General features: G+C 51.6%; 5 protein-coding genes, 2 long non-coding RNA genes and 1 other non-coding gene across 11 annotated transcripts in view; 3 read left to right on the forward strand and 5 right to left on the reverse strand.

Moving 5' to 3' along the window:
- LOC119111841 (uncharacterized) overlaps positions 1 to 19,367 on the reverse strand; it is a 34,957-nt gene extending 15,590 nt beyond the window's left edge. Inside the window, exons 1-2 of the mRNA XM_037235672.1 lie at positions 19,226 to 19,367; positions 15,288 to 15,401 (exon numbers count right to left, since the gene is read on the reverse strand). Coding sequence (XP_037091567.1) covers positions 15,288 to 15,379 — 92 coding nt within the window. The 5' untranslated portion in view covers positions 15,380 to 15,401; positions 19,226 to 19,367. The remainder of the gene's footprint in view (positions 1 to 15,287; positions 15,402 to 19,225) is intronic.
- An 8,368-nt stretch (positions 19,368 to 27,735) lies between these two features.
- On the reverse strand, positions 27,736 to 27,807 carry TRNAE-CUC (transfer RNA glutamic acid (anticodon CUC)). Its single transcript has one exon. It is a non-coding gene; the product is annotated as a tRNA-Glu (tRNA).
- Positions 27,808 to 67,005: 39,198 nt separating this feature from the next.
- Positions 67,006 to 82,490, forward strand: Sin3A (SIN3 transcription regulator family member A). Its single transcript, XM_037235984.1, has 19 exons — positions 67,006 to 67,196; positions 67,439 to 67,555; positions 67,900 to 68,150; positions 68,555 to 68,678; positions 71,756 to 71,988; positions 72,238 to 72,517; positions 73,078 to 73,311; positions 73,705 to 73,929; positions 75,403 to 75,525; positions 75,811 to 75,937; positions 76,249 to 76,463; positions 76,895 to 77,173; positions 77,415 to 77,808; positions 78,146 to 78,496; positions 78,844 to 79,037; positions 79,723 to 79,887; positions 80,409 to 80,683; positions 80,999 to 81,200; positions 81,617 to 82,490. Exons 1-19 carry the CDS (start codon positions 67,053 to 67,055, stop codon positions 81,884 to 81,886), a joined length of 4,203 nt encoding a protein of 1,400 aa, XP_037091879.1. The 5' UTR covers positions 67,006 to 67,052; the 3' UTR covers positions 81,887 to 82,490.
- A 216-nt stretch (positions 82,491 to 82,706) lies between these two features.
- Positions 82,707 to 86,302, reverse strand: LOC119112239 (methionine aminopeptidase 1D, mitochondrial). The gene is made up of 6 exons (XM_037236337.1): positions 86,043 to 86,302; positions 85,402 to 85,618; positions 84,776 to 84,967; positions 84,310 to 84,460; positions 83,801 to 83,976; positions 82,707 to 83,378 (listed from the first exon to the last, which is right to left on the reverse strand). Exons 1-6 carry the CDS (start codon positions 86,144 to 86,146, stop codon positions 83,232 to 83,234), a joined length of 987 nt encoding a protein of 328 aa, XP_037092232.1. The 5' UTR covers positions 86,147 to 86,302; the 3' UTR covers positions 82,707 to 83,231.
- A 258-nt stretch (positions 86,303 to 86,560) lies between these two features.
- sel (canopy family protein seele) lies at positions 86,561 to 89,784 on the forward strand. Of its 4 annotated transcripts, none has more exons than XM_037237396.1 (5): positions 86,561 to 86,630; positions 86,762 to 86,909; positions 87,323 to 87,435; positions 88,206 to 88,409; positions 89,145 to 89,784. In XM_037237396.1, exons 2-5 carry the CDS (start codon positions 86,780 to 86,782, stop codon positions 89,280 to 89,282), a joined length of 585 nt encoding a protein of 194 aa, XP_037093291.1. In that variant the 5' UTR covers positions 86,561 to 86,630; positions 86,762 to 86,779; the 3' UTR covers positions 89,283 to 89,784. The 4 variants fall into 4 exon arrangements, with proteins under 4 accessions (XP_037093291.1, XP_037093290.1, XP_037093293.1 ...); XM_037237397.1 differs by having other exon boundaries at positions 86,607 to 86,623; XM_037237395.1 differs by having other exon boundaries at positions 86,578 to 86,909.
- Positions 89,785 to 93,333: 3,549 nt separating this feature from the next.
- Positions 93,334 to 97,809, reverse strand: Phb1 (prohibitin 1). The gene is made up of 3 exons (XM_037237236.1): positions 97,734 to 97,809; positions 94,459 to 95,085; positions 93,334 to 93,942 (listed from the first exon to the last, which is right to left on the reverse strand). Exons 2-3 carry the CDS (start codon positions 95,059 to 95,061, stop codon positions 93,727 to 93,729), a joined length of 819 nt encoding a protein of 272 aa, XP_037093131.1. The 5' UTR covers positions 95,062 to 95,085; positions 97,734 to 97,809; the 3' UTR covers positions 93,334 to 93,726.
- Positions 97,810 to 98,014: 205 nt separating this feature from the next.
- Positions 98,015 to 100,971, forward strand: LOC119113165 (uncharacterized). Its single transcript, XR_005095837.1, has 3 exons — positions 98,015 to 98,071; positions 98,630 to 98,849; positions 100,919 to 100,971. It is a non-coding gene; the product is annotated as an uncharacterized LOC119113165 (long non-coding RNA).
- Positions 100,972 to 120,993: 20,022 nt separating this feature from the next.
- On the reverse strand, positions 120,994 to 134,339 carry LOC119113167 (uncharacterized). Its single transcript, XR_005095838.1, has 3 exons — positions 134,224 to 134,339; positions 121,484 to 121,723; positions 120,994 to 121,063 (listed from the first exon to the last, which is right to left on the reverse strand). It is a non-coding gene; the product is annotated as an uncharacterized LOC119113167 (long non-coding RNA).
- Between the last annotated feature and the right edge of the window lie 8,405 nt (positions 134,340 to 142,744).

Here is a 142,744-nt window from a genome sequence, read left to right on the forward strand (position 1 = left end):
CACAAGCCGGACGGCGCGCGTCCGTCTGACCTCTCTCACCCCTCACACCAGGGCCTGACCCCGTGATGCCGGGTGCTAGCAGGGATGGGTCTGCGCCGAGAAGGCCAGCGACCTCTGCAGTGTGGCCGGCAGCGCCCGGAGCGCCGGTGGGCAGGAAGAGGCCGTTTGGTTACGGCTGCCGCCCACCCTGCAGCGGAAATTACACAGCGCGGGGCCCTGGCCGCGACGTGGCTGGCTGCCATGTTCCCACGTGACGACCGCGACTCGCGCTGGCTCGGGCTGCAGCGACGACAGCGATCAGTCGGAGACCTCGGTATGCTTTTTGTGACGTCGTTCATGACATGACAAACAATCCGTCGAAATAAATAATTGAGCTTTATCTAAATGCTTCACCATTTCTCACCTAAATGCACTACTGATTGTCATATGATGCACAACATTGTTTAACACTGTCGTACACCATGTCTGAAGGGGCGTAAAGAGTAACGCGAATGCCCTTCTGTTTTAAGCGAAATGCAATTGCAGAACGACCACGCTGTAATGCATCGCACATATAAATCCTGTAAAATCCGCCTGCTGGGTCTGTATTCCTGCTGCGTTCACGTGCCAGTATTTCAACGTCATATCTCATGACTATTTTGAAAATAGAATGAAAATGTCTGTCTGCAAGTTTTAAACCAAACTTTGTAACTGCATACGATCACATCATGTGTGTGCAATGGCGAAAAATCTTGCAAATGATTGATCCTAGGCTTTGCTAATCGTGTCTATTAATGCTTGATGAGGCCCCGGCCAGTTACGGATCATCACGTAGCATGCACCAAAATAATGCAGGTGGCGAAGTACGTGGCGTAGTGGAAGTAACCGTCTCTGGGACAGCATGCAGGATCTCAAAAGAGTGCAAAATTAGCTCCAGACTCACGTTGATTAATGTATAGAACCGAGGATTTTGCGAACAGCTGTGGAACAAGGCAGTACAGGCTAGGTGTAGAGCTGGTTTTCAGATCAAAGTTGGTGAGTAAAGAAAGAGAAGTGAAAATGGACAGAGAGGGAGACGAAACGAGAGAGGGACATAAGACGAGAAAAGGAAAACAGAGGGGACGGAGAGAAACGCAAAAAGGGTAGCTTCAAAGGTGGAAAATAGTTACCTGTGTATTTGTGCATTTTCGCCACTTGGTGCGCTCCTGCCCCATTTTAAATGTTCGGGATGGAAGGCATAGTGACACACTTAAGTAGCAAACGGGGCGACCATGTTCATAACACAGACTTTTCCATGCGCAATGAATCGCCATGTACTACCCGGCGCGGGCAGAATGTGGGGCACTTACTTACAGATGCTCAGCAAGCTTCGATTCGGCACGCAAATGGTCTTCTTGACCGTCACAGAATGCTTGGCCCAGCTACACAGACAAGACAAAATGGGTGGCAGGCGGCCCCGACTTCCAACAGAGGGACTTTCTATGGACAAACATGACTGGGTGGCCGGGCCGTCTGTTGCCCCGAAATTTCAGCTAAACCGCGCCTTGGGAGTCGTGACCGAACAAAGCAACATTATGCGGAACACGAGGCCGCCCCCGAGCCGGTAATGCTGGGTGTGACAAAGAGCTCCTTTCCGTCTTGCCACGATTAATGTCCTTGCTCTCAAGAGCAAACAGGCGAAAAAGCTTCCGTGCTACTCGTTTTGCAAAGCCCTAGCATGCATGTCATGACGTGAATTATCCTTAGCGCCTTGAAAAATCCTGCAGTAATCTAGCTCCAACAATTTGAAACCACCTTTGCTGCCGAACGTGCGCGATGTGCTATGCAACTCTACCATATGACTTTCCGGATGGTGCTCCATAATTGCACACGGTTTTGCACGGCGCATACCATATCTCGTGAGACCAAACAGCACACAAACATTTTCGTGAAGAAGGGATTGAAAGACTTCGTTGACTCGTTTATTTTATCAACCACTTGAGTAAGGCAAGCATCCCTGCACGCGCTAACATTTCATTTCAGTCCTGCCATTGGTCGAGCAATCTACGGAGTAGCCATCCGGAGCTTATGGGGCCACAGCCGCTTTTGTTGATGGCTTTTATTGAAAAAATGATGACTTCAGGTTAAACAAGGTTTTACTTTAGCAGCATCGCTCAATTCACGGAATGACCAGGTAAAACAACTATATCCTTTGTATTTGCTTATCCAAGAAAGCAGTACAATAGTACAATAAAAAGGCGCGTGTGCGCTTAGTCAATCATGCAACTGTAGGGGCCGAACAGTTGCTGTACGCACATGGCTGTGCGAGTGGGGTTTTGTAACCATATCAGGGACCTCATTCCCCCCCCCCCCCTCTTTGTTTCAACCCAATCAGTGTTGGGACCAAATCACCGAAAGTACCAAAACAACCTATAACACAAAAGGAAACTTCGAAGAGAAAGGTTTCAAAAAAATCTCGTCTCTTTCCCCACCCCTCAAAATAACGTCTGGGAATCACCACTTATGATGCCCGGTATTCATGTGTGCACACAAATGTATACCTATATATTGGGCCAACACAATGCAACGGCTTACGGGAACAAGTTCGTACTCAGCAGCTTTTAAAGACAATTTTATAGACAGGAGGGAAATACCAGGGCTACATGCACCATAAAGGGCACGGGCAAAAGGTTCAGTACTGTTTGGCAAGTTCGGCGAGGTCAGACTACCGTCGGGCGAGTTCGCATGAGGCTCAGACACGGGGTTCAGTGCCGTTCGGCAAAGTCAGGTCGAGGTCGGGCCGGTTCGTATGGGGCACGTACATCGGGTTTGGTACCGTTCGGCAAGGTCAGACTGAGCCGGTTCGTATGGGGCACAGACAAGGGGTTCAGTACCGTTCGGCATGGTCAGGCCGCGGTCGGGCCGGCTCCCCACGGCCGAGTCAGCCAGCCGACTGTCGCCATGCCCGGCGACAGAAACTGCGGCCGCCGGAGGGCGCCACCGCGGATCGAGAGGCTCCACTTCCTCGCACTGGTCCGGGCGGCTCGGGAGGTGGGGTCGAGCCGGCCAGACCAGCGCGGGGAAATGGCTCGCTCGGAGAGGGGTCCCACCGGTCCGAGCTCGAGCTCGAGCTCAAAGCGGGGAGCGTCCCACCACGGCGCTGAGACGACCGCGCCCCGCGCCCCGCGGCCTGGGAACAACGTGCCCGGGTGAATCACCGGATGTGCACGACGGCGGGGCAGTCAGTGCTTCGGGTTTGCCCATACCACCGGGCTCCGCACCAGCGTCCCGGTTTCAGCTTCTCCTGCCGGAAGGGCATGACTCACCTGGGAAAGGTCGCCCAAGGCCGCCCAGCGCCCGGGGCAGTTTTGGACCGGCCTTCAGCCGATGCGTTACGGTGCGCAGAATTACTCCATGGTCACCTTTCTCGATCGAAACCATAAGGCTGCGAAAACTGCGGTGAGGGTGCCTGCTAATAACCTTGTAGTGTTTCATACATACGTGGAGAGTTGACGAGAAAGAATCGAAGAGAAGGTGAAACGACACCATGTGCGCGAAGGAATCCGACAGGCCGAACCACGGCCTTCTCAAGGTGGAATTGGAAAAGACGACACGATAGATTCTGGTCATGAACAAAGACGCACGGATCGTCAGGATCTAAACGTGGCATTATCGCGCCATGGTCACCACCACCAACCGCCCCAACGGACGATTCAAGGGTGTTTTTGTCGCAATCGGTCCGTTTCGCTGTAATGACGCGTGTCTACACCACGGCTTCGGCAGCGGACTACGCGGTGCCTTCACCACGGAGACTGCACCACCGCCGGCGGCCCGTGTGCGTCCAGCACCAAACCAGCAGAGAGCGAGCGCGTGTAAGTGCGCCACAGGCGGGAGTTCGCGGCCTTGCCCGAGCCGCCGGACCGGGTGGATCCAGGCCCCACTGCCGAAGTCCCACCCCACCAGTGGAAAAGTCCCGAACCCCACGAATGGGTTTAGCTGGCTAAGGAGTCTTTTTAGACATTCTCGTCAGATGGCTGACAGACGGCAGACGGAGCCCCCGTTGTGCTGGAACACCAGCGTATATCACGTTGTTGTCTGCCACGCACACCATTCCAGATCATCTATCGTCTCATCTGCACACTGTTAGCTTACTGAAGATAGCTTCGCATGTAAGCAGACAAGTGTCTTAGCGCCTCTGATATCTGCAAGCAGGGGAACAAACATACCCTGAAAGCAATAAGGCTGCAACACTATCTGCACAGGCTTATCTTATCGATATGCACTTGACAGAACGTTGCGACAGCGCACAGTGCACAGATTAGACCTTCGGATATGCTGGAGAGGTGCCTGCGTGCACATGAACATGCTACCCTGTACATGCGCAAGCACTGCAAACACGCAATCTTCAATCCTTGGCTTAACGTGGGTGAAGCCGTCCTAGCGAAGCAACCGAGCGAGAAGCCGTCCTAGCTGGGTGGAAGGCATGCAGTGCCACCAGTAGCCGCCAATCTGTGTCAGAACCTGCGACCGTAGACCATACCACTCCACAGCCGTTTGGTTGGGGCGATTGAATCGCATGTGAATCGAATGCCGGTTACAATGTGTTTGGTTCGATTCCCACCGCAGAACGATCTCCTCGGCCTAGTTCGGGCCAGAACATGGAGAAGTTAGTGATCCTACCAGCAATATGTATTGCTAAGAATTAAAGCAACGACTCGTGCAAGCTGAGCAACTTACAGGACAAGTGCCCGGAGCACGTTAAACATCCCGCAATCCTGACCAATGCAGTAAAGGTGGCACCCAATGGCGAAAACATGTCAAACATGTTAATTGTTCAGTTTTGCGCACTGCGAGTTCATAAGGAGGCGATTTTGATACTGTCTCTGAGTCGCAAACCAGCCTGAAAGTTCGGAAAAACAAAGTTACCTTAAGCAAACAGCAAGCCCGTCCCTAACCAATTGAGTCAGTTGACACTTGCGTGTTAAGTTCCCGTAACAGAACGCACCAAACGATTTCTGACCAGATATGGGGCGCGAGGTAGCATGACGGGAAAATTGCAAGAGAACAACCGCCTTACACAAGCCTCAAACCACGCAACTCCACAAACTACAGGCCCCATGAGCCGCACGGGACCGACCTAGACGGCCATCTCCGTGCGATGGTGACCATGAACGCTCCAGAGAGGCGCTGACGGGTCCGTTCCGGCCGAGACGGCCGTGATGGACTGCCTCCGAGCTGCCGAGCGCCTGCCACCCCTGATGGCCTATCTCGGGGCATCGGCCGGCAGGAGCAGGGCGCTCGGGGCGCAGGACTCGCCTCGGCACGGCGCCGCCGAGCCGTGATCGCCGCCGCCGGCTGCCGCCCGGCCGTCAGCGCCGAGGCAGCGGCGGCCGGCACTGCCACGCGGCACGCAGAGGCCGAAGCCGAACAGAGGCTGCTGGGCCGGGGCGGCGGGCGCCGGGCTCGGTGCGGCGGCGGGGTCGGGCCGGCTGACCGGGCCTGAGCGCGTACCCGCCTCGCTACGCCGCACCGGCTGACCGGGCCGGAGCGCGTACCCGCCTCGCTACGCCGCACGCAGTGTCCAGTGGCGGCCCGAGCGCAGCACGACCACCCCACCCGCAGCAGGAGGGTATTCTACACGCACCGCGCTCACTCCTGATCGGACGCCGACCACCCCACCCGCAGCAGGAGGGTATTCTACACACACCGCGCTCACTCCTGATCGGACGCCGACCACCCCACCCGCAGCAGGAGGGTATTCTACACACACCGCGCTCACTCCTGATCGGACGCTCGCGCACATATAATCGCGAGGTTATCGAACAACCAATCACGGAGAGATGTCCTCTCACATGACAATTGGGACATTATCATCTCCATTGAATTCTCCTGGCACGTCCCATACAGCCCCAACACTCGCTTGTGTGCCCACATTCGAAACCGAGAACATAATAAATGCCCGTTCACGGTGGTCTTGCCGGTAGTTCGAAATGCACGTCAAAAGCACCCGAGTACATCATTAGCGCGCAAAAAGCTGCCAATTCGAAAGAAGTGTCCGTCACGGCAGCCAGATACGCACGTGTCAGAGGACGTCATGGATGGCAGACGCTCGGTATGAGCCAGCTGAGATGGGCCATCATCGGCTTAATGAACTGTGCTGGTAGGGCATCGTTGCCTGCACCTCTGTGCGGGGGGGGGGGGGTGAGTTATGGCCGCACCGAGGCATAGCTGGCCTCTGCCTCACAGCGACGACGACGTATCAGTGACGAGAGGTTGGCAGACGGTCAACATTTGCCAGTGATTGTGCCGGGGAACTGTCTGAAGTCTGCTGGTGGCTTTTGACACAAATGATTGTAGTACTGACACCCGGCGGCGGTGTCACGGGGCCTTTGGACACGCGCGGATGTAGTACTGACCCCCGGCGGTGGTGTCATGGGACCTTTGGACACGTGCGGATGTAGTACTGACACCCGGCGGGGTGTCATGGGACCTTTGGACACGTGCGGATGTAGTACTGACCCCCGGCGGTGGTGTCATGGAACCTTTGAACACGTGCGAAGATGGCGCTGGCAACCCGCGTGCCGCGATTGATAATGCTGCAGAGCGCGGGCGACCAATCGTTGTTGTGCAACTGCTGCTGAGGCGACTGCACTGGCCAATCGGCGATCTAGTGCCGGGCTGAAGCAACGGGGCGCGAGTCCGCGCGGGGTGAAGCAACGCCCTCTGACCTCTGGAGACTTTCGGATCGAGGAGGGGGTGGAGCATTGTCCCGTCCACGCGCCGATGACACCCGTGTGAGCATCAGTGGCCCGTCACGCCTGGGCAGCTTCCGCTAGAGATGTGCTCGTAGAACCGATTCACAACGCTGTCGACTTGAATGACATACAGAGCTTGTGTTGGCCAATCTCGGCACATTTTCTGCTTGGGGGCGCAACGTTTCGAAACAGACTTTACAGCGATTTTAGACGTTTGTAACGCCGTGATTCGGTGCCAGATCAACTTATGCTCTCTCCGCAGAAGTATGAGAGTGCCACGGCGGGGTGCAGCGTTCACTCGAGTTTAGCATTCCGCGGACATTAGGGGTGAGTGGACACAGAAGTGCAATGCGGTCAATGTTCTGGCGTTAACAGATCATTTCCGGTGGTTTGGCCTCGTCAAGCACGAGAAGCCGTGCTGAATGCCTTGCTCGGCTATATGTGGCTTAACATGCGCCACACAGTCGAGCGCTGCTTGGCTGGTTGAATACCCTTCGCTTAAGTGAGGGTCATCTTGACCCCCTGAGATCTCAGAAACTGGGCAAGCTAGAGACACCCAATTCACAGGATGCATTGGCCTGTATGTAAACTCACTTGAGTCAAAGTTCAGGGTTCCTATGTTTTGACCTTCGGGTCAAGTAAGGTCAAACAAAGTCCAACTCCAGATTGGTGTCCAAAGTTCCCCGGAGTTAAGATACTTTTTCTAAGCAAAGGGTCGCTAGTGCTCGCTTAAGGTCAGTGACCTTGTCTGATCTTTCGCAAGTCATGGGGCCTAAATTATACAAGATCACTTTGAGTTTTGCATTTAAATAAGTGTTGTGACGATAGACAGTGTGTTTCTTAACACGAAATGCTAACCTGGGTCATTTTAGGTCAGTGGCCTATCCTGACCTTTAAGAAGCCCATAAAAGATGTGGCATGCGGTTCCTGTTATCGATAAATTCAAATGAGCACAAGAAACCACACCCATACAGCAAGCTCTAAAGTAATAAAGCAGGTTTGTTTTGACCTTGGCCTGATCTTTATTCCTGACCCTAGGTCAATTTACTTTGTTCATTCAATTCTTGTGTTGCCTAAGAAACTATATCAGAGATGTATGGCTTCGACTAACGCTCCAGATTAAACGATTTCCTGGAAATTGCTTGCATTGAATACATGGCCTGATTTTGGCCTGCCATAAGTCAGCGACTTTATAAGATATGCCTAATCTTGCGATACCAGACGATCCGCTATTCAATTGTCTAAAGCTATGCAAAATTTGACGCAGCTACGCTGCGCTGTTCGGAACCCATTCCGGAAAAACCTTCAGGGGTCAAAATGGCCGTAAGAAGTGCGTGTTAATCAGTCACAGACGCATCGCTGACACAAGGTACTCTTATTCTGTAGCTACCGGGCAATATCTAACGCTTTTACCCGCTTGCCAACAGCATGCGACATCGACAGAAGAACTCACTCCGACGCGCCTTTTGGCTCAGGTCATGTCTCAATAACAATGTTGTGAATCGTCATCAGATTGCTCTGGAAATCGATCAGCCGGGCTCGGACCTCATTCAGCACTGTAGCGGACGCGTCAGCACTCTGTGTCACGTCACAACGCTCACACACCGCCCGTGACGACTTTTTCCCGGTGGTGCTGTGGAGCCCCTGGTGGGCGGAGTGGAAGTCAGCCTGGTCGACCTGGAGGTCACCACTGGCCCGTTACCGTCACCATCCGATCCGAAGTAGGGTACCACGTGGCCCGGTTGGTCGTCGCAGCCGTACTCGCTCCGTTTCTCCTGGGGTACTAGAGGGCTGAATACCGTCCTCAGAGCGGGGCTACTCCGAGCCAAACCGCCCCCGCCGAAACGACCACACTACGAGTGGGCTGTCCTTAGAGCAGGGCTGTTCAGAACCGAAGCACCCGTCCTCAGAGCGGGGCTGCTCCGAGGCAAACCGCCCTCGCCGAGGCGACCACACTACGAGTGGACTGTCCTTAGAGCAGGGCTGTTTAGAACCGAAGCACCCGTCCTCAGAGCGGGGCTGCTCCCAGCCAAACCAACCCCGCCGGAGCTGCCGCACCACGAGAGGATTGGACGCTGTCCCAAGAGCGGGTCCGTCCTCCCTCAGTCAGCGATACAGGCAGCCCGGCCGAAGGACGGCGGGGCGCGATCGCAGGCTCGAGCGGTGGCCTCCAACGCTGACGCAACCGCGATGACGCCAGCCGCCGGCCGCCGGTGACGACGAGCTGTCCGGCTCGGACGAGGGGCTCACTTTCCAGCTGGGAGGCCGCGAGACCGCCGCCCACCAGCCAGCTCGGGCCGACAGCAGCCAACAACCGGTCCGACCGGGAAGGCGGCCAGTTTCCGGGGCGGCAGCGGCGATGGTGATAGCTTCTCGTTGAGACACAGCGAAGGTGGTTGCCCGAGCCACCCGCCTCAGGGTTTTCTGAAATGGCACCCTTCCACCTGTCTGTCTGTCCTTGTGTTTTGGATCAGGATTTCTGATAAATCCGGGGGTGACAGAGATTTTGCTTTCGATAAAATCATTTCTTTTCTAGCAACTTAATCCCGAATAAGTGTTTGTTGCGCTCGTCAGCTCAGTCTAGCGGAGGGGCGCTGGAGTCGCCGTTTGCAGTCCGGTGACTGGCCCAGGTGACAGAACTGGCGAGCGGAGCCCAGGCTGTGACGGGGAACGGCTGGTGCCGTCAGCAGCGCTTGTCAGGTCGCTGTGTGCTGGCTCTGGGCCCGGCGAGTGAGACTATCCCCGTCACCACGCCGCCACGCTCGGGGTGACAGACCGGCTCGCCGGACCGGCACTATCTGCACGCGGCCCCAGAGACGAAAGTGAAGGTTACGCAGCGCGCGCTCTGGGCCGAGACGAGGCGCGCGCCGCCGTCCGACGCGCCTCGCGCCCCGGCCGTGCCGCTCTGGGCGTCGGGGTTATGACCCGGAAACGCCCGCGGCCGCGCGGGCGTCGGCGACACCAGAGGAGTGTGTGAAGGGAGGGGTTCAGCAGACGGAGGGCAGTGAGGTGGGTGACCGAGATGGACCAGTGCGTCCACCTCGCGGCCGAACCGGGTCTGGCCTGCTCAGTGAGAGCAAGTCACGGACCGGACAGAACTGCACGTATGCCGGGCAAGGCAGGATAGGACGGCACAACTGCCCAGCGGAGCAGGATTGGGCAGCTGCTTAACAAAACAACAACATGCCAGCTTTTCTCCAGGTAGACTGCTATTTTATGTTGATGCTCCGCTGCTTCGTTGATGGCCGCCGGTCATCGCTGTCCGGCGGCCTCAATCAGGCCATGCCGTATCGGCCAGGGTACGAGCGTGGGTGGGTCTGAGTCAGGAAGATCCGTGCCGAGGACTGGGAAGACTCGAGTCAGTCTGACGGCGGCACGAGTCGGCCCGGCCGCGACCTGGGCGGACGTTGAGACATCGGACCCGGCGCCCTCGTCTGGCCGCAGGGGCCGCTGTGGTCAATTGGCACCCACAGGCTCGCAATCACTGACAGGGTGGGCACGCCGCCCGCTCATCAGGTGGTCTGGTGGCGAACGGCCGGGCGAGAGTCCGGTCCGACCCCGACGCGGCCTGGCGAGAGTCCAGCCCGACCCCAGCACGGCCGGCCGAGAGTCCAGTCCGACCCCAGCGCGGCCGGCCGAGAGTCCAGTCCGACCCCAGCGCGGCCGGTCGAGAGTTCAGCTCCGTCAAAGCCCAGCTTGGCGAAGCAGTCGGGCCACAAATGATAACTCTAAAAAGTGCCGACTGCCGAGACTCCGGCCTCCCAAACGCTCAGGCGGACGGGCGGACGGTAAGCCCCACGGTCCGGCCGGACGAGAGCACAGGTGGACGGATGTTTCGATGGCCAATCTGCTCGACTGTAACGTGCGGTGAGCTCTCAGAACTAACGGGAGATGCTGTTCGTGCGTAACGGTAGAGGCCTTCGGTTGCCGCGCTCGCCAGAAGCAGCGCGGCAGCTGATGGTGACGTGAGCCCGGACATTTGGCATCCGCGGCTTCGGCGGCCCCGGATCTCCATGTTTTTCATCACCGCTCTCGGCCACAGGTTTGGTAACGGGTGCGACATGCCGAACATAGGTACCAGTACCACTCGGTAACCGGCTTGGCAACGAATGATGCACGCGATTGGCCACCATTTCGAGACAGACCGAGGTCACCCAGTTCCCGCTCAGGGCATGGCAAGCCCGCGACTCGCTCCGGTCCCACGGCAGACGGCAGCTTAAACAGACTTACCGCCCGGCGTTACTAACTTGCGGCCCTCAGCTAAGCTCCGTGTATCAAATAATGCACGGCATCGGGGCATCACAACACCTGCAATAATGCCTCACGAAAGCCGTGGAGGGGAGAGCAAGCCAGCACGACGAACCTCGGCAACGGCGGCCAGCTAACCACATCATCCTACTGTTGCTCCGCCTCCTCGCAAGCAGCGGCGGTTTGCCCTCACTGGCCTCCATGACGCACCGTCCCAGGCTGATAGCGCTGGAGCTCCGGCACTCCGGCTTTTTGTCCCTCAAGGACTCCGGTGCTCCGGCGCTCCGTTCCTTGGTTGCGACTCACGGACCATGAACGGACTTGGGGGGGGAGGGGTAATTCGAGTGTCCCTAGCCCCACCCCCTATCCCCGCGATCCGCACCACTGAAAAGGGCAATTCCGGCTTCAATGGCGCCAGCTGGATAATTGCGGCGTTTTAAGAGCCGGACGCAGGGTGTGTGATTTCTCTGAGGACCTCGACGCTGGAATTAACCAGGTCTCGTCACGCATCGTTCGGCTGACGCCGAGGCGACGGTGGACACTTGGAGCAGTGACCAGCCCCCGAGGGGGCGCTGCCAGGTGGGCTGACCTCTTCGGTCACCCAATCAGGAGCCGGCCGAACCACCCCCAACCCAATCACAATAACGACGGTAATTAGGGGTGGCGGGCGTTTTCATTAGGCTGACGTAAGCATGTATCGATTAAGCCAGAGAACGCTGGCGTGCGCCTGAGATTGATGGGGAGGGGCCACGGATAAGACAGAAGACGCCGTATAAAATCTGGATTCTAGAGATGCCAACGTCATCGGGAGCTGCGCGTTTCATTTCATATCCAGGGTGCACTCAGAGAGTGTTAGGCGCAGATCATGCGAGCCGTCTCCCCCCAAAGAAAGTCAAGGATAGTGTGATATAACCGAGGCTGGCACACGCGCGGTGCTCACGAAAACACGACAAGACAGAGATAGTCAGACGGGTTGCTTGAGCAAGCGTGCGCAAAGGCCTGACTTTACATCAATCTTCAAATCAACAAACAACTGTGTCTTTGTCCTCAAAGAATGTGGCAACCTGCGCAAGGCCTGAAGCAGACCATCGATGGCCTTGCATGCCCGAATCATAGCGAAAATTAAGCCATGTCACGCAAGAATTCGTGACTTAGCCCTTATCTGTGACACGTGCAGCAAGTGATGGCTTCGGCAGTGAACAACTTCCCGAGGCATATCAGTTGGGTGGTAATGCCGCCAGTGTAAACCACACAGCGTATGATAACGGCCTTTTGCGTGCCTTGTTTCTGGTCCCCCGTCGCCGAGGTGATGCAAGTGTTATCGATAAGCTTTTCCGAGGCTGCTGATTTCAGACCTCCCTTTTTTAACCTTCAAATGAGAAACGTGCGATCGCAACGAGATGTGTGATGATGCTGCGGCACCCGAGATCAGCTGACTTCGAAGTACATGACAAGCTGTGACCCAATAGGTGTGGTTGGCAGCAAACCCCTCCCGGAAGTCGGCGCCGAGGTCGTCGCTGTCGGCCAGAGCCGTATCGCGCCACCTGAGCTCAGTCACGTCGATAGCAACGGGCAAGTGCGCCGCCCACAGGAAAACGAGCCGGCTTTGACCAGGCCTAACTGGGTTCGGCGGGGTCGGGCCGGGCGGGCAGGGTAGGTTAGTGGTAAAGGCGCCACGCCATCATGGAAGAATGTCGCCCCCGCGTCCGCCCAGCGCTGGCCGCCAGTAATCCGGCACCGTTATAAGCAATGCTTTGTCACTGGTGCAACTTGTGCCTTGAAATCGGCTTTGCAAGTGTGTCCACCTTTCTATTGCATGTCATTAGACACGGTCACACTATTCGGAGTTTAACCTTCTCCGACATTGCTTATGACATACTAACGGTGCACGTGTTAAATGATCGGTTTGTCGTAGCAGGTCATTATCATTCGACATTGTTTTGGATTTATGAAATCTGTGGACAGTTCAGGCAAACGAACAAGCATGTATGCACCCGACATTATTCATCAGTTCTAATCTGAGATATGTCGTTAATGTCAATATGACCTAGTCGAGTTACAGCAGTGCCTAAATTTAATCTCGGCAATCCCCTTGCTCGATATTTTTCAGAGTTAGATCGGAGTACGGATTGTTCGTGCGTCGCAGCGCTGGCCAGCATCTGTCAGACTATCCAAACACATCGAGAAGCCGAACCACTGGATGATTGACACGTCGGGCTGCCGGAGTTTGATCCGAGCCGGGCGGGAGCCGCCGGTCGTCACGGCGACCACCGCAAGTCCTGAGCCGCGCCCTCGGCTTGGCACCGCTGGCATTCTGGCCCGGTGAGGGGCCGGCCGACCGGCCGGCGCCGCTCCGGCGGCCCGAGGTCGACCGCAGGGGAGCGAGCGCCGACAGTGGCGGGACGATAGCCCGCGGCACCGGCGGCCACCGAGTCAGCCGGGCTCGGCTGCAGAAAAGCACAAGGGGGGGGGGGGGGGGGGGGAGCGGAGCAGGTTGGCACGGTCTGTCGGCGCCACGCTCCGGCACCTCCCTCCCCCCCCCCCCCCCCCCACTCGAGGCGTGCCGTGAGGCACGGTGGCAGCTGAGCGCACGGTCGCCACGTCACCGGGCGACGTCAGGGCCCGCTGCTCAGAATGGGGCAACGGCGGACGCTACGCGGAGGGGAGGGCTGTCCGTCACGAGCGAACATCCGAGCGCGTACCGCTGTGCTCGGCTGCCGCACGCGACCGTGACTTTATCCGATGCCGTACGCGCGTCTGCGCCGGTGACGGTCAATTCCCGGCTCTGAAACCGGACACGTAGCCCATTTGTTTTTAGGATTGTTATTGAGAGGTTTGGCCGGCGCAGGGCCTGTCGATCATCTTATCTGACGCTGCACACGTCAGACGTGCGTCCTTGGGCTGAGCGAAGCTGAGACAGCTCCCTCTGCTATACCGGACGTCGGCCATTCAGGAAGTCACAGTCCAGCCACAAACGACGCTGCCAGTAATTTGCAGCGGTAGATGTCTGCTGAGGCCTCGCACCGGCCACGGAAATGGCGTCCTTGTGTGACGGCCTTACGAACGTCATCTACCTGCGGATCTTTGTCTTGCCACTTACGTTAGGTCGTTCGTGTTATTGCTTGGAATTCCAACCATTGTCAATAGGCACGCATAGGATAGACCTTGGTAGTCTTGTAGTCACCGATGACATCAACTCGGTTGTTGCCTTTGCCGTAACTGGTTGCGAGCGTGACTAGCAGTATACGATGGTCTTTCTCAGTATACGGTCGGCACGAAAGGAAAGTGCGCCGATTACAGCAGTATTAAAAAATAATAACTCCGCGACATCAGATGATACGCAACAAACAGTCATAACATTACGTTAATTCAGCACAGTTGTCAATTGTCATGATTACTGCCCACAAAGCAACGCATGTACATTGACAAATTACAGTCACACTGGGTTGCTGCTCCTCTGAGTGGGCATCCCAGCATACCTTTTCTACAGCTGTGGCCCAGGGAGAGCAGTTGAAACAGCTGTTACGCGCCACAAGTCGACAATCAGACCGGCTTTTGTGATGGACACAACGAAGAATATTATAAATGACGTGGCTGTTAGGCCATGCGACGCAGGTGTACCTGTTACACGTGCTATGAGAACTGGCGATAGTTCGCGACGGCAAAGCTTTTGTTTTCCTACAGTGCACAGCAGCGGCATATAGCTAGCAACCACCACGTGTTTGTAAGAATATTCTCTGTGTGCTGTGTGGAATCGACGACAATCGATTGTGCAATGCCGTGAATGCATTGCAAACTGTTTACGCCTCGGAGTAAAGGAAGGTGGAAAAGTGAAAAAGCAAACATCACCACTCGCTCATTATTAGTGACAGCGGTTGCTTGCTTAAGACGTAGGCCAGGCACATAAATGGTACTTCCATGTAACAAAATACCACAAGCTTTTTACAGAATGCACTGTCTCGTGTCTCACTGAGGTCATCCGCGCTATAGCTTAAGATATCAATTACTCCCAGCAGGCACATAAAACAAGTTGACAGTCCTGCAGCCATCGACGGCATCAACACAGATATTGCTTATGTCGTGACTAGTTGGGTGCCACTGCCATACCACAAATGCTATTCCTCAGGTATACGCGGTCGGTATGGCCGAGGAGAGTGGGCCTACACAGCCGCACTACACAGGAGTACACAGCCGCGCTACACGGGAGTACACAGCCGCGCTACACAGGAGCACACGGCCGCGCTACACAGGAGTACGCAGCCGCCCTACACAGGACAGCACTGTGTCACAACGTCTGCAACCCCCACCCACGGAGCCCGGACTAACCTGTAGGCCACGTAGCAGCAGATCGTCCATATGGCCAAGATGAACACGTGGCGACGCATCACCTTGTGCGGCAGTTGCATAGTGTAGCGCATCTTGTGTACTGCAGACCAGTCCCTGCGAAGACGGTGGATGTTTTAATTTTGTACACTCACTGAAAGCTCATCCACATGTCACACCTTCTGTAAACCACAGCGTGTTCTGGCTGGGTGCGCTCACTAAGCCCATGGAATACCGCTTTCACATCAAACCTGCCGCATTGCGGAGTAACAGTATTGCAGACGCCCTAATCCGGAACCCCGCATCAAAACTGGGTGGAAATCAGCAATCAGGCACCGCTGGGTGGTGAACAAAGCACTGGGTGGCGTCTCAAAGTAAGCCGACGGGTCGGCAGTTTGCACCTGGCAGAAGCAATACGAATTGAGAGAGCGGTAGACAAAGAGTCCATCCCTGACGACTCCTCGAGACAAGTTTATGAGTGGGAGTGTGCTGGTGAGGACGGGGTAACCGGCTGGACGGGAGACTCGGCAGAAGGCCGAGAGAATGTCTCCGTCGGGCGCCATTTGTCTCCGGCGCGGCCCGTCATCTGACAGGCCAGTGGCGGACGAAAGTGGTACGGCCGGGCCGCGTGTGGAGCCGACGGTAAATCATTGAAGGCTGATGAGCGATAGCAGACGGTCTCGTTGGTCGCGCTCCGAAGCCGTGAAAAGCGAGGCGGCGCGCCGTGAGAAGTGAGTGTGTTTGTCAAGCCGGCGCGCGGCCGGTGCGCTCTCGAGGCCGGACGGGAGGCAGCGGGCGGCGCCGGCACCTCCGCCCCCTGCAGGGGCCGGCCGAACCAGTTCTGCGGAGCGCCGGCGCGGAGGGAACGTCACATCAAGGCCGGTTCGGCTCCGGGTGCCCGACAGCGGCGGCCGACACGTCAGGCAGTGCAGTCGTGCCCCTTTCCCTTACCCAACACGAGGGGAGCGTTAGGGACCTGGGGCGGATATGGGGACATCAAACTGCACGACATGGCGTGCCTAGCCCAGGTGGGCACTCAGGCGTGACCGCCACTCAGAACCGACTGAGTGAGGGACATGACTGAATTTCCAAAGCACCATGAATACTGCATGCACCCACCAATTTACCGTCATCTGCATTTCGTAGACATATCAAAACACCAGAATGACATGATACGGTCACTATTTGTGGCGAGAAGAGCAAGGGGAAGCCACTTCTCTAGACAGCATTTTGCAAACCCGTCACTTGTCGTCATGCGTTTGCACGCGAGGAGTCCGGTGAGCACAATGCTCCACTCGCACGGGCCGCAAAGGCCGCCATATGACATGTCGGTTTTTATTTCGGCTGTTTAAGCATTCCGGACACTCCACATTGCTGCATTTTAAGAGGCCCCCAAAACTGACTTCGCTTTAGAAACCTTGGCCGTTTCATGCAGCTTTCACTAATCCACAAGACAAAGAAGCCCATTAACTTGGCTAAAGGCCGGATCGCTCTTTGTCCCGTTTTTCAGGCAGCCCTGACCACCTATGCCTCAGATACCCAAGACACGAACTGGCCGGCCACCGTTTTGCGCGGTACCCGGCGAGGGCCCGCCGCCCTGCGCGGTACCCGGTACCCGGCGCCGGCCGCCGTCCTGCGCCGGATCCGATACAGTGACCCAGCGGCCGACTCCCTGTTACAGAACTGGTGCGGGTCCGGTCCTAGACTGTCTCACTGGGTCAGGGTCAGGCCTGCCCTCGCAGGGTTGACCACCCCAGCTTGGTCTGCTGGCCGCGGCCGGCTGGCTGCTGTGTTCTGACTCCTGATAGCATGCATGCCCTCAGTGCACATCCCTCGAGCCCGCGACACTGGCAGTCCAGACCATCCAGAAGCAAGTGAACAGTTGGTGACAGGGCGCCGCAGCTACTAAGACAAATAGTCAGTGCTCTGAGCCACACTGCTTGGCGACAATCACCAGCTGTCTATCACCAACGCTTTCGGGACAGAACGGCCCGACCGGAGGGCAAAACCGGGCCGCCATGGCAATTTTCATGCCGTGCAGTAACCGCGAATATCTGCTGGGGGGGGGGTGGGTGAGTGGGGGGGGGGGGGGGGGGGGGGGGGGGGGGGGGGGCGCTCGATCGCATTTAGCGTCAGCGATGCGAATCGAGAACAATGCTATCAAATGGAGGTGGTTCTGGCACGGCCGATTGTTTGCTTTATCAGCGAGGTGGGAGCAGCTCTTCGGCTCCAATTGTGAAAAGTGGCCTCCGAACTCACCATGCTTCACTGTCCACTCAGTGGGAATGTGGACACAAAGCGATCTCGCTGCAGGGGCGCACTGACAACTGAAACGCTTTGGGACGCCTTGCAACTGACTGGAGCAATCATTTGTATGCCGTGCAGCCAATCACATTGATCTCGCCTGATACCGCAATAAGTCCTGTAATAGCGGAACTTCATAAATTGTATTAAACAACAATTTCTCTTCGCCAAGCCCGCAAGAATTCCAAACTCCTCCACTTTTGTAGACGTCATTTGAAAGTGCTGATCAGCGAGCACTGTTTCTTGCCACCGATGGCTCATCGCTGAGGGCGAATGACCGGCATTCAATGGCAGGGACGGCATTTAATGGCACGGAAACTGGCTCATAGCTCCCTCTCTCACGGCAACTTTCCTCTCTCCTAGAACAAACACCCCTGCGCCCTTCCAGGCGGCGTGAGGTGCTCAAAGGCCGCCTACCACGAGCTTAGACCACAAGCAGGCAAAACGGGCCGACAAGAGGTAGCAAGCCATGCTCCGACTGCCGGCGATTGAGAACGGTCCCCCGGAGACGGGAACGGAAAGGAGGCCTGTTGGTGGTGCAGTCCTGCCGATGGTGGTCCGAAATAGAAAAGGCCTTGCCACTTCACAATACGTAAGGACGGGGAAAAACTGAGAAAATTTAGAACTTTGTGGGACGGCCTATCGACAAAAAGCCAGACCAAAGGCGCAGAGCGGCGAGGCACGCAGGACGCAGGAGCATGCCTCCATGGGTGTAGGCAGACAGCACCCACGCATGCCTCCTGACCTTATGGCCCTGAGTGGCACGGTCCCAGCATGTGGATGCTGAGCCAGGTCCGCTGGCGAGCACTGATCCCGCTAACGCCCGGCGGTGGCTCTGCGCAGTGCGTGCAGTGAAGTACGGGTGTAGTGCGTGATGTCAGCGTGGTGTCAACCACATGGGCTGCTGGGACTCGTCAGTTCTGGGCGAGGACGACATACGTATGCAAAGCGACATCCGGCCCGCTGGCGGCGGCAGGTGGAGGGGGGGGGGGAGGAGGGACCCGTGCGCGGTCATCGGCCCCTGAGGCCGAAGCGGGTGTCACGGTTCACGGAGCCCAGACGGGCGTCAGATCACCACGCTCGCAGGGTCCAGACGGGTGTCACATTACCAACCCAGGACGTGGCGACGGACTATAATGTACCAGCCAGATCCTCGGCGCACCCGGCCCAGACAGCATCGTTCGTCTGGCCGGCGGCAGTGAGCAGCAAAAAGCGCACCCCTGCCGGCCGGCCCGGCGCTCGGGCCCCCGTCGACTGAGACGGACGCGCCAAATATTTGTGCTGGCCCCGCGTCGGTCGGCCTGCTGCAGCCTCCAGATGGCCGGCTGGCCGAGATAGCGTTCGCATTTCGACAGAAGATATCCCAGAGACATGACATTTCCACAAACACGACCGCGCGACCGCTGGCCAGCACGCCGAGCCCACCGTCCAGCGGCACGCAGCGCGCCCAGCTCCCAGCGGCACACGAAGCGCGCGGAGGTCCCCAAGATGCGTGATGCAGCGCGCATGCCAACGAGCTGTGGCGCTGAGGCAGAGACCGTGGGTGACCTGCTGTTGGGAATCTGCTCCGATCGGCTGCGGAGAGTGCCCATCGAAGGGGTCACGACATGGGGCAGTCCTCGACAGAGGCAGCTCACCTTGTCCTTCTCAGCGGTTTGTTGTCTAGCTGGACAGCGGAGCCACCGGCCGTGGCGCCGTCTACAGCGGTGGCATCGGAGGCGACCGCCTCGCGTCTCCTTCCGCAGCACCGGACCTCGCCGACCGTACAACACCTGACGACGCTGCTGGCTGGACTGGCGCTGCCGGGCGCCGGCCGGTCCGCCGGGCCGCGCTCGCCGCGTGACGTCACCGCTGTCGGCGTGACGTCATGCGCCTGGAGGCGACGCCGCCATCAGGTTCAAGGTCTGGGATGGTGCCGCGGCTCGCTTGGGACCGGGTGAGGGTGAATGCGCCCCTCTGTCGCAACTACAGCGGTCCCCGTTGTCGGAGGGCTTCGTCGGTCCTGCAGCCGTCGTGCCAGGACTGCCAGAAAGCGAGTTGGCACCTGCTGGACCCGCATAACTGCCAGGGAACAGTGCGCGACTGGGTGTGGGACGTAACGGAGTTAGTGGCACAGATGACGTTCACTGGTGACCCCCAGTTGAGTCACTCCCCGCCCCGCTTGCTGAAATCGCGCGCAAAAAAATCAACGCAAGTAACGATGAGGGCGTGATCTTTAACGATATTTCCACTTCAGGACCGGCAAGTGGCAGTGTGTGAGGCTCGGTAAGAAGGGCACTGAAGTCTGCCCGGTAGAATATGTAGCAATTCTTCTTTTTTTTAAATGGAACTTGTCACTTGAGAGTGGTGACCATATGCTCAGCCAACTTCACAATCACTGGCTGGTTGCTGGTCCAGGTTGCTGGTCTTAACTCCAGCGCTGAAATGTCCAAAGCCTGCTTTTCATATTTCTGTCGTGCGCGGGCATCAGCACCATCTGCAGGTCACCCACATCCACAGGATATGTGGGTAAGAGCTCCCTTGATCCATTAACCCCGATCAAAATTCAACTGTCTGGCTGGTCGGTCAAAATTAGACCGCCATTGACAATGATCTGACCTGCATCGCCAATTTCTGTGCGATTGCGCCATGATAGCCGGCTTATTGCCGCTGCAGCCCCGGGCTTCTCCGCGTAATCCCTAACTGGGTGAGGGCCGCCACTCAGATGCCTCTGATGCAGATCTGGTGTCAAGGTGGCGCCGCAGTAGTCCCGTCCAGCGACTGTTCAGTTCAACAAAGAAATAGACCACCAGATGATCAGATGCAGGGTGAAGCGGTAGATCATGCAGCGCTTCGCTTAGGATGGCTTGGGTCTCAGCCGCGCACGCCCGCTCCTGACGCACGGGGGTGGGGGGTCAGTGGCGTCCGGGGGTAACCGCGTGTGTGGAACGATCGAGGACTGGAGCAAGGCTGGTCGAAATGAGCATCACTCTGGTGACTAATTCCTCACACCTGGCGTGGGCCCGCGGGAGGCACAGTTAGAGAGGCAGCAAAGTGAGACTGGAAACGAGGACTGAGTTTTGGTGACAGAACATGTGTCGGGGTGACAAGAAACGTGTCACCCCGGAGGACAGGAAACGTGTCACCCCGGAGAAAGGATGCGCAGACTGAGGGAGCGGAGACGCGGCGGGAGTGGTGCGTCGGCGGTGACATAAAGAGTCACATGACATCGCATGACATGACACGGCAGTGTGCCGTGAGAGCGACCGATGTGACATCGCCATCGTCATCACTTCACATCCTCACATCGCATCACATCACGTCATCACCATCACCACTGGTGGCGGTGGCATCACCACCACCACCAGTCGGTCGGTCTGGAAGTGATCTGGGCCAGCCACCGGCGACTGGCTGCTCCATGACGTGCCGGGAGAGCAAGGGTCCGACCACGCACTGGTGTGGCCGCTTGGATCCGCATCCCGGTAACGCTCGGGAGGATTACGCCAGTTTTGCGTTTTCATCGGACTCACGTGGTCAAAGCAGATTGGACTACTGCTACATTCAATGTGAGGAGCGCCTCGCGTGGGAGGGGCGGGGAAGGAACAGCCATTGGAAAGCATGCATAACTGGGGAGTGGCAAACCAACCTGACAGAGCTTGCGGCCGCATCAAACTTGGAGAGGCAACGCGAATGTCTATCAAATCTCCAAAAAAAACCGTCACTCTCCACGTCACGCCATGACTGCGACACTGTCTCTCAACGTTGCTTAACCTTAACAATTACTGGATTAAGGTTAGGTAACGTTATTTAAGGTCACAAGGTTAAAATACGTATTTGACGAATCATGTGATGTGATGCATGTCTGCGGATCACATTTGTGCATGAGGCTCAGAGCAATCACCTAAAACTGGTGCACATTACCGATGTACGCACGTCTATACAACTACCAAGCAGTAAAGTAACATCCGTTCTTAGCTCCAGTTGTGACTCTCCGTGGAGTAGTTGAGCCAACACAACGGCGTGCTTCACGCAAAGGGCACACAGAGGCACACCCGAAAGATGACTCCCCTCCTCTCAGCGCCTCGACATATTGGCGTCCTTTCGTCCAGCTAAGGTGCGCCCGTTGCGGGAAACCTGAACAGGCGCGTCACAAAATCCAAGTATAGCGGCGCCCCTCAGCCCGAGTAAATGATTGGATCCAGATAAAGGCAGGCCAAATCTACGCTGGAGGGACGCTCCCGGCTCTAAGAGTAATGGCGCCCTAGAGATCCGAAAACTCTGCAGAGGGGCAACCCAAGACCAAGTTAAAGAGCTCTCCCACGATTGTAGGCGGGAATCCCAAATCCAACTACATATGCTTCCAAAGCCCGGCGAGAGAGATGCCTCTAAGATCAGGTCGAGGAGCGCCCAAACACGTCTGCACGGAAGCACTCGAAGCCGAGGTATGAGAGCAAGTCAAGTCTGTATGCAGATGAAAGCCTTAAGTCCAGAATAGAGGCTTTCTGATCAATACAGGAGTTTTCTTCATCCAGCCAAGGACCTCCCAAGCCAAAACAGGCATTCACGGCACAGAAAAGATCCTCTTGATGCATATAGAAGCCTCCTGATCAGAACATGCCCTCCAGATCATGACCAGAACAGCTTCCTTCCGATTTATAAAGAAACCTTCAAAGCCAGCAAGGGTCCTCGTTATCCCAAAACAAGATATTTTGATCCGGAACTGCGGTTATCTGAAACACAGGCCCTGCCCAGGTAGGTACACTGGGCGCGCGTGCATCCCCTGGGATGTGGCGTGATCTCCCAGGCTCGCTCCGTGCATACCCTGCATTTAATTTGTATGGGCTTACGACGATTGGATAGAACCCTTCCCTGTCTCGTCATCTGCGTTGTACGATGAGTCAATTTTGGTGCTAGTCTTAAGCCCTGTATCATTTGTGGCATTTTCGTCTTAGGTATTGCTTACGTTTTTGCGTGGACAGAGGTTTCATTTTCACCTTAAAATGTTTGATGAATATAGCCGATAACCAGACGATATTAAAGCGCTTGGATGGCTAGACCGGCAGCAGTCGAATGTACCGCGCTATGCACGATCACTAGATTACGATCAACATTAGATTACGATCAACATTAGATTACGATCAACATTCACATGCGATTTGCAATGTCCGGAGGTGCTTTCAGTTCCGCTCATTAAACGCAGTTATGGGAACGAATTCGGCTTCAGCTTCGGCTGCTCCAAGCGCCGGTTTTTCTTCAATGGTTCCGGGTTTGGCTTCCACTTGTGCCATTTTTCAAGATTGCCTTCGGTCTTTCGCCACTTTCAGCACCTGGCTTCGACTTCAGCTTCAAAATCTGTTTGAGTTATGGGTTCGGCTTATAGCCAGTCCTCTGCTGCGCCCCTGCTCGCCTTGGCCTCATACGACACTGGGCTGCTGTCTTAGATTTCGTCATTGTATTTTTTTCACTGCTGTCGCGACTTTATTTCACACAAAAAAACATATGTGTCTGCCCGGTCATCTCAATATGCCTACCACACATCTTCCATAGCTGTGCCACATGTCTGTAGCCAAACACTAGTCCTCCATTCTCAGGACCCATTGACACTTCACGACGGCCGAGGTACTAATTGTCCGGAACGTAGTGCGTATGCTAGTGCACAAGACGAGGGCGATGTCTGTAACAACTAAGTTATCCGAGATGCTAACACCTCATCTTGATCATTTCATGAGACCCTGAGATAGTTTTTGATTCCCTTAGATGTTTAGAAGACGCGGAAATAGGCTATTTCTCATAACAACGTTGTACACTAAGTTTGGCTTCGGTTCCTCTCTTGTGATTTTTGATTGATGAGTCGGCTCGGGCTTCGTGTTTCTCATGTCCGAAGCTACTGTCTTATGTTCCGCTCGGATTCAATATCAATATTCGGATTCACGTGCTGTAACAGGAGGGTATTAGCTGGAGTAGCTATTGGTGGGATGCATAAGATGCATACGCACACCATACATAAGATGGGAAAATTCATGGGCTGGGAGACTTCCCCCGTTATTGCATTCCTCCTGAGTCCATCGGTACCAGAATTGACGAAATGAAGAAAAAATATAATGATCACATATCGGGCTCAAAGTATCTCTCCAGAAAAATGTCTCTAAAATTTCACAAGTTTGCTTCTGAATACGTGACTACTTCCTGTAACTCCAGGCCCTACCATCGTGCAGAGGAGTTGTTCAGTTTTTATGTTATATCCATTTGATTAATATGCCCAGGCTGGTTGAAATCTAGGCGAGGTTAAGTTTGGACGTTTTTCGAAATGACATCCTCATTTATGATGGCATGAAGAGTAACTTTGCAGGCACTGGGTTTACTTATCGCCTCTCCAGTTGACCGGTATGCGACTTTTGTTATCCATGTGTAGCAAGAACTAAAGCTTTACCAGGTCAGGTCAGATCAGGTCACGATAGGTCATACGCTATTTGTGATGAGCCCCCACTTTGAGCTTGGCCAGGACAATGATTGATTGCAACGGGGTTTCGTAGGCCCGCAGATATGTATCTTATTTCTAATTGGACCCCGTGACGTTTGCGTGGATATCTCCGAGGGCAATTGAATATGCTTAGAGCACATCAAAATACACACCATTGTACTCATAACTTATCAAAAAATAATTTGGTTTGGGTTTGTTGTCGCCACAATGCATGGTCTGTTATTTGTTACGTTGTAAAACTGAACGCGTGCTTCTGGAAAACTTGACCTTTGACCTGGGATAATAGGTCAATTATCGACCTGACAGCATAACTACTAGCATCAATCGTGAAGTCTAGTTGAGAGCAAGTAGTTAGTGATTACCAGGCTGTATCTTAAGTACTTTGGAAACGCCAGAGGGTCGGCGCAAAATGACCTCAATAGTCGGCGCGTTTTTAGAGCAGACAGTTCTGAATATGGGTGCTCGACAAAAGGAAATTCCACGAGTTCAGTGGACCCGTGTGCCATATGGAATAAGCAACCGTTTCCGGTTTAATGGAAAACATATTTTGGTACGGAGAACAAAAATGAAGCGTGGCTAATTGAAGCAAGGCAGAATCCTATTCTCACTTTGATGCATACAAAATACACTCCTAATGGGAACACTACGAAGACACAAACATATTGCCACAATCACATCAATAGTGTTCACCGCCCACCACCTGGTAGTTCAAGGGTTGCACTAGAATTTGTTTGTCTATTTTGGGCTGCGGAGAGTTCGTTAATGAATATACTTTCCCAAAATTAAAGGCATCTTCTGGCATTGCACGTTCGTAAAATGTCAGAGTTGTCTGTCAGTTATTGTCGCGTTAATGTCCTGTCGTGTTCGTGTCGCATGTGGTCCAGACGTGCCCCGTCACGTAAGTGCATTGTTAGGCGTAATGAGAGTGTCGCTGTGGTCACACCAATGTAGTGTATGGAACAAAGTTCGCAACTTTCGATGTTGCAGTTGAATTGGTACACTGCATTGTTGCAGTTTAGTTTGTCGGGTTTGTCTGGGCTGTTTCTCATAAGGAAGTTAGAGATGTTCTTATTACACACGGTATATATATATATGGATGCATCTCATAATGCACATACTATAATATATATATATATATATATATATATATATATATATATATATATATATATATATATATATATATAGTGCATGTTTGTGTTTGTTTGTGTGTTTGTGTATGTGTCTTATATACCCAGTTTCAAGTACCTTGAGCTTCCACTTTTGCAAGCACTTGGCTAGAATAGTGGTATTGCCTACAATCACTTCCTTCGTGAGTCTAACATTGTGATTTCCATGGCCGTTTTGTTTTGGCGCACATGCTTGCAGGCGCATCGCGGTGCGTCGTGACAGGGAAGTTGTGTGACCAATGTATGTCGAGAGGGTCTCCACACATAGTCACCGAGTGGGCAGTGCAATTTGTACGCAACGTGACTTTCAGCGCCGGGGTGTCTTCAGACACATTGTTTTACATGATTAAACCAAATATTTTAGGATTTTATGGTAAATGGTGAGCTCCCAGCCATCAAGCTAACAATTTCAAGCCCTAAAAATCTGGCCTAATCATGAAAAACAATTCACTCAAGACATCCCGACCCACTGTCATTGCCCACTCGGTGACTGCGCGCCGACCCACTGTCATTGCCCACTCGGTGACTGCGCGCCGACCCACTGTCATTGCCCACTCGGTGACTGCGCGCCGACCCACTGTCATTGCCCACTCGGTGACTGCGCGCCGACCCTCTCAACATATATCGGTCACACAACAACTTCCCTGCCGGCACGCATGGCGCTGCACCTGCAAGACGTTGCACCAAAGCAAAACGTTCATAGAATCCACAACTCTAGGCTCAAGTGAATAGTGATGGTAGGCAATATTGCTTTTCCAGCCAAGTGCTCACAAACGTGGGAAGTCAAAGCACTTGAAGCCGGGTACATATTATGAGGGGCACGTTCTCACCGTGTGATGGTTAGCCTCTGGCACCAAGGGTGTTCTTCCCCCATCAGATGTGCCACTCAATATTGTCCATGGATGTATGTGAGTTGAAATTTAGATGATCTAGCTATCTCAAGCTCCTGAAACATTATTCTGAACCAACGCGATCCGAACGTACCTTGCAGCTGTTTTTATTGTAGTGCATGTGCATGCATTTCAGTAGTGTGTGCAAGAGACTGTGCTTATGTCTGATGATGTTAGTAGAACTAACGAAAGGCCGCAAAATGTAGGGACGATTTTGTATAGCTTTTCTGAAGACAGCAAACGGTTGATGCGGAACCTTGGAGTTGTTATCGAACAAACGCGTAAGCACCAGATATGCTAACATATTTAACGAGCCATGTATCACGGAAGATGTGTTCCCATCCCTCACATACATATATATATATATATATATATATATATATATATATATATATATATATATATATGTATATATACATATATCCGTTCGCCGTTCGTTTGTCCGTCCGCCATGTGCAGATGGAGCGACGGCTCAGTGCTACAGCCAACGAGCTACGCGATATTTGGCGTGTGGCCAAGCCAACAGTGGTGTATCACTGTATAACATTCGGGACCGGATTCGAACGGGACGCCGCCGGTGCGTGCAAACGTGCCCTTCAGGCTTTACACGGGCAACACGAAATTCGTAACTTGCCGACAGATCGCGGGAGTGCTTGACAAAGCCCAGTTCATAACATGACAACGGGGAACACAGCGAAACGGGACCAACACATTTCGACGCAGAAAATACTGGGGAATCGTACTGACACAGGCGACCATGAGGTGTGCGTGCAATAATCAGTAAACAGCATATTGAAGCTTTTTAAGCGTTTTCCATGAACGATGTCAGATATTGGTGACCCGAAAAGACGACGTACAGGTGCGTGCGCCGTTTATAAAACCATTAGTCACCCCGGCGCTATCAGGGGCATAGCGACGCCAGCAATGGACTGGGAAGAGACCAGCCTTGTACTTTCGAACACAGTCTCGAATACGATGTCGCCTAAACCGCGCAAACCAGAATGGCGTTGGCATGAAGAATTAAACAACACGAAAGTGAAACGGACTTCAAGCCCAGTCCACCATTTCCAGTTACCACTCGAACTTTTTGCGCATTTGACGATAGGATGGCCACAATAGCCGAAAGACATCCGTCACTTTAAAATTCACCGCTTGCATTGGTGCAAAACGCCACCCCGCCGACCGTGATACCGCTTACGTATCGGCAATATTAAGGCCAAGACGATATATACCGTTGGCGATTCAGGCATTGGAATTTCCTGAGTTTGCACCAGCGATACTCCGCGCGGCGAAGGTTCAGACCTCGTATTGAGCATTTGACAGTACAGTTGATAATAAGCTGCAACTAAGTCACATCAAAGTTAAGTCAAGCCAGACAAGCAGCGGAGTACTCATTCAAAGAGCGTTCCCTCAAATAATCAAATTACAAGACCATTATGACTACCGGTCTCAAGATGCTTCCAAATTACGAATGACCATTTTGAGTAAATTATGCGATGCGCAATGTACTTACAGACAGCGGGCACGCACAGGCCTAAGCGCCGTGGACACAAACAATTCGACTTATTCAGCATTAATGAACACAAGGAAACAGTTCGTTGCCGTCCCAATCTGAGATCCAAAACCCGTTCCCGCACCGGGAATCGAACCCGGGCCTCACGGGTGAGAGCCGTGTATCCTAGCCACTAGACCATGCGGGAGTTGGGAATCAGGAAGCACAATGAGGAGGCAGTAATTAATCAGGAGTTGCTCGATGCGGAGACTGATAGTCACGCTTGTATCCAGATGGGTTATGCCTGGAACTATACTATCTGGTACAACGGAGGATCATAAATCAGTAGCAGATGAGGGCTACCATATAAAATTGTGTATGGGGAGCACCCCACAATTTAGGTCAACTGCACGGTACGGCGGGAAGATATCAGCACTAAATGGTAGTTTTATTACTGAATGGAAGCAAAAAAGTATTAGGCTAAGAGGCTTGCAAACCTATTCCATTCCATATTTCATATGGGAAATTTGGAAATCTTTGAAAGCCCAGACCGTTGTCCCGTCAACAAATTTCATTTCCCATTTCTGGACAATTCAATATTTGCAAACAGGCAGATATAATTTCCATCGTCCATCCACTAGACCAGCATTTGATGTATGCCTGTGGCCTCAACGCTCCCTCATTTGCTTCTTCACCGAGGCGCCAGCGCAGAAGCACATGCCAAGCGTTGATGCCCGGTACTGCCTTGCTACAATGCGATACAGAGCGGCTCTCGCGGGTGCAAGGCTATGTAATGAGGTATGATCATCCGGGGATTTTTCCGGCACTTTTCCTTCACCATTACAGTGACGTCACAAAGTCGCAACCTGGCATCACAGCGCCGGCTGCATTATCTTCGCGTCTGCTACACCGGTGCACCTTCTAACAAATGCATCTGGTGATCGCCACAGGGCACTTCAAAAAGTACTATGAGGAAATATGCAAGGGGATTTTTGTCACGCATGTTGTAAAACAGCGAACATAGGTCTAGGAACCAGGAACCCATCTACCGTGGCACTCCCATTTTCTGAGGATGCCAAACGTTGAGTCTATGGCGATGCATTGAAGTTGGCCAGCTTACAGCTGCTTAAATGCAGGATAGCGAACCTGGCCAAGGTCCAGCCACTGCCAAAGGAAGAACTGAGCGGTACCAGGATCATCATCCGACCTGTCGCGTTGAGCCTCAGCACTATACATAATAACGCGCTGGATTGCACTGGTGTGCGATTGAGGCAGTTGGAGACGACGGAAGTGATACGCTGTCTGGTAGAACATAGGACATTGTTGACATTGCACATTGCGTCAACTATGCCACGAAGCCTCCGAAGGTCGTGGTGCATGGCGTTAATCAAGATCATATCCGTCACGCCGTGCAGCCAAGTCACCGAACACACGTATGACTCATAATTCGCCGTATTTTACTGAAACGATTCTTGCGCCCAGCATACACTTCATTGCGCACACTTGGCGAGGATCCAAAGAAACGGGGGGAGGGGAGAATTCTTGCGCCCAGCATGCACTTCATTGTACACACTTGGCGAGAACCCGAAATAAACAGGGCGGGGCGGGTGCGGAGCTCACACAAGTACAACGATATCGCGCCGTCCACCTGAGGTCGCACCTGTTAAGCTGCGCGTCTGGCAGCAGCTCGCTCAGCCCCAGCCTGATTAAGCCATCTGAGGTGTAGATGGGTGCGCGTCTTCACTAGCTTCCGAGCAATCCACTTGTCCAGCGCAGAACTTTCTCAGCAGGAGCTTTGTGGGGCGGTCCACGATGGCAATGTCTCGGTTCATGCCTCGGTCCATCACTTGTTGGAACACGATCTCGAAAGCCTCGACAACGGCTTGTCCAGGCCGGCAACGGCATCATCAGATCACCCTGTCTAACCGTGTGTATCCAGCTGTCTGTCACACAGCTGGGTGGTACCTCTCGGGTCGACAGTCCCATTCTTGGATCAAGGTGTTTGCACTTGACCGCCACGGAGCCCGCAACGAGGGCCAGCGGCCCGTGCTCGATGTGTGTGTCCTCGTCCATTTCGTCGCCGCATTTTCGGTCCTCTCGCCGTCACCGCCATGGAGCTTGCCTTTGCCCGATTCGTCGAACCCGCCGTTCTCGTCCACTTTGTTCAGGATGGGCATTGGAGGCATCACGGCTGCTTGCTGGTAGGCGGCCTCCACGTCGTCCGTATGCGCTGCCGCTTCCACCACAGCTGGATCTTGGATCTGCGACACAACGAGGCGGCCATTTTCGCGTACCTATCAGGCGCATTATTCAGACCCTTTTGCATATCACCAGTTTTGTTTTTCATTACGAGAGCAAAATGTCTTGGACCCGGAGATGCCCATTCTTTCGTTATCGCATGCTTGTTTTTATTCACAATCACCTTTTTGTGGTCCAGCGTGACATAATCCGAGCGGGTAAGAGGGACAGTCAACGGCCGACGAATACTGCACTGCGTGCACCACTCACACCTCTCACACTCACACCTCACACCTCTCCTGGCCATAACCACGGATCTATCTGGATGGACCCGTCTCATGGTCCCATTTCATTGCATCGGCTGCCCCAGGGGGGTGGCGCCGCCATTGCTGTTTTTCGACGGCCCTCCGAGGGCCCTCCGAGGCTCCAATCCCCCCCCCCCCCCCTCCGCCTCCATTCGTCTCTGTCCGTGAGGTTCGAGGCCTATGGTTTAGGCACAGGAGTAGTCTTTTTACCACGGTTTTATTGTATGTAATCCTGGGGTTTGGTGACCAGGCAAATGGCCTTTATTTGAAATGTCAGACACTACCATGAACAGTAACACGAAGAGCCCAAAAGTGGTTCTAAAGTAGCAAGACTCGTGAAAAGCCGAGTGAACATGAGCGGTGCGCAGGTGAAAGAACTGTTTAAGGCAACAGGCCAAACCAATATTAGAATCTCACTGATGCGCTACGTACTGTACCTATTAACGATTGTGGGGTTTGTTGGTCAGTTCACAGTGCGTAGATGTACTGTCAATGGGGCTGGGACTCGCTCGTGCAAACTTATCCTCCCCCCCCCCCCATGTCGCAAACCTTGGCTACGTCCCTGACCCTCACCCCCTTCGCCCGTGTAGCATGAATGGCTGTGCCACTTGCGTGGTAGTCAGGCCCCACTTTGTAAACAAGATTATGGCCGGAAAATCTCGCTTGAATCTCGTATTGTAGTTTACAAACTGCATGGAGCGGTATGGATTATGCAGGCATTAGTGACTGTGAATTGGGTTCAAAGATTTCTGCATAAAACAGACGGAAATTTTCCTTTTAAGCACACGCATACTCACTTCGGTGTGCCGGCGATGTCCAGCCGCATAGAAGGAACTGCACTTGGTCGAAGGCATGGTTTGACATTGGGTATGAGACTGGCTTTAACCAGATGGCCAGGATCATAGTCATAATCTTGAAAATGACCAGGTCAGATTAACGTATTCCCCGCAATTATGGCGTTAGTCCAAGAGCAACAGTTCACTCATGTTTCCAGGACAGTTAGGTCGTTTTTTTGCAAACGAAAAATGTCTTTATTGTGCCGTTTCACATTCTTGCAAGAGACCACTTCACAGAATGGCATCTTGCTGGCAAAAAAATTGCCTTTGATGCTCACTTTTGCCCCACGCTCACACACCACTTCAAATTCTCCCATCCGTGACATGATAGCATGCACTGAGGCAACACAACAATACGAACTATGCCACACTGCACGATAATCGCGATATTACATTTGATACATTATATTGGTATTACACGGCCTTGGCGATGATAGACAAGACCAACCACAGCATTTCTGCGTGACGACTGCTTTCCACGCGACGCAGTCGACGTTGCCATGCAACGCCTCAGCGCGAGCCATTGGGACTTTGTGACGTCACCGCTTAACGTTAAATAGGCGCCAGCCCGACCAATTCCTCAAGCTGCGATGATGACCACCTGCGCGGGTGGAACTTTACTCTCTTGGAGAGGACCCATGCCCCCCCCCCCCCCCCCCCAATGTAGAGATGGGCCGCACAACAATATACGTTAACCTCAGTGCTGATAGCATTGGAGAAGCGACCAAGAACACATCTTTTGGCCCCTCTCCCTTCCAAATGTGGTTTTCGGTTTCCAACACCTGTAACGAAGCTGAAGCCCTGGCGGCTTTCCCATCCACTCATTCACCACCCAATATCTATTTCACTGACCTCACGCCACATTGAGCGCAGGACCTTGGTCTCATTGTGCGGTCAACCCTCATATGTCCTAAGATTAGCTAAACTTTAAGCCATTTCTTACCAGCGAATTATGAACTAGCGCTATTCAAGAAAAATAGAGGGGAAATATTTTAATTCAAGTGTGAGGGACTCCTTTGTCGGTTTCCGGTGCGTTGCATGCTGCACTGCTGCTGCTGTAGGCCTGCATCGCCGGCTGCTGCTGTTCGTTCTGGGGTCGTTGGGGACGCCTCTGCACATGCCACCTCCAGAGAGCAGAATTTATGTGCGGAACCCACAGAGATGAGCGGAAAAGGGTGGCCGGTGAATGGACGGGGTGACAGAACCGGCCAGGCACCATGCAAGGCTGTCTCCCTATGCGTGGTTGTGTGCTCTTAACCACGGTTTCCCCACCTCCGCCGTTACGTTAGTGATGATACATTCACAAATCTAATCGTCCTGAATTGTATAATACATATGGCATAATTGGGAGGGATTGCACGCAAGCAGCGAATTACATTGGCAGGCATTGGTTGGATATCAGCCCAGGGGGCCCCCTCTTGCGAAGTCATCCACACCGAATTCATGCATTCGGCACCCACCATATTCACTCTAAGCATGCACATTAGCTGGAGCCCACATCACCTCACTCATTCCTGGCTCTCACACGGGTTGCAACCCCCCCCCCCCCCCCCCCCATTCCAGCGCCTTGACACTATAATCAGCACGTCTGCGCTAGTCCTCGCTGAGCTGAATTGTATTGGATGCCATCAGTTTCAATTATCGATAGAAGCCACGTTTATGCCGTATTTAAAGTGCACCAGGTCACTTGCTTTTAGCCTGGCACCGGAGCGGCTGCTGATCTAGTTTCAAATGTGCCAAAGCTGGACGACGAAACATTCCCTGGGACGGCCACCGCTCCTTCAGTCACGCCCACCGCTCGGCGCCACATACAGTACGGAGGCGCCACCGCCCATGAGCTTTGCAAAGTACTATCCCATGGTGCATCCCTCAGAGGCCTGGAGGTGGACGATGCACATGACGGTTTGTAGTTGCCTAGTGTGCCAATAGTTACGATATTTTGTTTGCCTTCCCTCGGACCTCTTTTCCCTTTCTGCTTATCCTCATTGACGGCGCTTAAGGAGCATGGGTACTGTGTGGGTGGGGGCTCAGGTCAGCATGGAGGGGCTCAGTCCCACCCTCAAAAGTAAATTAGGTGACTCCCCTGATCAGCCCTATGAAGTTTCAAAATGCCTTCGAAAGGTGTACTCTCCCCCCCTTCTCATTTCCTCCTTCATGTCTCCATGTCTCCCTTACGTTTACGTTGGCTTCCCCATGAAAACTTCGCATGCATTGGAGAAAGCTTCAGAGCTTCGACAATGCAAAACTACGAGAAAAAAAATCCTTGCTAGCGCTCTCAATGCGTCGCCGTCCTGGCCGGTTACACAAATGAGCAGTGTCCTAGAATAGCCGACTTTGAGTGTAAACAACACACTACGAGGAGGAATTTTTTACTCCTTTTCTCCATATTTTATGCTATTTTTTCGCTCCTGCCTGACATTGTCTAACCGCACATGCCAAACCCCTATTTCCCTTTCTGAGGTTTTCAGGTGTCACCTAAAACCGAGCTCACTTGAAACCACCAAGCATAAACAAGACTCCACAGAACCTGGACACCTATGGCTATGTCCTGCCTCACCTACATCTGAATCATGTCTATGTATGCACAGAGCAAGGGCGCCAGGTACCTCCAAGCCCAAGAACCCCAACGACCCCAGCCGCTTGCACGCATTAAGTTTGGTTTGTTTACAAAATGCATCACGATCTGCAGCTGTGCGCCAAATGCAAGGTTTTCACTCATCCCCTTTTTTGGTCTCACCGCCACACCACGAAAGCAGAGCCTGGTGCAAACACCAGCAATACCTGGTAGAGAATTTCACTCCCCGTATTTCTTTTTCCCCAAGAAACTTGACCACTAAATTGCGTCACTCCCGAAATGCAGGAGTGAAAAGTTCAAGAAATGTTTTCTAAATGAAACTTTCAAGATGAATATTACCATTTGATCACTTCTGTTAACATATTTTAAGTCAAATCAGCAGATTGAGAAATTTTGCGAGAAAAGTATCAGCATTTATATTTATTTAGTTGCTTTTGTTGTTCTTGGTATCATACGAGTGTGATGCCACTTTATTCTTCCTTCCTTTTCGATTGCCTTTGAAGGTACCATCTGCTGCTTAAAATGTTGACAAATTTCTCTGCAAGATGCTCCAACTGCAAGCTTGTACGTCTTTCATACAAAAATTGGATTAATTCGCCAGCCGCCCAAACATGTTCGATATGCACCCAAGTGTGAACAATGCACAGGGAATGAAGGAGACGATTTAAGGCACGGAACATATCTTTACCGCCATTTTTGCCCTCTTAAACCCTCAGTTAATCGTGTTTTTTTTTGGTTCATGGCTGTCCTCAGTGACAATAGATCTAGGCCTTTCGAACGTCTGACTCACTAGGCTACCTGACAAGGCTATTTTAAGGCTGCCACACAGAACCGTGGGACAGACCTGACGCAGCTAATACAGAAGTGTTTGATGGTGAAATTCTGCCCTCTGGAGATGTTTATCATGCACACCTCTTATTTGTCCCGCATTTTAATCTAGTAGGTTGGTGGGCATAACTGATATTTATATTTGGGGGGCGAGTGGGATGACTCTGTCAGCCAGCAGACCATACAAAAGGTACTGACTTTTTTTGGGGGAAGGAGAGCAGGAAGAAGCCAGTAAGTCTCCTGTGGACCAAGTAATTGCTTACCTTACCTGCTTTCAGCACATGATTGGTAACCAAAGTTATCCATTTCCTGTTTTAATCCATGAAGTTTTGTCATAAGACAAATTATGATGCCACAGGGCATGCGATAGGCTTATTTTGTTCCATTTTCTCGGTTATTTGCCCCAAATTTTTTAAAGTGGTCCCTCATGGCTGCTTTAACCAGATGTTTTCTATAGCTGTCATGGTTTACTGACCGGCAAATGACTGTACTGTATATATGCACTTTGTTTTTAACACAGGGATACCCTAAGCTGCACAGCAGTTATACTATTACTTAAATATAAGTATGTAACAAACTGTCAGACCATCCCATTTAAAATGTAAAGCCAGCATCTGAAACTTTGTCATCAAATATAAATAAACAAGCCTAAATGGATGCATTTGCAGCAGCTGAAAAGGCAAGCAGCAATACTGGCAAGGCCATCTAAAAGTTATGTTACTTTTGGAGAAGAGAGATTGTTTTGTGGAGCATACCCATTATTGCCCTTGACATAGGCTACCATGACAATAAAAATAAGTTGTTCAAAGTGATTTTAAGTGTTTCTATTTGTGTGTTGTCAACTTTGTCTGATGTAAGCAAGCATACACAAATGAACTGAATAAAAATGCAAGTTGAAACCAGCCAAAAACTAGCTTTAGGTATCATGTTTATATCACAAGTGCTGCTGTCAACAGATAGGTGAGTTTAGATCATGTTCATCATATGGGCTACTCTAAGTTACGTTAAGTTCGTCAAGTGCATGGCAAGTGGCAATAGGAATTGTGCAAGAATCAATAACTCACAACTGCTGCTGTGATACAAACAGGTTACACAGGATGAGATGATGTAAGACCTCTTTAGGTTAGGCATAGGCTCCTTTCATGGAAATAAGCATTGGTATTTTGTAAGAAACAGTGACAAAATATTTGTTTTCCCTGACCACGCCTTAACATCAGCCGAAGTATGTTTATCGTGTTTGACTTGGTGGTGGGCTGATGTATAGGAGTCCAAGTTTTTGTTCGTTTGTTTGAGTGTTTTATGCTTGTTGAATTTTATGTTGTTATTTTGTTATTGAATTCCTTTGCTTTGTTTGTTTTAAAAGTGCTCTGGAAGGGAATTCAAAAGTGCAGCATCAAATTATTGGTGTTAATAAATTGTTATGCTCATAATACTGTCATGAAATTACTATGCTTTAACACGCGCCCGGTTGGCAGGCTAGATACCCTTCGCTCGGGTGGGAGGGGGTCGACGTGACCCCCTCTCTGAAATCTCGGGAACTAAGAAGGCTAGAGACACCAAATTTACAGCGTGTCGTAACCTATACGTGAACTCACTTACGTCAAGGTTTCAGCCTCGTAGGTCATGTCCTTCAGGTCAAATGTGGTCAAACAAGGTCGAATTCCAGGTTGGTCTCCAAAGCGCCCCCAGAACCTAGGCAACTGTCTCTAAGTAAAAGGTCACAAGCCCATTCGAGGTCACTGACCTTGTTTGACCCTTTGAAGGTCATAGTGGCCAAAATGTTATAAGACTGCTCTGAGTTTTGCCTTAGTGACAAATATTACGCTAGGTAGTACGCTCCTAAAAGAAAAAGTTCGACCCGGGTCATCTTAGGTCACTGGCCTGTACTGACCTCTAAGAAGTAAATTGAGGATGTATAAGGCGGTTCCTGCTGTCAATAAATTCGAAATGAGCACCAGAAACTATCCCATACAGCAAGCCCTAGATTCATAAATCAGGTTGGTTTAGACGTTGGTCTGACCTTTATACCTGACCTTAGGTCAACGTAATTTGCTTATTCAATATTTGTGGTGCTTAAGAAAGCGTCTCATAGATGTATGTCTTCGCCAAACACTCCATCGTTGTTGTTTTTCCGTTCCGGTGGCTCAGTTGGTTAGAGCGCCTGCATTCCGATCCATCCACCCACGGCAGGGTGGGTTCGAGTCGCTTTAGGGCGCTCGCTATTTGCCCTTCGTACGTATGGCCTGCGGCCGGTGGCAGCGGTCGCGCTAAAGGTCAGTTGACGGCAGAGGGCAGGACGGACCGTGCCGACCATTGCGGCACGTTAAGCTTTTGCAGCTAAATTCTGCCGTTGCCTGGAATTGCGCGATCGGATGGCGGGGGTCAGGGCTCACACAACAAGCACTGCTTAGCGTGAGCGCTGACTCCAGAAATTCATCCATTCGAAGGGTTCAGATCAAATTTATAAAAAGTTGTTGTATTATATTGAACGATTCCCTAGAAATTGTCTTTGCTGAAACCATGGGCTACCTTTGACCTGTCATAGGTCAGCGACGTTGCAAGGTACATCTAAAATTGGCATGTCGAACGATCCGCTATGCAATTTTCTACAGCTATGCAAAATTTGGCGCGGCTACGCCGCGCCGTTCAGAAACCATTCGGGAAAAGCCCTCGGGGGGGGGGGGGGGCGGGGGTTGCTCCCCCCATCCAAGCGCGTGTTAATGTATTCTGTTTCACTTGAATGGCTAATGATGTTAAAAAACGAAGTAGTTTTGTCAGGTTCCTGCTATTATATCCATGCCAACTTGAAATAGACGTCTTTGTTTGCTGAAGCATCAGTCACGAGCTCATAAGTTCCGTCTTTTGTGAATCAATTTTTTCACTCCCGCACGGTCTTTTTGCGATGGAATTTTTCACTCTCACCCTATTTCAAAAGCGATTCTAGCTCCCTGCAAATGAGGCGGGTTACGCCAAGGGCCCAGCAGACGGTCAGAGCAGTCCCCGCTGTACGACCTAAACACGCCACCACTCCCGGTGACGCGTGACCGGTGACAGGTCAACCGTCGGAGAGCCAGGTCGGGGCCATAATACATGGATGTGAGCATCTCACAAAACGAGTAAGGCCAAGTCCCGTTTTAAAATCAATTCGGTCTCTGTATCAGCATAGTTAGGATTTTTCATTCAGATTGTAACATAACAGAACAGAAGAACAAACGGTTTAGCTTCAAACCGCAAGGTACCATTATCATTTACATCAATGATTTGTATCCAGGCTTGGAAACATCCTGAATACTGGGCTGAGATTGGAAATAGCAGACTTTAATATTCACATTGTATCATGATGTTACTGCATGCACCTGAGGCCGCCCCTGCTCGCGCCGCCAGTGCTGCTGCACCTTGGTACGCCGCTGCCCCGACTGGCGATGTACTGCCTGGGGCGCCGCCCGCCGGGGTCGGCGCGGCCCGTTCACCTCGCGGGTTAATACAGTTGCCGTCTCGCAGCGCTCGTGTCTGGTCTGGGCAGACAGAACACGTAGACTTGAATATGGCGCAGCCGCAATGAACCTATAGTAAGCTTAAGCAAGCGTGAGCAGCACATTCATTTAAGCAGTGTGAGTTGTGAACCAAGTCGAGATGCCTGGATTTCGTCCTCCTGAGGAATTCGACTTCACATTGCCTGAGAGGTGGCCGACCTGGCGTGATCGGTTCGTCCGCTACAGACTGACATCGGGACTGCACAAAGAGGACGGTGACGTTCAAGTAGCCGCGTTGATTTACAGCATGGGTCCGCAGGCTGAGCATATCGTACCAATATTAAAGCTTACTGCTGAGCAGAAGGAGGATTTTGAAGTTGTTGCCTCAAAGCTAGACGGGTACTTCATTCCGAAAAGGAACTTTATTACAGAGCGTCACAACTTCGAGCTTAGATCTCAAAGCTCAAGCGAGACTAATGAATCGTACATCAGAGCTTTGTTCTCTCTAGCTGAGCATTGCAGCTTCGCTGACGCTGATGAGCGTATCAGAGATAGTCTCATCTCAGGAATGTCTGACAGGGAGCTGTCCCGTAGAATTCAGCTGAAGTCACTACAGGAGGAAGTGTCTGTAAATACCGTCATTTCGATGATGCGTAATGTCGAGATCGTGAACGGCCGTGACAGCTCTGGTCCGCCTGACATCAGTAGGGTTTGTGCACCAGCGCAGCACAGGCAGCCGCGCCAGCAGCACCAGCAGTACAGACGTCAACAGCAGCCTTCCACCGCGCAACGGCAACAGCATAGTCAGCGTGCCGACTTTTCAACAGCATGCAGATACTGTGGAGGAGCGCGTCATGCGTCTCCCAAAGATTGTCCTGCTAAGGGAAAAATCTGTGACAACTGTCAGAAAATGGATCATTTCGCGTACGTTTGTCGCTCCGATGGTGTCAGAGCGATTGAGCGGACAGAGTCCATTGAACAACTATCGCCGCCCAACATTTTTGTTGACGAAGTAGACAAAGCTTGTGCGCCATGGAGAGGTTCAGTCCTTCTAAATGGTCAACGAGTCGCTTTCAAAGTTGACTCTGGCGCTGATGTTAGTATTCTGACGCTGAAAACGTACAAAAAGCTGAAACTGCCGCCGCTTCAGCATGCTTCAAATACTCTGACAAGTGTTGGTAGCGTGCTAAAAGGAGAAGGAAAGATGCACGGAACACTCATGTTCAAGAACAAAGCCGAGCATGAAGTGTTCTACGTTGTTGACTCAGCTGATGATCTCCTCTCCAGGCCTGCTTGCTCGCGCCTGGGCGTACTGAGATTCACAGGTGAAGTCAACGAAGACATCTTCGGAGAGGCAGGTCTCCTGAAGACAGCATCGGTCAGCATTCAGCTCCGTGAAGATGCTGTTCCATTCGCCCTTGCCACTGCAAGAAACATCCCGCTGCCACTGATGAAGCCTGTGGAAGAGGAGCTGAAGAAGATGGAGCATCACGGCATCATCACGTCGGAGACCGAGCCAACGGACTGGGTCTCTGCGCTGGTCCCCGTCCCGAAGCCGAAGAGCAGCGGTGTCCGCATCACGGTTGACTACAAGAGACTCAACAGTCTGTGAAGCGACAGGTGTTCCCGATCCCTACTCTGGAGCAGCTGACCTCCAAGCTGAGTGGCGTGACGCTCTTCACCAAGCTGGACGCCTCTTCCGGTTTCTACCAGATCCCGCTGGACGAGGCGAGCTCCAAGATGACCACGTTCATCACTCCGTTCGGCAGGAAGAGGTTCCTGCGACTGTTGATGGGGATCTCGCTCGCACCGGAGCGCTTCCAGCGGAAGATGGAGGAGATGCTGGACGGACTGCCCGGAGTCATCGTCTACATGGACTACACCGTGGTGTTCGGAGATGCTGCCAGCCACGATGCACGTCTCGAGGCCGTCATCAGGAGGATCCACGAGTCTGGCCTCAAGCTGAACAGGAAAAAGTGTGAGTTCCGGAAGAACGAGGTCAAGTTTTTGGGGATGAAGATCAGCAAGAACGGCATCAGCATGGGCGAAGAGAAACTCGAAGCGATCCAGCAGCTCCAACCGCCAAAGAATGTCAATGAACTAAGGTCTCTGCTCGGAGTAATCAACTTCCTAGGTCGGTTCGTTCCACACATCCAGGAGTGCTTAAGACCACTGAACGAGCTTCTGAGGAAGAACGTAGCATGGATCTGGACACCACAGCAGCAGCAGGCGCTGGATGACGTAAAAGCAGCCGTCACTTCAGCTCCAGCTCTGGCGTTCTACGATCCAGTACGAGAGACGGTGGTCGGCGCCGACGCCAGCAGTTTCGGCATCGGAGGATGTGTTCTCCAGAAGCACGGCTCCGTCTTCAAACCCGTCGCGTTCTGCAGCAGAAGCCTGACTGACACCGAGACCAGATGGGCCCAGATTGAGAAGGAACTACTCTCCGCGACGTGGACGTGCGAGAAAATGCACATGTTCCTGTCCGGACTGCCGTCGTTCGAGCTGCATCTGGACCACAAGCCTCTGATCCCGCTGGTTAACACGAAAAATCTCGTGGATGCGCCGATCAGATGCCAGCGCATGCTCATGCGCTTGATGCGATACAACCCCCACAGCGGTCTTCGTTCCAGGGAAGTAGCACCTGGTGCCCGACTTCCTCTCACGTCACCCGCTCCAGAAGCAGGATGAAATCAGCGCTGTGCTTCAAGAAGACATACATGGATTCTGCGAGAGAATCTTCAGCGATCTTCCCGCCACACCGCAGCGTCTGGTGGAGATCAGCAAGGCGCAGCAAGCAGACGAACCTTTACAGCGCGTAGTTCAGCAGACTCTCTCTGGCTGGAAGGAGGGAGCGAAGCATCCCGACCTGCTGGACTACTTCGCCTCTCGGGGAGACATGAGCGTTCTGTACCTAACGTGTGGTACACTGCTGATGCACGGGCGGCGCATCGTCATCCCTCCAAGTCTGCGAGATGGAATGCTCACTAGACTACATGATGACGGACACTTCGGTCTGAACAAGTGTCGCCAGAGGGCAGCAGAATCGATCTGGTGGCCTCAACTCAGCATCGACCTGAAGCGTCATCTCGAGAGCTGCTCGTTCTGTCAGGTGAACGCGCCCGCCCAGCACGCTGAGCCACTGGTGACAACCCCAACGCTATCAAGACCGTGGACGCACGTTGCAGCAGACGTCTTCCACTTCAACAACTGCAACTGGCTCGTCACGGTGGACATCTTCAGCAGGTATCTGGAGATACAACGCCTCCCGAGTCTCACCAGCAGCGCAGTCATCGAGCATCTGAAGCGCCTGTTTTCCCGCTTGGGGATACCAGACCTCGTGACAGCAGACGGAGGAACGCAGTTCACTTCAAGCTCGTTCGCCAACTTCACAGCGTCCTACGGCTTCACAAACCGCATCACAGACCCGCACACGCCGTCTTCCAACGGAGCAGCTGAACGGGCCGTGAGAACCGCTAAGTGGATACTTCGCCAGAGGGACTCCCACCTCGTCCTCCTCAACTACCGCACGACGCCTGTGGAAGCAACCGGATACTCCCCAGCCCGTCTCCTGATGGGACGCGAACTTCAATCTCGTCTCCCCATCGCTCAGCCAACCGGAGAAGCGACACGGCAGCATGCCAAACTCCGAGATCGGCAGAGGAAGAAGAAGCTGGAGACGTGCTTCAACCGGAGACACGGTGCCCGCGATCTTCAGCAGCTACAGCCCGGGGATCATGTTCGGATCAAGACGGAGAAGGAAGCAAGCTGGTCCGAGCCCGCCACCGTCATAGAGAAGCTCTCTAGACGCAGCTACCTTGTGGAGCTCAAGGGCGCTCGCTATCGTCGCAACCGACGTCATCTGATGCAGATCCCCCCGTTTCAGGTGTTGACACAGCATGGTTCCAAGCGGCGTGCTGACTGTTCTGCACACAGGGTGCCCGCTCCAGACCTCCTCTCTGGCCGCCATGCTGAGGTGGCGCCACCGGCGCTGCTGCAACCGCAGCCGCGCGAACCGGCGCCTGCACCACGATCGGTGGTGCCACGGCCACCACCAGCTGTGCCGTCGCCCGCGTCGAAAGCGGCGCCGCCGCCGTCGCTGCTGCCGCTGACAGAAGCTGCGGCCCAGCCCTGCAACGTGCAAATGCCCCAGACACAAGACCCAACGCCACTGCTTAGTTTCAGTCCGCGTAAAACACGCAGTGGCCGCGTTTTCTGAGAGGCATCAAAGAGAAGCAGCAGAAAGGCAGCAGGAAAGCAGGTGGGAAGCAGCAGGAAAGCAGCAGAGAAGAAGCAGTCTGAGAAGCAGAAGGGAAGCAGCAGCCTGAGAAGCAGCATAGCAGCAGCAGGGAAGCAGCAGGGAAGCAGCAGTCTGTCGCCAGTAATTTCGTTTCGCACGCGTATTTACATTTATTTGCATTTGCTCAAGGGGGAGATGCATCATGATGTTACTGCATGCACCTGAGGCCGCCCCTGCTCGCACCGCCAGTGCTGCTGCACCTTGGTACGCCGCTGCCCCGACTGGCGATGTACTGCCTGGGGCGCCGCCCGCCGGGGTCGGCGCGGCCCGTTCACCTCGCGGGTTAATACAGTTGCCGTCTCGCAGCGCTCGTGTCTGGTCTGGGCAGACAGAACACGTAGACTTGAATACACATGCTTGAAAATCAAAATCCAACAACACTTAAGCCTTCTTGCTCGTGTGTTCATCCATATAAAGACGCAAAACGTTATGCAATGAATTTCCTTCGCTATCATCGGGATTAGAATCAAATCTTACATCAAACAGAATTTCAGTGCGGTGTAAAACAGATCGCATTATCCCAAACTTTTACGATCTAACTCACAAAGAGCAACTCAGACTTTGTATCAGAGTTAACGGTTTACAAAATTGCTTCGCCCAGCAGATACCAAACATTTTCCAAGCATGTCTTCTTCAAACCAAACGATTCGCTTAAGTCAAGTTGAGCAGGTGCTGGCGGCCGAGAGGTACCTGAATGGCGTTATCAGGCCGGGTATGCGCTCCGGCCGCAGACGGCTATATGGGGCGGCGACAGACACGTGGCCCATCTCAGCTGGCAGATCGGACGAGTGGGCAGTGGGTCGTGGGCTCCCTGGTGTGGTTGAGATGACTGTTTTCGCTATTGTTGGGAGAGGCGCTCAGATTTAAGGTTTCACATGAGTATGGGGTTTTGAGTTGAATTAGCTATTTTGAATATCATTCGGTGCAATTTAGAGCCCTGCGCTTCTGAAAACCTCCAACCCTATACTTTATCACCTACACGCCCGCGAATGCGTGCGGACTGTCTCGTGCAAACTATTTAAAGGCCTCTGAGGCATGAATGACGCCATAGCAACATCATTTAAGTCCTGCTATTCTGCAGGTCAGGCAGCGTCCAGAGCTAGGAAGAATATCACCGTCTGGTCATTCAGATCTGGCGTCCGTGGGCGCGTTTTCCAAATATAGTGGGATTCAATTGGTACTCTAACAATGTTGGGCAGGCTGTGCAAGCTTCAATTACGACGGACGTTTTGTGCTACATAACATAAGAGGCTGGCCATGGTTTCTTCACTTGCTGGTCATTACGAAAATAAAACTTTTAATGGAAGAACTCAACAATGACGCCAAAATCAAGTATGTGAATGAAAACAAACATCCTAAACTCTCGGATGAATATGCAAGAGCACTACGAGAAAAGGCCAAAACACGAGGGCACGATATTTGGCTCAGCGAATACTTCCAACCTGCGCTGTCATCTCTCGACAAGTTTGAAGTATTGCAAGAAAGTGTCTATGTTGCAACGCTAGTTTGGTAGAACGTCAGCGTCATGCAAACGTTTCATGTAGAAATCAAACAAAACTTTTGCTTGTGTAATCATTTATGGTGCTTGCTTCAGCACCCTCTAATGTGGAAAATTCCTTTTAAGCGTCCTGCTTTTGTATCAATCCACCCATTACATCATGCACTGCTTCACCTCCATAACTGAAAATAAACAACAAACAGACAAGGGCTTAAGTCAAACTGTGGCCTATGGCCCTCCAGGTCAGGACGTTCTCAAGCTTGAGGGCAAAACCGACGTCAATGGGGCGCCGGGCGCCAAGGCGGCGGTGAGCCATAGTGCACCGGACCGCCGTCGCAGCTCCAGCGCCGGGGCGACGGCGGTCGGCCGCGGTGCCAGCGACAGGTCGGCCTGGCCCCGCCGGTGAGGTCCGTCGCGGCTTCTGCTCAGACCGCGAAGCTGACGACACGGCCGCACCGACGCCTGGCGACAGGTCCCTCTAGCTGGCGTCGGCTGACGCGGGCGGCACTTCTTGCCACCAGCCAGGCCAAGTCTGTTCGCTGTCAAACAACCCGGGATTGGTTTAGCGATTATCCGCATGGTGATAAGCACGTGCATGAGAACTAACAAACCCGGTTTTGCCCATGTCAGCTGGGACACAGGAGACTGCTGGGCAAACCTCCGCGGACTACTGACGCGCGTGGAACAACGCGCGTCCAGCGCGCGCAGACATTAGGTCGATATCGATATTGCTGCTTCAAGCAGCGATTGGAAAGATGCGCAGTTTTATTTGGATGAAATGGGTAAAATGAATAGCGAACCATAGTTGCAAATGCAAGTGCCTTTGACAATGGACCATCCGCATTCCGTGCAGGAAAACGTCCGTCGCTCGTTGCACGCGTTGCCTGTTTCGCTCGACTGGATATGCCCATTACCCCCACATTACGGCGCGCGATGTCATCAAAGCAGACAGCAGCCTGGCGTAGAAAAACGCCGTGCGGTTTTCCTGCGGAGGCGGTCCCGGTGCCATCACGTGCCGCTTCTTACGGGAAAAGTTTTCCGGCCGCGCTCACGCTGGGTCGTAGGACGGTTGGGCAAGACAGGCGCACGCGCGCGACCTATCGGGCGCCCGCAGGCCGAGGCAGGGCCACTGCGTACCGTCCCGGTCAAGATCGCGAAAAGGCTGTCACGGCCCGCCCGGTCAAGGTCAAAGCAGGCCACCGCGAAACACTCCAGTCAAGGTCACGGCAAGGCTGTCACGGCCCGGCCGGTCACGCTCACGTCTGGGCCACCCGGTTGAAGTCGTCGTCAGTGACGAGTCCCGGATGAAAGGGCGATGGCTGAATCCCCGCGGTCCCAAGGGGTTAAGTCTGCCCGGGAGTCAAAGCTCTGCTACTGGCGACATGGGTACATAGGCAGGATATTCAGACCATCCGATTTTCCGAGAACATCTTCGTGTCCAATATGCATTCAATCTCATTTTTCTATCAAATGATATTTTTGAACGTTGAAATAAAGGCACGAGACGCCTTGCCTGCTCCCAAGAAATAACAAATCTGTCATCGATGCACAAATTCAGTGTTTATGTGGCGTTGCGCAGTTTGAGCGCTTCAACCCTGGCAGGGATACCCATCTGCTGGTCTCATTTTTATTCAGCAACAATGCCAATACCACGAAAGAACTGTGCCGGGGAGAGCCCAGGACCGGTATAGTGCTGCAGCGACTCTTGCACACAGTGAACTGTACCGCATAGACAGAGATGGCCGATGCCAGCCATGGTCGTATCAGACTACTCTGATTCAACGGAGATGCCTCTCTCTCTCTCTCCTCTCTCCTCTCTCCTCTCTAACTCTCTCTCTCTCGCTCTCTCTCCTCTGCTCCTCTCTCTCTCGTCTCCTCTCTCTCTCTCATCTCCTCTCTCCGTCTACTCATCTCTGCTCCTCTCTCTCTCTCTCTCTCTACCCTCTCTCCATCTCTCTCTCTCTCTCATCTCTCTCTCTTCTCTCTCTCTCTCTCGGTATTGTGAACGTACGTCGTGGATCGAAATGGGGTTCAACATTTGCATTGACATGGCCAACCAACCTTTATCTGGGGATGTTCAGATTTCGGCCAGCAGGAAGTAGTGATAAATTACGTAGTCACTAACATGTGCGCTGGTAAACATAAAAAATAACGAACTGCTGTCCGTCCCGACAGCTCAGTTGGTTCCAGCTCCTGCCCTCCGATCGGCCAGTGGCAGCGACCGCGCTGATGGTCAGGTGGCGTCAGAGGGTGGGGCAGACTACGCCGAACATTGGAGACATTACGCTTTCGCCATTAAGCTATACCGTTGGTCTTAAATTGCATGGCCATCCATTGATATCCATCCATTCAAAACGTTTGGATTAAATCTTTAGAGTAAAAAGCATCCTGGCGTTGCATGTTGCAAAAGCATCCTTTGGTCGCGCGGCGTCGGCGCGCGACTGACCGCGACCGTTAGCCACCGCCGGAATCGGCCCCGCGGTGGCTAACGCTAGGTGTCGACCAACGGGCGGACGAAATCGATGATGCAACCGAAAAAATACCTCTGGACGACCCAAGACGTCAATTGGTAAGTGTAAAATGCAAACCGTGCGTGTAGTTCACCTATCGTGATTTTTATATTGCTAATAGGGAAGAGTGTGAATGTGTGGCACTGCAAACCGGTGCTGGAATCTCGTGGTGGAACTGAAAAGAATAAAGGTGAAAGCTTTACCTTTCGGGTTGCCACTCCAAAACTGTCCTTTAAACCGGTCTCAAAATGGTATAGGTAACAGATACGACCCGTACTGATCTTTGAACGATGCAAACGATCTTCAAAGATTTTCGGCAGCATTACTTCACGACGGTTTCTCTCGCGCCGCCGGCGCACGCTGCCTGGTGTTAGCTGCAGCGCCCAACGCCGCTCGGTTTAGCGAAACTGAAACATTTACCATCAATATTCTTGCTCCTGAGATTGGGAACACGAAGACTCAAAATCATTTATGCGGTTTGCCTGACTCGTGCTTCTGTAAAAAGATGGCAGTCCTCAGCCAAACATAAGTTGATGGCTGACCGACGTAGATACCTCTGTCGACTCAAGGCTCCCGGATCGGGAGAAAGGGCGCCAACCCACGTGTGGCTGAGGACTTCTCTTCTTCTTCTTTTCTTCTTCTTCTTCTTCTCTGAGTATCTTATACAGAATTGACGAGTAAAACAAACAGCATGAAAGGTTTCGAGCCTGTGCGCTCCGAGCCATAGGGGCGACGTGTGACGGGTATTTGAAGCCCCTGCCTGCAGGGTGGGACGCTTACATTGGGCTCCTGGGTGTCAATCACGACAGGTCCTTCGGAGCCCTCTTCAGGACCCTTCGAACGCTGACCTTGGCCGGCCCGGATCCCCTCTCCAGCACAGAATTCCTGCTAGGCACTCTGGCCCCTGATCGCCACAGGTGTTCCTCATTGGCTCAAAGGCCCTGACCTGACCTGCCACGCCTTATCCCTGTTTGGCGAGTGGGCCCTCAGGCCTAAACCGACACGGAGCGGACTGTTTGGTACTGGTAGTACCTAGCCGACACAGAGGCTCTCACCTACCCAGGGGTTCCCGATCGGCGCAAAAGGTCCTCTGGGGGGCATTCGAGAACCTGGCTCTGTGGGTCGCGCAGCTTAATGCGTCTTCCGGTTGGTCTTTCGGGCACTTTCTGCCCTCAAGTTAAGCCCTTGGTTGTTGGCCCTGAGGGCCGAAGGGTCCCTCGCGAATGACGGTCAATGAGCGGTGCCTTTGTCATACACAAACAATATTTGACCGAGATGATGTCAAACTAAATGTTCATAGTTTGCCGATTCGTTCTCCTCATTGAAGCTCAGCATGCCTTTGAAACTCGTCGATCTACTCGTCTATACACATATGAAATTCGTTAACTCGAGATTGTACAAATACGCGCAGCGCACTGATATTCGCGTCACCTTAAGCACGCACGTTAGGGCACTTCCACTTACAACTCCCGTGCTAGCCGTGTAAAGGAATGTTCCATATTTAAATATGTTGAGAGAAGTATTAGATGTGATGAAATCAGCTCACTCTGGCTATTGGTTTTCTTCTCATAGTTAACGACTGGTCTAGACGACAAAGGTGCACCAGTTAGTAAATGTGTTGCTAAATTCGTCATCGCTTAATTCCGTCGTGAGAGTTCTTTATGACGTCATATTGCCGCCAGACTGTCCGTGAAACCATTACCCCTGTAGCGGAAGGGCTGAATCACAGTACTCACTGACTCACTATGACTCACGATATTAACTGAACCGGATATCTTTATGCGTTCGTGCTCTAGTCCTTTCTCGTGGTGTTTCTGCACATTTGCCCATGATTTACTATTGTTTGCCTGCGTTCTCATACTCACTTATGACGTTTTTCTTAAGTTATTGAATTCCCAGTCATCTGTAAGCAGTTCAATGACAGGTCTTTTGGTAAAAACAAGATGTTCCTTTAAAGGTCGTTGCCTTATGGCAGGTCAAAGCCAGACTGTGGCCATCAGCTAAGGCCATTTATAGGGAATCGTTCAATCTTATGCGACAAGGGAGTGTTCGACGAATCTAAGATACATCATCATCGTAGCTACAACTCTGAGGTAGTGTCTTGGGCAATACACCAACTGAATAAAGAATTACAAAAAATTCCATTGACCTGGGGTGAGGTATGTTGGTCTGACCGAGGTCAAAGCTGACATGTGTTTTCACTCGAGAGCTTGCTTCATGAGTAACCCTTTGGTGTTAGTTTCGAATGTATTAATGAGAGGGACCGCAACAGAGATGTTCCATGGACATTTTAAAGATCAGATTGGCTCACCTGGCCATAAATGACGCAGGCCAATATTTTATTTTAGGAAGATACCGCCTGGCATAATCCCCGACGCTTATATTAAATGACAAAATAGCAACAATTGCTTAGTGTTTTGTCACATTGACCTTTTAAAGGTCATGCAAGCTCACTGACCATGAATAAACACCCATAACCTTTTGCTTAGAACAGCTATCTAGGTTCAAAATGGTTGCGTTGGAAGGTCTGGGGGAAATTTGGACACCTGTCTGGAGCTTGAACTTGTTTTACCTTAAACCTTTTTACCTTATTTCACCTCAATGTCATGAGCTAGGAAGCTCTGATTTCAAGATAAGTGAGTTTACTGACAGGCCAGCTCACGCTGCAAATTTGGTGCCACCAGCTATCTTAGTTTCCAAGACATCAGGAAAGCCAAATTACCCCCGCCCCCCCCCCCCCCCCCACCCCTTCGACCCGAGCAAAGGGTAGTCAAGCGGCCACCCGGGCGCGTGTCAATTCTTAAATGGAGGAGAGCTGTGAAGTGCAGTGAATGATCTTGAACGAAGTTGTCTCAGCTCAAAACTTCATATAAGTGTGGAACGCTCCCTTTATGGACAAAGTTCCGCAGTGTGTTGTGATCAGGATCACGGCGCCACAAGACTCCTACGAGTGGTATAGACATCCAGGGAGTGCAGTTCATTCACAAGCTCAGCGAGCATGCCAACAGCAAATTGAGAGCGATGACCTTTTCAATCAGCAAATCCAGGGACTGTCAATCGTGTGGCCTGGCTTCGCATCAGATCCAGAGCCATCTGAGGAACCGCTGGCCGGAGCGCACCTTGTGCATTAGCAGATGAGGTGGTGGCGTGACCGTGTTTTACTGGCCGGGCCAGCCGTCATATCACGTGACCGGACGCGTGCCGCACGCCTGCCTGCAGATCGACCTGACAGCGAGGGTAGCGGGGAGGGGGGGGGGGAGGGGCGGCTCTGTCTCGCTGAGACCGATATGTGTGGGGTGAGGACGGCTGCCGACGGCGTCTGGCCGGAGTCACCGCTCACCAGCCCACCCCGGTCAGAGGCGCAGGCCCCTCCGCAGGTGCCGTGGTCGGCAATCAAGGCGGGGTTGCGCATTTTTCCGTTGCTTTTCTTTCACAGCGCACAATGCGCGTAATACCAAACAGGAACCCTGTGTCCGTTTCATTCAGGGTCCCAGTGTGTCGAACTGGTATCCCTGCGTCACCCTTTACGCCAGGGACCTAGATGGGACCAAGGGAACGAACTTGTATGTCAATGAAGGTCCCTTGCATCGATCCAGGACCAACGTCTGGCGGTTGACCCTGGATCGACTCACGTATAGACCAACCCATCCTGTGAATTTGGTGTTTCACAGCCATGTTAGTTTTCGAGATTTCAGAGGGGAGGTGTTCAAATTGACCCCGCCCTCCCCCCATTCTAGCAAAGGGTTTCAACCGGACACTCGGGCGTGTGTTCAGCGCCTTCATAGCCACTCAGAGCCCGGCAGCCTTTCAAACACCCTGCTGGATACTCAAGGGACCTCAGAACTACCCGGGGACCCTTTGGCCACTCAGCCTCTCAGGGACCTTTGTGTACCCAAGGTCGCTCATGGGCCGCTTTTGCTGCTCAGGCCCCTTCTGCTCACAGAGGATCCCTTCTGGCTATTGCGGAACCGCTGGCCGGTGGTGTTTCCCTTACTGTTCAGGGGTTTCACTGGTCGCCAGGGGCCCCGCCGATCACCAACGGGCACCTCTAATTGCTTAAAGTCCTTTCTGGCACCTAAGAGCTCATCTGGTTAGTCAGGACCCTTTGGCCCGTTCAGCGGCCCGTTTGGTCATCAGAGCCATACAGCTGTGCACTCGAGACCCTCTAGGCATTCTGAGTCGTTAGCTGCTCAGGGCGGGTTTGGCCGCTCCTACCGTCCAAGAGTCCTTCTGGCTGCTCGCTGACCCTTCTGGCTGCTCGTGGGCGGCTCCAACTGTTCAAGGTCTTTCTGGACTCCCAGTAGTTGGCGTAAACGTCGTAAGGTCTTTTTTAAGTGACCTCGGCAGCTCAGGGCCCTATATAGCTAAGTGATGGAACACTCTACGCTAAGTGATTTTATGCCAGCTGCTGGCTGTATGTGTTTGGTCGCTATAACAGGATAAGGACTCTCCTCTGAGGTGGTGCGGCACCGTCAGAGACGTCCGTCCGTGTGATAGGCGGCTCATGTAGGAACGGGACGGGGCTGGCCAGAGAGGTTGGAAGCTGGAATTAGATGTTATTAGAGATATTATACGGCAGATACGGCAGAGATGTTATTGCGTTGCCCGGCAGAGAATTCGGTAAAAATTATTAAGGTGGCGTACCATCAGCTTCACACCGATGCGTTGTGGGTCAATCCACAAATATACAACAAAGCAGTCAGGTGATCAGTTTGCAGTCAGTCATGCGGGTGGCAATGGTCGTCGACGGGGAGGAGGCGTGTCAGGGCGGTTGCCATCGACTGCGGGTGGAGCAGGGCTTGGACGGAGTATATCCCAGTTGAGAGCAGCAGTAGGTATACATAACCTGGCAGCCAGGACATTTATATGTCTCCAAAATGTTTGTGGGTTAAAAGAGCACCAATTCTTCAGTTTCTCACCGGTCGCTGTGTTTGTCCATCCAGGGCAATTTTCTTGGATGCCCCTGAGCCTGCCCTCTCACATTTAAAAAAAAAATCACGCCTATAGCTCATGGGTCCTCTGTCTTTGCTTGCGGCCGTTCCTGGTCGTCTGGAGGTCTTAAGACGTCCAGTTTTAGCGCGTTGTGTTAAACAGCCTTCATCCCGGATTTTCCCAAATTCTTCTAAAGCTGGGGATGAAGCCAGTGGCGGATTCAGGTTTCCCCAAAAGGAAAAACCCGGATCATTGTAGACCGCCCTGAACAACACTGTAGACCGCTCTGAAAGCTTGCGCCGCTCAAAAAAATAAATCCTTGTTTTCTGGCCACTAAAATTTAAGATTCGTATGCATACGGGAACCCATTTTCCTCTGCTCAGCTCTAGAAAACCAGGTGTGGTACGTATGTAGTGCACATGTACCTGCATATATGGAACATGTTCATTTTATCCAGGTTATGGTGGATCCTGCCATTTTTAGGCTAAATATTTGGGATAATGTACAGCAAAATGTGCTAAAGCAGGCTGCAAAATGATGCAAAATCAAAATCAAACACGACACATTTTAAAGACTGGCTGCCGGTGGCTTGCCGGCACGTCGATGTGATCAGCTGATTGCTGGTGACTAATGCAGAGTTTTTGCTTTGACTGCAATGAAGAAGTTATAAATATCCTAGCATTAAACATTTGTTAAGAAGTAATGCACAGGAAACACAAGGTGTCGCAACTTCAATAGCCAATGGAAATGACATACATGATGTCGGCAGCTTGGGAAATCGTCATCGTGTAGATCTCGGATTTGTGTGCATGGTCCGTACTCTGAAGCAGGCGAAACTCCCTGGCGTTCGCGAGCACATCTCGGACTTTTGACGTCAGAATATCATCCTTCTTACTTATTGAAACACCCCACGAGCAATGTGGAGGGCCCCGGAGTGATCAATAATGCCCCGGAATGTTAGCAGATCGGACTCAGGAACAGCAGCGTGGCGCCCTCCACGTAAAAGCAAGGAGGTTAAAGCCAACATGAAAGTCTCCTTAGCGATCGAATTGACCCGACAGGAGGATATTTAGCCCCCGGCAACAGCGTACGGTCTCTGGACAACGTCATGAGCCTCAGAATCTCCCCAATCACCACCCTCTCAATCAGCAAAGATTATCTGTGTCTTCTCACGGGCAGGGGGAGCTTTGTAGCCCTTTGGGGAGGAGAGCATGTCCTCCAATGTTCAGCTGCTCCCTTCACCCAATGTTGGGCTTACCCCCCTCCCCCAATGTTCTGCTGTGCCCCGATAGTCCGCTGGGCCACCGCATATTTTGTTCGACTTTCATATTGTCGAACATGGCTCCCAATACCCCATCAATTCTCTGAAGTGGCAATGACTTAAGATTTTCTTACGCACTCACAATTTGGTAATAAAGAAAGATATTTCTATAACACAATACTAATAACTTAGGCAAAATGAAACTTGCAAAAAATGCATTTTGTAAGTCCATTACCTCTAAGTGAATGTTTGCGCGTCATTGCGGCTTAGCGACGCTTCTGAGACCACATGGCGACGCCTGCCTCTCATCCTGCCAGAAAGGGCGAGCACCGCGGGGAACCAAACCCTGCAGGGAGTAGTTAAACACCAAAAGCAATAATCTGTATCAATTGTGTAACTCGTAATGCCACTCGAGCGACATGCCATGTCGCGAATGATGAAATGCTGGTGGTGGTAGCAGAAAGCAGCGAAATTATTAGAATTGGTAGGCTTTTAACGCGATGTTCATTTTTCTTTTTTAAAGATTTGATCCGAACTCTTTGAATGGATGGATTTCCGGGATCAGCGCTCATGTTAAGTAGCGCTTGCTGTGTGCGCCCTGACCCCTACCATTCGATCGCGCAATTCCGAGCAACGGCAGAATTAAGTGGCGGAAGTTCAATGTGTCACAATGCTCGACACGGTCCGTCCTGCCCTCTGACGTCAACTGACGTTTAGCGCGACCGCTGCTAACAGCCACAGGCCACACCCGCCAAGGGCAAATAACGAGCGCTCAACGGATGGGTGGGTCGGAAGACAGGAGCTCTAACCAGCTGAGCCATCGGGACGGATCTTGTCTCTCCACCGGGACGGACACATTTTTCTTGAAGTGAAACGTGCGGCCAGTTCCCTGGGATATAAGTACCATGCTTTGTGTTGCATGTTTTGAGTGTCTTTACGGAGTACGCAGACTTCTTACATTCTGCGTGAGGAATGTGACATAAGCAATGCATGTACCCGGCACGTAGAATCGTCGTGCATTCGAACTATAAGAAGGTTGCAATATACGAAAGTTGTAGGTTCCAAAAGAAGCATATCTTAACACGTAGCAAACGCAACAGAAGAATGCGTGTCACACGTTACATAATACGTGGGATAAACAATACGCGATATGTGATACGTGCGTATTTCGTACGCAATTGCCTACGTACTTTCATATCGTTTTAGCATGTACGGGCTAATGACGCGATGACTTAATCTTGGCTGCTCATGATGCCATAACCGTTAATTCCGTACTGAGAATCTACCTCAAAACCGCATCGATAAATCTTCTGGGCCAGGAGCTGAAGAGCCCTTTCATCCCAGCCCGGGGTAACTAGCAATTATTATTCTGGCAATACGGGGACTGGGGCACCCAGGTCGATCTGGAGGCCCTCGGAGGAATACATCATACACCAGTCCCATCCCTGATACGACAGGCACTCTGACCTGGGAATCTGACACAGGATCGACGCAGGGACACGTCCCTGACGCAAAAGGATCTCTTCCCGGCACGGGGAGTCCAGTGCATAATTGGCGCCGAGACACTAATTCGGCTAATCAAGCCCTGCCTCCTGCTTAAAAGGGTGCATAGGGCCCCTCGTTGAGTCCCACGACCCTTGACTGACACAGGTCACTCCCTCGTTGTGAGTGCAAATAGTTGCATCATCACTTCTCATATTGTGCCATTTTTCAATTTATTCGCAAATTACTTCACACACAATCAGAATCATCACACGGAGACGATGCGTTCATAGATCGATCAACCGCACGTAATATTCGGCATCCATGTCCAGCAACACCTGTCACATCTTCGCAGCCTGTCACGTACGCGAGCACATCACTTCAAATAATTGCCCACACACACGAATATCTACAGCACGGTCCACACTAATCCCACAATGTTTGGTTTTCGCGTACCCGTTTTGGAACGAGTGCCACTGCGACTTCCCACCTAGAACATACACAACACGTATTTACCGTAAATAGTGCCTGCAGGAAAGATGTGAATGCGTACATGTATGTGTAAGTGTGTGGTGTGCGTGTTTGTGGTCTGGAAGCATGTGTGTGAGAGCACACGTGCATGTCTGCTTGAATCGTGTGTTGTGCAGTGCATGTGCGTGCTCTGCACTACAATTTTGTGTCTGTGGGGTTTCGGGCATTACTCGCTATATATGCACTACTTTTCCCCACTTGTCAAAGCTATCCGTTTCGTTACGGAATTTGGTGGAGCAGCGCTTTTTGCGCTTCAAGTTTTGTCCTATATGTGGTAGTACTTCCCTCAAATGTGCCTTGTAAATCGTGAGCTTGGTTAATGTTATAGTAAGATTTCAATGCTGCTCGGGGTTTGTAAACTGGGGGAATGTCCGCTGCCTGCTGTCATGGTTTAGTATTAAGTTAAATTCCTTGGATATTTTGGTGACAACGCCTCATAGGAAATCCTGGGTTATTAATTACACACCCAGTTACACCCCCAATATGAATGTGTTAATGTTTTAACTGAATGCAAGCAAGATGTGTAATAACTGCTTTCTGATCCACCAATGTTGTGCTTAAAAAATATTTGCTGTGATTAAGCTGTTGATCATGGGGAAATGAAATGATCCAATGAACGTGTTCCTTGTTACTCTGGAATTTTCGTACGGACTACCTGTCTGTACAAACCCTATGTCTCGTAACCATTTGTTTTCTAAATCGCGTTGCGAGGATTGTTTTGATATCAGAGAGTGTATGAACTGTTCACAAGCTATTCGTGATGAGTTATCTGGATTCGCCAGACTAATCTGGTAAGGCATTATCGGGTACGATACTGATCCCCTACGGTTCGAGTTCTTAATCATTTGCGGGAGGCTTCTGACCACAGATTCGTAGCATAAGAATGTCATTAAAATGCTATGAATCTCTCTTATCTCCTGCCTTGACTACAATTCCCCAGATAACGAATTGATAAGATCTGCTAAGAACCTAAGACCTTCATCGTCCCAGCCTTTAATTATGGTGTTGTTAGACTTGGTCAGATCCGAAAACCATAATTTTCCGGACAGAAGCCGATGCTGATCTGGGCTGCATCGTGAAGAAATTCTAACTACGCTTGCAATACATTCTTCCAAAACGGATTACTAAATTTATTTGTAACGTACTTAAGTTTCGTTGGTCCATAGGTTACCAGGCCTGCAAAGGAAACTACTTTCGCCGTGATTATTTTTGCCCAAGCGTGTCGATAGCGAAGTAGCCTTCGAATCCACGATATTTTGAAGTTTTTAAGAACGGAGTCGATATCCACCATATTCAGACCGTCAGGTATGTATGGTTGTGTAATTTTAGTTCTTTTAACACGGTTTTGTCTGTCCCCCATAGGAATTGGAAAAGCATATATATACATATATATATATATATATATATATATATATATATATATATATATATATATGAACTAGTTTTGTTATTAGCAAGGACTTGATAAAAGTTGTTCTGCCCACCAATGTCAAATGCCACCTTTTCCATTGCAATATTTCCTTCTCTATCAGTGGTATCTTCATGTCGAGGTTTTTGTTGGTTATGTCCGCCTTGTTTTTTTTTTAAAGGTGATGCCAAGCACTTCTATTTTTTCAACAAACGTAATTCCTCTTGTAGTTATTGTTTTCACTGTTCTGTTCAGAGACTCGCTATCTGTTTTGAGAAACACTTTTAAATCGTCGGCATACTGTGACAGCCAAAATTCTTGACCATGTTGCGTTTGAGGGTCACACAGTTCCTGTCATTTTGCCATTTGATTTGCTAGCGGTTCCACGACGAGATTAAAGAGGTAGCCAGGCGCTGGATCTTCTTGCCTTATGCCGCGCTGCACGTAAGCACTTTTTTTCTCGTCAAGGGACCCATCCAGTAATATACTTTAGAAGTTTGTCTTATTCAGATATGTCATGTGTACCAAGTGTTTAAAGTATTCTCCAAAGTTCTACTGATCCAGGACATCAGACAGAAAGTCCCAGGATACTGTTTCAAAAGAGGGCTTTGAAATCAGCTGCTTCTATCGAGCCGGACTGCTCAGATTGATTCACTGAATCAATAATGTCGTATACTAGTCTAGTGTAGCCTTTCTCAGCAGCCTTACAGCCTTCCGTCCACTTTTCCCAGATTCTTGTGTTTGCTCTCTGAATAGATGACACAATCGATGCTTGTATGTCGGCAAGCATGTCTCTATCTTGGGTACCGACATTTTCCTTGTGCTTTGGTGACACCACTCTTTGACGATTGTCCTCCATTGCCCTTAACGTTTCGCTCACTGACGGTTGCCGTTTTTTTTCGCGGTAGTGGTCAGACGCAGAGCGGACTCTTCCCCGTCATCTGCCGAAAGGAATGCTGGCTCGCTGGCTGAAATCGTCAGGCACAGATGCGACACTCAGGCTTCGGCTTCACTTTGTGTCATCACCTGCTATCACAAAGGCGCTCGGAGGCCACGGGCCGCTCCCCTCACACGGTCAAACGCACCGCATCAACAGCTGATGAGCGACGCGGAGCCGACCCGTAGACACAACCGCACCTTGGCAAGAGGGTCCTGACCGGCGCAAGAGGCCTTTTGACATTCGAGGTCCCGCTCCTGTCCCTTTTCAGTAAATGAGCCCCTGGTTACTTTGGGCTTATTGCTGACACGGGACCCCTTGTTGGACACTGTGAGCCCCTGGTCAGCACGAGGGCCAGACCAACGCACGATCTTTCAAATTGGCATTGCGGGCTCGGTCCTGCAACGACTTTGGAAATAGACCGCAGGGCTAGGACTGGTGCGCGACTGAGTGCTCGGTATTGCCTACTGGCCGAGGTCCCCTCATCCCTCCGGCCTGACCTTCGGACAATTCGATCGGCCCTCCATCGAGGCCAAAAGGGCCCCTCGGGACCTCGGGACGTAAAGACCCTGGGTATGTCATGTGTCCCTGTTCCACTAATAGCGCGACCGTTGGTTCTTCGTGAACATAAAAATGAGGCAATTTGTGTGGCCTCTAGAGTTTGACGCACCTTAAGATTAGAAGGTTTGGAGGCCTTCGTGGTACTTCCCTAGAAATAGGTGGCTTTTCAAAATGCAATGTGATGCTCGAAATAAAGACATCGGATACCTCTTCAACGACAGGTCTTGTTTAGGATTTCGCCTTGGTGGAATGCACATAAGTTGTGTAGTCACTGATTTTGGTACTCTCTGAAAACAAAGATGTTGGGGTTCTTAAAACGGTCCAGTTGGATTTGGTGTCCGCTAGAAATAAAGGTTATGGGCTATAGAGGTTATACCTTTTGAAATGAAGTTTTGGTGTGGCCCAAGGGATGGCTCATGAGTGACCCAAGGGATGGGTGACATGGCTCCACGCCTTCTCCCACCCACCTTTAGGACACACTTCTGCCTGCATTGTTCAATTGCAATCAAAATGAGGCCATCAAATTGAGATGGTTCTGGAGCATTACCATCACTTAATTCAATTAAGTATGCTCTTCTGTCCAAGTGGCTGGTTCTTCCGGGAGGAGCCCAATAGCCGGTTAAAATCGCTGCTTTCTCGCAGCCTCCCGGAGCGGCCTCAAAGCGGCACTATTCCTAGGCACGTGCGGCTTCCACTACGACAGACAGGTGCTGTGACCAAAGAGTGGCTGGTCCTTCTCCAGCAAATGTTCCGGCCTTACAGCAAAAAAGCATGTGAAATTCAGCTATTATATTTTCAAAAGCTTTCACACGTGCATGAAAAAACATCACAAAAATACAGACGTCCTTCTGTTGTCCCGTTCTCACACCAGCCAGTACCAGCCACTACGCTCATCCTCAAGAGATGAGCTCTTGAGGATGAGCGCAGCTCGCAATATTGACTACCGTCAACATACCCGTTAAATACTACAATGCCGTTTGACCAGGATCTCCAGAAATATCGATGGTCATTGACTCAACGTAAAAACTGAGCTCGTAATACCGAAAAACCAGGAGCAAGTAATATTATATAGGGTCTCGATGCGAAGCCAAACGGTCGGCTTCATATCCGTCCGAAGCCTTGGGGCCCATAAGTGGAGGTCCAATTCATAAACGGTAAGAAATGATTAAAAAAAAAAAACATTGGGAAACATTATTTCACGATGGCTGTTCTCGGGCGTCAGGCGCCCACCGCCAGGTACTAGCAGCTGCCTGGGAAACGGCGTTCCTTTGCTGCGTTGTGGACTCATGTCTTAAACTTTTATTTCCACTTTCATTGTTAGAGAACCTCAACCAACACAAGAGGCCCCTGGCTTTCGGGTTCCCGTCGATGTCCCTGTTCCAAATCTCACCGCGGAGTATGATCTGGTGACGTGTCTTTTGCGTCACGGTTGCTAAGACTCCACCATAGGAGTGTAATTCCGCAAAATAAGATTAATGAGGCCGAGTGCGAGCAAAACCTGGTATCAAATACACTAAAAACGGCTTACTTCTCGGATTTGACGCGGTGTCCTCTCCACTGCGTTATGGAGTCTCTCCTCTCTCCCCAACAGAATAGGAAAATACAGCCTTGGTCTAATACGTTTCTTTGCTCTGTCTCGGCGAAACATGCCGTTGTTGGGCATCATTTTTGTTTTGTTTGACGTTGGGACGTTTGACGTTGTTTGACGTGTTATCGACGTAGGGTCGATGCTATGCGGCCTCAGACGTTGTTGGACGTGTCCAGGCTGGGGAGCAAAGAGGATTAGTTGATTTGCGAGGCCAGTAATGTTTGACGTGAAAATCTCGACTGATTGCCGCAAGCCGGGGTGCAGATTATCACTCCCATTAGTCTTATTCAACATGGCTAGTGTTGGTGATCATGGACGATTACCACCACCGGTTTAGTCGGATGCTGTCAATCGTCGGTTTTTGCAAATGCTGCATCGAATATTCGCGATGAAGTGAGGGTCAATACATTACAACGGTTCCTCCGAATATAGACAGATAACAATTTGACAACGCTTTGTTTTCATTTTCCGATGCGCCGCCGTAGCAACACAACTCATTCTGCTGCGGTTTGCATAACTTGAAATATCGCTGAAAAACGCCAAAACACTACCACAATAGCACAAATCTAGACCATAGTCAACAATAGATATGAATCGTATAGTCAAAACCATGTAACATGCAGGGAAACAGAAAAAAATCAATGTAACACGGTACGACTACTGAACCTTTTTAAGTCTGATTAACTCAGTCAGATGCATACAATCGGACATGATATTGCAGTTTTCATTTTATGCTTTTTACCAGTAAAGCAATTAGTAGAAGCCTTCCTTAAATTCTGTATGCTTTCGAGCTCCTATTTTGTACGTCCTACATGTGCTCAGGCCTCGGAAGGTGGGGGAAACGCACCTTTGGGGGCCAGATTGGACATTGGGGGGGGGGGGGGGGAGGGAAAGCAGCGACCCACCAAAAAGAATACAATTCGGCAGCCGTGATATCATACGAGCATTTGCTTGCGAATTTTTCCTAAGGAAGTTTTCCATGGGAACCATCGCCATGTCTTACGTGCATTGGCTTGAGGACAGCTCTCCGCGTACTTAGGCGTGTGTACTTTTCTTAACGATCTTTTGTCTTAAACCCATAATGTCCACGCTTGACGCGCTACGCCCGACAGTGACCTAGCGATAATTGTATAAACTTGTAGTAATAGATATATCCAACAGAGGACGTCAAATTAGCATTCGCTAACATAACGGCCTATTAAAGTTATATCCACCAATGGTGTTAGCTTTCACAAAGGAAGCCGACTAAAAGCTATACAATGATTGGTGTATTGGTTCTAGTCGCTTGCAGCGACTCGACCGCCTTAACTGCGTCTGTTTTGCCTCGACACGAAATTTAGGGAGGTGGGGGATGTCCTGCGGCCGGTGATCGGGGAGGCGCGGTTTTAGAACATACAGGCCGCACCGACCCGAATAGTTTTTCGCTGGTAAGTCTCTTAGTCGTGCTTAGTCTTTATTGGTTCAGGCTTCTTTCAAGTGGTGTAGCAGCTTTGTGTGGGAATTGATGTGTTGTGATTGCTATCCGTAGTAAAACAAGTTGGTTCACTTGAGAACGAACGCAAGTCTTCGGCATATGTAGTAAAATGCGAAACATGGTCTGTTAAACAGTAAAGAGTTTCCATCAAGACGGGTCCTGTCTTCTAACGGCAGGTCAGGCTATCACCGGCTACATTAACGCACATGCATAAACGCGCTTAAAACAGGTAGATATGCGACTACGTTTCCGTACTTTGTACGTCATTTGTCTGAAGATGTGAATGTGGTCTATCAGTGGGGTGGAGATCGAAGCATGCTAAACAAAGATATTCTGATGAGGGCTCCCATAGATACGTGACATTGAACTCGTCCATACTGTTTGGGAGAGTCCATTCACGTAACTCGCGATCTCGGGCGGGGGAGGCCGGTATATGAAACGCTCTTGCGCCATATTTGCCTCCGAGCGCAAGTCTGGCATATACGTTCGGGCGCTGTCGGCGTTTGTTTGGCACTGGCCGCCCGTTCGTCGTGGAAGTGGTCGTGGGATTCCGGGCTTGCTGGAAATAGTATCTCAGTTTGTTCAAAGATCCATACTTCTTGTCTTACCACTGGTAAGCTGGCATTACAAAGGTTATGTGGATGTGTTATATGGGTGTGAACTGAAGTGTTGCCCTCTGTCTGTCACTTCTCTTCAGGAGGAATCCAGATGAGTTGTGTGTCTTAAAGGACCAGTTTTCTTCTGACTTCTATGAATGCATGCCAGTTTAGGTCATCATTGTATTAGGAAATTACACCAAACATAAATCATGATGTCACATTTTCCTATCCAAAATTAAAAGATTATTTTATCATGCTTAGCCCATGAGAATGCCTACCATCAGTTAAATGTCAATTTGTTCTTAGATGTAGTTTTGGTTCCACATGGCAAGGCTTGAATTTTGTGTTTGCAGTATATTTTTGGCCCCAACTTTGGAGGAAAAAGTTATGTTCCACACACTGCAATATCTGAAATTTGGCTTTGGCTCTTGGGGCCCCCAAGAGGCCCCCATGTTCTCTCCCCTAAGTTGTGGGAGAGAACAAAAATTAGCACAGCTTGTAGTGAGAACAAAACAAACCAAGTGAATTTGCACTGCATTCATAGCTGGTGCTAAAGCACATTATTTGGCAGCAGATAATAGCAAACACCATGGTTTAGCTGGTCTCAGTGATTGCTGAAAGGCCATTAGAGATTGGCTGCTTGCAATTCTTAAAATTGTATTGCTTTTTAAGTAAGTGCTTCCTTCCTGAGTCTATACTCATACCTACCCTATTGTTTATGCTTTGGAACTGATAGAGAGTTATTGATATTGATAATTATATTGTAAAGGTGTCTGTCCCAATTAAGGCTGATAGAAGCAGATGCTTAAAATATTGTGCACCTGTTGCACCATTCCTCTGAAAAGTTTATTATGAAAAGTTTAGGATTGAAATGTTGTGCAAACCACAGTATACATGGGAGCATCTGGGGCATGGTAGTTAGTGCAGCTATGTTCTAGCCAAGGTACAATCTTTTTCACTGAAGGGAAAAATTCTAGGACAATATGATATCCATCTAGGCTTTTGCTGTTCTAGATACACTTAATTTGAGACCAGGTGTGCAGTTTCCTGTAAAGTTGGATATGATGCTAGCTCCCCCCCCCCCAACTTTGAGAAAAACTTGGTCAAAATCAGGGAGAACATGGTTTGCACCATCTATTTAGGATATAAGATTGCTCACCCCCTCCACAAAATTATGCACAAAACTACACCACCCAGGACAGGAGGCTGCTGTGTGGTAGGGGCTCCTAGACCAACACATTGGGAGGGGAGGGGGAACCATTTCCCCCTCACAGAGCAATCCAGCTGCACGAAATTAGCATCACTACATGCTGCATCTACTCACAAGTGTTGAGTCTGGTGTCATAATTTTATCAGTGTATGACACAGCTAAATTTAAATTTTGCCTTTGTCTACACCACCAACCAGTCGCACTGTCACTGCCTGGTGCGCAGCCCCTCCAAAAAATGGTTGGTAGGCTACATAAATGGTGCATATGCAATAGCAGTCTTCAACAACAAAGCCTCTGTAAGTAATTTATTGGTTTTGATATTGCTTTTGTGACCCTTAATGAATTTGTAAAAAACATTCATGGGCAAAATGAAGCTGGGATAAAAGGTAGACCCAAAAAGGTAAATGACTATATAAACACAAGGCTAAAAGCTGTGCTCAACAGATAACAAGAAACCCTGCTTTAGCTTTATACTCAGATCATGATCCTGTTGCGACACCCTGTAGATTGATAGAAAAATTTCATGCTCTTGTTTAATCCCCCTTTTATACATTTTCATCACATATTCAGCTCAGAATTCTTGGTGGAGAATATGCCTTCCCTTCAATGCTAAGTCCTCCCCAAGAGCCAAAGACTCTACTAGCCGTGGTTTTCCGCGTGCCAAAGCTAGTGTTTCGGAGGGTGTTTGACGTCACCAGCATACCTTCTGTACAATATCCATTTTTGGTAGTTTCAAGTGCAACTTTAATATAAATGTTATTTTAAAATACTTGAAAATAATTCATTCATCAACATATGATTGATTCACACCATGTTTAGAGGTACATGTTAGTGTGATATCATATACTTTTGTATCAATTTGTATTGTGTTGCAATGATTTCTACATGCAGTCCAGAAACATTGGGAAGGTGGGTTAACCATATGCTGGTGAGCAGCAACAGACCTGGACACTGAGTGCATTGTGAGGAAATATTGTAAGTGATAGGGTACAGAGATTCGGCTGTAGCCCGCAAGCAGTATCCCTCGTTCAGTTGTGGATGTAGTGCGGGATGCTGTCAAAGTTGCAGGAACAGCTTGCCCTCATCTGACGTTGCTCACAGAGTACAACTTTTTGCATTCTGTCCAGTGTCAAAATCTCTTGGAGCTAAAAACACCAAGAAACACCATCACTGGCAATCATTGAGACTTGGCAATCACTGAGACCAGCCAGATCATGGTATTTACTGTCATCTGCTGCCTAAAAATATCCTTAAGTGTCAGCTTTTGAATGCAATGCATATTCACCTGGGTCATTTTGTTCTCACTACAAGCTGTGATTGTAACATTTTTGTTCTCTCTCCTCAAGAACCAAAACCAAATTTCAGATACTGAGTGGAGTACAAAATTTTGAAAGTGCTGCAGGTCATTATGCTTTATTTAGGGTATCTTTGGGAGATCACTGTACAATAGGTCGTACTTAATGAAATTGCCACTTTGTAAACAGCAATTCATGTAAAAGCATTTCAAATGAAAGAAAACATCAGTATTGACCATAGCACACTGAAACAACACAGTCTCAGATTCTGTAATGTGAGACACATGCATATATATATATATATATATATATATATATATATATATATATATATATATATATATATATATATGCATGTGTCTCACATTACAGAATCTGACACTGTGTTGTTTCAGTGTGCTATGGTCAATACTGATGTTTTCTTTCATTTGAAATGCTTTTACATGAATTATATATATATATATATATATATATATATATATATATATATATATATATATATATATATATATATATATATGTATATGTGTGTGTGTGTGGGCTTGGAATATATGAAAATGCATACCAAACCAAGGATCTGGGCAAGTCTTTCTTCCAAAGTATTGCTGTAAATAGTAGGTATCTTAAGTGATTCTCCCAAAGTTACCAACAAGTTGCTCAGAGTGTGCACATTTTCACAAATTAAGTTTGGAGCTGACCAGAGAAAAATGAAACACAAAAGAATGACGATGAATGTGCCACGGACGGTCACCTTTTCATGCTCTACTATGATTGCGCCTCTGACGCTCCACTATGGTCGTGCCGCTCATGCTCGATGAGGTAACTAGTTTCGAAAAGTTTTAAACCGTCATGCATTCCACCTTCCAACTCCGGGACAACACTCGAGGCCCTGCCCGTCCCAACCGTATATAAGAAACAGGCAGCACTCTTAACCAAATTTCTCGAGACAGCGCGAGTACAGAGCCTGGCAGGCTGGTCCAAGCCAGCCAAAGAAATCATTGTCAGTCGCTCTGCTGACTGGTGGGTACTTCAGGGTATTGATAGATTTTGGGGTGCTTTAATGGATATTGTGAAATATGATAGTTTTTGTTTCAATGTATTGATGCTTTTTTGTAATAAATTTGTTTTCTTAATTTGCCACACCAAGGTTATGGGGTCATGTTACTCTAGTCTCCTGGTGTCTTTGCTGGAGTGAGACGGCTGTCTCCAAACAGCTTTTATGACTATTTATAGCAACGTTTTTCGACTTAGATGGGTATTTTTGTAAAGCTTTAATTACCAGTTTTAAGTTCAATCCCTTAAATGACAAATTGAACTTGGTTTAAATTCTCAGCTGCCCTTACATTTTTGTACTCCAATACCAGCAAGTGGCCAGAAATCCAACCAGAAGGCAGTTCTAGATGAGTGCAAATAAGTCCTTCCCCATAATCATGATGCCCATCTCTGTACAGCTTCCCTCAATGTTAACAAATTTGTTCAAGACATTAGTGCATTATGCTCAGGACAAATCAGTCATGAGGAGGCAAATTATCCAAACCAATTGGAGAGATTTGCTATGTTCAACCTCTGAATTGAGCTAGGAGGCTGGTGCAAGTCACTGAAGCTGGGAGGTGGGAGCAGGTCACTGAATAGTTAAGACATTTCCGACGCCGCATTACGAGTGATTCTTCTATTTGCATTGACTTGACACAGTGGTGGAGAGTGAGTAGGTGGCCATCTGGTAGGTGCTTGGATGTGTGGTTTTCTATCACCATTCATTGCATCCTTGGTGATTAATGTGGTTTGTCATGAATGATGGGTTAAATCATGTTCAAATTTGAGTTGGTCTGCATAGGGCATAGGAAGTGAGAGCTTTGCCAATTTACAAACCAGTATGATTCTGCTGCTCATTTTTTATTTCCTGGCATGGTTCGAAGATGACTACATTCAACATTCACACTTTATTCTTCACATTTCCATACATGATTTGTTGCATACTTAGGTGGCAGCACAGGCTGCTTGCCACTGGGCATCTAAGTGTAGTGAGTGCAAGATTTGTGTTTTTCTCGATATCAATACATGGCTCATGATGGAAGCAGCAGGTCCCAAGCCGTTGCACATTTTGGTTTCATTTTGTCCTGGAACAGAGGGGTAAAGTGAGGTTTTCCAAAAGCTGTCTTTGTAGCATTGTGGTGGAGTACAAAATATTTCCTTTTAGCCAGTCACAAACCTGGAGTACACAATCTTGTGGTATACATTATACCAGGAAACATTGATCTTTTCAACACTGTTAAAAGGATTATATTGGACTCAACATCACCCTCATGGTTATGGAAGAACAAACATGGTGTTGCTTGCTGCCAAAATAAGTTGCATCTCCATCACCAGGTGAACAAAGGTAGCTTCAAAAATACTTCAAGTTGTGTTTGGTCACAAATGTGCAGTGCCCAGGGGTTGTCAAAGTTAAATAGCCATGTTTTTCAGGTGTAACCATGGGCAGTAAAGCTAAAATACCAGTTTTCAGCACCATTCATAACAGATAGTAAGTCCCAGAATATGAGATGTTCATTTTGACCATGCCACTTGAAGCCAGTGAGTTCTTAGAAACCATTTTTAAATACCATGAAGAAGTTGGTACATATACTTTTTATTTTACCCACAATCTACAAGCCATCAAATAGTCTTCACAAAAGTGGCTGGTGCATATAAGTGAAGTCTGAGAAGATGTGGAGAGTGTTTCCTTATAATACTGCATAACATTTTGACAACAAACTGCATGTAGGGAGTGGAACATTGTGCTATTGTTGTAAAGGTTGTTGAGCACAAAGCCCTTACTATATTTTGGGCTCTGATGGGGATATGATCACTTGCAAAGGACCAATCTGCATGTGAGTGAGAAACGTGCTTTTATCAATGGGCAACCATCATAATGTTTGTTCACTTGTTTCATCATGGACCTTCTGGCATATGTACAGCATAGTCTTGTAAATCTGATTTTAAAATATAGTAAATGCCATTGCTCACAAATAGTGTTCCATTCAATCAGAAAGGGATTGAGGGACTGTGAAACTTGTGACATTTAAACAAAGAGGGACTGCAGCTTTCTTCCCCTATGTTGCCAAAGCCTTTCGTGCCCGGCACATACGTTTCCCGAGGTATTGGTTGAGATGAGGCGGGTGGGGTATGACCACGTTTGAGGTATCAGGTGACGTGTCTGGTGCTGGACGTGTGCAGACCGGTGCTGATGTGCGTGTTGTGCGACAGTGGCCGCGCCCGGGCGGTGATGTGATGAAGCGCCAGGAGCCGCCGGTGAGCAGTGAGAGTGCGCCGCCGTCCGCGGCGGCGGCCGCCGTCGTCTGCGTGGTGCCCCCGGCGCGCCGCCCGCCCGCCGAGCCGCCCGTCTTCTCCTCGCCCAGCATGGCTGCACAGCCGACGGCCGCCCGGCTGGCGCCGCAGCCGGCTGCGCTCAGCGCCGCGCCTGTCGCCGCCGCCACTGCCGCCGCCGCCGTCGCCGCGGCGCCGCAGGCCGGTCCGCCACCGCGCGGCATATCGCCGATCGCACCGTCGGCCGGAGGTCCGGCGCCGCTGCCGGCTGGGCCGCCGCCGCTGCCGCAGGCGCCGCTCGCCTCTCATATGGTGCACGGGCTCATGACGTACCAGCAGGCACCGCTTGGCGCCGGTCACGTCACCTACGGCGAGAACCTGTCGGTGAAACCGGACGGCGCGACGGTGGTGTACTCGGGAGCCGGCGCCACGCCGCTCTCGTCCGCCGCGCAGGTTAGCGCCGGCGACGTCAGCTGGGCCTCCCCTCTCGCTCTGTAGTATGGGGACTTCTGCACTCTGGTTTTAGTTGGTAAAGCACATGTCTCTGTGTAAATATCGTTTTAGGACAGCGTGACAATCGGCATTGTGTTCTCATGCACAGGTTGAATAGGAAGGCATGTGGAGTTGCTGAATCCGTCGCGAAGGCGAGTGATTCCCAATGTGTTTTGTATGCATGTGTCGCACATCTGTTTCAGAGCTCACACGTGGGGACGAGTGTGACAGTGTCTGTAACCAGCTCTCTGCACACGCTGTCGAACGCCAGCAGCGCCAGTGTCCACCTGCCGCAGACACACCCGATGGCCATCAGAAGAGTGAGTTGTCGCGATCGTACCTCCCAGAGTCCGGCTGCCGTGTCAGGCTGTAGGCCCTGTAGTGTTTCCTCGGCTGCTTCGCGGCTGACTCCCACCAGCAGTATTATGCAGTCAAGGCAGGTGATTATACTCGTCGTGGCGACAGCACTCAGGGCCTGTGCAGGACTTCGACGGTAGGGTTGTCTGCCTGTGGTACCCGCACGACTCTGCATCGCCGGCCGGTGGGCGTGATCTGGCCTGGTCCTCTGTCCTCCCATCCCCCCCCCCCGCTCCCCCCCCCCCTGGCCGTACCTCTGTTCAGAGCCCAACAGCAGTCCTCGGTCTGATGCCGTGCCCTGCCGCAGCCGACGTCGGCGATGGCGGCGGCCATGGTGATCGGTGCGGTGAGCGCGGCCAAGCCCGGCTCGCTGTCGGCCGCCGGGCAGGCCGGCGCCGCCCAGGCCGCCGCCGACGCGGCCGCCGCCCAGCCCAGCTACCAGCGGCTCAAGGTCGAAGACGCGCTCTCGTACCTGGATCAGGTGAAGTCCAAGTTCCAAAACAACCCGGAGGTGTACAACGACTTCCTCGACATCATGAAGGAGTTCAAAGCTCAGAAGTGAGTGGTGACGCCGGTCGCGCGCGGCTTCCGTCGATCGGCCACTATGAGGGAGCGCTGCAATGTCACATTTTGCCGGACGTTTCATAGTGCCTGACACACTCAGTGTTGTATGTTATTGCATCAGCAGCATTTGTTGATAGTAATGCACTGTGTTTGCTCTGCCCTGGACTCGACTGTCAAAGTTCCTGTGGTGAAATGGATGCACCAGCTGCCCTGCTCTATGGCGTTCCGCACCTGCTATCAGTCCACCCGTCTATGTTTGACTGGCTATGAAGATGTCTGCCTGTCGGCAAGTAATGGTGCATGCCCTGCCCGCTTCATGTGTGTTCATTGTGTCTGCTCTCTTGCTGTTTGTGTGGTTGTATGGTACGCTAACGGCGTGTGCGTGCGTCGACCGGCAGTATCGACACGCCAGGCGTGATCACGCGCGTCTCCAGGCTGTTTTGTGGCCACCCGGCGCTCATCGTCGGCTTCAACACGTTCCTGCCGCCCGGCTACAAGATCGAAGTCCAGTCGACCAACGACGTGAGTGACTCCGGCGAGCCGCCGGAGAACCGCTTGGGCTCGCCCGAACGCTGACCACTAACAGACTCCACGCTTCTGCCGCGTTTGGTAACGCTGCTTGCATGCTATCTCCGCAGAGTGCACTGGTGTGGGTCAGTAATGAAGTAGCTGCCTGCTAGGTGTCAGGTCTTGCATAATATTGGGAACATGTTGCTGTTTGGATGAAAAACATAAATGCCATCTTCAAATCACGAAATCATTTCTGTCTTGGAGATGTATCTTGTGCCCAACCTGATCATGTCAGTGTTCATGTCAACAAACACGCGGTATGGATTTCACTGTTGCCTGTTGGACCCCTGGAGGTGTTCAGATGCTGCGTATTTACTCGACAACAAATGAGATATAGGTCGCCTCATGATGCTAAGCTTGATGCCATGTGCACTGTGTGTTTTGCTCTTCCTCCCACCCCTGAAGATGTTCCAAGGTTCCACATGCACCTAGTGTAAAAAACGTGTGTTCGTTTTCTCATCTGGCTGTGATCATGCATGGTTGGACACGAAACTATTCTGCGTTGGTTTCCTTTAATGCTTCTTGTTTTGTCATTTGGCCGTGGTGACGCATGTTTGGATGTCGGCAAACTATTCATTGATCTCCTTCTGTGTTTGATTCGTCTTGTCGTTCGGCTGTGATGCATGTGGACTGGCATGTTGTCCGTTGTTTCTCGTGACGAAAAGAATGTACTGCAGTTGAAAAATGTCTGGAACGACGGGTGTGCGTATGGCGAAGCGGGGTGACGTCGCTTTTGGGCATGGAACATCTGTGTTGTCGGAAATGCTTGTATTCAATAAATACGTGCGAGGGTTAGGATGAAGAGCCCCCTGTCCGTCACCGCACCTTTCGACCTGCCATGGGTACACCTGACGTGCGTCCGACAAGCCACTTTGTCTTCCAAAAATCTCGACCATTTCCATTGCCGATGGAGGTGCGGGTTAACTGACACAATGCTATACAGAACTACCTGACAGAACTACCTGACCTGACCTGACTTTGTAAGAATTTCTTTTGATTCTGCTGAGAGGAAGCCTTATGCATTTGTATAGGGTTTTGAACTGAAATTGCCATCTTGAAGATCATTTGGTGCAGTTCACAGCCCTGCCCTTGTTACGGCCTACGCCCTTCTAGTTTCCGAGCCACTACCTGACTAATTTTCTGTTGTGGTGAAGAGTCCACTAAGTAATCCAGGATTAGAGTTATCTGACATCCTTGACCATTTTCTACAACGGTCGAGGACAGCTACCTCTTGGCCTGACATGGACTGCGTAGATGATGTGCTTGATATAGCTTGCAGCGCTACTGTGTGTTGTGGGTTTTGTAAGAATTTCTTTTGATTCTGCTGAGAGGAAGCCTTACGCATTTGTATAGGGTTTTGAACTGAAATTGCCATCTTGAAGATCATTTGGTGCAGTTCACAGCCCTGCCCTTGTTACGGCCTACGCCCTTCTAGTTTCCGAGCCATACGCCCGGGAAAGTGTGTAGACTTGTGGACAGCTTATTTCAAGGCCGCCGAGGCATCCATACTTATGACGTCTTTCAAGTTATGTCATTCCATTGGCCATGCGGCCATGAAGGCCAATAAAATATAGTCGGGTAGTTAAAATTTGGCTATCTATCATTTTCGTTCCAACGGTTTCCAGATATAACGACCGTCAATTGGCTCGTTCAGTATTGTGTAAGGTGCGATCACGTTATCATACAATGGTGTATTGAGCAGCGTATTTCCTCGGCAAAGAAATTGCGGTGCCTAGAGTAAGCTTTTCCACTAAAAAGTTCACCAGTCGTCATAAATAAGCTTATTTCACCGTGTCGGATGCTTGCTGCAATGGTTTCAAACGTGAAGCATTTTATTTTGAGAAGATGGCTATCCCCGATGCGTGGCAACTTCTGGATGCGACAATTTCTTGGAAGCTGAGGTGCCCCAATATTTATCAGTCATCACAGTGTCAATTCTACCAGTTCCGCTCCGCAATGACCGCTGGATTCGAGAAACGGAATTGCTCCCATAGATGGCAGCACCATATGGTCATGAGCCTCTCAAGTTCCTGGCACGCTGAAAACTTCGTTACATTATTAACACTGAGCACGTAATGTTTAGTTAAGCGACGTGTTGTGTCAGTTTGATGGAATTGGTTTAGTTTCAGTTGAACTGCAGGTCTACTACGAGCCATTTTCGGGGCCGCGGCATTTATGGCGCTAAAATGGTGTATATGTTTGGGTTAAGAAGTCTGTGGATCATCATCTTTGTGCTTTATATTTGCTGGTAAACAATATTTTATCAAACAACTTAGTTTTTAGTTTTAGACTTGGTTTTAGAAATTTTTTTTACATTTTTGTATTTTCAAGGTTTAATTGTGTGTGAGACTTTACCTCCATTTCACCATCTTTTCCCTTCTTCACTACTTCAGTTCAATTTTGCTGCACATCAGCCAGAGTGTACATACAGCTGCTGGGGTGCGCTAATTGGTGCATGTGCACTCAAGTGGTGTACAAAGTGGTGTTTGCAGGCCATGTGAGAAGATGATGGGTTCTTTTGTGAAGATCCTAGCAAGCTGCATTTTGAATTTTGATCATGTTCCACAAGTTCACATAGCATTATCTGACTGATGTTCCAATCCATTTGGTACAACTGTGTATCATGGAGCCTCTGAGTACATAAGTATTATTTTTGGTTTCTCCTATGTTGTGTCATTCTCTTGAACCTTATAGATTTATGTGAATTTAGATTGGAGCATGTTGTGGTGGGCACAGAAACCGATTGTGTGCAATGCCAACCCCAGAACAATGTACATGGTTTGGATGTGTGGCAGCCCATCCACTTTCACAATTTTGCATCTTGCAATATCTCTTAGTTGTGAATGTATGGCTTATATTGGCTGTTATACTTATGCGTGAAAAGTAATCCTGGCAGCTGTGCACAGAGCAGTTGGTCTTGGAACCTGTGTGTATCTCACTATATGCGTGTGTGTGTGTGCTGACCTGGCCGCCCTCCAGTGCCAGCGTCGGCTGACCACTGACGGCGCGCCCGTCGGCTCCGTTCCCAGCGTTTGCAGGTGTCGATGACGGCGCCAGGCCAGGTCACCACCGTGGTGCAGACGCCCACCGGCGACTTCCAGACGTATTCGGACACGGTGGGCCCGGTCCCGCCGCCGCCGCCGCCGCCGCCGCCTCCGCAGCAGCAGCAGCAGCCGCCACCACCGCAGCCGCAGCAGCCGACGGCCGGCGCGCCCGGCGCCGCCCCCAAACCCAGCCACCAGCCGAGCGGCCAGCCGCCCAGGTGAGGGGCCCGATTGCGCGCGTCTTGGGTTGCGCGTTATTAGGCAGAATGCTGACAATGAGGCGACCAGTACTGAACAGATGTAGGCTGTCACAATGGTGTAATGTTTGAGCCGCCCTATTTGCTCGCGAGGGTTTGCCTTTGCACGGCCCAGCTGGCCTGCAGTATCGGCGCGCCCCGAAGCCCGTTGCGCAGCTGCGTTAGTGTGACGCGGAACAGTATTGTGACCGGCCCCTGTTCGTGGCACAGGAGCAACTACGGCACCAACAACATCCTGTCTTCGTTGGGCGGCCCGTCGGGCGCCGGCGGCGGCCACCATGTCACCTCGCACCACTCGTACAACCAGCCACCGCCGGCGCCGGTGGTGCCGCAGCCGGCGCCGGCCGTCGCCACCGCCGCTGCCGCCGCCGCAGCCGCAGCCGCGGCCGCGGCCGCGGCTGCCAACATGCCCAACCAGGGCGTGGGTGGCGCGCAGCAGAGCCAGCCGGTCGAGTTCAACCACGCCATTAACTACGTCAACAAGATCAAGGTGCGAGAACTCAGTGGGGACTCGGTGTCATACCGCTCAGTGGGGACTCGAGGCGGCGGGGATTTTGGCAACGGCCCTTAACTGTGCACATATGACGTCGCCGGTCGCCGGGCCAGGGTCGGGGCTCAGATACACCGTGGCCTGCCTTGCATCATTTGTATTATCTCCAGTTCGGCGGCGCTTTTTCCACGGTGAAGGCCAAGATACGGGCTGCAGACGTGTCCCACCGGGAGTTCAACTTGTGCCAGGCGCCGCTGGCGCGGACGGCCCCAGTCTGTCTGACGTGGCTCCTGCTGGCGCTGGCCGGCCCCAGTTCGTCTGACGTGACTCCTGCTGGCTCTGGCCGGCCCCAGTTCGTCTGGTCTGACGTGGCTCCTGCTGGCTCTGGCCGGCCCCAGTCTGTCTGACGTGGCTCTTGCGGGCTCCGGCCCGTACCCAGCCGGTCCCAGTCTGTCTAACGTGGCTCCGTCCGCTGCGGCAGCGTGGCTCCTACGGGCTCCGGCTGACCCGGCCCGGCCCGGCCCGCTCCCGCTTACGCCGGCCCTTCCTCCTGCCGCCAGAACCGGTTCCAGGGCCAGCCGGACGTTTATAAGCAGTTCCTGGAGATCCTGCACACGTACCAAAAGGACCAGCGCAGCCTGAAGGATGGTCTGCCGCCCAGCGGGCCTTCGTTGACCGAGACGGAGGTGTACGCCAAGGTGGCCACCCTCTTCCAGAGCCACGAGGACCTCATGGACGAGTTCGGGCAGTTCTTACCAGACGCCACCAACGGCAACGCTATCACCGCCGTCAACGTGAGTCGCTCGTGCTTCGGTGCCGACGGAACAGCTGGCGGCGCCGAGGTGCTGGCTGAGGACCCCACCAGCGCTCGGTCTTACAAGCTACAGCGATAGTTACACGCCGATTGCCCCGTTTCATTTGCAGCATGTCTGGTCTGGCCGTGCCGTGTTCCGCGATGGGAGCTTAGCTGAGTTTCGGGCCGCCTGTTTCCCTTGGAAATCTAGTTTCCACACCCCGATTTGCGACACTCCCTCCTGGTGCTCTACTGTGCGTCCGGTGACGGGAGGCGGGCCCGGCATCTGTTGCTAGGCGCAGCCTGTCTCCGTGTGCTGCAACTGGAAATGTGTCGTAACCCAGTGCGCGACCTTGTCGCCAACCATGTGTAACCTCGCCGTGAACTTCGGCAGAACTCTCGCTCTGTGAATCAGGATCACGCCCTGGGCCTGAAGAAGCCCATGAAGCCAAGCTTCCAGCCGACGGCGAAGCAGCAGCTAAAGCGGCCTCTGCCGACGCCGCCGGTAGCGTCCGTGCCCAGCAAGAAGCCGCGTGTTGGCGTCGGCGTAGTCAAAGACGTGACTTTGGCCGAGGCCGGCAAGTACGCGTCGCTCAACGAGTACGCCTTCTTCGACGAGGTGAGTGGGTACCGGCCGGCCGAGGAGCGGTGAGGGGCGGAGCAGCCGGCCGGGAGCGGCGTGACCGCTGGTGGTCAGGCCCGGGCAGTGGATATTTGGCCAAGGTATTGCTATTTTCTCTGAAAGGAGACTTGCGGCATTGCGGAAACTGCTTGGATCAGTCGGTGAGGCGTTTGTCGATGACCGTGTGCCCAGTTGTGCCGGAGCCCGGCTTCCTGACGCGACTGTGGTGGCCCCTCCGGTACAGCCAGCACCAGTGACCCCAGCGCCAATGGCCCTCAAAGGTGTCGTGCGTCGAGAAATAGTCCAACAATCTGCTGATGCCACAGCTGCCTGCCTTTTTCGGCCGCATACACATTCTTGTGCACGACTTAGGTTTTTGTGGAAACTACAAATGTTGTTTGTCCAGGCATTTCATTGTCAAAATTGCGAGCGTTCCGATTGGTTCAACACTCTAAGTCCCGTTCATGTTAACCAACTGACTACAGAATCCGCTGCAGGTTCTGCAGTCAGTTGTTGCCGACTGGAGGGGTCGCATTTAAGCATGCTGGTCCGCAAGGGGAGATACAAGTATCTCGGAAGTGGTGCGCAGCGGCGGAATTCTACAGAGTCCTGAGCAGACTCTTCAGTTGTCAGGCGTTGTAGAACTAGAGCGGTACCGTTTGTACCACTGGTGACTTGCGGGCGTGCGGACTGAAATGCGGCACCTCCAGTCTGCAACATCTGACTTGCTGCAGGAGCTGTGGCGGATTCTGCAGCTTGTGCGCAAGGTGTGAACGGAGCCTTAAGTTGAAAGCATGTTCCAAAAGTCCAGTTAGATGCTGATGCTTCCGTGCCCTTAAAGTTTCAACAGAATGGTGGCCGGTGGTTGTCACTGGCAGCGCGCGTTCCTTGCAGCTGTCCGCTACGCCCCCAGGCCCCATGTGGGGTGGCTCTTCGCCATCGTCGCCTGGTGCGTCCGTTCCTGCCGTTGTGTGGCGGCCGCAGCCGGAGACGATGGCCGTCCGGGCGGCGCGGCCTGTGTCCGCTGCGCGTGTGGCCGTGGCAGGCGGTGGGCGGCCGTGGCGAGCCGGAGTGGAACGTCCGCCCTCGCGCCGGGAGCGGGCGTGGCCGACGGCCGGTCCCGAGCCGTCAGCCAGGCCGAGGCCGTCGCCTGTGGGGCTGGCCCGAGCGCCCATCACGGTGGGCTGGGCTGATGCCTGCTGCCACCAAAGCATGCCCGGCTGTTCTGCAAGCGTGGGGCTCATAGACCACTGGCACGCCTTCTTCGGCTTGCGGTTATTTGCGAGCGTTTACGGCCGACGTTATTGATGTAGCGGTGGGTTTCGTGACTGTTTTCGTCCTCGAGCCTTTCTGGAAAGTGTGCGGTCATTCTTACCTTTGCTCGTGCTGTCCTAATTCGAACTGCAATTGCTGCAAACTCGGCGTAGTTAGTTGCACCCGTTGCAAATACTTACGTCATTTTTGCTGCAGGTGAGGAAGACACTGAAAAACCAAGATTCTTACAACAACTTTTTGCGCGTGCTCTCCCTGTACAACACGGAGATCATATCTCGGCTGGATGTCATCCAGTTATTGTCACCATTCCTCGGAAAAGTAAGCAGCAGCTTCACCTGAAGTTTAGCTCCGTTATTTTGCAGCTTCATGACTTTGCTCTCATTGCTGTTATGTATTGTTTAGTCCCCTGTGTTTGCTCTCCGCCTAGCTTTGTTGGAATTTGAGTTCTGCGTCGATCCACCTCACCATGTTGCGCGGCCATTTTACATCATCTGTCCCTGTTTCGACATGTGGGCGTGGTTGTGCGGTTCCGCCCCCGGCGCCCTGCTCCGGGGCTCAGCTGGCGCGCAGTCCTGACCCTCCCCCCCCCCCCCTCCCCCGCAGCAGCCGGTCTTGCTGAAGTGGCTGAAGGATTTCATGGGTGTCAAGGAGGGCCGCGAGACGGTGGAGCCCATCCCGCTGGGCATGGCCAAACAGGAGCGTGTCTCCGGTGATCAGGCCATCGAGATAGGTACGTACCGCCTCCTCCCTTTCCCCTCGGCCGACGCACCGCGCGCCCACAGTCACGAGGCGCGCGGCCGAACGCCTGTGTCTGCGAGGACAACCGCCCAAGCTGGTGTCAAGGAGCCATCTGGCCGGCGAAGTAAATTAAGTCTTTCCAACATGCCGATAGTGATGAGTTGGTCTGGCGTTACCGCCCCACGCGTGGTCGGTGCCCATGAACTGTGTAAGCGCTGAGCTGGCGTGGCCGCCGCTCCCGTCCCGTCAGGCGTCACGGTGTCAGTGGCACAGCCCACCTGACCGCCCGCCTCCCTGCGGCAGACTACTCCACGTGCAAGCGTCTGGGCGCGTCGTACTGCGCGCTGCCCAAGTCGTACCCGCAGCCGCGCTGCTCGGGCCGCACCCAGCTCTGTCGCGAGGTGCTCAACGACACCTGGGTGTCGTTCCCCTCCTATTCGGAGGACTCGACGTTTGTTACGTCACGCAAGACCCAGTACGAGGAGTACATCTACCGCTGCGAGGACGAGCGGTTTGAGGTGAGAGGCGCCGACGGCAGCGGCGCGAACTCGGCGCCAGCGCTGGCCAGCCGGCCAGGGGTCCGCGCTGTGACGCCGGTCAGTCTGGCGCAGTGAAGGGCGGGCTCATGGTTTTTATGTGACGGGGTGAGGAGAATTTGATAAACTGAACGCCATGCTCAAGTCTGCTCCGTGAAGGATTTTTTTTCATTTTTGTCTGAAGCCTGTCACCCAGGTGAACGCCTGTTTCGCGTAACCACTTACCTTGTGTTTGCCACGGATGAAGCTGCATGGCGTCCGTTGGAATGCCCTTAAGTAAAAGGACCCAGGGCTTGTTATTCGGATTGAGCCCCTACCATATACTAGCTAAAGTACCGGCTCATGCGGATTCGGACGGCGTCTGCCGTCTCGGGACCCCCTGATCATGTCCCTCCCCCCCCTGCCCGCCGCAGCTGGACATGGTGCTGGAGACAAACCTCTCCACTATCCGCATCCTGGAGGGCGTGCAGAAGAAGTTGTCGCGGATGGCGCCAGAGGACGCGGCGCGCTACCGGCTGGACGACTGTCTAGGCGGCACCTCGCCCACCATCCACCAGCGCGCCGTGCGCCGTATCTACGGCGATAAGGCCACCGACATCGTCGACGGCCTGAAGAAGAACCCGATCGTGGCCGTGCCTGTGGTGCTGCGCCGACTCAAGGCCAAGCAGGACGAGTGGCGCGAGGCGCAGAAGGTGAGCGGAGCTGTTCAAGACAGTGGGAGCCTCACAGAACGACTGGATTGTGGCGCGAAACGGATATTCAGGTGCGGTAAAAGGGGTGGATAAGAAAAACTTTGTAGGCCACAAATGGGATGGTATGTAGCGAACTCTCACTCAGACCCCCGCTGTCTGTGCCTCAGTATTCCCGCGGAGGAGGAGTCCGTCCACATTATCGCGAGCTGGGTGTCTTGATGTGTTTTCGTCCTGTCGTCAGGGCTACAACAAGATCTGGCGGGAGCAGAACGAGAAGTATTACTTGAAGTCGCTGGACCCGCAGGGGGTCAACTTCAAGCAGAACGACGTGAAAATGCTGCGCTCGAAGGCACTGCTCAACGAGCTGTACACGCTGTTCGACGAGCGTCACGAGCAGCTAGAGGAGGCGGGTGACCCGTCGTCGAGCGGCGGTCCACACACAGAGTTCGTGTACGCCAACAAACACCTGCTGAACGACGCTGCGAACCTCATCATCCACCACGTGAAGCGGCAGACGGGCATCCAGAAAGAGGACAAGGCCAAGATCAAGCACCTGCTGCGCCAGACGCTGCCTGGCATGTTCTATCACCCCAAACAGGAGCTCAGCGACGACGAGCGCGACGACGACGACGAGGGTGAGCGGCGGCCCGCTGGTGGCTGGGGCGGGTTGAGGCGTGCTGGTTCTGGGACACAATGCTCGGCAGCCCATCTGCTCACCTGTCTGTCGGACACGGCTGCCGGCACTGCGCGGCCGTGCTACCTGAGGCGTGCGAATCTCTGGTACCACTGGAATAGGTCGTCCCGGCTGGACATATGCCAGTGTTTGTGCGCGCGTGTTTATGTTTGTGTTTGTGCGTGCCAGTGTTAGCGTCCCGGCTGGATGTATGTGTGTGTGTGCCGCGCCTGACTTGTAATCGCCGCGTGGTTCTGTTGGACCGGTGCGTGACACCACAGACTGACCTCTGCCGCCAGCTGACGCCGACGACGAGTCTGACGACGACGAGGCCTCGCGGCCGTCAGAGCGGCGCACGCGCAGCCAGAAGCTGCGCCGCTCCGAAGCGCGCCGCGGCCCCGAGCGTAAGCTGAACGGTGCGCCGGGCGCCGCCGATCCCGGTGAGCCGGCCGTCGACGACGACGCCGGCGAGTGTTACACGCTTTTCATGGCAAGCAGCAACTGGTATCTGTTCCTGCGGCTGCACCACATCCTGTGCGAGCGGCTCAATAAAATCTACGAGCGCGCCGTCATCATGGCAGCCGAGGAGGAGCAGAACAAGAAGCTGCGCACAGAGTCCACAGCCATCGCGCTCCGCCTCAAGCCCAAGAGTAAGTGCCGCGGCTGTGGCGCCTGGGTTGGCGGCGGCGTTCGCGGTCTGGCTGGTGCTGCTTTGTGGTGTGTGGGTTCGGCTAGAGTGTTCTGGTTTGGATGTAACACTTCCAGCTGCCGCTTCACCCTGCTTCTGTGGATAACACCCGTCTACTTGTTTGATTGCCGTCGCTTCGTTCACACAGGGCTTCGTTGATTGCAGTATTGAATCTGCCGTGGTGTCGTACACCAGTTCCGCGTCCAGTCTTTGTCGGCTGTGGTGACGTTAACTTCTTTCAGGTCGGTGTCCGGCTGAACAGATGCATTTCAGGTGATCTCCGACCTTAACGCACCGATTTTCTTTCAGACGAGATCGACATTGAGGATTACTACCCCGCCTTCCTGGACATGGTGAAAAACGTATTGGACAACAACATGGACTCTTCTCAGTTTGAGGACACCCTCCGTGAGATGTTCGGCATCCACGCGTACAATGCCTTCACCACGGACAAGATCGTCTCGGGCGCTGTGCGCCAGCTGCAGCACATCGTTACTGAGACCGTGAGCGTTGTTCGGACGACGGGCTGGTGCGGTGTGGGTCCTGCGGCGCTGGTGGTGGCCCGCTGTCGTGTATCGCAGCGCAACGAGTCGGTGGCCGTCTTTCAAAGGCGAATCGCGAGCAGAGTTCGGTATATGGCAATGCATGCAGACTCCCATAGTTTCATTTATTCAACCTGGTGTATTTGCAGACTAGCAGTTTGGTACATGTTTTTTTATTGACATTGGTGGAAACAACACGCGAAGTCGCGCTGTTTCGTGTATACATGTGGCAAGCTAGCCTCCTTCGTTGCAGTTCGATCTGTGTGTGTGCCTTAATGGACATTAGTTGAAACTGAACACGCAAAGTAGCGCGACGTCTGTGTTCATATGGCTTCCTTTATTTAGATTCATTTAGTTTTTTTTTTCTTTTGGGTCAACTACGATGCTTATTTGCGCCCACTTCTTTTTGACTGCATGGTGACTCCGAACCTCCTGAGCAGCAGTGGCCCACGCACTTGTTTGTTGTTATCTTGGCAACGTCGTTGTTTTCTCACCGTTCCCCTCTTTTTCTAATAGCTGCACATAACTGGGCTTTTGTTTGTCTCGCGCTCAGGTTATCCCAACTGGCCGTGACGTCTGGATTCCTGCGCGCTGCTCTTCCGTCACCAGTAGCTGCCCATAACGCGTGTCGTGTATTGCGCCACAGGTGGCTCAGATGACTCTGAAGGAGTACCTGCTCGAATCGGCGAACGGTGGCGCCGGCGGGCCCTGTGTCGCCGCCGAACAGCGCGAAGCTCGTGAGACGGCCTACACCAAACGGGTCGAGCAAATGCTGACGGAAGAGAACGAGCACTGCATGAAAATATACCTGGTCAGTAGACTGATATTGGCATTGGTATTATTGACATTGGTATTATCCTACACATAGCACAAAATACGCTGACATAAGTAGGACAATACTGGATTTTTTTCTGGTAGTAGCGTGTTCTGGAGGAATTGTACCCCGAACTTCTTTGGAGCTTATTTGTTGATGTAAGTGTATCAGTTCGCGCGTTGCCTATTGTAGCTCACGTTCACAGGTTTCTTCCATCCGCGCAGAGGCTGCAGCAGCCATCGGCGGACTGTGTTGTGTGTTTGCGTCATTAGGGCTTTACGACGCACTCAGCTGCTGAGGCTATATGGCGTCGCCTACGTCTCACCCTGGCAGGAAGGGCGGGCACTGCGGAGAATCGAACCCCGTACCTCTGATTTCCCAGACGTGCAGTGGTTAACGCAAATGCGCTACCCACTACACCACCGGCACCCCGGCGGACTGTGTTACATCTGCCGCGCCGTGCATGTCAGCGTCGCCGTGTACTCACTATCTGACGCGTCCCGTGACTCGGCCGCCAGTTCAAAAACGCGGCGCGCATGACGGTCGAGCTGCTGGACACGACCGACTCGGAGGACTCTGAGGACTGCTTCAACGAGGAGAAGCGCCGCTCCAACTACCAGGAGAAGTACGCCTCGCCGAGCCACCATACCGACGACGAGCTGAAGGCGCAGAACATGAACCTGCCGCTCTTCCTGCCGCGCATCGTGCGCCGCATGCGGCGGCTCGTCTTCCCGCCGGGCGTCGGCGTCAAGCGCGAGCGCGACGACACCACGCCCACCTCGTCCGGCGACAGGTCAGCCGCGTGTGGGTCCGCCCGTCCGCGCGAGCCCGCGTCGATAGTGGCTCGATGAGCCTGCCGCGTCCGGCCAGTAGCTGTTCATACTGCGGCGCCGACCGACCACCGACAGCCGATCGATGGCCAGACGGCGGCCCGTTCAGTCGGAGGCCGGCGGCGACCGATCAGGGGGCGGTCTGTCGGGCGCCGGACCGCTCGCTGCGGGGCCGGGGACGGGAGTCGTTAGCCCGGTCTCGGTCGCCGTGTCCGGGAAGGAGCGGCGCCGGCCGGTGTTGGTCGGGCGTACCGCTGACGGTGACCTCGCGCCGCCAGGGACAACGATGACGAGTCAAGCATGGACGTGGACGCCGGCGACGCGTCGCCCGACGCCAGCCGCAAGCCCAAGCGGAAACCGGAGCCGCTCGACATCGACGGCGACGAGCACTTCAAGCTGGCCGCCAACTACCGCATGATGCGTGTGGTCGACAGCGGGGACTATCTGCACAAGCGGGGCGCGCTCACCAAGGCCCGACGGGTGAGCACTGGGCGTGGCCGGCGAACACCCGGCCATGCGGGAGTCGGCACAGCGCGAGTTAGCCTTGCTTGCTGACCACGGCTTCCATTACTGGGTTTGGAAGGGAACGTTGCATTTTCTTTAAGCATTGTTCTGTTGCGTTCTTGGGTACCGTCCATGAACCCTGGACATTTTGCTTTTCACTGAGCTGTTTTGCAACTGTGGCATTGAGTCGGGAGGGACGCTTCGAGACGTGATGTGGTTTCTGTTCCTGTGACAGCCGCTGCCGTGCTCTCACCAGAGCCCAACTCAGCAGGTCAGTGCTGTAAGGGTCATACGGCGCCCCCGCCCCAGCGTGCCGCCCGGCACCGCACGTGCCCCCATTGGCCGCCCCCTGCCGGTGCTGACTGGCCCGTGCCCCCGTGCCTCGCCGCCAGACGCACTGCCAGGTGTCGTGCCATCTGAGCGCGCGGTTCCGCGCCTGGCACGACCGGTGGCTGGAGCACCACGTGTCGGCGCGCCAGCAGCAGCTCTGCACCGACTGGCTGCTGGGCCGGCTGGACGGCATCAAGCCCAGCCGTACCAGCGTGCTGCGCAACAACGACCTGCAGCGGGCGCCGTACGCGCCCTACAGCCGGTACCGGGTCGAGTGGCTGGAGGTCGGCCCGCCCCCGCCAGCCTCCAGTGTTGCCGCGATTGACAAGTGAACGCGCGCCACCGAAGGTGTCTTGTGCGACCGGAGGGCGGCGGCTGGTCCCGGCCTCCGCCGCCACCGCGCTATTGACGTGAACTGTGCCTGTCGGACGCTCGCCGACGGCGGACTAAGTCAGCCAGGCAGACAGCACGCGGCGACGACAGTGATCGGAGAGGCGCGCCGGCGCCGGCGCGTGGCGGCTGCGCTCGTCGGGGTGCCGCACCGCCGACCGCGCAGAGTGCGGAGATGGCGGCGCGGGGGCTGCGAGCTGCGGCGGAACTCCCCGGCTGCACCCTGGCCTAGTGTTTGTGTGTTGGAGGAATACTTGAACCGTGACGCATTTGGACGGGCCGACCGCGTCCCGGATGGCGGCGCGGAGACAAACAGCAGGCCGGCTGTGATTGGCTGACCACGGCCGGCGCCGCACGTACAAAGCCGTCCGGCCCGCCTCGCGGCGCCGCGATAATTTATAAATGATGTTTGTACCGTGTTTGGTCGTGTATTGACCGCCCATTGCCTCTGACGATTCAAGTATTCTGTCTTATTGTACTGTCTTTAAGTGTAAGTGCTCACTTGTCTTGAACTTAGATATAGAATACATCGCTGGCGGCCAGGCAGTTATCTGTGTGTCCGGTGTCCAGTATCCGGCACCCATGTCACCCGCACGTGGGCCCGGGGATATCGAGACGACGGGTAACGCATGGAGGTGTGCTCGGTCCCTCAGAGCGACACCAGACGGAAGAAGTGCCAGTTTGTCAGTAATATTCACTGACAGAGCTGCTGATCAGTGCTGGATGCATTCGCTCGGCGCCGCGGGTATATTCTGTAAAGGCTTTTGTCGACGTCATGGGAGCTGTATCTGGCATCGGTGGGTCGGCCGTATGGCCAATATGTGACAACAACACCGCATATTGGATAGCGCTATGAGACATCCCGCTCGATGAAGCAGAGTAAAAAGTAGACAATCCAATCGCTAGAGTGAGGTCATCTAAGCGGACATTGTCGCACCACATGCACTAGGCGTGATGTTTCCTGATGCGTTTTGGCACTTGCTGCCCACCCGCCCAACTGCCGCGCTACTCCGCCCAGATCTGCGGACCTGAACCGTCCGCAAGGGTGCCGCACGGCCCGGTCGGCCATCACGGCGCTTTCACCCGGCCGAAACCGAAACCAGTCCATCCTGGTGAAGTGGAGTGGAGTGGAATGGACCAGGCAGGCAGGGTGTTCAGTGGGTCTGCTCGGCGGCGGGCCGCCGGCCGGCTGCCGAGCGGACCCACTGAATAACCTGTAGGGCAGCTGCCGCCGGCCCACCCATACTGGACTCTTCAGCGATACGGGCAGCGGGCGCATTCCGCTCCTCAGTCCTCGGCCAGTGGCGGCGGACCGGTGAGGACCTCGACGCCGTCCTCGGTGATGAGAACGGTGTGCTCAAACTGGGCCGAGCGGCTGCCGTCGGCCGAGACGGCCGTCCAGCCGTCCTCCAGCAGCACCACCTCCCGGCCGCCCTGTCGGCAGCGACGGCGTCCGGTCAGCGGACCACTCCAGCGCACTCCACAGACAGCAGCGCGCTGATGCCGATTAATCTGCGAGCTGGTCAATAGCGTCGACGCCACGAAGCCGACGTGTCGATCGCGCATGCAAGGTCCTGTCTTGTGGCTGACAGCATTGACGTGGGCTACTACCCCACCTGGGCAATACCCCACCTCCACTACCCCTCGTATCGAATATGCCCTGGCCATGCTCTGTCTGCGGGCCCCACTCAGACCAGTACCAGCGCAGACGACGTCGAAACAACGCCGATCATCGGCGTGCCGCGGCTCGCACCAACCCCGGACGCCCCATCGCCAGACGCGCAGCCCTGCCGCACTCGGCGGCGGCCCGCCGGAGCCACTCCGCCCGTGACCGGGAACCGCTGCGCCCCGCCCACCTGCGTGACGACCGGCTCGATGGTGAAGGTCATGCCCGGCTGCATGGTTCCCGGGTACGTGTTCCAGCAGTGGTACACGTCCGGCGGTCCGTGAAAGTACGTGCCGATGCCGTGACCGATGAAGGCCGGCACCACCGCATGGTCGGCGTAGGCGGCCGTGGTCTCGACGCGCCCGCCTGGCCGGAGAGAGCGAAGGTTGGCATGATGGCCGAGGCACGCGCTGCTCCAACTCGGTGACGACAGTGCGTGGACGGCGGCGCCCCGTGTCGGTGGCGTCAACACTGAACACATGTCGATTTTGGCTCGGCTGTCTCGGCTGCCGCCCAACGCTAATCGCTGATCATATATCACGCACTAGTGTAAAAGCGCATACACCGACGCTGATGCCGGATGGGAGTTTTACGACGCAGCGACTTCTGTAGCCATTTTGCACCCATCCACTGACACTGGAGAGGTTTTCAGCGTTGTGCGGCCATGCGACGACCTATCTGCACCAGTCACCGCCTTACCGATGTCTGAGAACGGCATGCCGGGTCTGCAGAGGGCAACGGCGTCGTCCAGGCAGCGGCGGGCCACGTCCAGTAGGCGCCGGCCGCGTGCGTCCACCTCACCAACGGCGTACGTCTCTGAACAGTCGCCGTTATGACCGTCCAGGTACACCTGGCGCACAGGCACGGAGCTCAGTCGGCTGCACGACACGGGGCAGTGCGCTGGCAGCACACTGCAGTCGATCAGCGTCAGCGAAGGCATGGGTCACGAGAGCCACGCCGTTAAGGCCACAGCTGCCGAAGACACCCCTCCACGAATGGTCCGCTCCGAGTCTGCGTCTGCGACTCCCGGTCCCCAAGCCCGATCTCACCCGAAACGTCTCTCCCAACGCTGTCGCGTCGGCGCTGAACCCCGGCTGCAAGCACCCCACCACTCGTCCCGATCCCATTTTGCCACTGCTGAGCTGGGGCGACGCCCGCCGCCCACCGTAACGTCGATGTTGACGATGTCGCCGCTGCGGAGCGGCCGGTCGTCCGGGATGCCGTGGCAGGCCACGTTGTTGACGGACGTGCACACCGACTTGGGGAAGCCGCGGTAGTTGAGCGGCGACGGGTAGGCGCCGTGCGCCACCGTCAGCTGGTGCGCCAGCTGGTCGATCGCCTCGGTGGTCACGCCCGGCTGGGAGCGAGGGCCGCGTCAGATGACCGGGTCGGGCCTCGAAGAGGACACAGAAGATCCACCCCTGGCTCCGCAGACCAGATATTGGCAGCCTAAGAAGGCCATCACAGCCATGGCCCGACAGTTCCTGGGATATTTGGACCATTCTATTGGCTGCAATGGGGACAAACAAAGTAACGATCACATCACATTGCCAATGCCATCTGACATCTGGCGATTACAAAAGCAGCTTGGGTACTTCTTGGCCTGAAAAGGGCCCAACTGCGGTAGACATGGGCACGTGGGATTTCTGGTCTCTAACGCTCATATTTAGTGGATTGGATACATGCAAGCAATGCAACAGCACCCAAATATGCACAGTAAGTGGTGAGGACAAGGTTGATAATGCTGGTGTGCTGTGTTATGTTATTCAGCCAGTGTGAAAACTGTCTCACCTTTGCAAGATGTTTTACTGAATGCAGTATTTTGCTGGCCAGTCTGCATGCTCGTCTCATTTTTTGTATGCTGTCTTCCGTCTTGCATTCGGCGATATTGGGCGGGGTGGGAGGCGCGCCCGAGTCAGCCCACGGCGGACTTTTGATGTGCTCTGGCACCAGCTGGGCAGGCAAAACCTTCCCTGGCTCAACCACCTCGAACCGTCCAAAACGCGAGCTGAGATGGTGATCATGCTTAGGAACATTGTGTGGGAGCAACTTTCCATACATTTTCAATGGGGCTCAAAAACCAATCACCCTGAACTGTGAAGTGGGCTCTGAAATGTTTCACTCCTGATCTGACCTGATCTGTTCAATCCGACCTCTGATCTAATCAAATGCACAAACCATTGAGAGCACTATGAGCACATCCCGCACTTTTAATGCTTGATTTGACGAGCTCTGAATGCAGACGCGAGCAACAATGCTTCGAAGACCTTAGTGGCTACTTCAAGCTCTCTAGTGCATAAGAGACAAAATGCTTCAACTACCATGGAGTACTCTAAGGCCAATAGTACAGTGACCATCTTAGTTATATTACCCACATGATTCCTCATCACCGATGGAGACATGTCTGGACCAAATTTCAATAGCTTTCTTACCTATTAGCTTGTGTTCCCAAATTCCAAAACGAAAAACATCGTCTGCGATTTCGCAGCACCGACGCATCAGAAATGAGGCAGCAAGGGAGGCTGCGAAAGAGCATATTTCAAACGAATGTGATGGTCCTAGCGTCCAGCAAACAAATGACGCAGTAATCTAGCTACCACCAGCACATTTGACGAAACGATCATCTAACCCACAATAGCATGAGGTCTTGCCGCGATCCACTTAAGGTTTCACTCAACGAGAAAAGCTTCTGCATTATTTGTAACGGACTAGCCATATGTGTCTTCAAATTCTCAAGACTTTTAAATTATGGAACGTGTTTTTATTCTAGCATTTCTTTGAATTTGTGTTGTAAAATGTATTGCATTGCTTTGGAAAAAATATCTTACTGAATTTATTATGTTACCCTACTACATTGATATCAACAACTGAATATTACAGATACAAGAACGGTTGGTTGCGCTTATAACGCGTATGTGACAAAGCCGAATGCTACATCGTTGCCTGTAAATCACCGTGGCCCTACCAATAACTGCCACGTAGTCGAGCTCGGTCAACCCGAGGGATTACTGAGGTTAAATGTGAGGAAGAGTACTGAGACTGCGTACATGGGCCGTGAGACTCCTCGCTGTTTGCTGCGTTCCTAATTGGATGCGCAAGGCATCATTGCGTGACTTGCATCAAACGTCACCTTTGTTGTTTGATTTCGCAGTTCTTGGTGCTTATCCCTATGTGCAAGTATACGGACAAAATGCACTGGAATTTTCATAAAGTGTCATTTTTTCTCCTCCAAGCTCTCATGATTTTCCATTGGGTAAGGCCTGGAGGGGCTGCATATGATGATGACTTGAATTGCATGGGTAAGTGTCAGGTGCTCAGTTTTATCAGAATACTGGCTGCTGTACAAATTATTGCATGTTTGCCATTATTTCTCACTGTCTATGTGCTTCTGTCCTTGTGTTGTTGCACATTGTTATGCAGTGTTGCATATGGTGTAGGTAACATTGCTGCACAGTATTACCATGAAAACATAATTGTTATTGTGTCTCACAAAGTGTTTTGGTGGGGGTGGAGGAGCAATGCCACAGTTGCTACAGACCAAGCATTTTCCTATCAGTTGTAGTGAGTAGCAGTGATGGAGATGGTGCACAAATTTTGACAGGATTTTTGGGGTGCATCAACTGCAGTGGGTCATGCAGGATTTTATTATACTGAATTTGAGATTTGTTCCCTGCATCTTGTGCACTGTTTGATTTGCATTGTGTTCTTTCAGTTTGTGAAGTTGTAGTGGATGAAGTGGAGAAGGCTGTTGCTGCTATTGATCCAAAAAAAGTGATTGACTTGGGAGGAAGATTGCAGGCAGATGGATCCCGGAAAACAATAAAGGTATTTCTTGCTAATGTTTATATATATATATATATATATACATAGATGTTCATTTTATGCAAATAACCACTGTTTGCTGTACTCCTTAATACATGTATGTTAAGAGCCACAGGAAACTGTGCCAAGGGTGTGCATTGTAAATTGGTGTATATTGCAAAGTGTAGCAGTATGCAAAGGTATGTATTGCTACAGTCTGCTTAGTTGGTGTTGGCTATTTGTAGTTTCACTGTTGTTTAGAATGTACAGTTAAGTATAAGTGTAATAGCTGGAATGCTCAAGCTGTCTTCCTACATTTTTGGGTATTTGGGTCTCATCAGGAAGTTTGTTGGGTTGTCCTACCTGTACACCTCATTGAGATGTGCAGTGCAAACTTCTGGTACTAATTTTAGTGACTGACTGGTACCTAGCTTAATATGTAGCAAATTTTAGCTCTGTCAATTGGTTTTTCTGTCTGGCATGATGTGGAAGTACATTCAGGGATACCATACACTCAATGTGAGTATGCCTGGATTTCAGTGGCTATATCACAGATCACATGTGGTTCTTTGGTAGGAGGATCCATGTTCTGAACCTGTGCTTCCATGTCTTGGCTCAATACATTGCAAGTTACAATATTGTCTTGCTGATTCAGAAAGTCATCATTGCTCTCATATGTGAGACAACTTATTTATCCCTGCCTAAGGTAAGAGATAATTTGAAACCAAAGTAGCAAATGCTTTCCAGGGCATAAATATATCAAATCTTTGTGTCACACATGCTTCACATTTCAGAAACAGTACCGGAGATCTGAGCTGCACCTGGGTGAAGTCCTAGAGACAGTTTGTGAGAAGATGGATGACTATGCCCAGGGTCACTGGAAGGATACAGGCAGGAAAGATCTGCTGCCAATCATCATTGATGGTGCCATGAACCCTAGGATGTCAGAATTTGAACTTCTACAAGATTCAAATCTGAACAAAGGCATCAAAGATTATGTAAGTTGTTGAGTGTGGATCCTATATATCAATGTAATGTGATGCCTTCAGTCACACAAAGGCTTCTGGACAACAGTCTGCTGTGGTAAATACAGTGTTGCGTTTGCACGCACAATCACCAAGTGCCTATTCCTATTGAAGATGTCTAAGAGGTTCCATATTGTAATGGAAAGGTTGATCATTTTGGTGTGTGGTCATTCTTGGCTTTATTATGCTGGCCGCTCATTATCCTTTTCATTTCTGCACCACAGACTTTGGGGTGCTGGTAGTGTGGTGGTTAACACGTCTGTGTTAACCAATGCGCGTCTGGGAAACCAGAGGTACGGGGTTCGATTCCCCGCGGTGCCCGCCCTTCCTGCCAGGGTGAGAGGCAGGCGACGCCATATAGCCTCAGCAGCTGAGTGCGTCGTAAAAGCCCCAATCACACACACACACACACACACACCACGGACTTTGCAGCCGCATATAGTACAGCTATCCACAGTTATGTTGTCATCTCGGTGATGGTGGTGCCGCCTGTCAATACCTGGTGCCGCGCGACCAGCCAGAGTCTCGGCTACGCCCGTCGGCCGCTGTGTCGGCTGACGTGACGCCCGTCGGGTGCTGTGTCGGCTGACGTGACGCCCGTCGGCTGCTGTGTCCGCTGACGTGACGCCCGTCGGCCGCTGTGTCGGCTGATGTGGCGCCCGTCGGCCGCTGTGTACGCTGACGTGACGCCCGCTTCCCGCCCGGCAGTGTCAGACGATCGTGGAGGAGCAGGAGGACGAGCTGATGAAGTTCCTGAGCGAGGAGCACGACAACGCCAGCCACCAGTTCTGCTTCCACGAGACCAGCCTGTGTCCGCGGCACAGTCACGGCTCCGACGAGCTATAACGAGGCTTGCCCGCAGCGCCGGGCTCGCTGTCTCCGAGCCCGGCCCTGCTGCACCTTCGCGACTTTGGGGACTGATTGACAGACGGTTGTGTATGGTCCAATTGGGAGAACTTAGTGATCTTGCGACTGGGGTGTGAGCTAAACAGATTAAGTTTTGTGATGGTGGGGAGTTTTGCACACAGAATCTGGATGCACAATGTGCCCGTGTTCAAGTCGTTGTTTTTTACGATCTGTTTTACGATCTTATGTTTTTTAAGGTATTTTCGTGATGCATCGATAACTCACGTCAAAGGCTAGCTGTGGTGGGACCAGACCATGTCTTCCTTGACCTTGTGCTTTGTGGAGAAGGCGGGCATTTCATTTTGGGGAAATGCTGAGGGAACGACGTTTAGATCGTAATGTTACGGAAACTGTGCGATGCGACATTCTCGAGAAGACATGCCAGTTTTGTATTGAAAGACCGCAGAGTTGACGTTAATAAATACGTCGCTGTCTGTTCATATTGGAATGTTTTCGACTATTCCATCGACCAACAACATCTCGCCAGGTTGTGCAATATTGATTTGGGACTGCTGTGATTCAACAAGTGTGCTGTTCTGTACAAACGAAGTGCATTTGGTGCCTTCGATAGTGGTTTTGCATGTCGGGCTTACTCGACACACCACCTGTGACCGCGGCTGGCAATTGTGGCATGCGTGTGCCCCAACGTTTCTCATGTGTTCAGCATGCTTGTCGCACATTTATCAATTATCGTCAATCATCACTGCGCACAAATTGCACGAACAATTGTGTCCCGATGCCATTGCACGATATTTTGAGCGGGTCTGTGGAGTGGTTCCCGTGAGTTGCACATTTTGCTGTTCAGACGATTACCGTCCGCTGGGAAATGCAGCGAGAAAAAGCTAGCCGACTCTGGATTCCCTACCACTAAACGGTTTTCAAAGCACCTAACCTCGACATGGGTTGCGCTGGGTTTAGCGTGACGCACCGCTCCCGTGACCTTCGCGCCATGTAACGTACAGCGATGGGAAACCGAATATCTTGAGTAAAAACTATCGTATTTAGAGAATACAAGCGCTTGCGTGCTTGCTTCACTGCGCACATAATGAAAACGTAAAATTTGTAATTGTGTATGTTTTGCAGTTTAAATCACGGTTCTAGGTGCCCTGGTTGCCGAGATAGGGCGCAGAACGCCAAAGACTGGGCCGCGGCCCGCGCGCGTTCCGGTGTCCTCTGGCGGCTGCTGTTGGGAGAGAGCGCATTTGGCATGCCCTCTGTAACACAGGCAGACCTATTCCATGGGATGAGCGAATGATCGTGGGATGTGGCCGGTAATTGTTGTCCCTTCCATCAACTGTTAGTCTTTTGAACGACGACAGCACGCAGTGCTGTTGTATTAAGAGTATTGCATCGTATCGAAGAGTGAAAAACGGTCGGTAGCGCCCAAATCAATTTTCCTGGCTCGCGCATACGTGGCGCTATAATCTATGCGATGTGATTGTCTGTTCGATTCCCCATCAATCCATACCGCACGTGCGACGTGACAATTCATGCAACGTTATTATCTATTCGATTTCTTCTAAATGCATGCTACTCACCAGCACCTCCTTGCCCTGGGTGCTGAGATGTGGCACAAAGCGTGTAAACCTGTGGAAGAGAGTAAAAGCTATCTTCCTGGCTCGTGCGTGCCCGACATGTGTAACGTACCTCCCCGCACTTGTGACACATATGACCATGGGAATTCCCGTTCAATGGCCTATCGCAACATGCCAGTCTCGCGTTACTACGTGCCATAAGGGTGGAAATCCCGCGTAAAGCGCAAGAAATCGGCAAAATGCAGTTCCACAGCTAATGTGCACGTGTCACATGACACGTGCAGCGTGTCATCGTACACGTTTCAGTGATTCCCGTTAGATCACCTATCGAAGCGTGCCAGCCGCTGTGCACTTTGTTCCGTGGTTTCTGGGATATCACGAAGACGTGCAAGCTTCTCAAAGCCCGAAATTGTGTACATGTGTATAGCTTAACACATGGGCGCCATCGCATCTGGCACGTGTCACCAGATATCATAATCTCGCTTCTTCTGTTCATCATTGAAGCGCGCCGATCCCGGTTGTGTTAGTACCATAGGTGCCGGATCTTGGCACAAACGGTGCAAATCCTTGGAAGAGACCAAATCCATCTGTAATCACGTACCGTTTCATACGTGTGACCGTACCATTTCGATTATTATTCTTGTTGAACTTCGCATCTTGCAAGTTGTCGTGCAATTTGCAGCTCAACGGTGCGTTGCAGAAACTCGCGATGCGACTGGAAGTGTACCCGCGTCAATTGTTAATGTTGGGGAACAAAAGCCACGCCTGTGCGTGCACGGCGACCGCAACGCACAGGGCGCCGCCGACCGCCACCCCTGTGCCGAGACCGCTCCCGCGCACGAACCGTCCGCCGGCCCACTGCTGGGCAGACTTGAGGCACGCCAGCGTGCTCGTTCTTCAATATAAAGGCTGGGAGAGTCAACAGAATCGAAAGCCCGCCGCCCGAACGGCCATTTTAACCCTTAGTGCACAGGGCGTACGCGGGAGTCGGGATAGCGAGTTGCCGCCGTAGCGGTGAAAAAACCGTCACGCAACCCCCTAGTGTAGGCTCGTTTGCGAGCGACAGTTTTTAAAATGTGATTAACAAAAGGGTGCATTAGAGACAGCACGAATCGGCTGACACGCTGATGAAGCTTTCAGCGCTAGATCACGCATAGTTTTGACGGTAGCGGCATGTATTCAGCTTCGGTTTTGAAAACTCGGCCCGTTGCAACTTGTAATGCAATTTGCAGCGCAACGGTGCGTTGCATAAACTCGCAATGCACACTAAAAATGTAGCCACTTCAATTTCAGTGTTGGGATACAAAATTCAGAGCTCTGCGTTCTTTGCGTGCCGAGATCTAGCGGTAAACGTAAAACCACGTCAAAAACGGCCGATTTTAACTTGTCAACACGTGTGCACGTGCCACGGCTCAGGTGACGCAAAAACTCAACGATTACAATGGCCCATTCCATGCGCTATCGGACTGAGCAATTTTCACGTCGCTGGGACCCTCGGTTACCGAGATACGGCTCCAGGAAGTGAGGCGTGTCGGACCGTCGGCCGGTCGTGTTCTTGAAACTGACGTCGCCCGTGTTAACCCTATGGCATTTGGGCGTTTTTTTTCGGCAACCGCTCATTTTTGCGAAATGCGAAAATTTGACGCGACCCTGTCAAGCGCAGCCGGCACATCTTGGTCGTGTGCAGATTTCATGCAAGAACTTCTTGCTGTCTGGCCTGCAGGTCTACTGACGGACACACACACGCACAGTTCCTTTAGTAATAGTGATGATGATGTACCCAAACCGACACAACAGCGCCATGCAAACTGTGGCTTCTGGTACGGACGCAAGACCACTTGGCAAAGATCCGGACATATTCTAGTTAGCCCTCTCCTCTCCAAGAACGAGTGCATGTTACAGAACAACGTCCCATTACAACTCATTCCGCCTCACAGCAGCACTAGCATTTCCTTCTGTTTGAGTAATACCGTGTGGAAACGATGCTGTGATAAAAATACCACCTTGATTTAGCTTTCTCCCATGCATACGCTTGCGCCCGACTCCAGCGGAACTGACCCCGATCGATTCCTGATAGTATTCGGTTTTCGCCACATGACAGTTAAGACCCATCGATTGCTCACGTTTAAAATACGGAATTAGCGCCATAGTCACCTACACCACCAGAATTGCTTCATGCTTCAAAAATACCCACTTTACGCAGTAGCCGCCCATTCGTATCATGGTTAAGCACACGACGAACGTGTGTCAACGTCATGGGTATTTAACAGCCTGTGCCTATCGGCTATTGGCTATAACATGAAAATTTTATTTCACAAATAAAGACATGATACCTATTTCACTAAGTCATGATACCGACATACGATTGGTGGGAAATAAGATTGCATGCCTTCCTTGATTGCACGCCCTGGCTAAATGTCACAAATACTTTGAAGCAAAGTAAAAAGAAGTCCCCAATTAACTGTTCAGGTTTATTCAGCGCATTAAATGGTCTTCGCACTTTCACAAGTCACCAGCCTCTACGTCGCATTTATTACCATCAGCTCCACAGGACCTAAAGCACAGTCTCGGTCTCCCAGACAAACGCCAAACGCTCACTCACCCGTGCATGCACGCATACAAAAGAGCGCACAATGCACAGCACCACACCATCCTGCCTTACACGATCACGAATCAACGACGCCCCGTCCCATCGCCGAAAACGGCGGGCTGAGCCGTGGCGCCGTCGGCAGCGGGGCGGCCGGGCGGCGCCGGCGCACCCGGCGGCCGGGCAGTGACGAAGCGGCCGGGGTGCGCCGGCGTCCAGGCGCACCGCCGCCTAGCCCGCCCCCGATGCGGCGCTCGGCCGCTCAGACGTTGCCCAGGTTGAGCAGCGTTGTCTGGTTCTGTGGCAGGTACACCACGTTGCGGCTCTGTGACATCTGATAGGCGATGTCCTCGGCCGCCTCGATCCGGCGCAGCTCGATCAGGCCGTCGCCGACGCTGGCGAACGCCTTGGACAGCAGCTCAGCAGCAACCTTGTCGCCCTCGGCCGACATGATGGCGGCCTTCTTCTGCTGCTCGGCCTGCAGACGTACGATGCCGTGTCAGCGCCGACATTGTCGCACCCACTATCGCGCAAAATGACCTCAGCAGTCGGCATGCCCTTAAACGTCAATAAATATTGGACGTGAATGGAATGCAAAACATTGGGCACTCCATGACTGGCTGAGGCAAGATTTTTCAGTGGAAGAAGGCGTGTCCACTGCTTCATCTGCCATGTGACAACGTTGGAGGGGATTGCCGCGCCCCGCCAGTGGCAGCACGGCGTGCCCAGATACCACTGTTTGCCCCACGGAAAGTGGGGCTATCGCTCGGAATCCATTAAGGCTAAGATGTTAATGGCTGCAAGCGTGAAGCAGAAAAGAGCAGTGCACGATCAGCTCAAACCCGAATGCGACAAAACAAAACATAACACAAATAGCAAAACTATCCTGTTTTCTGCTATCGAAAGCAGTCACGATTCCCGGAGCAGTTCCCTATTTTCTATCCACAATGTCTTCGCTGCGAAGTGTCACGGGACTGGCAGCGACATTCCGTACCTTCTCGACGACGAAGCGTGCGCGCTCCGCCTCCTGCTGAGCCACCTGCTTCATCTCGACTGCGTGCGTGAACTCCCTGCCGAACGTCAGGTGCGTGATGGAGATGTCATCCAGCACGAGGCCGAACTGGCGCGCACGCTCCGTCAGGTCCTCCGATACCGTCTGCGACACGATCTCGCGCTGTGTGATCATCTCGCTGGCGTCGTAGCGCGCCACCACCGCCTTCAACACCTCGTTGGTTATGGAGGGCAGCACGCGCTCGTCGTAGTCCTGGCCGAGCGTGGTGTAGATGTTGGGCAGCGAGTTGGCAACTGGCCGGAACAGGATGCGCAATGTGATATTGACGTTCTGCAGGTCCTTGCTTCCGGTGATGACGGGCACGTTACGCGGCCGCGCGCGGATGTCGAACATGATGGGCCGCTGCACCCATGGGATGAAGAAGTGCGTGCCCTCGCCAATGACGGCATTTTTGACACCCGCGAAGCGATCGAAGATGACAGCCCGGTGGCCGGCGTCCACGTTGTACAGGGCGGAGTTTACGACGCCGCCGGCTATGGCCATGCCTAGGCCTAGCTGGCCGAGACGAGTCATTACTTGCGCCATCACGATCAAGGTGTGCTGTCAGGCCTGAAAATGCAGACAGGATGTCTAGTCAAAACACAGGAATCTGAATGAAACAGCACTGGACACCATGAATATCCCTCTAAAGTTGTTATTGTTGCTTACTGGTGTTTCAGGACATGCTGACTGCAAGGGCCATTTAGCATCCACGTCATAAATGCTTAGTCCAAAGCTTTTGATGAGGCAAATGTTTGCATCAAGTGCCTACCAGTGCTTATTGTGCCAGCCCTACAACCCCCAACCAATCATAAAATTCTAGTTGAATGGCAGAATTATGTAGTGAAAGCTTAAACATGCTGTGGTGCTCAGCACAGCCTGTCCACCCACCTTGAAACCACCTGACCTTCCACACAGCTACAGCCACCCATCACAGGTCATCAGAGTCAAGGGGCCAATAGCAATTGCCTAAAGTGACTCAGCACACCAGCCAGGAGTAGGTGGGGGAATCAGATGGCAGCCACCTGGACCAACTGAGCTGTAAGCATGGGGGAACTATTGGGATAAACATGCCATGTGAACAAAAACATCAAAATTGGGTCACATAGTGCCTGGCATGACAGAAGATATCAATTAAAGAACATGGTTTGAAACCTTCATTTGTACCAACCCCACTGCAAGCTCTTTAATTTGGTCAACTGTCTTAAGTACATTCACAATCCAGGCTGCCTTTAAGTATGTCTGAATGTTCCTTTTAGCTACATAAAATTCTCCTTATGTACAGTAACATTTGTAACAACAACAACAAACCATCTGCAGTATTTCAACAAAACATATGCAGTAACAAAACCATCTGCAGCATTCAGGTGGACATATCCATTATACATGATTCTCTCACCAGATCTGACTTTTCCAGCATACATTTTACTCACATATTATGTAAATTGCAATACGTTTCAGCATTAATGCAGAGTGACACCTGACCTGGAATAAATATTGAATTTGGAGCTCAATAGGCAAGGGTCTGTTCTTGCATACTGAAAACTTGTCTATCTTACTTCACAGATAGCACTATGTTCAAAACAAAATGCATGTGAGCTAGAATCAAGCAATAGAAATGTCATGCATGGTAAAAGTTTGCTCTCCACTTCATGTTTGGTTGCAATGTACCTGGCAGAATGGACTTACAAAAACACCACCTCTGGAGACAAGTATCTAACATAGAATCAGGTGGCTGAAATTTTGACAGACTTGAGGTCACGCTTTCTTTCATCTAGGTGGCATGCAAGCATCTTCTTTGCCTATTAATAGATTCAAACAAGAGTGTATGCATGGAAAGTGTATCTGAAATGTTGTGGCATGGGTGAGCCCTTAATGGAAATAAGAGCAAACATGATAGTGAGCCAACATGATTGCTACCAACATCATGAAGCTACCATGGTGAAATTACCACCATGATGATGCTACAAACATCATTAAATTAAAGAGTGCTAAAATACCATATATTTACTTTATGGAAGCTGGCATATGAATATCACAAGCAGAACATGCTCAAGAAAAACATTTTTCTTAACAACAAAAGGCAGCACTTTCAGGAGTAGTGGACTGTGAATCAGAGCATCTTGTCACCAGCATCAAAAGAGATAATTACAAACAAAATGCATGAAAACACCTAAGGGCAGAAATTTGAGGCTTTTTGTGGCTGCCATGCCCACACTGGTGAACCAACATGTAAAGTGTAACTAACTGTAATTACTATATTGGCACTCAAGAGGCCATAGCACCAACTGCAGTCAAAATTGATGTCTACTATGTGGCCTGATTACAAAATGGATGACATGATGAATATGACCCCTGTGGCATCACCATAAAAATTCCTGTGCATGTGCATCATTAATTTGAATGATCATAGCTCAGTACAGTTACCACCAAATCAAGTGCATTGAGTCAATGTTGCAGGACCTTGCATTGTTGCTAAGGTAATTTCAGGCAGAACTTGTCCAAAAAACATTTTTCAAATTAACATAATTTGGGAATTAAATCCAATTTGGTCCACCCTAAGTTAAGGGCACAGGAGCATGCAGCTCAGTGCACTGAAGTCACCTAAATATCTGGTATAATAGATGGAAGCCATACAGACTGGCCATGCTGGAGCTGAATGTTCTCACAAGAGGTACACTCCACCTTTTCAGGGGTAAAATTATTCATTACTATGATGGCATATAGTTACACCATCACACATACTGAGCTGACATTGTTCAAATCTGATTCAATAATTAATGATTGTCCTACATCCGAAGTTAAAAAATTGGGTAAAATGTTACTTTTCTACCTAACCTGCCAATGGAGGAAAGAGCTACCATGTGCCAAGGATGACCATTACACCAAAGTGCAGTGTGCCAGCAAGTGAGACACCACCATGCCAAAAGCCTAACAAAATTGATACTGTGTATATTAAGGAACAAAGCATCAAGGCACTTTTTATCAAAGGACCAAAGCAACTATACAAATACCCAAAATGAGGTGCGGAAAAGAGCGACGACGGCGGTAATGGCGCAATAAAGGCATACCTATCAGTGTCCCTGACCATGCTTCTAAGCGCTCATCCATCAACAAGTCGTGAAATTCAGCGGAAACACTCAAATGTACTCCCTGAAATCACAGTAGAAAGCCTTGCTAATTCCAAGGCCCCATAACCCAGTAAACGGCCCCCTCACCTCGCCGTCCCTCGCCACAGGCCTCCAGCCACCAGGATTTAGGTTATCTATGATGCCGGCGCACTAAATAATTACGTTCCCAGCAAAGGACAACACTGTATTCTACCATGTAATAAAATTTAAGCGCATAATTAAATACTTTATTTAAAATTTATAATTGCGTGGTAAAGCGCACACATGGATCTACATAACTCCCATTATGTTTTCTGAATCACTTCTTCACAAAATTGACCGCCAGGTTTCCAGCAGACCCGTGGTGCCGCAAGTAGCCGCAACCCTGCCGGGGGCGGCGGCGTGGCGTACCGCGTGCGCCCCGGTCCCACCTGTGTTGTTTTTCGGTGGGATTCAATGGGATTATGATGTATTGAGGAAAAATTTTCCATTTTCTTTTGGGAGTAGACTTAATCTTCTGACTAGGTCCCGCCCCGCATAGCTAAAAAGTTTTTGCTTGATGCTGTGCTGGAGGAATATGGCTGATGCGCTGCTCTCGCACGTCTATCAAGTGCTGAAATAATGATAATGATTCAAATGAAATGCTGTGCACCAAAGCATCCTTGTGTATGATGTCACAGTAACCATTCACAGATGGGTGGCAGCCATTGGTGGCCAGGTGGTTGGCTCTTGGAATTGTCACGATGTCCTTTTAATGCTGTTCCTTGATTTAGTCATGTTCAGTTTATTTCATTTATCACTATGCTACTCATATGAATAGCTTGGTTTGGATGGTGTAGTGAAAACTGCATTCAAATTCAGGATCTAGGAAATTCCAGTCCACTAGGTTAAGGCAAATGGCTCTTAAAGTACTAAAATCTGGTTGTCTTAATTACCCCATAAAGGGCAGGAAATCATACAGATATACCCTGCATACTCTGGAATTTATGTTGTTCTGCTTTCAGGACTACCAAACAGCTGGAGAATGAAATGGAGCCTGATGATATGAATGAGTATTACCAGGATATACAGGACATTCTCGGCCAATATAACTGGCTCTATGATTTTCAAATGACACACATGTTCACAGCTCATGTGTTTGAGCACATGCCAGATGAGTGGCAGGAGTTTGGACAGAATGTATCTGTTGAAACATTGCACAGTATAGCTCAAGCTACTCCCAAGGTATGTTACGCACAGATTTACTGAACTTTTGCAGAGGTGATTGATATTGCATCATATATTGCACCTGATCATTACAGCGGAATCCTATACTGAAAAATGTAAGCAGATTGGGAAGCAATCTATTGTTACTTGACATGAAGATAACTGCATCATCAGCAGTTACATGCCTTGCTTTGCCAGGTGCTGTGCATTCACATGGTAGTTGTAGCCCTGTGGCTTGCCTGCCTAGTTGACCCACCTACTGTTCAGATGTTGATCTAGGGGGGCCCATGGGGCCATGCCCCCCTTGGTTCCCAAAGTGGTCCATCAGCTTCAAGGGGACCCATAGGGGGTCAAACAGGTGCAGTTTGTTAATGCAAAATACAATAAAACTGGGTATCTCTTGACATCCAGACCACCAAGACCAAGTGAAAGTGAAGGAGCTATGAAAAGTCCAAAAAATCATTCAACAAAAAAGTTGTGAGCTTCTTCAGCCCAATTTTCAGCCCAGTTACACTGTCTAGGACCCATGCTGTTAGCGGGTTTTGAGGGGTTCTCTATCTGTTAACCTGCTTTGGCGCACTCAATTATGTGTCTTGGGTACTTCCTATCTGAATGGAGGGCCCAACGCACTTGTCGGGGACCCCATCTTTTCGCCGCTGCGGCCACACTGGATGGTTTGGGGGCCCTACATATTGGGGCTTTGGTGTTTGAATTTAGGACCTTACACTCCCGTCTGGGCCACCTGATAATCTGTTCAGGAATATTCCATCTTTTGGGGGGGCCCTCCGCGCTGGGTTTCGCGTACTCCTCCTTGGAATGGAGGGCCTTACACCCTTGTCAGGCCTCTTCGGATAAGCTGCTTGGGCACATTCCATCATTTTGGGGCCATTTGCATAGGGTTTTTGGTGCTTTCCATTCGAATGGAGGGCCTACGCTCTTATTGGGAGCCCTCTTTGTTGGCCTGTTCGAGCACACTCGATCATTCGGGGGCCCTCTACATTGGGTCTTGGGTACTTCCTATTTGAATGGATGGCCCTACACTCTTGGTACTTGGGCCACATATTTTAACCTGCTCGGGCGCACTCGATGGTTCAGAGCCCCACACATTGCGTCGTGAGTATTTCTTATTTGAGTGGACGGCTCTGTGTTCTTAGCGGGTCCTATTTATTGAGCTGCTCGGGCCGGTGGCAGATGCAGAGGTTGGGGGGGGGGGGGGGGGCACAGGATTATGCCCCATGAACCGTGCCGGGGCGACCTAAAGGCTCCGAAGGGGCCCTTAACCGGCCGGACGGACGCAGTTTTCCTACGACAGAAACACAACAAAATTGGTTCCGAAATACTTGGCCTCAAAATCACAGCATTTTACATGGATCTGTAAAAAATGAGTGAGCTTTATGTGTATGCGTGCGTAGCACGCCTAGCTTTATAGGGCTATTCACAATAACCTGGGTTTCCGTAATAATTAATAAATGAGTAAGTGAACACACACACGCACACGCACGCGCACGCACACGCACACGCACACGCACACACACACACACGCACACACACGCACACACACACACACACACACACACACACACACACACACCCGAGAGAGAGAGAGAGAGAGAGAGAGAGAGAGAGAGAGAGAGAGAGAGGAGGAGAGAGAGAGGAGAGAGAGAGAGAGAGAGAGACAGAGACAGAGACAGAGACAGAGACAGAGACAGAGACAGAGCAGAGACAGAGACAGAGGACAGAGACAGAGACCGAGACAGAGGACAGAGACAGAGACAGAGACAGAGACAGAGACAGAGACAGAGACAGAGACAGAGACAGAGACAGAGGACAGAGGACAGAGACAGAGACAGAGACAGAGACAGAGACAGAGACAAGAGACAGAGAGAGAGAGAGAGAGAGAGGCCCCAAACTGTATGGGAACCCACCATGTTGCGTGCCGCCTCCCTGACGAAATTCTGGATCCGTCCCCGCTGCTGTTGCATGACGGTGTTGCAGACGTGCCGTCTCTATGTTTCCCGGCAACATGACGCTGGCATTGCTGCTGGAGCTGCTCTGGCTGATGGTAGTCGGCCGTGCCGTGCGCGCAGGACGGGTGGCCGACCGACCTGACCTCACTGGTGCGTCGCTGCGGCCGGCTGCGTCGCTGGCAGCGGCGGCCGCAGCCAGTGCCGGCCGAGCCGCTGCCGGCGCCACTCGCCGTCGGCGTCGCCGCTAAGAAGCGGCACGAGCTGGAGCGCATGGCGCCGGCCGTGCGGCGCCTATGCGCGCGCACCGGCTGTCCGCTGGTGCTGGACGTCGGCGCGGGAGTGGTGAGTGGCGAACCGGGCCCAGACCGGTGGCGAGCCGGGCACGGACCAGTGGCAAACCGGGCTCAGACCAGTGGCGAGCCGGGCCCGGGCCAGTGGCGAGCCGGGCCCGGACCAGTGGCGAACCGGGCTCAGACCGGTGGCGAGCCAGGCCCGGACCAGTGGCGAGCCGGGCTCGGACCAGTCGCGAGCCGGGCTCAGACCGCTGGCGAGCCGGGCACGGACCAGTAACAAAGCGGGCCCAGACCGGTGGCGAGCCGGGCTCGGACCAGTGGCGGGCCGGGCCCGGACCAGTGGCGAACCGGGCTCAGACCGGTGGCGAGCCGGGTCCAGACAGGTGGCGAGCCGGGTCCGGACCGGTGGCGAGCTGGGTCCAAACAGGTGGCGAGCCTCGCTCGGACGGGTGAACCTCTGTGGTCAGTTGGTCCGACGGAAGGATAGCTGCTTAGAACTGAAATGCTTGAAACTGGGACATGTTTGTGATAACAGTTCTCACAGGCGACAAATACTATCGCTGAGAAACATGATTGGAATGGGTCAGCACGACGACGAGACTGACTGCATCCCGCTTGAAACATCAGAGTGCTGACCCCTAACGTTGCTTTTAAACCCAAATAACCCTCGAACAAGTGAAGCATTGTTACGTCCGCAGTTTGTCTTCGGCCGAAGCATTATCGATTGAAACGGTAGTGAGACATCACTCGTGCATTCGGCCCACACGGAGTCCATGCTGGGGCTAAACTTGTTGCGGTTGGCAGGGTCACCTGGCCGAGTGTCTGCGCCAGACGTCGCAGCTACGAGTGCTCGGTCTGGAGCAAAGTCAGCCGCTGGTGGAGGCGGCCGACCGGCGGCGGCGCCGACTGGCCGCTGCCGGCCTGCCCGGCTGCCCCGCATGCGTGCGCGTCGTTGCCTGCCACGTATCCGACTCCGAGCCGGGCGAGCGCCGGCTGCGGGTGCTGGCGGACGAGTTCGCGGCCGGCCGCTGCCGCTGCGACGGCCGCGAGCCAGAGCCCGGCCCGGCGGCGCGCTGGTGCCTCACTGGCCTGCACGCGTGCGGCGACCTGGCGCCGCAGCTGCTGCGGCTGGCCGCCCGTCTGCCGCAGGCACACGCTGTGCTGCTGCTCTCCTGCTGCTACCACAAAGCGGGCGGCGCTGCGCCGCTCAGTCGCCGGCTGGCGGCGGCGCAGCCGGGCCCGTTCGGCCGTCGGCTGGCCTGCCAGCAGTCAGTGGCCACCTGGTGCCGGCAGACCGCCGCCGAGCACGGCCGCCACGCCGCTGCCGCCGCCTGGCGGGCGATGCTGCAGGAGACGGCTGCGCGCACCGGCCGCTGTGTCCGCGAGCGGCGCCGCCACGGCGTGCACCGGTACGCCAGCTTCGCCGAGTACGCCGCTGCGCTGCTGGCGCCGCTGGGCGACGGAGGGCCGGGTGCTGCCTCACCGCCGGCCGGGGACGGCTCATCGCCGCCTGGGCACGGACGGGCCGGTGATGGGCCGGAGCCGGCTCAGCCCGAGCGTGGATCCCCAGCGTGCGCGGCACTTTCAGCGGAGGACCGTAACCAATGCCGAGGGACTGGGGACCTGCCCGCGGTGGCCGAGGCAGTGTTCGCCCAATGTCAGCCGCGCGCGGCCTGCGTGGAATTTCTGACGGCGCTTCAGGCCTGTCTGCAGCCGGTGCTTGAGGGACTGCTGTTGCTGGACCGCGTTCTGTTCCTGCGAGAGTGCGGGCTCGCCGCGCGGCTGGAGCCGCTGTTTGACGACGAGCAGTCCCCGCGAGCGTGGGCCATTGTGGCCTGGAAGTGATATTGTGCAAGGCGATTCTGCACCGGGCACTTGCATGACGGTCAGCATCACGGACGGGCGCGATCTTCCCCGGACTTTGTGGTATATCATGATGCTAGTATGCGTTGAATACAAGGTGTTTACTCTCAATCATAATTTTCCGTTTGAAAGTATATGTTGACTCCGCACAGTTTGTTTATCAATGTGACTTTCGGATTGGGAACATTCTGACGGAGCGGGAGACGACGGTCCCAATTTGGGAACATTCTGACGGAGCGGGAGACGACGGTTCCAATTCCACTCAGCGTTCTACGAGAACTGGCTCCTAGCGCCCGTGCTACACCTGTACCTACAGCCCCGCCCTTAACGCGCGTATAATTGTTGTGCATATATTCTCTAATGTTCTGTAACGGTCATCCGCTTCATATTGTATCGGTGAACAGAACGGCACCCACGTCTATCCATGGTATCTCTGCACATCAAAGGCATCAAACATCGCATTATCAGTTCCCGGGATTACACATATGTCTAAGGATACGAGATGCGAACGCGTAATTAGCACTGGTGTACACTTTCACGTTATGACTCAAGCCACTTGCGACGGGTGATGATGTTTTTTGGGCTCTCTGTATGGCACTGAGATACATGGCATTCATGCTTCTCATGGCTGAACTGCAGTTGCCATCGCTGATCGTCCAGTTCACTGTCGCTGCTTCCTTTCGCCTCTTGGCGATGTTCCAACATCATTGCGGATGAGCAGTCTCTCGGCATGTGAGACTCCGATTGCCACGATACATAAGGAGTGGGCCAGACGCCATCAACAGCATCAAAACCGCGGACTTTCAGAACGCCTTTACTAGCGCACATTTCGAGCGGTGGTGAGCTTCGCTTGACCGCACGCGAGCCTCCTACATACGTATAAATACCCTGCATTTAACGGAGGGTGTTCGAAACGCGTTGAGTAGGAGCTCAACTTACCGGTACGAGCATTGATGTGTCATTCGCAAACTTCGGCGCAGCTGCACTACAGCTGTAGCACCAACGCCGTCAGCCCCGGCATGCCGATTTTGTGCTGAATCTAAACAGCTAGCCATTCGTCCGCCAGGAGCTCTTAATAGCCTCGTTAGAAAATGCTATCATTAATACCCGATCAGAGAAGGATTAATATTCCACGCTCGCAAACTCCGTTGGACGACGTCATCAGATTTGGCCTGGAGGCTGATCTAAAGCTTCTGTGACAGAGGCTGGCATCACCAGGCTACTTCTCTGGAGCTCCGTCCACTCAGACAAAGGCCCACTGCGGAGTTCCGCAGTCACCATATGGTGCAACTCCGCCCAACGATTTTTCGATGCGTCGGTGCTGGACGCCAGGTTCTCGCACAGCTTCAAAAAATGTCTGCATTGTCTGCAACAAAAGAGCATTTGTCAGCATGGGGTGATAAAGTAGTCTACACGGTCGTACCCTATATGGGACGGACTATCCGGCACGCACCTAACAGCACGTACCCATGTGGTGTATTGCGTTACCAGTGTGCGCGCCTGGGCGCGCCTCTGCGGCCCACCGGCCGCCGCGGTCAGCGGTCGCCGGGATGCCTGACGACTGATACCAGTGAGAGCGTGCATATATCACACTGGTGGCAGCGAGTGGGGGCGTGCCAAATGGAGTCGAGGGAGACATTGGCGTGGGGTGATGGGGAAGAGCTGGAGGACTTCTTGCGACGGTTGGATGCCTGTCGGCTGGCGGTGGGGGACGAGAACAAAGCCGTGGGGAAGGCGCTTCCTGGTCTCGATTCGCGGGTTGAGGTGATGGATGCGCTTTCAGAAGAGGACAAATTGGATGTTCGGGGCCTGAAGTCGGCGCTGCGTCGGGAGTTCGGTCCGTCCCAGAGCTAGTATCAGGACTGGCTCAGTCAGCGACGTAAGCAGCCTTCTGGGACATGCGGTATGTTTCTTTCCGATTTACTCTGTTTCGTGGCGCGTCTCCTGGCTCGGAGCCTGACACGTCTGTTGGAGCTGCTCTCTTGAGGAGTCGGTTCTTGGATGGCATATCGTCAGATGTTGCCGCACAGTTATGTCTGTTGTATACCAGCACTGACGTTGATACGATGCCGATACATGCGAAACAAATTGAGGAGGCTGTCCATCGCTTGCCGGCTAAAGTCGAGTCAAATTGTGGAGGGGTCTGCGGGAGAGAAGGGAGCGGTTGATAATCTCCGGGACGATGTAGCCGAGCTCTCTCGTGCCGTGTTTGAGATCCGCGCGGCGGCCGGGCCGGCCGGCCGGCTGGTGCTATCGCCGGGGGCAGCGTGACGTCATTCGGGGCCGGGCGGGTCAGCCAGCGGTCGGCTCAGCGGGGCGGGGGACAGCCACGTGACCCGGCCAAGGTCAGCTGGGCGGGCGGCCCACAGGAGCGTGCACAGGGGGAGGGCAGCGGTGCGGCAGGGCCAGGCTGGCCAGCGCCCGGGTCGGGCCGGACTGGTTTCCGGGGCAGACAAATGCGATGTTGGACAGGTGGTTTTTCTGGCCACCGGCAGGTGGAGAGTACTCGGGCTCCATTGGGTCGCGGTCAGGGTGACCGGCCCCCTTGTCTGCTGGCGTTGTCGTGAGTTTTGGCACACAAAGCATGATTGTCATCTGGCTTTAAACTGAGGAGGGTTACTACCGCGGGACCGGTGGTAACCGGACCCGAGGTCACCCACAATTCGCAGGTCCGTTCGCTTCGTGTGCGTGGTCGTATTGCGAAAGTGGATTGCACGTGGTGGGTTGATACGGGAGCAATGGTTACCTGTGTGTCGGCATCTCTTCCGGGGGTCAGCTCGTTACCACTCAATCCAGCGGCTGTGCACCCGATCGCAGCCAATCGCACAACATTGAGATGTGTTGGAATGGTTTCGGCAAACGTTTTGATCGGGCCGGCAGCGATAAATGACGTTCAGATATTGGTGGTGCAAGATTTGTCCGCTCAGACTATCCTTGGAAATGATGTTCTGGCGTCGTTTAAATCCGTCCAAGTAAACTATAGCGAGCGGGTGCTGTATCTAGGGGGGTTTCGCGCACCGCTGGAGGAGCGGTTAGATGGCACTCCGACGCAGCCAGTTTCCGTGCGCCTTACATCTCATTCCACAGTGGAACCATTTTCTGAAAGGATCGTTTACGCACAAGCTGAGGACTCCGGGTCGATTTCTCGAGCTGTTATGTTTGATCCGGATCCTCGACAAGTGGAACGTTATGGAATTTCTGTTAGTCCTTGCCTGGCTCGGTCTGGGGTGGCTAACCGCATTCCAATCATCGTGGAAAACCCCGGACCAGATTCTGTCCGTCTTTACATTCATTCCGTTCTTGGCAAGGTTGAAGACTCGACGACGGCTCCAGTGGGGGGGGGGGGGGGGGGGGGACAAGCCTAAACGGGTCGGACCGGTAAACGCTGATTTGGCTGAAGCGGAAGTCAGTGAGGCAGTCGCAGGAAACTCAAAAGTCAAATTGACATATCGGGAGGCGTTCGCAAATTCTGATGCTGAGCTGGGTCGAACACATCGTGCCCATTTCGGCATCAACACCGGCGGGTCGCCACCTGTTGCAGTTGGGCCAAGAATAACCCCATATCATTTGAGACCAGGGGTGCGGAGGCAAATCGTTGACATGGAGGCCCGCGGGTCAATCCAGCGTTCCAATTCTCCCTGGTCGTCACCTATTTTAATGGTTAAGAAGTCAGAGGCTTCTTTTCGTTTCGCGATGGACTTCCGTGCGTTAAACAGCAAAACGATGGACGAGGTCTCCTACCCACCATCTGTCAAGGAATGCCTGGATAGCTTGGCCGGGTCCCGGCTGTTTACCATGCTGGATCTGAACTCGGCTTATTGGCAGGTCCCAGTGGCCCCGGAAGACCAGAGAAAAACGGCATTCACAACAGAGAACGGGAAATGGACATTCCGGGCAATGCCATTTGGGGCTAAGGGGGCGCCTGGATGTTTTTCTCGCCTGACAGCAGAGGTATTGCGAAACCTGGTTGGAAACGGGATTACTGCATATCTCGATGATATCATCGTCGGTGGAAAAACTGAAGAAGAGCACCTGCACCTGCTGCAAGCTGTGTTGGAAAGACTGAGGTGTACTGGTTTGACTGTAAAGAGCAAGAAAGTGGCGCCCTGCAAGCGGCGGATAAGGTTTCTTAGGCACGCTGTGTCATCCTCAGGTCTCAAGCCAGATGGAGAAGAGGTTGATGCTATCAAGAATTTGCCGCGCACAGACAACCAGACAGTTGAAACTATTTCTTGGGCTTGGCAATTACTACAATGATTTCGTGTCACATCTCCAGGTTGTGGCGGCCCCGCTGCATAACATCTCGGGAAAGACCAAGTTCCAGTGAATGAACGGAAAGAAAATGCTTTTCAAGAACTCAAGCAGGCCCTCGGCACGTTCACGCTCTTACATTTACCCGACATGCAGCAATAATTTGAGGTTAGCACGGATGCATCGGATTTTGGTTTCGGCTGTGTTCTATCACAGAGGAAACAATCAGGGGTCGACAGGCCGGTAAGTTTTGCTTCGAAGGCCTGATCAGATACTGAAAAGAATTGGCACATTCGAGATAAGGAGGTGTTTGCTTTTGTTTTTGCTTTTAGGACATTCAGATCATACCTACTTGGAGCGCGCTTCAAGAGGTTCACTGGCTACTGTGGGCTTCAATGGTTACGCAAACCAAAGATCCGAGAGGGCGGTACGCACGCTGGGTTGAAGAGCTGGAGGAGTTCAATTTTTCCATACATTTCCGTCGCGCCGAGAGAAACCAACATGCTGATGCTCTGTCTCGCGTGATTATCTCCGCAGCGCAGCCATCGCCACAGTCTCAGCCACGCGATCTGATCCGCCTGGTCGAGGAGGGAATGCGAGATGCTCAGGAGCAGGACGAGGCGTCCAGGGCACTGCGCATGGAAGAACGTCTCAACTTAGTGCAGGGTCCACACAGCCGTCGGTGGCGACAGCATGGTTTTGAACCGGTCATTATAAGGGCAGCGACCTGTTAACCGTCGTCAAAGCAGGTATGAAGTACACACTGGTCCCGAAAGGTCTCATTCCCGTGTTTTGGGCCTCCGACATGACGAGTTCGGACATTTCGGGGCTGGAAGAATCTGCCAGTTGCTGAAGCAGGCTGGATATATTTGGTGGGAAATAGAGCAGGATATCAGGAACTACTGCAGGAGCTGTTTGGTGTCACCACGTTCAAACAACACGCAGCGTCGTTTTACGGCACCGTTGGAAATGAAGACGCAGCCCACAGCTCCTTGGCAGCACGTCGCTGTTGACCTGACGGGGCCGTTCGGACGGCAGGGTGGGGTAATCGGTACGTTCTAGTCGTAGTGGGCCTTCCGACTAAAAGTATCGAGTTGGCCGCCATTCCAGACAAATCGGCAGAAACCGTCGCCAGCTCGCTGATCGAGATTGTCGTATACCGTCACGGTCTCCCGTAATCCATACTGACAGATCGTGGTCTGGATTTTAACAACCAGCATCTGGCGGTGTTGGCACAATCGATGTGCATAGACAAAAAGGGTTAGTGCACTCCATCCACAGTCGAATGGGACCGCGGAAAGGGCGAACCAGACCATCGGTGCCCTGATCCGTCACAATGTGCATGAGTCGGGATGCGAGTGGGAAAAGTGTCTGGGTGTTGTTAGATTCCAGTATATCAGTCAGCTCCGCACAACGCCACTGGTAGGTCTCCTTTTTTCTCCAGTTTGGTCGCCATCCACGCACTCCTGAGATAGCTCGAACGGAGGAAAGTTATTCAAGCCGTTTCGGTACAGAGCAGTCTTGGGCCAGAAACCTGGCGAAAACGTTGGTAAGAGTTCACGAGGAGGTAGTCAGACGGGAGCAGAAGACAAAACAGGAAAGAGTGGATACTATTAGAAAAAAACCGGCACATATGGTCCCTTATCGTCCGGGGGATCGAGTGTTTAGGAAGATTCCACAAAAGCCAGGAGCGCCAGGAGAATTTCAAGCCCGTTGGGATGGCCCCTTTATAGTGATCAGCTGCCGACAAGGGAACACATACCGCATGAAAAGAGAGGACAACTTTAGGCATCATTTCATACGTCATTTCTATTAGTTGAAACCAGTGGGAAGAAGGCAGCCGCATCTGACGAGCCAGGGTGACAGGAACCAGGGAACAGAGGCAGATGAGAAGGTGACAAATGACGCGGACAGATGGCCAGCGTTGACGTGGAATCAAGGGATGTGGGACTCAGAAAGTGACTGAGTCTGAAAATGACGAGTCTGAAAATGCCGAGAGACATGTTGAAGAAACTGAGGTGATGGTTGATCGTTCCACTGAGGCGCGTGTAATACCCCACCGCCGCCGCAGTGAGAGGCGAGGCCGTCCTCCTGAGCGATACGGCGAATGGACCGTGTAGCCTACGCGATGTGTGTGTGTGGGGGGGGGGGGGGGGAGATGGATACCGATGGACTCGCAAGCTGGAGAGGGGATTATGTCGTGTATTGCGTTGCTAGTGCGCGCGCCTGGGCGCGCCTCTGCGGCCGACCGCCGGAGGCGGCAGTCGACCGACCGCCGCGGTCAACGGTCACCGAGATGCCTGTCGACTGATACCGGTGAGAGCGCGCGTATATCACACCCTAATATCCCCTTACTTTGCGGCATGCACGTACCCTACACGGCAAGCACGTACCCTACACGGCACGCACGTACCCTACACGGCAAGCACGTACCCTACATGGCACGCACGTACCCTACACGGCACGCATATCACGTCTATGTGATCACAAGTATTTGTGTTTCGCCACAAATCGAACGTTGCGCGATATTCGTGATCAAAGCGCAGGACGTTGATGCTGTTTTGGGTTTTTTGAGCGCATCAGCTCATGACGCCTTTCGCGAATGATTACGCAATGGCCACATAGTTCGACGCGCCCATAAACCCAAAATTGTATCCCACCTGTTGAGTCCTATGCCGCTAATACGGCAACTGTATGACATTCAGGCCGGAATTGTGCACAAATCCCAGCACTTGATGCATCTCTTTCTCGGGATGTTTGACTACTAATGACGTCAGTGACCTGCCGCTTCCCAATAACTACTGCCTCTTGGCTGACCGCTGCCGAAAATCAAGCACGACACGACTGACCGTCAGCTCTTCGCCGCACCTGCCGCACGAGGAAAGTTCTTGACCACTGCTTAGTCGGAAGTATTGCGCGCTGTAGTCGTGGCCGATGTGTAGGTGCGTAGGTATTAGTGTCGGTCAAGATAAATGCGTCTACATCGATGCGTTTTGGTGAATTGCAAAGCAGTACAAATCGCATGCAGTCCGGCAGTAAACACAGAGAAGCCTGTCGGCAAACAGAAACGCCAAATAGATTATCGCATACGAATTCAGTTCCGCAATCATACACTTAAGAGGCCTTTTCTTGAGCCACGTCACCACAGAATACACAATACAAGCTGCCTGCTGTCTTGCAATGCGATCATTTATGATATACCAGATCGATTATATATATATATATATATATATATATATATATCAATCTAGTTTATCTTCTTGGCCAAACACGAGCTCCTTTCCGGATGGATAAGCGCCATACAAAATCGGCAGAGCGTCAATGAAGAATGTGTCCCGTCCGAGCCCTTGATCATCGCTTATGCTCACTGCCCAGAATTTCAGTGAGGAGTCCTGTAGATGACGTGGTTCCCTCAGCTGGGAATAACATCTCCACCTCCATAAACAGGACTGTAAAAACAACTCGTTCCAGCGACGCTCTGCAAGGCCGGATGAGCATCAAACTCAGCCACCTTCAACGCGTAGCGGCGCCTCCGTCACAATGCGTACACCATTTCGGTGCACGGTGTTAAAGAACGCGTTGTGCTGAGTCACGCGCTTACTTCAATACCTGCCACCCGCATTGTAATTTAGGGCGAATCAGCGTCCTTCAGTCTGCCCCATAGGATATTCTCCAGATCCCCTCGAGGATGTTCAGTGTCTTTGAGTGCCGATACCTGAGCGTTCTAAACTGGCGCTTGGTACGTCAGCCTTCTGTCGAGAACAATACCCGAGAGTTGTTGTTAATTAGGGTTTTTGGGCGCGCCGACTGCATAGGTAATATTGCGCCCATAACGTTATGATTTAGTTACGAGGTGAATGTATAGAGCGAAATCCGATTTTTGCACGGAATGAAAACAGTCAGTCATCTTCAAGAAGTTGCGAGTGATGACCAAGAATGTCACTTAGCGTAAGGGAGGTAGCATTTCGCCCAAAGTAAAGCGAACGTTCCCGGGCGAAATGTGGACATAGCTTAACTACGTGGTGCACCGTCAAAAAAGCAGGGCAGCGAGGGCACCGGTGTTTCTCCCCACCACACAACAAATACCGTTGGGTTTCGTACGTATGGCCAAAACGCAGCCTGCAAAACACAACTTCTTCTTGCCTCGGATCGCGGAAACTGGAAGACCACAGGCCCAATTCAGGTTTTATATGTTTCAATTTGCTATCTGTGTCATTATTCCAACAGAGCTGTCACATCTGTTGCAGGGAAGGCAAAATGGCTGGATAAAAATTTCGGGCTGGAAGAGGCCATCTGCGCGTACATGGTGCATGTGACGTGCGTTTTGCGGATGCGTCAGCGAGCTCATTTCCAACGATACCGACATGACTATGAATCCAACACAGTGTTACCTTCTTTCAACTCGGTCCAATGCAGTGAGACGTATCAAAATGTCCTGTAAAAGGGGACATGATGGGTTGAAAGTTATCAAGGCCAAGAGGCCGCTCAAAGAATCTGTTACAACGAGGTGCAAGAACTCATTCTCAACTTCAATAAAACAAAGCGGCTTGATTATAGCCGCGAGTTCGAAGGTGAACACCGACGCGTGCCTGGACAGTGTGAATGATCGGGTGACGGCTCCACTTACAAAGGCACAGCCGACGCCGTCTGAAGTTTTGGATCCGTCCGTATAAGTTATTGTGTGTCCCTCGTACGACGCCACGTGCTCTAGCTCCATGGAACGGAACAAGTAAGGTGTCAGGGAATGTTTCCTTGTTTCAGCCAGCGAAGTGTCTACTCTGGGCGAAATCAGAAGCCATGGAGGGTGTGGCATATGCTGCACCCACATCACGCTGCAAAGAGGAATGCCACTGGCATCAACCAAATCCCTTATCCTAGCGCAAACAGGGGCGGAATGTTGATCCGGACAACCATGAAACACAGCCGTTGTTCGACGCGAGAAAACTGCATCATATGTCGGGTGGGAAGGAAATTGCCACAGCTTTAGAGCATATCTCATGCCAAGCATTTCTCGCCTAGCCGACAACGGCGGCTCGTTGGCCTCAACAAGAGGGCTTGCGACAGGTGACGTTCGAAACGCTCCTGTGATGACGCGGAGCGCTGTGTGGTGGATAGTGTCCAAAGGACGCTTGCTTGACTCACTTGCGCTGTCATATACAAAACATGCGTAATCAAGCTTAGAACGGATAAGTGAACGGTATAAAAGCATGAGCGTTTTCCTATCCGCACCATATGACGTACGTGCCACACATTTTAAAATGTTCAAAGCTTTAAAGCATCTGTCTCGTAGAAACCCTACGAGAATGCGCCTAAAAGCTAAAATGCGCCTTATATGTAAGACGACTGTCGAGATATACCGCAAGGTATCTGGTTACCGACTCAGTGGGAATGGGTTGGTCGTAAAGACGGAGAGTCAATTCACCACATTGACAACGGCGACAGAAGTGTATGGCGACCGTTTCCGGGGAGGAAAACCGAAACCCATTTATGGTGCTCCACCTTTCCAGATGGTCAACAGCCAACTGGAGCTGGCGCTCCATTATACGCGCTCTTGATGCGCTGGTCCATATGGTAAAATCATCTACGAAGAGAGCGCGGCCGACTGACTGCGGTATGACGTCAACAATGTCGTTTATCATGATAGCGAAACGACGCTCTCGCAGGCGAGAATAATCGCTACGTCCCATCAGTCACGAGAACAAAGTGGCTCCGCCGACTCCGTCGGCACCTCCTTTGTTCGTCGGACGAGGTCTGGGCGGGATGTCAGCTTCAAGGCACATTCAGACTTTGTGTATTATTAAATATTTACTGTTCACCGGTCCGCTCTGCAGGGGAGAAGCGTGGTGCCCGATGTGCGCTATCGCATGCCTGATGTATTTAGTCGCGGCTTTCCCTCACTTTGAGAAGTTTTTGTCAGCTTTGTGCAATTTACGCCAACAATCAGAGCCGTGCCCCAGCCGAGTAACATCTAGACTTTGTCGTTGTCTATGTACTCTGTGTCAACTCGAAATTCAGTTCTTACACACTTGCTACCACACGCTTTCCAATTTGCTCAGGTTTGGATCCGTGTTCTATCATAAGGTTAATCGTTGTTGTGCATTGTTCACGTGATGTTCTTACAACATTCGCGAAATCCTTTTGCTGCTCTGTTATTTTTAACATTCGGCCATGCTGTTTTAAGGTGTACGAATTCGCTTAAAATAGATTAAGAATGGCCTAGTTATTTTTAATCGTCGTGGCTAAATATAACGAACAGTCCTGTGTTTCTAGTGATTTTTGCCGTCTTTGTGCCGAGCTTTTCCCCCACTTTGTACATTGATTCCTATAGTTCCTGCCTAAAATAATCAGGACACCATCCCCCCCCCCTTTTCAACCCAGACACGCACCCTACAAGGGCCCAAAGAGGTCTGATGGCAGCACTGAACAGAAGCAAACTTTTCAAAAACGCCGATGACAACGCATCTGACCGCATCCCGCCCTAGTAGCATACACTGTTGTTTGGCCAAATCCAGTACACCGTGCGGGATGCTGGGGAGGAGCAGAAATGTTTGGCATCGTTTCATGTAATCCCGCACCATTAACTGACATGATTTGCTTCGCAAGGAATAGCGGAAACATCGCAACAATACAGCCCGGCGCACGCGGATCGCCCAATACATTCTGTCACTATCCGGCGGAGACAAATGGAGGTTGACCGTAGCAGCGATTGTCCCACGCCGAACATTGCACCCTGGCCATGAGCGGTCGCCCGTACCCCTTCCCATCAGACCGCACGCCGCGGAGACCCACCTGGTGACATGGCGCCAGAGCGTGTCATCCGTCCAGTCGTCCGTGCCGACCGCCGCTAGGCGGAGTAGCACGAGCTGGACGATCCGGGCCGTCAGCTGGCGCAGCTCAGGCAGAGCGGCGCGCTGGCGCCGCCACGTGGCGCGCTGGCGCGAGCGCAGTTGGCGGTCGGCCGCTAGCTGGCGCCAGGCGTCGCCGGCCGCCGCCGCCTGTCGCCAGGCAGCCGTCAGCGCCGCCGTCGTCTGCAGCAGCTGGGTCAGCAGTTCGGCTTCACGACGCGGTCGGCGCAGCGCCGGCGGCCGCAGCGCCAGCACGTCCGCCCGCAGCGGCGCCAGTGGCGCGGCCCGGGCGGCGCCGGCCAGCGCGTCGCGCAGCTCATCCTTGCGCTCGCCGGCAGCAGCGATGTCGGGCTCCAGCTGACCGGCCAGGCCGGCGTCAGCGCGCCCCAACTTCAGTTCGAGACTCGCTGCGTCACCCACGGCGGACCGTACACCAGGTTCGGTGACCTGACTCGGTTCAGGCTGCAGTCCAGGATGGGTGGCACCATACTGCTCGCACTGCAGTCCACAGTCGGTGACGCTACACAGCTCGACCCGGACAGCTGCATCCGTGACGTCACATAGCTCGCCTACAGCACGCTGCAGAATCGAGAACTGGTGGAACGACGGGTGGTACCACGTCCGAGCTTCGGCCAAGCACAACTTGCTGAAATCACCCTCCTGTCGTCGCCTCGCGCACCAGGTCCTCTCCACACCCGTGTCGCTCCGCGCGGTGTTCCCTTCCACATCGGGCCTTGCGGCCTCAGCACTGCCGAGCCGCGCAACACCTTCACTTGTGCGTTCACACGAGTCCGCCCCGTCGTCGCTGCCACCTCCAGCGTCCACCTTGTCGGTGACTGGCACCTGGCCGGTGGTGACCAGCACCTGGCCGGCCAGCCAGAGCAGCTGGTCCGCCAGCGCGGCCGGCAGCTGCGCTGGCTCCGCCTGGCCGTGTGCCAGTCGGTCGCGCAGCCGCGGCCCGGCCGGCCAGAGCAGCATATCGCACAGCTGACAGAGGACGGGCTCGCCGCAGAGGGCTCGCAGCGCGTCACCGCCGTCGGCCAGCAGCTCGTCCAGCGTGGTGTACAGCGACTGGTGCTCGGCGGTGCGCCGCCGCTCCGGGCAGCCGCGCAGCCGGCAGAAGGCCAGGCGCAGCGTGTGCTCCAGCTGCGGCAGCAGGAGCAGCAGGCCGTGGCCGTACCTGGGGACAGGTCTACTATCAGCTGGGGCGGCAGGAGCAGCAGGCCGTGGCCGTACCTGGGGACAGGTCTACTATCAGCTGGGGCAGCAGGAGCAGCAGGCCGTGGCCGTACCTCGGGACAGGTCTACTATCAGCTGGGGCAGCAGGAGCAGCAGGCCGTGGCCGTACCTGGGGACAGGCCTACTATCAGCTGGGGCAGCAGGAGCAGCAGGCCGTGGCCGTACCTGGGGACAGGTCAACTGTCAGCTGGGGCAGGTCATGGCAGCAGCACATGGTAGATGTGACAATTCATGATCCACACAGCGAGTCACAATTAAGGCTTGAAACTACTTTGAAATTAGTTTTCATGCGCGTGGCAGAACTCACTGGGGCGCTGCAGAATTGGCGTTAAAGCCAGAAGAAACTATTTTTTGCTATTCTGTTTTTAGCGTTTTTAACCAGTTTAAACTGGCACAAACTCTCACAAACCCGGAATGCCTGAGCATCACTCAATATCAATCATGGCATGTAATCACCATGTTTGTATAGACAAGTGTTTCTTACATCGATGGAGTATGAATTGATCCATCCATATATTTTCCTTTGATAAGCAATAGAACGTTGATGCAACGGTGCCCCCAAAACATATGGTACATTCCATGAATTATACACAAAACGGTTTCCAAACCTATTCATCCTGACTAAAGTGTTCGGGTTGCGTGATGCATGTGATCACTCCTACAGCAGTTGCCATCCACCACTACGCTCAGATTGCCATGACATGCATTGATGCCGTGATGCATTCAAGCTGTGAACAATGTATAAGCCTTACATTAACGAACACATGAAGTATGTTGATTTTGGAAGTGTCCTTTGCATTACCACAAAGTGCGACGTGTAAAGGCATTGAAGTCCCAGGCAAAGGCGGGTATGATAACACCAAGTAACACCATCTTTTGTGAAAGACGGTGGTTTTATCAATACGTGCTTTCGTTTTCAATGAGATCTATCATAAGGTTGCAATTGATGGACCACATGCCGATCAATGTTTTTCCAGACTATCAATTTTCCTCCGCTCACCGAAGCTTAACGGTGTAATACAGGCATTCTGCTTTATAACTATTTTCGACAGTAGTAACATTCTATCGACCAATTTTACATTAACTGTGACCTTCTTAATATAGGTCCCATCCAACCATCAGCCATGCACAACAAGCAACTTGTCTTGCTATTATACTGTTGCTGTTCATCTGACCCCGTTAGCTTTCAACCTGTTTTAGTGCAATTGCGTTTCTGCCAGCTCCGCCACCAGCGGTTTCTGCCAAACGGTTTGAACCGGCAAAGACCGGCTGGCACAGACCGTTTAAGACGGTTGATGCCCATCGTAAGCCATTGCTTGAGAAGTGGCACAGAGTGAGGGAACAACCTGCTGGTGTCTTTGCTTATGCGTTATGGGAACTATCCGCTGGATGACTTTCAAACGTCATATGATGGTGTCTCCGTGACTTTTATAAGTCACGTGAATGGAGCAGAGAGGGGACACATAACGGAAAATTAGAAAGAATGACGAACTGATGCTCAGGCTCAGTGGTGCAAATCATGCTAAAATTACAAGAATACAGTAGAACCTACAAGCCGTAAACCGGGCTTACGCTCATGACAAGGAGCACGCCGTTAATCGTTTTGTATACCTGGCAAAACAGGACACAAGATGAATGTTATTTTCGAGACGTTACGCTTGACATATCGTAACCAGGAGAGACGGAGGGGCACCTAGCGTAACCGGTGCATGACCAGAGGGAAGGGAGACTTGAAACATGACCAAAAGTGCGGAGCGGAATTCATTATCCGTCCCGGTGGCTCACTTGGTTAGAGCACCTGCCTTCCGATCCACGCACCCGTGGCGGCCTGGGTTCCAGTCGCTTTGGGCGCTCGCTATTTGCCTCTGACAGGTATGGCCTGCGGCTGGTGGCAGCGGTCGCGCCAAAGGCCAGTTGACGTCAGTGAGCAGGACGGACTGTGCCGAGCATTGCAGCACGTTAAACTTTCGCCACTAAATTCTACCGCTGCCTGGCACTGCGTTATCGGATAGTAAGGGTCAGCGCTCACACAGCAAGCATTGCTTAGCGTGAGCTCTGATCCCAGAAGTCCATCCATTCAAAGGGTTTACATTAAATTATAACAAATAGTCGACCCCAAAAGAGGCGTACCTCCGCGCGCGGTACCGCGCCAGCGCCAGGCGCCAGTAGGGCCGCATCACGACTGGGACGAACGGTGAGCGCATGGCCAGCCCGAGCAGGTCCGCCAGCTGGCGCTCGGTCGGCGGCGCGAACTGCAGACACCGCAGCAGCATCTGGCGACACAGCCGCGCCAGGTTGGAAGGGGTACACAGGGTATCTGCTGGCAGATGTGCTGCATACTTCACTCACGACTGAGGCGAGCACGTGGACACGTTCCTGAATGGAACACGGACGGTACATTGCGCCGTGACCAACACTCATATAGTGCCCCGCTGCCAGGTGCCTGAGACGGCAGATGCGAGGCGCACCGACCCCTGTGTCGTCGCCACTGGTCCGACACGCCGGGCCGTAACTGACCGGCAGGAAGGTGACCTGGGGTCGGGCTGTGAGTGACCGGCGGAAAGGTGACCCCGGATCGGGCTGTGACTGACCGGCGGGAAGGTGACCTGGGGTCGGGCCGTGACTGACCGGCGAGAAGACTGACCCGGGGTCGGGCCGTGACTGACCGGCGGGAAGGTGACCCGGGATCGGGCCGTGACTGACCGGCGGAAAGGTGGCCTGAGGTCGGGCCGGCACTGCTCGGCCGGCCAGCGCCGCGCCCACGCTGGCCGTCAGCAGCAGCAGCAGGCAGAGTAGGGCGTCAGGCAGCTGGCCGGGAGCCACGAAGCCGTGCCACACCAGGTTCCGCAGGTTCAGCGTGCACGGCGGGCCGAGCAGCAGCCGTAGCAGGTGCACCTGACGCGACCACAGCGTCAGTACGGCAACGGACGACAGCGGGTATGGAGCATGGCCAGTATGGAGCAAAGCCAGTATGGAGTATGGTACAGTCTAACAGGGGACGTCCTGGGAGCGTTGGTGCGCTTCGGATTCTAAGAAAAGGCCGGTAGACATGACTTACAAAGCAAATCAGCTTTAGATGTTGACCATTAGACCGGATCGTGATAAACATTGTGAAAAAACAACAAACGGCAGACCAGTGACACTACTCTGATACTCAGGTGGAAACTGTCGGTACCATTCGTTCACTAATGTTCATAATGCAAAAACACTATATTAATGCGCGCAACGGAAGTGGTTTAATAAAACACTATTAACACGCGCCCGGGTGGCTTGCATACCCTTCGCTAGGGGGGGGAATCAATTTGACCCTGAGATCTCAGGAACTTACGGGGCTACGTACACCAAATTTGCAAGATGTATTGACCTGTACGTCAACTCACTTAGGTCAAAGTTTGGGGCTCTTAGGTCGTGACGTTCGGGTCAAATAAGGTCAAACAGGGTCAAATTCCAGGCTGGTGTCCAAAAGACCCCTAAAACTTAGATAACTGCTCTAAGCAAAAGGTCACATGCTTATTTAAGGTCAGTGACTTACTTGACCTTTTCACGATAATGGTGATCAAAATCATAGAAAACTTCCTTGAGCTTTGCATTTGAATAATCGACAAAAATTACGCTAGGCCGTATGTTCCTAAAACAAAATGCCGACCTAGGTCATCCTAGGTTGGTGACTTATTCTGACCTTCAAGAGGCCCATGGAATGTGTATAATGCGGTTCCTGCCATCAACAAGTTCAAAATGAACGCCAGAAACTGACCCTTACAGCAAGTTCTAAAAAAATAAAACAGGTTGGTTTTGACCTTGGACTAACCTTAGTGCCTGACCCTATGTCAATGACATTTGTTTATTCAATTGTTGTGTTGCCTGAGAAAACCATGGCCTGACTTTGACCTGCTATTGGTCAGTGACCTTACAAGGTACATCTAAATTCTTGATGCCAAGCAATCCGCTATTCACTTGTCTACCGCCATGCAAAATGCGGCGCGGCTAGGGCGCCCCGTTCGGAAACCATTTTGGAAAAAAACTTTTAGGGGTCAATTTGACGCCCCCCACCGGAGTGCGCGTTAACAAAATCCCTTCCAGTTCAATGGCTTCTCATTCTGAAAGAAATTCTAGATGTAGGTAATCAGTCGATGCAGTCCCGGCGTCAGGCCACAATTCGAGTCCTGAACACATGTTACAAAGGATTGACACAAACATACATCAAAACTGTGGCGATTGAAATGGATGCCATCCGTCCCCTACCAGTGTGACCCCCAGTATTTCTGTGAGTTCTGGAGCACTGAGGATATCTTTCAGAAGCGACGGAACTCGACTGGTCTTCAAGAGCAGTATCTGTAAGAAACCAATGGTGAGCATGGCTTGCATCACCAAAGAAAGACAACATTCAGGACAATAGAATCGAACCATTTTATATTAAAGGAATTACCGCCACTGATACCTCTTTCGTTATCCTTTCTCACAAGACAGACCATCACTTACGACCACACGTGAGGAACCGAAAGTCACTGCAACTTTCCTCCAACGGCATCCGGTTCGCTTTGAGGGATACCGCATGGCTGGCTTCCGCTATAGTCGGCTTCTTTCCGTTTTCAACGTTTGTTTTCAGCCTCGGCTAAGGCTTTATTTTTTGTATTCAGCCATCGTTTTGGCTTTAAACAGCATTTCAAGCATGGCTCCCGTTTCAGCTTCACGAAATCTTGACCTGCTAGCCATGGCTTTGTTTTCCCTTTTCACTGTGTGCTACGACGTGACTCCACGGCAGTACCGGCCGTCCAGCCATCACAATACACCATACAGCATTTCAAGGCTGTGGTCTAGTGTGGATGAAAGCCCCAAACACCGGCCAATCATTCTGAGGACCAACCAACAGGTGGCGACGGCCGCAGAACAACTGTGTAAAACGTTCTACGCGTGCTAACACACCAGGCTAAAACGGAAGACAAAAAACCTACCCTTCGCACTTCATCTCAACCACTCAGCAAAATTACGATATTTTCTGGTTCCACGCGCAATAATGGAGCATCACTTTATATATACTTTAGTCTGTCAAAACAACGCATTATATTCGGCTTTGGGTGCAGGGTCTCAAATTCGCCCTGATGGCTTTCAGCTTCGTGTTTTCCAAGCTATACCTCATTGACTTCCGGTTTCCTCGTAAAAGGCTCCATGTCACACACTTCAGATTCGGCTCCGCGTTTTTGATCATACGAAGCCACTGGCTTCGATTTCGTATGCTCCGACTCCGAAGCCACCTGGCTTCTCTCAAGTCATTGTCCTGGCTTCAGAATCGGCTTTGAAACCGGAGGCCTGGCGTCGTTCCCATAGCTGATCGCGCAAACCCATCGTTTACTTAAGCCAGTGCCATATGACCCATCCATAATGCGCATACCGTTGCTTTACCGCCTGACCGATATTATTCACAGTTTTAAGGTGCACGTGATCATTGTGCTGAGGGGCCAGTCCGGACGCAGGTATGGCTCGGCCGTCCGTGAGCCGGGCGGCCGCGGCACGTACGTTGCCCAATCCGCGGTCCACAGCGGCGCACAGCTCCGTCACGTGCAGCGTCAGCTCGGCCGGCTGGTACGGGGCACAGCCGGCGCCCAGGCGGCGCAGGCAGGCTGGTTGGAACGGCAGCCAGTGGGCGCAAAGGCCGTGCAGCCGCGCCGCCGCCTCGGCCGACACGGCGGCCATGGCCTGGGCGGCAGCTACCAGCAGGGCACGTAAGGGCCGGCACAGCTGCTCCGTCCTGCTGCGGCAGAGCGGCTCACCTGCGCCTGGGCACAGAGGGCGCTCAGTGGGATGGCAGCAGATACCTGAAGCGCCCTTAGCCAGAAGCCTTCATAGGTAGGTTCATCAAGCTTGCATGGTTCTGATTGGGTATATAGAGCCAGGACACATGTTACATATCTGACAAATTTAGGTAGGCCAAACGGCGTGTTATCACAAATGGTCAGCATGAACAGCACAAGCTTCAGTGATATAATCATGTGTCATTGTGTTTTATGACGCACCCAGCTGCTGAGGCCATATGGCATCACCCGCCTATAACCCTGGTAGGAAGGGCAGGCACTGCGGGGAATTGAACCTCACCTCTGGTTTCCCAAGCGCCCGGTGGTTAACGCAGATGCATAAACCACTATACTACCAGCAACTCCTCAGTGATATAAACAAATACAAAGTTCATAAAGACTGACCTGGTAAAAGTGCAGCAATGATATCCCACTGCAGCTCACCACTGTCACCAATAGCACTCCTGCTAATCTTGCAGACTTCACAAGCATCTTGTGATTGGATGGCCTCATCAATGCTTGTCTTGCATGCCTCACAAGCTTCCTGTAGTTGGATGGCATCATACAGAGCCTGAACAGAGGGTGAGAGGAATGATTCTTGCTCATCTGCATAGTTCATCAAAGAAGCCTGCTCCCAACTGCAATCTGTGAAGTGTTTTAGCACTATTTAAAGGTGACTACGTATGCCAGGTTCTATGTTTTCGCACACATAATTGCCAACTAACTAGGACAAGTTTGATATGGGATGGGGCGAGCTGTTGATGTGGAAGAAGCACAATGTGGATTGCCCAAACCTTGAGGACACAGGTCTACATATGTACGTGAATGACTAGAAATGATGAATAACAAACACACATCTCTAGCCCTGACAGTTCCGTCCGCATTAGTGGCTGGTGTGAGAAGCGAGCACTAGGCTGCAGCCTTGGGTACTGTAGCAGCAAACATGGTCACCTCATAACCCCCTTTTCCTCTGGAATGAAAGCACATCCGTTCACACATCTTTATCATCGAGATCGAGATAAACGAGATTAGGATTTACATGTGGTTATTCAAACACCTAAAATTTTCTAAGATCTATATTTAAACATCAGTTTGGAGGAAACAAAACCTTACACCAATTTACCAGGGTGTTGCCGGTGTAGGCTTCCTTACTCATAATCCCGCCTGAATCTAGTTAACCTAGGACACAAATCGTACATCGGCATTTGTTAGGGTTGTGGGCTTATGACGTGGAAAGACGTGCGAATGTGTGAGGGGAGAGCCATGTAAAGGGGAGCCTGGGTGGCGGGGAACCCCGGAGTTGGGGATGCGGGTGATGCTCGGAGGATGGTATGGCGTCGTGAGCACGATACAGTGATTACGTTGGTACCGGATACATTTATCATCAGCGGTGGGATCATCGATTTCATAGATCCTCCGAAACCCGGCCGCCATCTGGTATGCGGCAGGGGAGTGTCATCCGTATCGTTCAACATTATCGAAAAGTGGTAACATCGAGCTGCGTGAGAAAAGGGATGGTCTGTATACAAACTATGACGTCATGTACACCGTATCTGTTGACGTCAGTGGTACGGAACCCTCTCAATTAGCCAGCTGACTGCTACACGACCAGGGGGGGGGGGGGGGGAGGGCGTCATCCGTATTAAAAGGGAGTGTGAAAGGGAATGTTCCACCTTTATAGAGGATTTGAACTAAAATAGACATCTTGAGGACCTTTCGATGCGGTTCACGACCATGCATCTTTAAGACCTAAATGCCTTTGGTTCATGAGTTATACACCAGTAAAAGTGCCAAAAGGTTTATTTAGGAACTATTTCAAAGCCGCCTCCGCAATGATGATGCCATAGAAACGTCATACGATCGCCGTGATATTACAGGCTGTTTTCTGCTTATCGTCAAAAACAGCATGGCCGCTGATACATTCGCAAAAGTGATGATGCGGCACATATGATACAATCCACGGAAAGTGATTGGCTGTGAGTAGGATTGCGCTGCTGAATGCGTGTCGCGAACGTAAGCGTGAGCACTTTCAGGTTGTACGGCGCTCCTCGGCAACGAGTCATTTTTCCGTATATCTAGGCCATGGGCCAAAGTTACAAAAAAGGACGTCACTGTCTGCCAAAAATACGACACCAAAAAAAAAACATGACGTCCTCCTGAATGTTTTAAAAAGAGGATGCAACGGCAACTCTATCTTTTTTCCTGCTGGCGTTTTTCCTTCTTCTGCTCGTGTTTCTTACGGACAGCTCGGTTGGCGCCGCGTGCACCGGAGCAAAGCGTCTTGCACGGATTTATGGGTTAGCTAGGCATTGTAAAATTAGAGGAACATTGCAGTAATTTTACAATTTTTGCTAAATATTGAACACATATTGCACGACTTGACACGACGCGACTCTAAATCTTGAACAAAAAATTGTGTGCTTGAATTACAACTTCTTGATATGCATTTCCACGAACCCCCTTGGGACTGTCTGGGAGGGAGCTCACGGTGAAATGTGGTGTTATGACCAGAAACCTGTGCGGAAATTGTGAGAAAGTCTGGAATTTGATAGTCCCGCGACCTGTGCAAGTGTGGAATCACATTTATTTTACGAAAGAGGGTGAATCAGGGATTGAAATGGTGTGATCACTGGTAGTGCGTGTCATTGCCTTGTATTGATCTTGACGTGATGGGGAGTGTGCGTGCGAGGCTGGTACTTCTGAGAGAGAGCATTGTTTTGGTATCCTTAAAGTCTACTAACTTCCAATCAAATGTGATACATCAATACTTGCCTCTATCTTTATGTTCTTGTTTCAACAGGACAAGGTCGTGATGCTCGTACACTGAAAGAAACACTAGCGCCTGTGTTGCAGGGGTGTGCAAAGACGATTTGCTACTTCATTATGATCTTGCCAACATTTTGAACCTATTGAAGCATTACAGCTTGCAATTCATTCATTGCATGTCATTACATAAGCACTTCATTTTGGCACTATGGGCTGCTCTGCGCAGCTCATTAATGTACATGCTTGGTGTAAGCTCACGTGATACAGCTTTGCAAAATTGTCTTTCCCTTAAGAATTCTGAATTTTGTGTGCAGGCAAGCATTGCTTGTAAGTCATCAATGTCATAGTCGTCACAACTTGTGAGATGCTGGGTGCTGACAAAGGTGGAGAAGATTTCCATCATGAGCCTTGAGTGCATCAGCAGCTTCACCACCTCCTTGCATTTCGCTGATCTAACCATAACTGCAGGCACTTGTCATATCTCCAGAGTTGTACAAGGTCAGCAGGTTTGCGGTGTCATTTCACATGCAATATTTTCTTGCTATACATGTATGATTACCCAGTGTTGGAAATTCGAAAAAAATTCCTGATAGCGGAGTACAAGTTTTCTATGGTGGAGTACAAAATTATCAAAGTGCTGCGGGTCATTCCAGCTTTATTAAGGTTATCTTTGGGAGATAATAGTACAATGGATGGCACTCAACAAAAGCGCCACTTTCCATATACAACAATTCTTGTAAAATCACTTTAAATGAAAGAAAACATCAGTATCAAACATGGCAAACCGAAACAACACAGTCTCATACTCTGTACTATGAAACACATGTGCATGTACATTGGTTCGCAATTTATTAAAGGCTCTGTGCATACACCCTCCAAAACGGAGGGTAATTACGCATCGGGCTTAAGCACTCACCAAACTGGATGGTGGCTACACAACGGGCTTATGCACGCTCCAAAACGGAGGGTGGGTATGATACGCACAGCCAGACAAAAATGGTACACAAAAAATGCAAATGAACATACCACAGACGACCACGGCCACCATGCTCCACCACGATCACGCTACTCACGGTCCACCAGCTAACTGATTTTAAAAACAGCTCAACATTCATGCCCTCCACCTTCCCACTCCCGGTCAACACACGAGGCCCTGCACGTCCCACCCGAACAATAGCGACAGACACCACTCTTAACCGATTTACCCAGCCATCGCAAGTACAATGCCTGACAGACCCATGTAGGCCGGCCGAAAGGGATCGAAGTCAGTCACTCCGCTGACTCCGGCGGATAATGCAAGGTATTTATGGATTTTGATGCGCTTTAACCGATGCCATTGCGAAATAAAATAATTTATGTTGCAATTAACTGATGTTTTTGTCCTAATAAACCCCTCTTCTTAAATTGCCGGGCCAAAGTTATGGATTCACGTTACTTTGGTGTCCTGGTGTTTTTGCCGGAGTGAGATGGCTGTCTCCGAACAATTTTTTTTAGCTATTTATGGTAATGCTTTTCAACTTAAAAGGGCATTTTTGTAAAGCCTGAATTACCAGCTTTAATTTTACACTCTTAAGTGACAAATTTGACTTGGTTTAAATCCACAGCTGCCGGAACATTTTTATACTCCGGATACCAGGAACTGACTAAAAATCCAACTACATGGCGGTTCTGGATGAGTACAAATGAGTCCTTCATAATCGTAATGTCCATCTCTACACAGCTTCCCTCTAAATGTTAGCAAATCTGTTTACAAATCTGTTTACAAATCAAAACATGAGCGCGAGCGGAATACTTATGCTCCTAACAAATCAGTCACGCGGAGGCGGATCATTAAAACTAATTGGAGAGTTTTGCTATGTTCAACCTCCAACCTGAGCTGGGAGGCGGGCGCCAGCCGCTGAATAGTTTAGACGTTTCCGACGCTGAATTGCGAGTGACTCTCGTATTTGCATTGCTATGACACTGGTGGCGCGCGTGGGCGGCCGTCTGCAGTGGGTGATTGGGCGTGCGGTTTTCTATGAATATTCGTTGCATCCTTAGCATCAATGCGGTTTGTCGTCAATGGTAGGTTAAGTCATGTTCAAGTTTGAGTTCGTCTGCGTAGGGCATAGGAAGTGAGAGTTTTGCTAACCTACAGACCGGTGCGATTCTGGTACTCGTTTCTCACCTCTCGATGTTGTTCAAAGGCGATTCCATTCAACATTCACACGCTTTATTTTTCACATTTCCAGACATGGCTCATCATATACCTACGTAGCAACACAGGCCGCTTGCTATTGGGCATCTCAGTCTGGTGGATGCAAGATTTGTGCTCTTGCAGGTATCAATGCATGGCTCCTCATGGAAGCAGGAAGCCTTAAGCCGCTGCACCTTCTGATTTTATTTTGTCCTGACACAAGGAGGTAAAATGAGTTTTTCCAAAAGCTGTTCTTGTTGCATCATGATGGAGTACAAGATATTTCATTTTACCTAGTCACAATCCTGAAGCACAAAATCTCCTGGTATACATTATACGAGGAAACGTCAAGTTTTCCAACACTGTGATAACCTGTGTGAACAACATTTTTGAGTGAAGCAGCATGATGGCTGCAGCATGTTGCATGACTGTGGAAGCAGAAGATGTCTTTGCATCTTTGTCATCCATGTTTTGTGGATTTCCAAAACAGGCTGAGCAAGTGTGTCACTTATTGGTTGTGTGCCCGCTGAGTGATTTGTATATCGTATCATGTGTTTTTGGTCACTCATATGTCAGATGCATAGTTAATACAAAAATGCATGCTTGGCCCATCTTTTCATGATGAAATTTATTACGAAAGTAGCAGGGATTGTAGTACAAAAACCATATCGTTGCTCATTATGTAATGCCACAGTACAGCACTGAGGTGGTACCACGATGACATTGTTGACCCGTGCCAATACACAATGTACCACATTGGTTGACTCCTCTATGCTAAGCCTATGAGATGACAGCTTATAATTTATGAATGACTGGTAACAAGTGACCTAACGATGCCAAAGGAATATCAACAGTAAGGATGCTGTTACATCACAACGGTTCTATCGCAGTTCACTAGAAATTGCATAAATAATCCTCAGTGTTAGGACCAAGCTTAGCGGTTAGGTGAGGTGCATTCTCGACGAAGAACAAAGTCAGCTGTTTGTGATGTGCGGTAGGCGATGGAGTTTGTTGTGCACCACCTGTGCCTTGGGTTTTGTGAACAGCTGTTTTCACGGGTCGGCAGACGAAGCGGTAGTGTTGCCCAATAGGCGGGCGTGCAACATTCCGCACGGAGGTTTGGGGAGCTGTCCGAGGTGATGTGGGCGTCCGGCGAGTTTTGCGGGAGAGTGCGCGTTGGTTGGTGTACGGAGAAGGCGGGTTGTGAATAGAAGGCCCGGGGTCAAAGAATTTCGGAGTTTTTCTCGGAATGGAAACTCGGAACGGGTTGTGAGGCATGACGGCAGCTACCAACAAAGTTAGTTAACGAAGCGTTACATCAGCGGTGGGATAACACTGCTCGTCGTCTTTGTGTTTCTGTTCCGCGTGGCCTGTGACTTAAAATCACGATGGCGACGAAGCCGGACAAGACGGCGAAGAGTGAGGCAATGGCGACGGCCGGAAGTCAAGGTAGCTGGAGTGGGTTTGCTGGAGTGTCACCGCCCACCTGCACGGACGCAGACAACGCGGAGGAGTTTCTCAGGAAACTTCGTCGGGCTTCGCGCGCTAATGGCTGGAGCGAAGAGAGACAGCTCGATCTTCTTCCGGCCCTGCTACAAGGTGGGACACGCTGGGTGGCTGACGAATTAGAAAATGACCCACCAAAGGACATGGAGGAGGCGGCCGAAACCATCCAGAATCTTCTCTGCCCGAAAGAAAAGAGAAAGGTGCTGCTGCACCGGTTATATGAGGGGAGGCTGAAGACGGGTGATTACCCTGGTCTGTTTGTGCTCAACCTACAGCAGCTTCTGTGTGGCGGCATGCCAGTATTGTCTAAGGAGGCACAGGAAAGTCTGCTCTTGGGGCAACTGCCGCGAATCGTGCCAAGTAAGTGGACCATGAAGCTGCTGGACACTGATGCGACCTCTGTGGAAGCAGTCATCCGGAAGCTGGAACGACTTCAGACCATGGAGCAGTTGCAGAAGGAGATGCCCTCTCATCAGGACGACAGGAACCACCAACAGTGCGTACCATCATGACAGGGAGACAGTGCTTTAACTGTGGCCAGCTAGGTCACGTGAAGAAGTTCTGCTCTCAACCAGTGCGTCCATGGCACCTACGGGAGTCAAAAGGCTTCCAGCAAGGAGATACACGCACAAGAAATCCAGCAATGTACCAACAGCACCAGAAACACGGACCACGTCTGCCAGTTCAGCAAACAGGTGAAGCTGGAGCTGCTAACGGGCCACAGTCACAGGCAGGTAGAGCTGCCAGAAGATGTTTTCAGTGTGGAGGAGTGAGCCATGTCAAATCGGTGTGCCCAAGTGTGCCCCAACATGAGGTCCGTCGGCTTGGCACGGCTCCAAGTACTGGAATGAAGGTTGTTGTACTGTTGGATGGGTTAAGCACAGAAGGTTTTCTGCACACATGGAGTATATAAGCTTGCTCAATATGATCATGGTAGAGCAGCTTGGGTTGACAGTAGCTGAGACAAAAGAAGTGAAATGTCTGGCTCCCAATGGATATAATGTTCACCTGAATGGCCAGGTGGAGGTGGTGTTGGAAGTGGGTCAGACCGGGGTTGTGCACCAGTTGTAAGTGTTTTCAAGACTCACTGACCCCCTGTCCATCGGGCCGGACCTTCTGAACAAGCTGGACATGGTCATCTATTGCGGCACTGGCGAACTCCTGGTCGGAGGTGAGCCTGTGGAGACCTGCCAGTCCCAAGAGATTTCCACCAGATGTCCCGTTGTCTGTGCTGCACGGCCTCAAACCTTCATCCGAGTCAGCAGACTGGTAAACTTGCGGACACTGCTGTTCTAGCCCTCTGAGGTTCCTGGAGTGAGGACCGCACCTACTGTTCACCTGAAGCATCAAGGGACTCCAGTCAGGATCCCGAATGAGGGAGACGAAGACGTCATCATCCCAGCAGGCACAGTGCTTGCAGTTCATGAGTCAGTGGCTGAGCTGAATCAGGAACAGGAGAAAGTGAGAGGACCGCAGGGGAAACCAGAACGGGTCAAGATGAGGTGGGGGGACCAAAGCTGCCTTCGTTGGATTACCTGCGTGAACATGAGAAGAAGCCGTTCCAGAATCTTCTGGAGGAGTATCGGGACGTGTTCTCCCGGTCAGCTGAAGACATCGGAGACTACCAAGGGACTCATCAGCTGGTCATCACCACGACAGGGGCCCCACCTGTCCGGCAACGGGCGTATCGCACGCCACTGCATCTTCGAGGACAGCTGAAAGAGAAGCTGAATGCGATGCAAGAGCAAGGAGTGATCGAGGATTCAAAGTCACTGTGGCCGTCGCCTGTTGTGATGATCAGAAAGAAGGACGGAGGAGTCCGGTTCTGCTCCGACTACCGAGCGGTGAATGCAGTCATCAAGCACGATTCCTACCCCCTGTCAAGGATCGGAGACCTGGAAGCAGCGAGGGAAGCCAGGGTCTATTCAGTACTGGACCAGCGATCTGCCTACTGGGCTGTGCTCGTCGCTCCGGAATTCCGAGAAGTACTAGCGTTCATCACCGAGTTAGGACTCAAACAGTGGACACGTCAACCGCTTGGGCCTAAAACGAGTCCGGGGATGTATGAACGGATCATGGGGGATGTGTTGGAGGGTTTCAACTGGGAAACAGCAGTGGTCTACTTAAATGACGCCCTCGTCTACAGCTCCTCGAGTTCAGAGCATCTGGAGGTGCTGAAGCAGCTTCTGGACCGGTTTCGCCAAGCCGGGTTGAAGTTGCATCCCAACAAGTGCCAGGTGGCGGTCACGAAAGTCACCTTCCTGGGGCATCAACTCGACGAGATGGGGATCCGTCTCACAGTACACAAGGTAGAACCGACGAAGGACTGGCCCAGACCGAGCAGCACCAAGAAATTGCGTCAGTTTTTGGGTCTGGTTGGCTACTATCGGCAGTACATTCCACACTTCGCTGACAAGTCAGTGCACCTGACCAACCTGATACAGAAGAAGACGAGCTTCGAGTGGACTGATGACCGCGAGATCGGCTCCCAGACACTGAAGAAGGATCTTCAGTGGTACCCCGTGCCACAATGTCCTGACCCTGTGGACAAGTTCGTCTTGACAACCGATGCGAGAAACTTTGGATGGGGAGCACAGCTGAGCCAGTCAAAGGGTGTGGTTGCTTTCGCTTCAGGGAAATTGGCGCCAGCGGAGAGCAACTGGAGCGTCACTGAGCGCGAACTGGGAGCGCTGGTGAAAGCGACATCGAAGTTTTACCACTACCTGGTGAGAAAGCCGTTCCTACTGAGGACCGATCACGAGGCAATCAAGTTCCTGCACCGCTCGAATTCACCTTCAGGCCGACTGTTCCCGTGGATCGAGCAGTTGTAGCAGTCCAACCACTCCGTGGAGCACGTGGCGGGTCGGCTGATTTCGCATGTGGATGCGCTGTCCCACAGGTTCGAGACAAACACGAGGAAGCACCAGTTGCGACCGACTGCACCAGAGTTCGTACCGGAGGAAGGCGTGAGAGTGACTCCAGATGTGATGCTGCGCCGCTCAACGGTCGTGGACGCGCAAGAGCCATCCACGGAAGGTGAGAACGATGGCGATGCCACAGAAGACGTCCTGGACATCAATAATCCCGATCATCTCGGCATCGAGGTGTGAGGCATACGCTGCACTGTGGGACAGCCAGTTTCTTCTGGTACAACGTACAGCGCGAGGTGACGCACTGCGGAAGCTACACTTCTTGTCTGAGGACGAAACCAAAGTATGCAGGCTGCAAGGAGGGAAGAGGAACCATACCTGCAGAAGGCGAGCCGTTTCTACACTGGTCAGCGGACGTCTTATAATTACTAGAAAGCGACCGTGGTCAAAAATACGTTTTGGTCATAGCTGACCAATTCAGTAAATGGGTGGAAACATTTGCATTAAAGAGACAGACTGCCGAAGGGGTGGCGCGATGTGTAGTACAAGTCATCTGCCGGTTTGGCGTCATGAAGACGCTGCTGACCGATGAGGGACGGAACTTCCAGTATCTTCATCAAAGGAGTCTGCCAGCTGCTGGGCGGGAAGAAGTAAGGAACGAAAATCTACCATCCATGCTGCAACAGGCAAGTGGAGCGAATCAACAGGTCGTTGCTGGAACTTCTGACTCACTACGTGGCTGAGAACCAACGCGACTGGGACCTGTGGCTGCCGGTGGTGACATCTGCTTACAACTCTGGTTGCCACGGTGCGACAGGATTCTCATTGGGAGAACTGGTCTACGGGAGACCAACGCGAACTGTTCTGGAAAACGAATTCGACGTGGACAGCACCAAGAACCAGTCTCATCGCCAGTTCTTGGTGAAGCTGAGAAATCATCTGAAAAACGCGCATCAGAAGCCGCTGGACCTGATTCAGCAAAAGCAGTCTTCGCACCGAGACAAGACCGGCAACCTTTCAGCCACGCGACACAGTGTGGTGTCGTTACTTCACAGCAGGAAAAGGTGTGACCGCAAACTGAAGTCAAAGTTCGAGGGGCCTTATCTTGTGCTGGAGGGCCGACCGCCGGATTACTTGCTGAAGAAGAGGCGGGGACAACGGCTCGTACACGGCGGACATCCGAAAAAGGCAGAGAAGCCCAGATCTGAGCAAGAGATGGCCGTGGTGGAGACTGAAACTGGAACTGACTACATCGACACTGGACTGAATTATACTGGAGGGAACGGAGCGGATGACCTGACCGGAGAGACAGAGATGACGATAACGACGACCTCCGACGGCGGCAGAAGAAAAGCTGGGACCGAGGCTGTTCAACTGGAAGAGCTACTTTGCATCCAAGATCCAGTGCCGGGGACCGGGGAACAGCTGGAACGAGTAGCGGACGACGCAGAGCTCATCCAGACGGAGCAGCTGGAAGCGGTCGCTATGACGGCCGGAGACGTGACGGTCGACGACACGACATCAGTGCCTAGTGACGCGCTGGAGAAGGCGGATGGCCACAGGAAACCGATGGACGGCCTGGGCGGAGTGGAACGAGACCAGCAAGCGACGACACCGGAGCCGGCACCGCAGGAGTCGTCCTGTCCGGTGGTGTCCTCTGGAGCTGACGATGAATCGTTGGTGGCGCGACCTGGTACGGAGTCCGCGGAAGAGGCGATGCCGGTGGCGACCGGGACAAAGCGGACGAGACACGATCGTGAGGTGCGACGACCGAGGCGGTACCTCGACTAGCCAGGACCTATACGTGATAAGAGTTTGGGGGTACAGGGTTATTTTGTCTAACGCAGGGATTGTGTTGGTTAGTGGAAATTTGATTATTTTGCTTTTTGTGATGTGCTGTGGCATTGTGAACTCAGAAGTCAGCTACAGTTCTCTACCAAGTGAGGTTATTTTGCGCACCCTACGTCCAGTTTACGGTGAGGAGGACGTTAGGACCAAGCTTAGGGGTTAGGTGGGCAGCATTCTCGACGAATAAAGAAGTCAGCTCTTTGTGATGCGCGGTACGTGACGTACTTTGTTGTGCACCACAGTATGTCTTGGGTTTTGCGAACAGCTGTTTGGACGGGTTGGCAGACGAAGCGGGAAAGTGTTGCCCAATAGGCGAGCGCGACATTCTGCACGGAGGTTTGAAGAGCTGTCCGAGGTGATGTGGGCGTCCGGCGAGTTTTGCAGGAGAGTGCGCGTTGGTTGGTGTAAGGAGAAGGCGGGTTGTGAATAGAAGCCTCAGGGCAGAAGAATATCGGAGCTTTTCTCGGGATGGAAACGCGGAACGGGTTGTGAGGCATGACGGCAGCTACCAACAAAGTTAAAGTGTTGCAAAGGCAAAAAATTGATCAATCAACCCTACCATCTTTACCAAAGAAATAATAATGCATTGACAATTAATTCCTAGCAGATAACAGTAAACACCATGCTCTGGCTGGTCTCAGTGATCACCAAAGACCATTAGAGATTGGCTACTTGCAATCCTTAAATTTTCAAGCCCCTATAGTAAGCACTTCCTTCCTAAGTCTATGCTCACACCTGCTATATTTTGTAAGCTATGGAGCTGATAGGAAGTTGCTGACATTGATAATTCTACTGTCAAGGTGTCAGTCCCAATAAAGGCTGATAGAAGCAGATGCTTAATTGTTGTGCACCCGTTGCACCATTCCCCGGAGCACATAATGGCAAGTTTATGATTGAAATGACACATGTCACATGATAAATAGGAGCATCTGGGATGTGGTAGTTAGTGCAGATGCATTCTAGCCAAGGTACAATCTTTCTGACCCAGGTGAAAGATTCTGGGGCAATGTCACAACTGCCTAGGCTTTTACTGACCTCAATGTACTTAATTTGGGGACGAGCATGTAGTTCCCTATTTAGTTGGATAGGACACTAGCCAAAACCTGGAATTTGGTTTTGGCCCTCAGGAAAGAGAACAAAAATGTTAAAATTGTGGCTTGTAATGAGAACAAAATAACCCAGGTGAATTTGTACTGCACTCATAGCTGGCACTACAGGACATTCTCTGGTGGCAGATAACAGTAAACATCATGCTCTTGCTGGTCTCAGTGGTTCCCAAAGACAATTAGAGATGGCTTCTTGTCATTGTTAAATTTTCTAGCCTTTCTAGCTTTCTGAGTAAGTGCTTTCTTCTTAAGTCTATGCTCAAACTTACTGTATTTTTTAAACCAATAGAGCTGATAAAGTTGTCCATATTGATGATTTTATTGCAAAAGTGTCAGTCCCAGCTAAGATGAATGAAAAGCAATGCTTAAAATGTTGTGCACCTGTTACACCATTCCCCACAGCACACTATGACAACTTTTTGCTTGAAATGCCATGCAAGCCACAATATAAATAGGAGCATTTGGGGCACGGTAGTCAGTGCAGCTACATTCTAGCCAAGGTACAATTTTTATCACCCAAGGAAAAATTATGGGGCAATGTGATACCCACCTAAACTTTTACTGACCTAGATACGCTTCAATTAAGACCAGGCATGGAGCTCCCCATTAAGTTGGATAAGATGCCAGCCCCTGCCGACTTTGAGAAAAAAAACTTGGTCAAAATCGGGGAGAACATGGTTTGCACCATTATTTGGGATAAAACACTTTTCTGCCCACCCGCTCCACAAAGTTACGTACAGAGCTACACCACTTGAGACGTCATCCCGCCGCGTGATCAGGGCTCCAGGGCCAATGCAGCTGAGGCGGACGAATCATCCTCCTCCTCACAGAGCAATCCAGTCGCACAAAGTTAGCATCGCTGCATCTACTCACCAGCGTTAAGTCTGATACAATACTTTTCTCAGTGTATGATAATGAGCTAAATTGATACAATGCCTTCACCTACACCACCAATCATTCGGGGATCACCTATTAGCGCGGCTGCTCCAAAAAAGGTGGGTGGGCTACATAAATGGCGCGCAGGCAATAGCAGTCTTCAATGACAGAGCCACTGTACGTTATTTATCGGCTTGGGTATTGCTTTTTAGGAGTTTTTTGGTTTTGTAAAAATATTCATCCGTAAAACCCGGCTGATATGAAAGGACGATCCCAGAAAACAAAAATAATTATATAAATACAAGATTTAAAGCTCTGCTCAACGGAAAACAACAAACCCTGCTTTAGCTTTAGACTCCGATCATGATTCTGTGGCGACGCTCTGTATATCGATAGAAAAAATTTCATGCTTCGACTCTTTTATGCATTTTCACCACGTATTCAGGTCGGATTTCTTAGTGGAGAATATGCCTTCCCTCCAATGCTGAATCCTCCCGAAGAGCCGGAGACTCCAACACATCCTCGACAATATTTAGCACGTATGTTTGCTAGGAGGGGAGCCGTGTTTAGTGCCGATTCGTGCTAAAATCGGCGACGCGTTGTACGCATAGATACTAATCAACACACCCGGTAACCCAAGGCTCAACAGAGAAATGAGGCTGTTTAGAGGTGAACGTCGTAAATTTATTTTCTTCCGATGGGAGTAGAAAACCTTCACCATTGTGGGATTCCGATTCCCATTTGAATGTAAGTTGCTCCCAGGACGCGGCGGGGTCCGTCGGTTGGTGGTCGGTGGAGAGCGTGGAGAACAGGTTGAGAAACGTGCCTGTGGAAAATCTTGCAGATAGTTTACAGAAAGGTGTAATTTACCGGCTAAGTATTATATTGATATAACCTGGACTTCGGGGACTTCGGAAAGACTGGTATCCGGCCGGTAGTGCGGAGAATGGGATGCTAGTCTTGAGATGTAGTGGTTAGCATCAGCCGGGTTTGACCCAAATGTCTTGAGTCAGCTCCGGACCGGCTCACAGATTGTGGAATCTGATTCAGTTTGTGACTTAACTGTTCTGTTCTTCATTTGACTCAGTTCAAACTATGCTTACATTGAATCACTTGACTCATGTCTCATACAGGTGGCAAAATGAAATATCTGAGCTCTGGCTCAGTTATATATATATATATATATATATATATATATATATATACATATACATATAGTTATATATATATATATACATAGTTATAGCTCAGCTAGCATAGCTCAGTTATATATATATATATATATATATATATATATATATATATATATATGTATATATATATATATATACACATATATATATATATATACTCTAGTTCCTAGCTGAGATTTTAGAATATTTGCTGAGAGGGGAACTGTGGGAATATCCATTTAGAATATATTTTTTAGATCCTGTTAAGAAACTGTGAAAATAATTCTATTTGTTGCCTATCGTCCATGCTGCAAAAGGTTTTATAACTTATCCTGCATGGTTTTAATGTTGACACTGAAGTGAGGTGTAAATTTGTCTGGGGCATGCTATTTCTGTGTGCTGCCAATTGGATTTCAGCCATATGATTCACTGATACAGCTTTGTTGGAAATGATTGGCTCATAACTCAGCTCATGAATTGCATGGCAAATGTGGTTCAGGTTATGACCCAAACCAGCACTTCTCCTAATAAGCAGATGCGGCCTATAACCAGGGAGCTAGAATCGCTTTTGAACTAGGGTGGGAGTGAAAAATTCCATCGCAAAAAGACCGTGCAGGAGTGAAAAAATCAATTCACAAAAGACGGAACTTATGAGCTCGTGACGGATGCTTCAGCAAGCAAAGACATTTATTTCAAGTTGGCATGGACGTAATATCGGAAACCTGACAAAACTATTTCATTTTTTAACATCTTAGGCCATTAAAGTGAAACAGAATACATTAACACGCGCTCGAGTGGGGGGAGGCAAATTGACCCCCCTCACCCCGAGGGCTTTTCCCGAGTGGTTTTTGAACGGCGCGGCGTAGCCGCGCCACATTTTGCATAGCTGTAGAAAATTGCATAGCGGATCGTTTGACATACAAATTTTAGATGTACCTTGTAAGGTCGCTGACCTATGACAGGTGAAAGTCAGCCTATGGTTTCAGCGAAAGCAATTTCTAGGGAATCGTTCAATCTGATACAACAACGGAGTGTTTGACGAAGACATACATATCTGAGATGCTTTCTTAGGCACCAAAAATATTGAATGGGCAAATTACGTTGACCTAAGGTCAGGTATGATGGTCAGACCAATTTCAAAACCAACCTGAATTATAACTCTAGGGCTTGCTGTATGGGATAGTTTCTGTTGCTCATTTCGAATTTATTGACAGCAGGAACTGCATTATACATTTTCAATTGATTTCTTACAGATCAGGAACAGGCTACTGACGTAAGACGACCCGGGTCGAACATTTCGTTTTAGGAACATACTGCCTAGCGTAATATTTGTCGCTTATTCAAATGAAAATGCAGAGCAGTCTTGCATCACTTTGGTCACCATGACCTTCAAAAGGTCAAACAAGGTCAATGACCTCAAATGGGCTTGTGACCTTTTGGTTAGAGACGGTTGCCTAGGTTCTGGGGGCGCTTTGGAGACCAACCTGGAGTTTGACCTTGTTTGGCCTTATTTGACCTAAAGGTTATGACCTAGGAAACTGAAACCATAACTTAAGTGAGTTGGCGTATAGGTCAAGACACCCAGCGAATTTGGTGTCTCTAGCTTTCTTAGTTCACGGGATCTCAGAGGGGGTTCAAATTGACCCCCACACCCGAGCGAAGGGTGTCTAGCCGGCCAACCGGGCGCATGTTAAAACATAGTAATGTCATGACAGTATTATGAGCATAACAAATGATTAACACCAGTAATTTGATGCTGCACTTTTCAATTCCCTTCCACAGCACTTTTAAAACAAAACAAGGCAATGGAATTCAATAATGATGTAACAACAGAAAATTCAACAAGCATAGAACACTCAGAAAAAACTGGAATCCAACACAGCAGCCCATCACCAAGTCAAACACAATGGACATACTTCTGGCTTCTGTTAAGGTGGGGGCAGGGAAAACAAACATTTTGTCACCATTTTGTACAAAATACCAATGCTTATTTCCATGAAAGTAGCCTATGCCTAACCTAAAGAGGCCTTACATCATCTCATCCTGTATAACCAACTTGCATCCCAGCAGCAGTCGTGAGTTACTGATTCTTGCACAATTCCTACTGCCACTTGCCATGCAATTGACCAACTTAACCTAGCTTAGAGTAGCCCATATGATGAACATCCTCTCAACTCACCTATCTGTTGACAGCAGCACTTGTGATAAAAACAAGATATTTAAAGCTAGTCTTTGGCTGCTTTCAACTTCAATTTTTATTCAGTTCATTTGTGCATGCTTGTTGACATCAGACAAAGTTGACAACATTCAAATCAATGCACTTTAAATCACTTTGAACAACTTATTTTGATTGTCATGGTTAGCCTATGTCAAGGGGCACGCTTTTTGAGCTTCTTTATTCATATTTAATGACAAAGTTTGAGGTGTAGGCTTCACATTTTAGATGGGGTGGTCTGACTATTTGCTACATGCTAACATTTGAATCATGTTATAATTGCTAAGCAGCTTAGAGTATCCCTGTGTTAAAAATATAGTGCATATATACAGTACAGTCATTTGCCAGTCAGCAAACCATGACAACTATAGCAAACATCTGGTTAAACCAGCCATGAGGGACCACTTTAGAAATGTGGGGCAAATAGCCAAGAATATGGAACAAATTAAGCCCATTGCACGCCTTGTGGTATCATAATTTGTCTTATGGCAAAACTCGATGCATTAAAACAGAAAATGGCTGGCTCTGGTTACCAATCATGTGTTGAAAACAGGTAAGGTAAGCAATTACTTGGTCCAGAGGAGACTCGCCGGCTTCTAACTGCTCCCCCCCAAAAATTATATACCTATTGCATGGTCTGCTGGCAGACAGAGTCATCCGACTCACCTCCCAAATATAAATATAAATCATGCCCACCAGCCTTCGAGACTAAAATCCGAAACAAGTAAGAGGTGCTCATGATAAACATCTCCAGAGGGCAGAATTTGGCCATAAAACACTTCTGTATTAGCTGCGTCATGTCTGTCCCAAGGCTCCATGTGGCAGCATATTCTAATGCTGCCATACAGAGGCAGCATTCGGCAAGGCCATTTTAAGCCTTGCCAGGTAGCTTGATAAGTCAGACACTCGAAAAGCTTGGATTTATCCTTATTGGGCACCGCCATGAACCTAAAAAACAGTTAACCGAAGGTTTTAGAGGGCAAAAATGGCGTTAAAAGTAAGTTCCGTGCTTCAAATTGTCTCCTTCATTCCCTGTGAATTGTTCACGCTTGGGTGTATATCAAACATGTTTGGGCAGCTGGCGAATTAATTCGATTTATGTATGAAATACGTACAAGCTTGCAGTTAGAGCATCTTGCAGAGAAATTGGTCAACATTTTAAGCAGAAGATGGTCTAAAGACAAACGAAAAGGAAGGAAGAATAAATTGGTGTTACACTGGTATGATACCAATAAAAACATAAGTAGCTAAATAAACAGAAAGACTGGTGCTTTTCCCGCACAATTTTGTAATCAGCTGATTTGGCTTAATGTCTGTTTATATAAGCGCTGAAATGGTGATATACATCTCGTAATTGTAATTTGAAAGACAATTTCTTGAACTTTTCACTCATGCATTTCGGGAGCGATGCAATTTAGTGGTCAAGTTTCCTCGGGAGAAAAGTACGTAGAGTAAAATTTTCTACCAGGCCTTGCTGGTGTTCGCTCCAGGCTCTGCTTTCGTGGTGTGGTGGTGAGACCAAAAAATAGGGGATGCGTGAAAACCTTGCATTCGGCGCACAGCTGCAGATTGTGATGCATTTTGTAAACAAACCAAACTTAATGCGTGCAAGCGACTGGGGTCGCTGGGGTTCTTGGGCTTGGAGGTACCTGGCGCCCTTGCTCTGTGCATACATAGACATGATTCAGATGTAGGTGAGGCACGACGTAGCCATAGATGTCCAGGTTCTGCGGAGCCTCGTTTATGCTTGGTGGTTTCAAGTGAGCCCGGTTTTGGATGACATCAGAGCACCTGGCAGAGCCCAGTGCTCTGGTTTCCCAATCTGGGGCCCGCTAAATTAAGTTGAATCTTAAGTTATATTTGTATGCCAAAAGTTGAAGTATTTGATCTATGAAATGACGTTTATGTAGTACATTAGCCTGTGGTACACCTGATATCTTCAACCTCCATGTACATTTTCAAGTTAGGCTTGCCTGTAGGACTCAAACTTGTGACTCTACTCAAATCAAGTTATAATGTCAGGCATGAGATGCCTCATTTCCTCATGTCATCACCATAATCTGGCATCCATCTACTTAAATGGGCTATTTCCCACACATAGGTGGATGCCAACCAGTCTTATGTTTGACTCCAGTTGAACCATGAATCCACTCAGGAGTCAATGATTTTAGAGTGAGTTGTGACCTAAGTCAGCTCACAAGAAAAACTGATGCTTTGATCATTGGCTTATCACATTCTTCATAAATGTTATGAGCTTAATAATGAGCCGATAATTTATACCAATGTTATGTTAGTGGTCAGATGGCTGAAACTAAGAAACTGGGGATATATATATATATATATATATATATATATATATATATATATATATATGAGTGTGGGTGTGCATATGTGTGTAAGTATATCTATTAAATATATCTTAAGACTCTGCCCGCCTACCTGACTGACTCTGCCTGACTTACCACCTGGCTGTCCCGCCTGACTGTCTTGCTCGGCTTGCTCGACTGTCTCGCTATGCCTGGCTCTGACCGCCTGACCGCCTGGCTTGGCCTGACTGCCTAACTCAGACTGCCTTACTGCCTGGCTCAGCCTGCAGATTGTCTGGCCCTGCCTGACTGCCGGGCTCTGCCCGACTGCCTGACTGCCAGACTCTGCCTGGCTGCCTGGTGTAGACTGCCTGCCTGTCTGCCTGCCTGCCTGCGCCTCAGGCTCTGCCTGCCTGCCCGCCAGGCTCTGCCTGCTGAATGCCTGACTTTACCTGACTAACTGCCTGGCTCTGCCTGCTGAATGCCTGACTCTGCCTGGCTGACTGTCTGACTGCCTGTCTGACTGTCTGCCTATCTGACCGCCTGCCTGACCTACTACTTGACTCTGCCTGACTGGCTGTCTAACTCTGCTTGCCTGCCGGACCCTGCCCACCTGCCCGACTACCTGTGTGCTTGACTCTGCCTGACTGTCTGACTGTACCTGCGTGGCTGCTTGGCTCCGCCTGCCTGCCTACGTGCCTGTCTGACTGCCTGACTCTACCCGACTGCCCGACTGTACCCGACTAACTCCCTCTACCTGACTGCCTGACCACCCAACTGCCTGACTCTACCTGACTGTCTGACTACCCAACTGACTCCCTGGTTCTGCCTGGCTGAATCTGCCTCTGCGGGCTATCAGCCTGACTGCCTGCCCCTGCTTCTGCCTGCTCTGCCTGCCTGACTGCTTCTACCTGCCTGACTCTGCCTGGCTGACTCAGGCAGGCAGGCAGAGTCAACAGGCGAGTAAATTAACAGAACAGAGAGCGAGAAGCAGAGAGATGAGAGGCTGTGCGGAGCGAGAGAGCTAGAGAGAGAGAGGATAGGAGAGAGAGAGGAGGAGAGAGAGAAGAGAGCAGAGCGGAGAGAGATAGAAGAGAGAGTAGAAAGACGAGAGCGGGTAGAGAGAAGAAGAGAGAGAGAAGACAGAGAGAGGAGAGATCCGAGAGGAGGAGATAGATAGAGAGAGAGAGAGCAGTGTGGGCGTGGGTGACAAGAGACCATGCTCTGAGCCCACTGAGAGAGAGAGAGAGAGACAATCTGTTGACAATCCCATGCTCCGAGCCTTTGGCACCGATCAGTGCGAAACCTTCACCATTTGATGCCGCTTCGTGGATAGCTCATGTTTTCCCCAGAATATCTCCAATATTGGCTGTAGACACCCCCATGTTCCGAGCCTATGTGGCCGATCGGCACGAAACCTCTATCAATCGATACGCCATGACCGATAGCCATTGTGATCAGAAGGTAATGTCCTTGGATGGGGTCAAAAGTCACCAAAAATGTCCTAACCTACAAAAAGTTAGTTCGCACGTAGGCTTTGCCGAAAGTCTATCCTTTCCAGAAGATGGTGGCCTTGGGTCAGAGTAGAGGTCGCAAAAATGCCCAAAACCTCTCAAGTTAGTTTGCAGACAACACCATGCTACGAGCTTATAGGACTGATAGGCACAAAACATCTACCAACGGAATACGTACCATTTGGTGCCGCTGGTGAATGATGTGGTGAGGTTCATGTTCTCACATATGCATCCGGCAGGATCTCCGCACAAACTCTGACGCTCTCCAACTATCATCTGCACAGGAAGTGCGCCACCGTGACCATTTGTATCAAATACACGCTTCACCCACATATTATACCTCGATTTAAAATCCCTAAGCTTGGACTGCCGGCTATCAAACAGACGTTAGGCCGAGTTTGCATATGCTAACGCAGATGAGAGGCCCTTGGTCAGATTATCCTTCCAGTTTAAATTGGAGGTACCTTCGGCCACCCATATAAACGATGATCTTTGAGAGCGATGAATAGCCAACGAACCAGATGGCAGCATTTATGTCCGGGTGCGGGTGTCCAGCTGGTGACAATTGCAATGGCCTTCGACCTTTAAATCGCGTAACACTATCACTGTTATGCACTGATACCGTTCTGTTTTTGTTTTGTTTTGCTACGTGTGCTCACCCAAGATCAAGCCAGGCATCTTTTGCTCTTTGTGAATATATTTGCTTTTTAGAAGTGTTCCTTTATGACGTTTAATGGTTCTAAAGCCCTTAAAGATTCCTAATATCGCTGGGTGGGTCAATGCAACAACAGCCTTCCCCACTTTGATATGGCATGCCATATCGCATGGGTACGGACAGTGTAGGGCTGCGCATCTAGGAAACCGGAGGTACTGGGTTGGATTATTCGCGGTGCCCACTCTTCCTGCCAGAATGAGGGGCAGGCGACGCCACATAGCCTCAGCATCTGAGTGCGCTGTAAAGGTCATGTGACGCAAACGACATCATAGGTCACATCTGTCGATGTTCACTTTTTTTACTCCTCTGGTAAAGCTTTCCGAACCCATATGACGCCATCCTCTGCATTGCCTTAGCAATCTTAGTGCTGATTGACCTGTCCAATATTACGTTCACCCATATTAAATCACACCCGGCTAATGCAGCTTGAATATAGCTTTCCGATGCCGTGTTTGCAGCGGCCATAACTTGTTAGTTTCTATCATCTTTCGGGGAGGCTCTGAGGCCCATCGTTGGGTGAAGGAGAAAAACTCTCATGAGGCCGAGCCTGTCATGACCGGGTCTGTCCTTTCCTGTCCTGTCCTGCACTGTTTTGA

The sequence above is a fragment of the Pollicipes pollicipes genome, unplaced genomic scaffold, assembly GCF_011947565.3.
Source record: "Pollicipes pollicipes isolate AB1234 unplaced genomic scaffold, Ppol_2.1 Scaffold_7261;HRSCAF=8764_pilon_pilon_pilon, whole genome shotgun sequence".
Taxonomy (NCBI): Eukaryota; Metazoa; Arthropoda; class Thecostraca; order Pollicipedomorpha; family Pollicipedidae; genus Pollicipes; species Pollicipes pollicipes.

Coding starts and splice junctions, on each gene's coding strand:
- sel (XM_037237396.1), top strand. CDS start 86,780: ATGTGCAAGTATACGGACAAAATGCACTGGAATTTTCATAAAGTGTCA. Junction 86,910..87,322: donor TGATGACTTGAATTGCATGG/GTAAGTGTCAGG, acceptor GTGTTCTTTCAG/TTTGTGAAGTTGTAGTGGAT. Junction 87,436..88,205: donor GATCCCGGAAAACAATAAAG/GTATTTCTTGCT, acceptor TTCACATTTCAG/AAACAGTACCGGAGATCTGA.
- LOC119112239 (XM_037236337.1), bottom strand. CDS start 86,146: ATGCTCTTTCGCAGCCTCCCTTGCTGCCTCATTTCTGATGCGTCGGTG. Junction 83,977..84,309: donor CATGCCGTTCTCAGACATCG/GTAAGGCGGTGA, acceptor CTCTCCGGCCAG/GCGGGCGCGTCGAGACCACG. Junction 83,379..83,800: donor TCGAGCCGGTCGTCACGCAG/GTGGGCGGGGCG, acceptor CGCTGCCGACAG/GGCGGCCGGGAGGTGGTGCT.
- Sin3A (XM_037235984.1), top strand. CDS start 67,053: ATGGTGCACGGGCTCATGACGTACCAGCAGGCACCGCTTGGCGCCGGT. Junction 77,809..78,145: donor GCGCGACGACGACGACGAGG/GTGAGCGGCGGC, acceptor CTCTGCCGCCAG/CTGACGCCGACGACGAGTCT. Junction 79,038..79,722: donor AGCACATCGTTACTGAGACC/GTGAGCGTTGTT, acceptor ATTGCGCCACAG/GTGGCTCAGATGACTCTGAA.
- Phb1 (XM_037237236.1), bottom strand. CDS start 95,061: ATGGCGCAAGTAATGACTCGTCTCGGCCAGCTAGGCCTAGGCATGGCC. Junction 93,943..94,458: donor CACGCTTCGTCGTCGAGAAG/GTACGGAATGTC, acceptor GTACGTCTGCAG/GCCGAGCAGCAGAAGAAGGC.